Source organism: Tamandua tetradactyla, chromosome 3 (assembly GCF_023851605.1).
Source record: "Tamandua tetradactyla isolate mTamTet1 chromosome 3, mTamTet1.pri, whole genome shotgun sequence".
Lineage (NCBI taxonomy): Eukaryota > Metazoa > Chordata > Mammalia > Pilosa > Myrmecophagidae > Tamandua > Tamandua tetradactyla.
In genome coordinates this window covers 127,562,794-127,706,972 of record NC_135329.1, presented here as the reverse complement: position 1 = coordinate 127,706,972, position 144,179 = coordinate 127,562,794, and the positions used below count along the sequence as shown (strand labels likewise).

Below are 144,179 nucleotides of genomic sequence, written 5' to 3'. Positions count from 1 at the left end.
ATCGACACTCAAACTTATTGGGATTGCCTGTATGTAACGTGTTCCTTCTCTCTTACAGGTTTCAGAACTCTCTCCTTATTCTTTGCACTTAATAGTATTATCAGTATAAGATCAGGTGTATTTTTCTTCCTGTTTGTTCTGTTTGATGTTCTTTGAGCTTCCTATATGTGTATTTTCACATATTTTACAAAGTTTGGGAAGTTCCCTCTCAGCACTTCTTTGACTATTCCTTATACCCTTTCTCTTTTCCTTTTCCTTCGGAACTCCCATGATGTGTATTTTGGTATGCATGACTCCCAGGAGTGTAAATCTCAGTGTCCCATAGATGTCTTAGGTGATTTTTGCTTTTAATACTTCTTTTTTCTTTCTGTTCCACAGCCTGATTCATATCAAGAGTCTTGTATTCAAGTTCACTCATTCTTTTTCCGCCAACTCCAATCTGCTCTTGAAAACCTCCTGGGAATTTTTCATTTCTGTTATTATGATCTGCAACTCCAGTAGTTCTGCCTCATTCTGTTTTAAAATTTCTATTTCTTTACCAAGACTCCCATATTATTAATTCATTGTTTTCCTGATATTCTGTACTTCTTTCTCTCCACTTTCTTTCTTCTCTTTGAGGATTCTTCTTTAAAAATGTTTTTATTGAGAAATCTTCACACACATACAGTCCATACATGGTATATAATCGGTGGCCCACAGTATCATCACATAGTTGCATAATCATTACTATGATCATTTTAGAACATTTGCGTGACGCCAGAAAAAGAAATAAAAGACAAAGAAAACATACGCACATCCCATAACCCTTAACCCTCCTTTGCATTGACCACTAGTATTTCGATCTACCCATTTTTTTACCCTTTATCCCCCCTATTATTTATTTATTTTTTTTATCATTACTTTTTACTCAACTGTCCATACTCTGTATAAAAGGAGCATCAGACCCAAGGTTTTCACAATCACAAGGTCACATTGTAAAGCTATATGGTTATGAAATCATCTTCAAGAATTAAGGCTACTGGAACACAGCTCAACAGTTTCAGGTATTTCCCTCCAGCCACTCCAATACACCATAAACTAAAAAGGGACATCTGTATGATGCATAAGACACCTCTCAGTCACTGAAACTTTATTTTGACTCATTTCTCTCTTCCCCATTTTGGTGAAGAAGTCACTTTCAATTCCATGATGCCAGGTCCTGGCTAATCCTGAGAATTTTGTCCTACTTTGCCAGGGAGATTTACACTGTTGGGAGTCATGTCTCATGTAGAGGGGAGCACAGTAGGTTCACCTGATGAGTTAGCTTAGAGAGAGAGGTCACATCTGAACAGCAAAAGAGCTTCTCTGGGGTTGACTCTTAGGCATAATTATGTCTCATAGGGGTAAGCCCCAAGATCAAGGGCTTAGCCTAGTAAAATGGTAGTCTCCATTGCTTGTGAGAATATCAGGAGTTCCTCAAAATAGGGAAGTTTAATATTTTCTCCTTTCTCCCTAGTCCCCCAAGGGGACTTTGTAAATACTTTTTTATTCTCTGCCCAAATTACCCTGGGACATATCAGGGCATCACACTAACCTGTACAAACCAATAAGTTCTCAGACCCTATTCAAAATTCCATGCAATTATGGCGCTCAACTAAACTGACCATATAAGTTAAATTAGGTAATACACTACCCCAAATATAAATTTTGCACCAAATAAACATCTCTTCCTTTGGTCTCACACAGAAGTTAAAGTTTTAAAATATGGACCATGTCATCTTTATCCTGTATTCTGATTTACCTTAGTCCTATCCAGGTCAGCTTTATTCATATCTCTAGTTGAAGTCTGATCACATTTCAACTCTTTAGCAGTTGCAGTATGAAGTAATGCTGACTTCCATAGCTTCAGAGCTCTAATTCTGAGTCTCAGGTGTCACATAAATACCCAAAGTTTTGGGGAACAACCAGGTTATATACAAACAGCTCAGTATCTCAGAATTTGGAAACAACAGTTAAAATTCCTGAATATATCTGACTTAAGATTACAATTTAGAAACTTTTACAATAAGGCCCAACCTGATAACCATTGCTCTCAACTTCAATTCTCCAAGTTTGTACATTATAGTAAGTCCATATGAGTGAGGCATGATAATAATTGTCCTTTTGTTGCTGCCATTTCATTCAACATACAGTCCTTAAGGTTCATTCTCCTAGATGCATGCCTTACAACTTCATTCTTTCTTGCAGCCACTCAGTAGTCCATTTTATGTATACACCACAGTTCCCCATTCCTTCCTTCAGTCTTTGCACCCTTAGGCCACCTCCATCCATTGTGAATCATGAACACTGCTGCATAAACAGCTGTGTGCAAATGTCCATTTGTGTCCACACTCTCAGTTCCTCCAAGTATATACCTAGCAACAGGGTTGCAGGATCACATAGCAACTGCACCCTTAGCCTCCTGTGGAACCATCACACTGCCCTCCAGTGGGAATCCTCTCAGCTTCCCTGCCAACAGCGAATAGGCAGGCACTGGTAATTGAACCCTGGTCTCTGGCATGGCAGACGAGAACTCTGCCACTGAGCCACCATCGCACTGCCCTCTCTCTGTTCATGTTTTAAAAGTTTTATTCACACATCATACAATCCAACCTAAGTAAATAGACATGCCTTCACCACCATGATCTATATGATGACATTTCCTTTTCTTCTGCAAAGAATCTGTATACCTCCACCATACTCCCCACTTGTTGACATTTAGTTTTGGCATAATGCCTTTGTTATATATTACAATGTTACTGCTGATTATAGACTATAGCTTGCATTGATTGTACTTTTTCCTGTATACCATTCATTTCAACCCTTTGCAATGTTGACACTCATTTGTTCTATCCCATGCAAAAATACTTTTATATTTGTACATGTAATCACCATCATTGTCCACTGTAGGCATTCCTAAGTTATACCATCTCAGTCTTTGTCCTCTATATTTCCTTTTGGTTTCATGCATGCCCCCAGACTTTCTCCTTCAACCATACTCACATTAAGCTTCATTCAGTGTACTTATGTTATTGTGCTACTGTCAGGTAGTATTGTGCTATCTATTTCTGAATTTTTACAGTCAGTCCTGTTGCACAATTTGTATTCCTTCAGCACCAAATGCCCAATCTCTACCCTATTTCTGTCTCCGAATAACTTGTGTTCTTTAACTCTCAAAGTTCACTCATTAATGTTAGTTCATATTATGTGATACCATACAGTATTTGTCCTTTTGTTTCTGGCTAATTTCACTCAACATAAGGTCCTCAAGTTTCATTCACATTGTTACAGGCTTCATGACTTTATTCTGTCTTACAGCTTTGTAATTCCATCATATGTATATACCAAAGCTTGTTTAGCCACTCATCCATTGATGGACATTTGGGCTCTTTTCAACTCTTGGTAATTGTAAATAATGCTGCTGCAAACACGGGTATGCAAATGCCCATTTGTGTCCTCACCTTCCATTCCTCTGAATATATACCCTGTAATGGGATAGCTGGATCATAAGGCGATTCTATTCTAAGCTTCCTGAGGAACCACCAAACTGTCTTTCAGAGTGGTTGCGCCATTTTACATTCCCACCAATAGTAAATAAGTGTGCCTCTTTCTCCACATCCTCTCCAGCACTTGTCATTTACTGTTTTCTTTTTGATAATGGCCATTCAAGTCAGTGTGAGATGATATCTCATTATGGTTTTGATATCCCTAATAGTTAGTGAAGTTGAGCTTCTTTTCATGTGTCTTTCAGCCATTTGTTTTTCCACTTATGAGAAGTGTCTGTTCATGTATTTTGCCCATTTTTAAGTTGGGTTATTTGTTTTGTTGTTGTTGAGTTGAAGAATCTCTTTATATATTCTGGGTAGTAAACCCTTATCTTATATGTAGTTTCAAAATATTGTCTCCCATTTACTTCTTCCTTTCCAATTTTGATGCCTTGTATTTCTTTTTCTTGTCTAATTGCTTTGGCTAGAACCTCCAACACAATGTTGAATAATAGTGGTGATAGTGGACATCCTTGTCTTGTTCCTGATCTTAGGGGGAAAGTTTTCAATTTTTCCCCATTGAGGATGATATTAGCTGTGGGTTTTTCATATATTCCCTCTATCATTTTAAGGAAGTTCCCTTGTATTCCTATCCTTTGAAGTGTTTTCAACAGGAAAGGATGTTGAATCTTGTCAAATGCCTTCTCTGCATCAATTGAGATGATCATGTGATTTTTCTGCTTTGATTTGTTGATGTGGTGTATTACATTAATTGATTTTCTTATGTTGAACCATCCTTGCATACCTGGGATGAATCCTACTTGGTCATGATGTATAATTCTTTTAATGTGTTGTTGGATATGATTTGCTAGAATTTTATTGAGGATTTTTGCATCTATATTCATTAGAGATATTGGCCTGTAGTTTTCTTTTTTTGTAATATCTTTGCCTGGTTTTGGTATGAGGGTGATGTTGGCTTCATAGAATGAATTAGGTAGTTTTCCCTCCACTTCGATTTTTTTGAAGAGTTTGAGGAGAGTTGGTACTAATTCTTTCTGGAATGTTTGATAGAATTCACATGTGAAGCCGTCTGGTCCTGGACTTTTCTTTTTAGGGAGCTTTTGAATGACTAATTCAATTTCTTTACTTGTGATTGGTTTGTTGAGGTCATCTATTTCTTCTTGAGTCAAAGTTGGTTGTTCATGTCTTTCCAGGAACCCGTCCATTTCATCTAAATTTGCCTAGGCTGCCTTTTCACTTTCCTGGCAAAGTTCTTTGATGCACAAAGATGTTTAATTTTGAGAAGATCCCATTTATCTATTTCTCTTTTCAATGCTCATGCTTTAGGTGTAAGGTCTAAGAAACACCTCCTATTACAAGATTTATAAAATATTTCCCTATGTTTTCTTCTAAAAGTTTATGGTCTTAGCTCTTATATTTAGGTGTTTGATCCACTTTGAGTTAATTTTTGTATGGGGTGTGAAATGATGTGGATCCACTTTCATTCTTTTGCATATGGGCATCCAGGTCTCCAAACACCATTTATTGAAGAGGTTACTCTGTCCCAGGTGGGCTGGGTTGACTGCCTTATCAAAAATCAGTTGTCCACCTATGAGAGGGTCTATTTCTGAACACTCAATTTGATTCTGTTGGTCAGTATATCTATCTTTATACCAGTATCATGCTGTTTTGACCACTGTAGCTTTGTAATATGCTTTAAAGTTAGGTTGTTTGAGACCTCCCATTTCATTTTTCTTTCTCAAAATATTTTTAGCTATTCATGGCACCCTGCCCTTCCAAATGAATATGATTATTGCTTTTTTTTTATTTCTTCAAAGTAAGTTGTTGGGATTTTAATTGTTATTGCATTGAGTCTATAAATCAATTTGGATAGAATTGACATCTTAACTATATTTAGTCTTCTAATCTATGAACAGAGTATGCCTACCATTTATTTAGGTCTTCCATGATTTTTTAAAAATTAATTTCTATAATTTTCTATGTATAGCTCTTTTGTATCCTTAGTTAAATTTATTAATAAACATTTGATTTTTTTGGTTGCTATTGCAAATAGAATTTTTTTCTTGATTTCCTCCTCAGATTTCTTATCACTAGTGTATAGAAACAGTACTAATTTTTGGGTATTGATCTTGTATGCTGCGGCTTCATTGTACTTATTTGTTGGCTCTAATAGCTTTGCTAAAGATTTTTCAGGATTTTTGACATATAGTATCATGTCATCTGCAAGCAGTGAGTATTCTTTTCCAGTTTAGATGCCCCTTATTTCTTTTTCTTGTCTAATTTCTCTGGCTAGAACTTCCAGTACAATGTTGAATAACAATGGTGACAGTGAGCATCCTTCTTTTGTTCCTGATCTTAGAGGGAAAGCTTTCAGTTTTTACCCATTGAGAAGGATGTTAGCATTGAGTTTTTCACATATGTCCTTTCACTTTTAGTTCTATGCTTTGAAGGTTTTCATCAAGAAAGGATGTTGAATTTTATTAAATGCCTTTTCTGCATTAATTGAGATAATTATGCAGTTTTCCCACTTTGACATATTGATATATTGTATTACCTTAATTGATTTTCTTGTGTTGAACCAGCCTTGCATACCTGGAATAAACCCCACTTAGTTATGGCATATAATTCATTCAATGTGCTGCTGGATTTGATTTTCAAGTATTTTGTTGATTTTTGCAACTATATTCATTTAAGATATTGGTCTGTTATTTTCTTTTCTTGTAGTATCTTTGTCTGGTTTTGGTATTAGGGTGATGTTGGCTTCATAGAATGAGTTAGGCAGAGTTCCTTCTTCTTCAATTTTTTTGAAGTGTTTCAGTAAGCCTGATACTAATTGTTTCTTGAATGCTTGGTAGAATTCACATGTGAAGTCATTTGGACCTGGACGTTTCTTTTTGGGGAACTTCTGGATTACTATTTCAATCTCTTTACCTGTGATTAGTTTGTTGAGGTCATCTATTTCTTCTCAAGTCAGTGTTGGTTGTTCATTTCATGCCTTTCTATGAAGTTGTCTATTTCATCTATATTTTCTAGTTTATCAGCAAATAGTTGCTCATTACCTCCTTTATTTCTTCAGAGTCAGTGGTTGTGTCCCCTCTTCTATTTCTGATTTTATTTATTTGCATCCTCTCTCTCTCTTTTTTTTTGTCAGCTTAGCTAGGGGTTCATTGATTTTATTGATTTTCTCAAGCAACCAACTTCCGGTTTCATTAATTTTCTTGATTGTTTTTGTATTTTCAATTTTATAGATTCCTACTCTAATCTTTGTTATTTCTCTCCTTTGGCTTGCTTTGGGATTAATTTGCTGTTCTTTCTCTAGTTCTTCTAGGTGAACAATTCCTCAATTTTTGCTCTTTCTTCTTTTTTTAATATAGGCATTTAAGGCAATACACCTCCCACTCAGCACTGCCTTTGTTGCATCCCATATATTTTGATATGTTGTGTTTCCATTTCATTTGCCTTGACATATTTACTGATTTCTCTTGTAATTTCTTCCTTGACACCACCGTTTAAGAGTATGTTGTTTAGTTTCCATATATTTGTGAATTTTCTCACCCTCTACCTGTTATTTATTTCCAACTTTACTCCTTTATGATCTGAGACAGTGTTTTGTATGATTTTAATATTTCTAAGTTTATTGAGACTTGCTTTGTGGGCCAGCATATGGTCTATCCCTGAGGATGATCCATGATCACTTGAGAAAAATGTGTATTCTGCTGTTGTGGGGTGCAATGTACTGTAAATGTCTGTCAAGTATAGTTCATTTATTGTATTATTCCAATTCTGCTTCCTTTTTGATCCTCTATCTAGATGTCCTATCCATTGATGAGAGAAGGGCAATTGAAGTGTCCATCTATTATGGTAGAGGTGTCTACTCCTTTCTTCAGTGTTTGCTTTATGCATTTTTGAGCACTCTGGCTGGATGCATAAGTATTTATGATTATTATGTCTTCTTGAATTGTTCCTTTTATTAATACATAGTGTTCTTCTTTGTCTCTTTTAATTGTTTTAAATTTGAAGTCTAATTTGTAATTTTTTAGTATAGTTACCCTGCTTTTTTCTGGTTGTTATTTGCATGAAATATCTTTTCCCAACTTTTCACCTTCAATCTATTTTTGTCCTTGGATCTAAATGAGTCTCCTGCAGACAATATATAAATTGGTTCTGTTTTTTAATCCATTTTGCCTGTCTAGACCTTTTGACTGGGGAGTTTAATCCATTAACATTTAATGTTGTTACTGTAAAAGCAGTACTTTTTTAAATATCATTTTGTCTTTCAGATTTTATATGTCATCTCTAATATTTTTCTCTTTTCACCTTTACTAATAGTTTTCTACACTCTCTGCAAATGTCTATCTCCTGTTTTATTTTTCTTATCTGCCTGTAGCACTCCCTCTAATATTTCTTGTAGAGCCAGTCTCTTAGTCACAAATTCTCTCAGTGACCATTTGTCACTGAGAGAATTTGTGACTAAATTTGTCTGAAAATATTTTAATCTCCCCTCATTTTTGTAGGACAGTTTTGCTGGGTATAAAATTATAGGTCAGCAGATTTTCTTAATAGAATGGTAAATATATCATACCACTGCCTTCATGCCTCCATGGTTTCTGCTGAGAAATTCATGCATAGCCTTACTGAGTTTCCCTTGTATGTGATGGACTGCTTTTGCCTTGCTGCTTTTTCCAAAATTCTCTCTTTGTCGTTGACATTTGACAATCTGCTTGGAGTATGTCTATTTGGGTCTATTCTGTTTAGGGTATGCTGTATTTCTTGGATCTGTAATTTTATTTCTTTCCTAAAGGATGGGGCATTTTCAGTAATTATTTCCTCCATTAGTCTTTCTTCTCCTTTTCCCTACTTTTTTTTTTTATTCTTGACACCCACAACATGTGTATTTGTGTACTTCATGTTGTCATTCAATTCCCTGAAACCCTGTGCATATTTTTACATTCTTTCCCCAATATTTTTTTTATGTGTTGAATTTCAGATTTCTAGTCCTCTAGCTCACTAATCCTTTCTTCTGCCTCTTCCAGTCTATTGTTTTAGATTTCCATTGTTTTTTCATCTTTTCTATTGTGCCTTTTATTTGTTTGATTTGTTTTTTCATACTTTTGAGTTTTTCTTTATTTTCTCCTAATGCATTCTTTATATTCTCCCTCAACTCATTTATTTGCTCTTTTATGAGATTTTCCATGTCTGTTCAAACATCCTGAATTGGTTGTTTCAACTCTTGTTTCTCATTTGAAGCATTGGATTGTTCTCTTGACTGGGTCATATCTTCGATTTTCCTAGCATGACTCGATATTTTCTGTTGGCATCTAGGCATTTTATTTTCTTAATTAGTTTATTCTGGAAGTGTTTTCACTCTTTTACCTTAGGTTTTCTTGCTTGATGGCTTTGTTCTCTATTGATTGTTTGATATTCAGTTCAACTTACACTAGACCTCTGGCATAGGTTCTGCTTAGCTGATCAGAGTTTTTCAGTTCTTGCTTTTCTGTTTTTTGCCCTGCCTATACGGAGCCTATATTTGAGGATGAAGGTCTCTGCCGATATTATTTACTCCAATTAGATTTTCCCAGACCAGACAAGCCCACATCTCATGTGGAGAGAATTGTCAGCATTAGGTTTCCCTGAGTGTGAGACCCAGCAGGTTGTCAGACTTTCCTATAAAGCCTCTAGACCTTGTGCTTTTCCTATCCTGTCCAGTAGGTGGTGCTTGTCTGCCCACAGCCTCCCACTAGCTTAAAGTGATGCAGTGCCTTTAATTTCAGCAGATTCACACTGCCAGGGTATGATTGAGACAGAGGCTGAACTATTAAGGTTTTGATTGCTTCTGTTTTCTAGCCCCTGGGTTCTGAATTCCCTGAAGGAGGGCCTCCAGTTGATCTGGGCCCCCACCCATTTTCTTGGGGAAAATAGGCCCTGTAGGGAATTAAGTCCATTCACCTGACTAGTTATTTTGTCTCCCAGACATATCTTAGTTCTGCCCTTGCCTGGGGACAGTGCTGGAGCCTGAGAATCCTTGCAGTTCTATCTAATGGGTTATTAAGAGGTTAAAAAAAAAAAAGCAAAAAGCTTTTTCAGAACCAGACCCTTATTCCCTGGGCTTGTCAATTAAGAGCTTGAGTTGGTATGTGGCTCTGTGTATCCTCAAGCTGTATGTACTCTCTTTTATTTGCATCTAGTCTTTTTCCAGTATTCTGTGCTGTCCAACTAAAAAAGCCTCTGTTGTTGATTTTTTTAAATTCCATCAGCTCTGCCCCCTCTCTGTGGGGGTGAAAATTCCTGGTTCCTTTAGTACTTATTCTAGGTTTATCTGTGTTCAGGGCCTGTTTTCAATAGTCAGAATTTGTTAATTAATTCCACAATTATAGCTCAGTTAAGCTTAGCTCTTGCTACTAGTAAAGTCTGTTTCCTTTCCCTAGTGGCTTGGGGGGACTTACAGTTCTGTATGGAATCTTAGCCATTCCATTTATTCAGACTGGTGTATGCTGCATACCTGGTCACTGATGTCCCTCCAGCAGTTGTTCTGTACAGTTTTTGGCTATTTACTAGCTGCTCTGGAGGATGAACTAAATTCCACACCTCACTATGCTGCTATCTTGCCCTCCTGTATTGTTTTTTACCTCCTTAAGCATTTTAAGATAACTTTTTTTAAAGGCTTTGTTTAGTAAGTCTACATTTTTATTTTCTTCCTTGGTGTTTTCTGTATTTTTTTGCTTTTCATTTGTATGAGCCATTACTACCTGTTTCTTTGTTTGTCTTATACGCTCTTATTATACAGTATACATTTTAATATCTTAAAATGTTAACTCTTGGATTGTCTATTTCCTAGTTTTGTAAACAGTTGGTGATAAGACAGACATTTTCTTGAACTTCAACCCTCTATCAGGAACGTCTACCAAGGCAAATACACTCTGCAGGGTTTTCTCCTTACTGGGCCTCTGTCTTGTCTTGGGCTTTGGCTTGTTCACTGTTTTGGAGTTTCCCTGTTGTACCCTCTGTTTCACAGAGAGAAACCTCTCCCTCCAAGTATCTCAAGCTGGCAGTCCCTTGCCCCTGACTGTCCACCTCAGTAGTTTTTTACACTCCTTTTTTATTGTCTCACACCACTTTTGCCTGGAGGGAAAATTCTAGGAAAAGACTCATCCCAGGAAGGACTTTCCTAATTTGGTCTTTCCCAACCAAACAGGTCCAGGGAGTCACAAAGGGGAATAGTCTGGCTCTAAAGTGCGCTGTGGAAGGAGTCAGGAAGGGCACCAAAAGCTTTTCCAGCAGCTCTCCAAACTGAGCTTTCCTGTCCAGCATGTGTAGTCCTGCAGCTAGCTCTTCCCTACAGCCCTGAGAAAGTGCTATGTCTTTAAATCCTGACTGCTTCCACCAATATTTGGGAAGGGTTGAGGGTTAAAACAATGGCTACCCTCAAAGCCAGGACCCAGCAATCCAAATTCACAAATCAAAAGTTGTGATCAGTTTTTGGCCATACACACCCCTGCTCTTGGGGAAGAGAATTTTTATGTCCCTTTTCTTGCCATCATCATCTGGCTAAGGACTGGACCACATGATCACCTGCCTTGAGAACATCAGATGGGTGCTGATAGCCACCATATGGAGAGGACAATTTATAGGTCATTACCTTATTCATCAACCTCTCCCTCCTGCTCTTCATTAGATGCAATTTTGTGTTCTTTTGGCCTCCACAATTAGTTTCAAAGTACTTGTCTCAGACAGTTCCTGCCTGTTTAACAGTTCTTTGGGTGGAAGGACTGAGTCTTGGAGCTCCCTACTCAACTGTCTTCCCAGGGAGCTCCCTTTGAATGTTTTTGGTCCATTTGAAAACTTCAAAGGTCTAATTGTCTTCTGTGAACTAAACAGGCACTTTAAATTTGCTTGAAAGAAATGTATTTGCTAACTGGAACTACTGAAAGAAAAAAGTCCTATTAATATAACCATTTCTGGATTATTGACTAAAGATATTACAGAAAATTTTCAGTTTTATAAACAACTAAAATGCATATGATAAAATTTGATTCTTAGATTCTATAATTCAGATGATGGTCTCTACTTTTGCAAATGAGGAAATAGTCTCAGAGAGATTAAGAGATTTGCTTAAATTCAGCAAGTAAGAGTGAGGGTGGAACATGTAAAATATACCCTTGTCTCTGCATATATTTATACCTGTATTAGTTAGGGTTCTCTAGATAAACAGAATCAACAGGGAACACTTGCAAATATAAAATTTATTAAAGTGTCTCACGTGACCACAGGAACACTGAGTCCAAATCCACAGGGCAGGCTGTGAAGCCAATGACTCCGATGGAGAGGCTCAACAGCCGAAGTAGGAATGGGGCCTGTCTCCTCTGAGTCCTCCTTAAAAGGCTTCCTGTGATTAGATTTAGCATCACTAATTGTAGAAGACACTCCCCTTTGGCTGATTACAAATGGAATCAGCTGTGGATGCAGCTGCTGTGATCATGACCTAATCCTATGAAATGTCCTCATTGCAACAGACAGGACAGTATTTGCCCAATCAGATAAACAGCTACCACAACTTGGCCAAGTTGACACATGTCCCTAACCATGACAGTCCACCCCTTGTCAACTTAGCATATATATATGTGTGTGTGTGTGGTTATATATATATATAAGTGTGGTTTAAGGTGATATATATATATATATATATCACCTTAAACCACACTTAATTTCCAAATGAAAACAAATAAGCCACATTTTTTTCTTTTATCTGACAATACTCAATTGTCCTGCATATAACTGGAAGCACATTAAATTTCTCCTGAATAGGGTGCAAATCCTTAGGCAACATTCATTCTTAAACTTGATATCTTACAACTTAAACAGTATAACATGAACAAAACAGCATTACAGTCCTCATTTCTGTAACTGATCACGTGGTTGAAGTTCGTATTTATCACTACCTTCTTCCACTACCCATTCCATGTTCCCTTTACCCTCAGCAAGCACTTCAGCTGGCCATGGTTCTTTGCCTGGTGGGGTGACCCAAATCTTTATTCCTCAAGTTTCAGAGCCATTAGTAGTCCTGCCTGGATTGTGTTGTTGCAGTTTTCCATTGATTTCAATTACAGGGCATGGTAGTACTAATAGATGCCCTAGGGGATCTCCTATATTCCAAGAAAACTCTTCTTTACCTCCATTATGTAGTTGCAGTCCTACTTCTTTCTGATAGTCAGGGTCAATTACCCCAGACAATAATGTAATCCTCTTCTTGGCTTGTTGATCCAGAGGCATAAGTAGCCCAAAGTGGCCAGGTGGCAATCTTAACTTCCAGTTCAGTGGTATCATTGTTGTTTCTCCTGGAGGAAGCACACCCTGTTTTGGAACTAAAACCTGTAGACCAGCAGAACTCATGGTAGCAGGGACAGGAAGCAAAAATTTTCCTAGTGCATCACTAGGAGTAATAGTGAGTGCTACCACACCCGTTTCCACCCCTTGGTTCCTGGACCCATGGATCCTGGCTATGGGAGAAACAGCACCATACAGTGGACACTGATTCAGAGCATACACAGCTTCCTGGACTTTACCCCAGACTTTCAAGTTTTTGCCACCTAGTTGGCACCGTAATTGAGTTTTCAAAAGGCCATTCCACCATTCTATCAAACCAGCTGCTTCTGGATGATGGGGAACATGATAAGACCAGAGAATTTCATGAGTATGCACCCATTCCTGCACTTCATTTGCTGTGAAGTGTGTTCCCTGAGCCAAAGCAATGCTATGCGGAATACCATGACAATGGATAAGGCATTCTGTAAGCCCATGGATGGTAGTTTTGACAGAAGCATTACGTGCAGGGAAAGCAAACCTATATCCAGAGTATGTATCTATTCCAGTTAGAACAAATTGCTGCCCCTTCCATGAAGGGAGTGGTCCAATGTAATCAACCTACCACCATGCAGCTGGCTGGTCATCTCGGGGAATGGTGCCATATTGGGGGCTGAGTGTGGGTCTCTGCTACTGGCAGATTGAGCACTCGGCAGTGGCTGTAGCCAGGTCAGCCTTGGTGAGTGGAAGTCCATGTTGCTGAGCCCATGCATAACCTCCATCCCTACCACCATGACCACTTTGTTCATGAGCCCATTGGGCAATGACAGGAGTTGCTGGGGAAAGAGGCTGACTGGTATCCACAGAACGGGTCATCTTATCCACTTGATTATTAAAACATTCTTTTGCTGAAGTCACCCTCTGGTGTGCATTCACATGGGACACAAATATCTTCATGTTTTAAGCCCACTCAGAAAGATCTATCCACATACTTCTTCCACAGAACTCTATGTCACCAATTTTCCAATTATGGTCTTTCCAAGTCCCTGGCCATCCAGTCAAACCATTTGCAACAACCCATGAGTCAGTATAAAAACGCACCTCTGGCCAGTTTTCCTTCCAAGCAAAATGAACAACCAGGTGCACTGCTCGAAGTTCTGCCCACTGGGAAGATTTACCCTCACCACTGTCCTTCAAGGACACCCAGAAAGGGGTTGTAATGCTGCAGCTGTCCACTTTCGGGTGGTACCTGCATATTGTGCTGAACCATCTGTAAACCAGGCCCAAGTTTTCTCTTCCTCAGTCAGTTCACTGTAAGAAACTCCCCAAGAGGCCATAGCTCTGGTCTTGGAAAGAGAAGGTAATGTGGTAGCAGGAGTGGAAACCATGGGCATTTGTGCCACTTATTCACGTAACTTACTTGTGCCTTCAGGACCTGCTCTGGCTCTATCTCATATATACCATTTCTGTTTTACAATAGAGTATGCTGTGCATGCCCAACTTTATGGCTTGGTGGGTCAGACAACACCCAACTCATGATAGGCAACTCATGTTTCATGGTAACTTGGTGGCCCATGGTTAAGCGTTCAGTCTCTACTAAGGCCCAGTAGCAGGCCGAAAGTTGTTTCTCAAAAGGAAAGTAGTTATCTGCAGCAGATGTTAAGGCTTTGCTCCAAAATCCTAAGGGTCTGTGGTGTGATTCTCCTATAGGGGCCTGCCAAAGAATCCAGACAGCATCTCTATTTGCCACTGACACTTCCAGCAACATTGGATTTACTGGATCATATGGCCCAAGTGGCAGAGCAGCTTGTACAGCAGCCTGGACCTGTTGCAGAGCCTTCTCTTGTTCAGGTCCCCACTCAAAATTAGCAGCTTTTCTGGTCACTCGATAAATGGGCTGGAGTAGCACACCCAAATGAGGAATATGTTGTCACCAAAATCCAAAAAGACCAACTAGGCGTTGTGCCTCTTTTTTGGTTGTGGGAGGGTCCAGATGCAGCAACTTATCCTTCACCTTAGAAGGGATATCTTGACATGCCCCACACCACTGGACACCTAGAAATTTCATTGAAGTGGAAGGCCCCTGTATTTTTGTTGGATTTATCTCCCATCCTCTGGCCCGCAAATGCCTTACCAGTAAATTTAGAGTCGTTGCTACTTCTTGTTCACTAGGTCCAATCAACATGATATCATCAATATAATGGACCATTGTGGTGTCTTGTGGGAGGCAGAAACAATCAAGTTCTCTGTGAACAAGATTATGACATAGGGCTGGAGAGCTGCTATACCCCTGAGGTAGGACAGTGAAAGTACATTGCTGACCTTGCCAGCTGAAAGCAAATTGTTTCTGGTGGTCCTTACTAATAGCTATTGAGAAAAAAGCATTTTCCAGGTCAATAGCTGCATACCAGGTACCAGGGGATGTATTGATTTGCTCAGGCAATGATACTACATCTGGAAGAGCAGCTGCAATTGGAGTTACCACCTGGTTGAGCTTACGATAATCCACTGTCATTCTCCAAGACCCATCTGTTTTCTGCATAGGCCAAATAGGAGAGTTGAATGGGGATGTGGTGGGAATCACCACCACTGCATCTTTCAAGTCCTTAAGAGTGGCAGTAATCTCTGCAATCCCTCCAGGAATATGGTATTGCTTCTGATTTACTATTTTGCTTGGTAGGGGCAGTTCTAGTGGCTTCCACTTGGCCTTTCCCACCATAATAGCCCTCACTGCACAAGTTAGAGAGCCAGTGTGGGGATTCTGCCAGTTGCTCAGAATGTCTATGCCAATTATACATTCTGGAACTGGGGAAATAACTACAGGATGGATCCAGGGGCCCATTGGACCCACTGTGAGACAAACCTGAGCTAAAACTCCATTGATCACCTGGCCTCCATAAGCCCCCACTCTGACTGGTGGTCCATAGTGATGTGTTGGGTCCCCTGGAATTAATGTCACTTCTGAACCAGTGTCTAATAATTCCCAAAATATCTGATCATTTCCTTTTCCCCAATGCACAGTTACCCTGGTAAAAGGCTGTCGGTCTCCTTGGGGAAGACTTGGAGGAAGATTAACAGTATAAATTTGTGGCAGTGTAACAGGTTTCTCCCCCAAAGGGACCTGGCCTCCTCTTCATTCAAGGGCTCTGGGTCTGTAAACTGTTTCAAGTCTGGAAACTGATTAAGGGGCTGTGACTCCGTGTTTTTATAATTCAGGTTAGACTTCTGTTCACTTGACCTAGAAGCTCCAACAAGAATTTAGTAGACTGCCCTTCTATTGTATTTCTAGGTACCCCATGATTTACTAGCCAATGCCACAAATCTCTGTGTGTAATATAATTTTGATGCCTCCTTTGAGTTTGCTGTCTATTATAATAGCCATGTCTACCCTGTCTTTGGTTATTAAGTGCTGCCACCTGGCTTCTGCCAACTTGGGATCCTGTCATCCCCACTGTTTAAGGATTCCAGCTCAGTGACAGCTGTTCCCACAGTAATATCTGACCTACAGAGAAGTGCAATCACAGAGCTCTTCAGGGATGATGGTGCTAGTCTCACAAATTTATTTCTCACTGTTATGGTAAAAGGTGCATCCTCTGGACATTCCTGGGGTGTAAGAGCAGGCTTTGCATGATAAATCCACTCTAAAATTCCAATCTCTCTAAGCTTCTGGATCCCCTCATCTACATTATACCAGGGCAGTTCTGGCATTTCAACCTCAGGTAATGTTGGTCACCTTTTGATCCATGTTTCAACCAACCACCCAAACAAGCTGTTAACACCTTTTCTAACCACTCGAGCTATAACATTGAATGCAGAATCTCTGCTTAGTGGGCCCATATCAATAAATTCAGCCTGATCCAGTCTTATATTCCTCCCACCATTATCCCACACTGTTAAAATCCATTGCCACACATATTCCCCTGATTTCTGTCTATATAAATTGGAAAACTTACACAGTTCTTTTGGAGTATAATGTACCTCCTCATGTGTGATACTTTGTACCTCACCTTTAGGGTCCTGTTGGACTTTAGTCTAGTTATAGGTCTGGAAGAAATGAGGGGTGGTGGGGGTGGGTCATGAAAAGAATTAGAAATAACTTCCAAGCCATTTGCTTCAGGGCCTTCATTTGCAGTTTCATCTGGTGAAACAGGATTAATCACTCTAGGGCTAATCCCTTCAGGAGGAGGTTGGGTGGCCAATTCCTCAAGGCAGGCTGGAGGTGGGGTGGCTATGTCCTCAGGGCAGACTATTACAGGGTTATCTAGAGAAGATTCAGCATGGTCTAGGGTTTCAACCTCGCCCTCAACATCATTATCAATCCATATGTCACCATCCCATTTTTCAGGGTCCCACTCCTTTCTAATCAATGCCCTCACTTTAACGGCAGATACCATGCAAGACTGAGATTTCAGTTTACGTTGTAAAGTTGCTACTCTAACAATAAGATTCTGAGTCTGATTTTCAGAGATCTCAAGTCTACGGCTACAGGAAATAAGATTTTCCTTCGGGATACTCATAGAAACATCTACATCTTTCAGACGGCGCTTAAGCTTCTCATTTGAAGCCTTAAGCCCATTCCTTTCACCCCTTAATGTACCCAGTGTATCTAACAACAACCAACCAACATCTCTATAACTCTTATTTCTACAAAACTCTGTGAAGGTGTCAAAAACATTATCTCCCAAAGTCTGGCTTCATACAAGTGAAGCATTAGGAGAATCAAATGATGATATTTTGACTATCTCCTTTGCCAACTGACTCCATGGATTGGGAGTGTCATTCTGATTATGGGAATCAGAGTCCTTAGTGTCTCTGAGTCCAATCAGAGTAGAAAACCATTCATAAAAATCCATTTTTAAGATTCTGTTTCTTAAGAATCACTCCCGGTACCAAGATGTATTAGTTAGGGTTCTCTAGATAAACAAAATCAACAGGGAACACTTGCAAATATAAAATTTATGAAAGTGTCTCATGTGACCACAGGAAACGCTGAGTTCAAATCTACAGGGCAGGCTGTGAAGCCGATGACTCCGATAGTGGGTCTGGATGAACTCCGCAGGAGAGGCTCACCAGCCGAAGTAGGAATGGGGCGTGTCTCCTCTGAGTCCTCCTTAAAAGGCTTCCTGTGATTAGATTTAGCATCACTAATTGTAGAAGACACTCCCCTTTGGCTGATTATAAATGGAATCAGCTGTGGATGCAGCTGATGTGATCATGACCTAATCCTATGAAATATCCTCATTGCAACAGACAGGACAGTACTTGCCCAATCAGATAAACAGCTACCACAACTTGGCCGAGTTGACACATGTCCCTAACCATGACAATACCTTATTAAAATTTTTCTCTTTTGCCTCATTTGTTAGTAAAAGGTTTGAATTTTGATTCTATTGAAAAAAGTAATAATTCAATTATGCTTTGCATTAAATATGGTTCCAGGAAAAACTCTTCTTTCCATAGAAAATAATGACTTTGTTTCTCAATGTGAGAAAAAATATAATGGCTCAGAGATATGCTCTAATCATAAAATAGTTTTGGAAGGAAATATAGAAGAGATCTTATTTAACCTCTCATATAAAACAGATGCCCATTCTAAAGTGTTCCTATGAAATAGTGGTACTGGATGGCCATTAAGGTGTCTGCCATTTATGTTTCCACTTAAGAACATCTTCCACATCATTTACAGTGTGCACTATCATGTGATCCCACCATCCCAGTGATTGGAGATGGTAGCAGTCCTAACAATAGCTATCCTGAAAAGGAATCTATAAAACAACTTGCTGAGAGAAATTTAACCATAACATACTGTGGTAGTTAGATTCAGTTGTCAACTTTGCCAGATGAAGGCACCTCGTTCTGTTGCTGTGGGTATGAGTCAACGGTATATGAACCTCATCTGTTGCTAATTACATCTGCAGTCAGCTAGGAGGTGTGCCTGCTGCAATAAATGATGTTTGACTCAATTGGCAGGTGCTTAAATGAGAGAGCGCAACATAGCACAGCCCAAGCAACTCAGCATACCTCATCTCAGCACTTGCAGCTCAGCCCAGGCATTTGGAGATGCAGAAAGAAATCACCCCAGGGAAAGTTGTTGGAACCTAGAGGCCTGGAGAGAAGGCCAGCAGAGATTACCCTGAGCCTTCTCACATAAGAAAGAACCTCAGTTGAAAGTTAGCTGCCTTTCCTCTGAAGAACTAATGAAATAAATTCCCTTTTATTAAAAGCCAATTCATCTCTCGTGTGTTGCATTCCAGCAGCTAGCAAACTAGAACATATACTATATTGATATTACATTACTATACTGAAATCTAACAATAATGTACTATATTGGCTATTGATAGGTCAGTCCATAAGGTTATATTTTAGGAACTCTCAAGGCATGTCATGGAGAAAATATCAGAGAAGTAAGCTATTTGTGAAGCAGTTAAGAGAAATTAACTAGTCAGGAGAAGAAACGAGATTTCATTTCTTCATTTCTTCTTTAGACATGGTGTGTGATTGATTCTAAGACTCCCATTTTTTTAAATAATGAATTTTCAGGGTGAACCCCTTTTAAAGCAGGTAACCAGAAAAAGCCTCTGTTCCTTGCAATCTTTAAGAGCCTGCCTAACAAGGCTTTGTTTTGAATTTTAGCAATGTTTCATTAACCTTTTTTTTTTAAAGGAACCGGCTTGTTTAAAGTTTTTATTTATGCTAAACCTAAACCCAATCCTTATAACTGCAATTTATGAGTCCCATTTCAGGACTCCAGAAATATGCTCACTAAGTCTATACCATATCCCTCTCACAATCTGCCAACTATAGTAAAATAACTACCACATCTTCCTTATTAACCCCAAAGTCTTTGGCCAAATATTTACTTCAAATAAAACGTTCCTCATATGAAATCATATAACATGGTTCCCAGAAATTTCATCTTGATGGTTAATGTCATTTTGTTCTTGTTTAATTTGTCAAAGTTCTATTTGAAAGTTTTCATCCAGAATTGAATATACACCATCACCTGACCTTAACAACCCAGTATATGGACACTTCGCTTCCTTTAATATAGTCAAGGATTTCATTAACTTCAGGCTTTGTCAACATCTTTGACTCATGGTAGCCCTTTTCCTAGGTTTTTAAAAAGGCACTGTTGGCCTGGATTTTTTTCTTGCATAGTGGGACTTTAAAAATATCAGTGGCAGATTTAAATGTAATCCTATTATGTTTAGTCTTACTGGTTTAGCTCTGTGATAAAGCTCTGTGTTTTTTTTTTCCCCAAAGTGCTTTCTGTAGACTATCCATGTGCTCACAGTGGCAATAACAATGCTCACAAATACACATATATGCATACACAATTTCCATCATGTTAGAAGTTTGAAAAGTGCTGGGCTAAAGAGAGGTTAAAAGAATGATCTCTGTAAGACCTCTCAGAGCCTAATTCCTAGAGAAGAGACATAGTAGATGCTGCTACTCAAAAATGTATTTACCATGGAACTCTTTTTGTAGACCACCTACTAATACCTTCAGGAACACAAGTCTCTTGTAACGACCTTAGGAATGTAATGAATATTCCCGAATCATGACCTCCTAGTCCTGGTAGTGGGGACAATAACATTTATCTCATAAGATTATTTTAAATGTTAAAGGAGGTGATGCATTTGGAGCACCTCAGTGCCTGATCCATAGAAAGGGCTTCCTCAATGCTTCTTCTTCTCTGTATTAACTTTTGTTAAGATTTTTAGTTCACTGTGCTTGTAACTTTTTTTGATATGAGGTTATTTTTAGTCATCCAAGTTTATAAAAAGTGTTTATGCTTGTCTTCTTTACCTTTTGTTCATTGGAAATATCAGACATCTCATCTGTGGCTCTTTTTCTGCTCTTTAGAACATGTACTTTTATCTAGAATGATTTCTTTGTCTTCTATTCAAATATCAAGCTGAAGTACTATTTTGTCAGCTAATCTTGATTGAGTTGAATTCAACAGATATTTCTTTAGAATTTTTGCCAAGCATGTTGACTCTGGCCATCTTAGCCACACATCTTGAAGACTTTTCAGTTTTTTTCTTTTTTACTTTAAGATGTTTGACTAAAAGTTCATATAGAACTTATACCGCCTCCTCTTGTCTCTCTACCCAGGTTTCGAGGGAGTCCCAGGGAATACCCTTTTCAGCTGGCTATGCAGTGACTCAGAAAAGAATGAGGTAGTGAAGGAAAAGGGCAGTGGGGGAGATGTGGCCAAAAGCAGCATCTTATTTTAAAATAACAACTCCCAATCATTTGGACTATTAGGATCCATTTTTACTTTGTTTTTTTGCAATGCTTCCTATTTGATAATTATTATATTTGTATTTTTTTAGTCCACACACACACACAGCTGTGTGTTTAGGATTTCACATGGCTCAGTAGAACTCTTGAAATCACTGAGTCTACCCCTTCTTCCCCTTTGGGGAAGAATCAGTCTGGGTGTCACTGTGCTGGGCAACTTTAATGCACATGTATACATTACCCATCAATCTTTCACCTGCTGGATAATGAATACATCAGTGGATGTTGGTGATCCAGGTTATGCTCAGGTATGGATAGAAACCAGTTTCTATCCTTCGTTTTCTTTAGGTGCCCTTAGACAGGTCAAAGCAGAGTTATTTCCTTACTCTTGAATAAAGGACTGCTTTGGACCTATAATTTTATACACCTAAGTAGACAAAATAGACAATGGTTTTGACAAATAACTGGGCTATAAGTGAGTGTGTGTGTGTGTGTGTGTGTGTGTGTGTGAGTGAATTATGCTGGCAAAATTTTGGAGGGGAGAGTATTTTTTTATAACACCCATTCTATTCCTAATTTCCTCCGTAAATTGCAGGCTCACCCAGATTTGTTCACCTTTCCTCAGGAAGTCCTCAAATTTCCCCTCTTGTATTATTTCCTAGGGTTCTTTCTTCTTGTATGGGGACATGGAAGTTAATGGGTTAATCAAATAAATTTCTTTTAATGTGCCTCAAGAGATTTGTGCTATGTTATGTATATTTTCTGATATTTTCTATCTAAGTGATTGTAACAGATTTCTTAATCACTCTGAGCCTTAGTTTTCTCATTCATAAAATGAAGGGATTGGACTAGAATAATTGTTAAGGTGCCATCAAGTACTGTGATAATATTTCAGTTAGCTAAAGGTTACATTTTATAGGAAATATACTTACTAGAAGTGATGTACCTTTCTTTACCTTCTCATGTATGCCATCACAGAGCCAAGCAGTCTGGGTTTTGAATGCTACTTCTTACTAATTGTGCCACTGCTTCAGTCAGGATTCAACCAGGAAGACTAACTACTGTGAGCATTTAACATGGAGGGAATTTATTGTAGAGAATAGGTCATAGGGTGCTAGATGAGCTGAGAGACCAACAGGGAATGGTCTCTAGTGATTAGCAAAAGCAGGAAACTGCAATTCTTGGATAGAGGGAAAAAGGTGGAGACTGGTGTTACAGGAGCCCAGGAGCCAGGGTCACCAACAGAAACTGGAAGCTTGGTAGGTGTGTACATCAGCAGTGGAGCCCATAGCAGACAAAGCTAAATATTACAGAAGCTTTCCAAGGTAAAAAGAGTTGCTTCTACCTTTCTCATTCTCCCCAATATTCCAGCAACTTCCCACTCATGTAACCCAGCTGGGGCAGAAGCCTAGTTAATGAAACTTTGTCTGAAGTCGAACAGGTCCAGGACTGGTAGAGAGATCTTGGGCAAGGCATTTAGGCAATCTGTCTTCAGTTTCCTCATCTATAAACTAGAGATAATAAAAGTGTTTATTCATGGTTGTAAGGATTAAGTGACACTGTATATAAAATTCTTATAAGTGGGTCAGAACAAATCAACACGCCAATACTGGCAGCTAATTTTAATAATATAATGGAAGGCCCAGAGAAGACTAAATCTTAATTTTTTTTGCAGTAGAATCCTTGAAGTAGATATTACCTTTGTTCTGGGAGGACACAATGTAAACCCTTTTAGTCATGTGGATGCAAGTCATGTAAGCAGTTCTTCATGGTTTTTGAGCACTCTGAAACATTAAAGTCAATCAAAGCTAATGCATTGGACAAAAATGCAGCATTCTCTTTAGTAAATCACATACATTTTAGCTAAACCATATACCTGAATAATTAGAGACATTTTCTTCTTAAATCTGGATTTCTTCTGCCCTATGATTCAAGTGTTTGCTTGTTCTTTCAGGTACATTCTTTGTCTGAAGTCCTGGCTCACGGGAAATCTAGAGCTGAAGGTGATCACACTTGGAACAATGTGCTACTTACCTTCTCTTTATATCACCCTGGAGGGAAAACTATTAAATGAACTTAGGGAGGGCTTGACACAATACTGCATAAATTAAATGTATGATATACTTCACAAGATTAAAGAAGTAAGGTTTTGAGAACTGTGCTGTCATATCACCATGAGGATGGAATATATTCTATGGCTACAGGTAATTATTTCTTCTGAAGGAAATGGATCTTCCCATTGTCAGTCATCCTAGGGCAGGAAAGGAGGCAAGTCTTAAACTAGGAATTGGAAGGACATCCTACTCTCTCTAAGGCTTAGAGATTTGGAGTCAGGATTTTAAGAAGAGATGTCTGAATATTGCCACTGGTGGGAGCATGAAGGGCTCCCTGTGACTTAGAACATGTTGGATGCTAAGTCAAGATGATAAGGTCTGGTTGGAATTGGTAGTCTATAAAAGATATTCACATTTCATATATATGTATTAAGCTTCAGTTATTTCTGAACTTTTTAGAATACTGCCTGTTGAAGAAAGACTGAGTCTCATTCCGTATTTTGGAGAAGGCAGATCAGGTTAATCAGCATTTGTCTGAAGCAGACATATATAAGATAGCAATGGGTGACTTTAGGGAATGCTTGGATTGGCATCTGGAGTTGCTAATCAGTCATAATACTCTCCCTGCCAATGTATGTCTCAAGTGAGAAATAGTCACAGGAGTAAAATAGATATTAAAAGATCAGCTTTGTTACTAGAATGGAGACTATGAGTTAAGATTACCAGCCAAAGTGGGTTTCTTTTTACCTCCTCCTTGAATTGAACTCATGCATCCAATCAAAAGCAGATTAACTGGACATCAGTAAGCCTCCTCTAAGGATAGGAACAAAGAGAAAAGGAGTGAAAGTTCTAAAGGAAGAAAGAATGGGAAAGAAGCACACATTGTACAGGAAGGGCAGATGCTAAAATAAGAAAGAAAAGGAAAATGGTATTGAGCTACATTTGCTGAGTACCATCACTTCAAAACTGTCAACAATCCAGAGTGGGTTATGAGAAAAGAGAGAACGTTATCTTCCACTCTACCTTCTCTTAGAAGTGGGCTAAAAGTCTGTTCTCTATGGAAACTCAAGAGTGATTGTAATAAAATGTCCCTGTCAATGATACTAATGGTGGGCTTTCTTTTTCCTTACTATTTTGTTTCATTTCTGCAAATGGTAGTCTAAAGACTTCTAGAATTTCATAAAATAGCATGCCAGGGAAGAGATGTCAATGCAGTTTAACAATTGACTTTTAGAAGAATTCAGGAAAGAGTGGCACAAAATTAGAAGGATAAGTTTTGGAAAGAGAGCATAGAAAAAGAGCTTTGGTCTACGGGTATTGGGAAGGAAGAAAACCCTTTTCAGGGATTTGAAGAAAAGAGAAAACTGGATATAAAATTCACATGCCCTAGACCAAGTCTATATGCAATAACTAGATGCCAATATTCATTACTGGTCAGAAAATTTGGAAATCACATATTTTCATATGGAAACTTCAGCAGGCAGCCAATTGACCTAAATTTTATTTCTTTCTAGGTGAAAGTTTGTCTTCTTTGAGAAACTTTAAAGATCATAGAATATTTCCCTATGTATCGGCTATACAATATGGATAGTGTTGCAGCCAAGAAGTTAGGATCTAAGTGATGATTATGATTTCTGAATCATTATGTAGGTATCCTTTTTCACTTTATGGTATATTGGAACAGATGGGGAAATACCTGAAATCTTTAAACTGTGGTTTAGCTGCCTTGATCTCTGTTAATGATTGTGTAGCCTTTAACTTGTGCCCTTGTGATAGTAAAAACCTTGTGAATAACTTACTTGTACCCATTTAATCTAGTTTTCCAATTTTAGTCTTAAGGTCACTAAAGACAGTCCCTAATGTTTATTAATGAAGGGCCTGGGGTCAACCCAGACTAACCCACTCCAATTGCAAAGTTATCTTGATAACCAAGATATATGCAGTAGCTTAGACTTTAACTTATAAGTGGCCTATACCTCATTATACTACTAAAAATCATGCCCATCATCATATTAAGGCTGCCATTTTATTGCATACATTCTGTGACTAAGCATGTAATCAGTCTCCACATGTGCAATAATTTGATCACCTCTAATGTCATCATCTGGAGCCATTGTACTCATTATTTAAAACCTGCCCTTCTTTTCTTTGTTGCTTTTTTTTTTGTATGGGCAGACACTGTTGCCCATCTTTTGATACTATAAAACTATGAGAGTGATTGCAGCTCAGGGAGACAAGTTTTGGGACCAATAGGCCAGCTGATCTCCTGCTTTGCACCTAGCAATAAACTCTTTCTCTCTCTCTCTCTCTTTTTTTTTTTTTTTAACATGGGCAGGCACTGGGAATTGAACCCGGATTCTCTGGCATGGCAGGCAAGCATTCTTGCCTGCTGAGCCACCGTGATCCGTCCACTGTTTCTCTCTTTGAAACCCCAGTGTCTCAGGAATTGGTTATTTGAGCACATCGGTCAGGGAATCCACCACCTTTGTCTGATACTAGTGTTATTTGCAGAATCCTTGCGCTTATTATATTTCTAACTGCTGTTGGTCTGAATGAAGCGCTGTTAATGAGGAGTAGTCTAGTAGGTTGACTGGAGTTTTCTTGAACTTGATAAAAAAAAGCAATAGTGATCTGTGGTTAAAAAATACAGAAGGTGAAAAACATAATTTAAGTAGTGGTTTGGTAATGCCAATCATAAGCATTAGCAGAATGTAGAAATCCATTTATTTCCTGTGCTTTCTACAGAAGGGATAAGGAAGAAGTAAAAACCACAGAATTTGACCAAAGGGACTAACTGCTGAAAATTGCCAGAGAAGAAATTGATATGTTTTGAGTTACATTTCTGATCGGACAGATAAAAATGGAGCAATAGTTGCCTCTTAAGGCAAGTGATAGTCTAATATTGGATGCCAGTAAATTGAAATACTTCTTTAATATTCTTTCTAAAGCTTTCTTAAAATTGATGTTGTGAATAACCCTGCTCTGGAGCTGGTTGGTACAATAGAAAGAGAATAGATTTTGTAGTTAGACAGCCCAGAATTTTTTCCTCTTTTATTAGACAGAATGTTGGTTTATAGGAAAAATCATGCAGGAAATACAAAGTACCCTCATACCACCCTATTATTAACACCTGCATTAGTGTGGTATGTTTGTTACAATTCATTAAAAAACATTTTTGTAATTGTGCTATTAACTAAGTTCATCTTCAACAAAAGGGTTCACTGTGTTGGGCAGTCCTGTTTGCTTAAAATTGTAGTCTAATAACATATATACGTCCTAAAATTTTCTCTTTTAACCACATTCACATATATAATTCAGTACTGTTAATTATGATCATAATGTTGTGTCATCATCACCACCATTCATTGCAAAACCTTTTTGATCAACCTAATAGACTCTGTACAGTTTAAGCATTAAAGCCCATTCCCTACCCCCAGCCCATGCCCTGGCAACCTAATAAGCCAGGCACAAAAGGACACATACTGTATGACCTCATTGATATGAAATAATTAGAATAAGCAAATTTATAGAGACAGGATCTAGAACATAGGTAAACAGACAAGGATTTTAATCTTGCTCTGCCCTTCCCAAGTTCCATAACTTTGAGCAATTTACATAAATTTCTATGCTTAGTTTTCCTATTCCATATAATACAGATAATAAGAACTGTTTCATTGGGTTAAAGAATGATGGAAGAAGTCATATATCAAAGGTAAAATAGGGCTTTAGCTTTTGGGAGAACCAGGGCCCAGGTCCTACCTAGCTTCATGTTGAGAATATATCACGTACCCATCTATAACCGGGACAGAGGCTGAAGGTCATCAGACCTCCTTGGGGAGGGAGGGGGAGAATGTACAGATGGTATCGTAAACAAAGCATTAAAACTCCCCTCCCTTTATCACTGTTGATAAGAAAGCTTCAGACCCGGGTGTCACGAGGCCCTGTTGAAACTGTTCATACACCCTTGTCCTAAACCCTTACAAGCCATTTGTACTCACTTCCGTGCCTTTGCAGAGCACTGACTTCCATTTCCTGACCAGCCACCATCAGGAAGAATCTTCTTATATTTGTGAGTCTTAATAAAATGCATTCTTAACTCTGCCTAGGGTGTTCTCTGGTCTTAGGGCTGTGCCATCTGGAGCTCTTTGAGAGTTGGGTTGGAACGGCCTTTCATAAAATAATTATACCAGATTTATTCTTGAGGGCAGCTGGAAGACTGGTGGAATGCCTGAGTTATCAGCTAGTAATCAACCAATCAACTGATCAGAAAGTCAGAAATCTAGGCTCCAGTGAATGACCTAGCAAGCCAGACAAATGTCAGAATTTTGAATTCTGGCCTATTGTTTCATTTTGGAAGTCACGCACAATGCTTTTTATTAAGCACCTTGAAACCAAATTCAGAAATACAGGAAAAGCATATTAAGAAATGAGAGGATTGCATAGTCTTAAAGAAGACACTAATCAAATGGAATTGATGTGAACTTTGAAGGCAGAGGTATTTAAATCTACCATTGGCCTGCCTTCCTTTTCAGCACTTGGTTGTCCTTTTAGATGTTCTAATGTTAAATAGTGCTTCTTGTAAATACTGTAATATCTCACCCAAGCTTGAGGCTTCTGGAAACATTTTGCATTTCTTTGTGGCTTAGGGCTTTGGACAACCTTTTCTGTGATAAGGGTATAGAGGTGTTATTTTCCTTTTCCTGTGGCTGTATAGGATTTAAGTATCTATAAAATGTCAACAGCCTACTAGTAGAAGATATGGATATGGATGAGGTCCCTGAAGAGACACATCAAAAGATTTCACCTTATGCCTCTGATGATGAAGGCTCAAGAAAATGGGGAGGGGATTAAAGAAGACCTTACAGTCGTGCAAAAAACATTTAGCATATATAAACTTTGAGAAAAGTGTACTACCTTAATTTGTCTTGAACTTCCCCCTGTCTACTCTCAGAGTACTGGCAGACATTAAGAAATCAATCAATTGCTAAAGAGTCTGTGATCCAGACTTGTTTCTTTGGTCTCTACATTATTTGAGCAACAAATTCAAATAAAGAGTGGGAGTGAGGGAAAAACATTGTCCTGGTAAAGTTAACAATCAGAGGTACTTTTAAAAGAATTAGGAGGCACCCATATCTTAAACACAATTTTTTTTTGGTACATTTAAGTGTCATTCAACTTATTTGAATAATTTTTGATCAATGATTGTGTCCTAAGCACACTGATAAATGCTGTAGGACATATAGAGAAAGTAGAATATTATACCTGACTTAAAGGACATAAAAGCCAGATAATAAACGCTAAATTGTATTTTTATTATTTGCTAATGAATCCTTTAAAAATTCTGTGTAGGGAGCTTCGGAAATCATGAACTAGAACCAGCTACCAGCTTTACAAAGATTTATTTTTTAGAATTGTAGTTTGCTAAAGCTGCTTGAATGCAACATACCAGAAGTGGGTTGGCTTTCAAAAGGGAGGTGTATTAGCTTACAAATTTACAGTTTTGAGGCCATGAAAAATGTCCAATATCAAGGCATCAATAAGACAATACCTTGACTCTGACGTCAAGGTAATCTTGGTGGCACCTGGTGGTGTCTGCTGGTTCTTCTCTCCTGGGTTTTGTTGATTTCAGCTTCTGGCTACTTTGTCTCTCAGTTTCTCTGGGTACTTCTCTGAATTTCAACACTTAGCTTCTCTGTGGCTTTTATCCTGTTACAAAAATTGCTAGTAAGAGAATTAAGACCCACCCTGGGGTACTTCTCAACTGAAATAACCTAATCAGAGGGTCCCATCCACAATAGGCCCATACCACAGGAATGGATTAAAAGAATATGATCTTTTCTGAGATATATAACAGCTTCAAACCAACACATTTAATAACAATTAATAAAAATATAACTTAATTGATAATGCCAGTATAATACATTAAGAATGTGTATGTTGCATTTTGGTGTATTTCCTCAGCCTTTTATACACTAACCATGTTTTTGCCAAACCTCAAACCACCTGTATTCATTTTCACTTATTAAAAAAATCAATTTCCTTTGTATTTGAATTAACTTATTTGAAAAGGTAATGGAAAATTGAAAAACAAATATTGATTGTCATGTATAGCAGGCAATTGCAAAAATAAATATAATTAATGTACTGTGATTAAATTTTAGATAAATGCTGTTGCCTGCTGAAGAGTGCCTGTGACCTCTTCCTTTGTGTAAGAGGGAGATTAGCAAGTGCTAGAGAAGTTTGAAATAATATTAGTACTTTTTATTTTTACATATTTAGAAGAATTAAAAGAGAATTGACATAAATTTCTTACTATGTTATTAAATGTTATTTAATGCATATTCAAGGACCATCTAAATCATCATTTATACTTTGGTATTCACTGTTTTGAGATTTCCAAGGTCAAGTTTATGTATTTTTCTTTTTCAGTTAGCCTTACAGGAACCTTATGAGATTGGCATTAACAGCATTAGTTTATTAATCCAATTTTACAGATGTGGAAACAATGGCGCAGAGATACTAAAAGAAGCCCCCCTCCATGTTTAGTTACTATCAGATACAGGAACAGTTGCAGATTTTTGAGAAGTAAAAGCCCTTTTGTAACTAAGAATTAGGATTTAGGGGATGATTATGATTGCTGAATCATTATATAGATATTCCTTTTCACTTTCTGGTATATTAGAGTAGACAGAGGGACATATCTAACATTTCTGAAGTGTAATCCAGCTGCCTTGATCTCTGATGATGACTGTATAACTATACAGCCTTTTCTTGCAATTGTAAAAACCTGGGACCCTCACTTGTACCCCCTCATACAAGTACCCAGGGCCTGGGCACTGTCCCCTCCTCCATTTTGAGAGTAAGTCACACAGCCACCGAAATGACTGGGACGGTACCTCCCCACCCCCGCCCCAGTCACTGTTGGCAACCAAATTTCAGGAGAGTCTGCTGAAACCCTGTTGTAACCAAATTGTTAAACTTTGTAAGGTACCCCCTTGCCACGCCTCAATCTTTCTCTTTTGGTCCTGGGCAGAGCACAGATTTCCGTTCACAACGGCCTGCCATTGGCAAGAATAATTCCCCTTTTTATAAGTCCCTGACTGAGGCTCATGGCTAATCCTCTGTCCAGCATGTTCTTTGGTCTCAGGATGGTTCTGGGCTAGAATACCTCTTACCCTGTTTTTCAACTTTAGAGTCTTAGGATGACTAAAGACAGCTCCAAATGTTTATTAATGAAAGGGCTTGAGTCAGCCCAGGACTAACCCACCCCAATCCCCAAACTATCTTGTTAGACAAAGCTGGATCTAACCAAAATTGGCCCACCTGACAGGCGCAGAAGCTATACTTTAACCTATAAGTGATCTATACCTCATTATAATACTAAAAAATCATGCCCACCATCATATTAAGGCCACCATTTTCTTACATACATTCTGTGACTAAGCATGCAATCAATCTGCACACGCTCAATAGTTAGATTATCTTTAACCTCATCATCTCAAACCATTGTGCTCATTATCCTAAAATCTGCCCATCTTGTAATACCATATAACTATCAGAATTACTACAGTTGGGGAAATGGATTCTTAAGCCAATAGGCCATCTGATTTCCTGCTTCACACCTAGTGATAACTCTTTCTTTGAAAACCTGTTGTCTCAGGAATTGGTTATTTGAGCATATTGGAGGGAGAACCCACTGCCTTTGATCAGGATCATATTTCCATTTCACAATTATTGTATATTAAACATTGTTATATTATACATTACACATCTATTATGTTTCAAGCTCTTTTATTATTGAATATCCCAAATAATTGATTAACACTAGAAAGTATCAAATATTTTTCATTAAAATATAGGAAGCCAATTGTTCCCTATTTTAATACCTTAATGGTTGATACCTGTTTTTGACCAGAGTAGTATTTAGTGTTTTCTACTGATTTGTTTCAAGAGATAAGTAGATTAATAAGCAAACTTTTTATTCATCTGCATTTCTATACAGTGTAATAGAGATATAGAGAAGGAACAGACCTGACCCAGGGTGGCAGGATAGAAAGAGTTCTGGGTTCTCCATTGACCTGATTTAGAGCAATGGAAATAAGGTCCTTTTGTTGAAAAATGTAAGGCAACAGTAGAGGTGTAGAAAAAAGCTTGAAGAACAGATTTGGAAAGGCTAAGGTCCAAATGGACTGTGACTTGCAAAAAACCCCAGGATAGCCAAAAGATCTTAGTTACATTCAGGACAAGATCAAACTCACCAAGGGAATGGAGTCACTGCTTGAGGTTTAAATTGCAATGCTAATGAGAACAGCTATGAGAGTAGCTAATGAGAGGACCTAGGAAATTCTATGCTTTTTTGTTTTTAATCTGTGAAGAAGAATGACTTCTGTATTAAATTGTGCGGGATAAACACTAGAAAGGAAGAAGAGAAGACCAAGATGGGTAAAATATTGTAAGAGATAATCTGCTAAAATGAGTTCACATTTCCTGTTGTGAACAAATTAATCCCCAGGGTATAATACCCTACGGTGTAAATGAGGGCAATAATATTTGAGAAAATTTGAAGGATAAGGAAAATAGGAAAATGCAAATGTAGATTCACATTTTCAAAAAAAGGATAGGAAAGAAGGTATATTCTGCCATTCCAGGTGAGTGAGCTTTAAATTCATCTTGAGCAAGATTCCAGAATGAATTATTAAAGACATGAATCATAAACTAGAAGAGAATACAGCAAGAGTTTACTAAGATCAATGCATGACAGAGTAACATCATTTTTCTTTAACAAGAAACATTGCTTATTGTGTTAAGTGTATTGGATATTTCATGGACATATTATAAGTTCTTTCATGACATTTCTAGGGAAACGATGGAAAAGAATGGTTTTAATGCTATGACAGTTGGAAGATAGTTCAGATGTGTCTGAACAAGGGCTGCTTAACAGAACACTGTCATTCAAAGAGGATGCTTTTGTGTTGTTTCCTGGGATTCTAACATTTCTTACAGAGGAGGACTGCTACTCTGAATTGAATTGAATGAATTCCCTCAAGTTTTGTTTGTTTAAGAAAGTATTTTTATTTCACTATTTAAGTATAATGTAATTGGATGTAGAATTCTAGGCTAGTTTATCTTTTCTTCCAATACTTTAAGTATTTCATTCCCCTCTTTTCTTGCTTGTATGGTTTCTGATGAAAAGTCTGATGTAATTCTTATCCTTCTTCCTCTATAGATAGACTTTTCCTCTGGTGTCTTTTAAGATTTTCTCTTCTTGTCTTTGGTTTTCTGCAGTTTGAATACAATATGACTTGTGTTTGTTATAGTTTTGCTACTTGTCCTTCTTAGTAATTCTCTGAGCTTTCTGGATCTGTGGTTTGATATCTGTTATTAATTTTAGAAGGTTTTCTTGGCCATGATTACTTCAAATGTTCTTCTGTTCCAGTCTCTTTTCCTCCTTGTGGTATTCCAGTTACACATATGGAAAACCTCTTGAGAATGTTCCACAGTTCTTTTGTATATATTCTTTTCTTCTATTTGTATTTCAGTTTTGGAAGTATCTATTGGTCTACTTTCAAACTCACTGATTTTTTTCCTCAACTGTGTTGAGTCTACTAGTGAGCATATCAAAGGCATTCTTATTTCAGTTATACTTTAAAAAAAAAATTCTATCATTTCCTTTTGATTCTTTCTTAGAGTTTTCATCACTCTGCTCACATTTCCCATCTTTTATTTCATCTTGTATACTTTTTCCTTTAGTGCCCTTGCATATTAATTATGGTCATTATGTTATAAATTTCTTGCCTGATCATCCCCGATATCTGTGTCATATTTGAGTTTTTCATTGTGATGATTTTTTTGTCTCTTCAGGATGTTTCTTTCTATTTTATTCCTTTATTTTTGGCATGCTTCGTAATTCTTCTTTGAAAGCCAGGCAGGTAAATAAGCTTTTCGTGTGAAGATTTATATTAATTTGTCTAGAAGTTGGACTGTGTTTAATGTTTGCCATAGTTGCAAGTGCCAGATGCTTCAAATTCTTCTAGTCACCTTGATTTGGTCTCCCACCTTGACTTTGAGCTTTCTTAAAGACCTTTCCTCAGAGAGAATATGTTTCTTACAGCTTTTTTCAGCTGGAATCCACTATTATTTTACTGCAGCCCTGTTGTTATGGTGAAAAGCATGGGGAAGGAAAAGTGTTCAATAATCTTCTGATAAAATCTTAATCATTTCTTAGGCCTGTAAACTTCATAAGTGTATCTCCAATGGTATCTCTTTTTTAAAAAATAAAGAACTTCCTCCTTTTATTTCTCCCCTTTACATGATGGCAAGGCTTGAAAGTGCGGAGTAGGAGCGATACCTTTGACCCTGGCTAGGATATGACTAAGGGAACGATTTCCCCCCTGGACGGTAGGACTTTGCTATGTAAAAGGTTCAGAGTGCATTTCTCAAAGATTACTCTTCCCCTCTTCCCGCCAGAACCATGAGGGGATCTTTCTTAAATCTTTGCTGTGATAAATGCATTGAGATCCCAGAGGTAATGCCCACAAATGCATGGCAGACACCTCTAAGACTAACAGCCCCCAAGGGCTTCTCCTTTCATGCTAGTTTATACTCAGCATCCAGCAAAACAACTACTACAAGAAACACTTGTAAGTATTCCTACCAGTATATGGTTCCCATAGCTTCTGCTCTAGTTAAGCAGATCTTGACTGAGTCTTCCTGGATAATTCTGTCTCTCCAGATTTGGGGGTGGTATTTTTCCTGCAACCTCAGTTCTCTGATGGGTCCAAGAAAAGTCATTTATTCAGTTTGTTCCGATTTTCCTTGCCATTAGGATGGAAGTGATAACTTGATCTCACTCTTTACATGTCAGAGCTGAAACCAGAAGTTCTCAATTTTCCACGTTTAACATTTTTATTCTAAGCCTAGGTGAAGATATAGAGAACGTGGTCAGCAAGTCTGAGAATAAATTAAAGCAACAACAACAGTGACTACTACTTCAGATTTAAGATCTTGACAAGAGAAAGCAATGGCATGGATTTTTTTTTTAATTTTTAAATTAAAGAAAATTCTTAAAAACACTTTTTATTGTATAGTATAACATATATGCAAAGCAAAGAAATAAAAAAGCAATAGTTTTCAATGCATTCTTCAAAAAGTGGTTACAAGATAGATCCCAGAGTCTGTCATGGGCTACCATACAATCCTCTCATATTTTTCCTTCTAGCTGCTCCAGAATATAAGAGCCTAGAGGGCTTAAATTCTTTTTATCATTACAATCAACTCTTTTTTCCTTCTTTTTTTATGAACAATAACATATACACAAAAAAGCTATAAATTTCCACCCACAGCACCGCAATTAGTTGTAGAACATATTTCAGACTTCGACATGGGTTACAATTTCACAATTTTAGGTATTTACTTCTAGCTGCTCTAAAATACTGGAGGCTAAAAGAGATATCAATTTAATGATTCAGCATTCATATTCATTTGTTAAGTCCTATCTTCTATGTATAATTCCACCATCACCTTTGATCTTTCCATACCTCTCCTTGGAGTTGTTTTGACTTTGGCAATTCTAAATTTTTGATATTGGAAGGGTCTGTCACTAATGTGAGGCAGGGAGATGGAACTATCTGATGTTCAGGAGAGGCTGGGCTAAGTTTCAGGACTTATCTGGACCAGGGACCCATCTGGGGGTTGTAGCTTTCTGGAAAGTTACTCTAGTGCCTGGAATCCTTGTGGAGTCTTATAAATTGCCTTAGGTGTTCTTTAGGATTGGCTGCAATGGTCCTGGTTGGGGGTTGGCAGGTTATGATAGGTAGCAAGGTCTACCCGAAGCTTGTGTAAGAGCAACCTCCAGAGAAGCTTCTTAACTCTATTTGAACTCTCTCTGTCACTGATACTTTACTAAATATACTTCTTTTCCCCATTTGGTCAGGATGGAATTGTTGATCCCACAGTGCCAGGTCTGGATTCATCCTTGGGATTCCCCTCCCATGTCACCAGGGAGAATTTTGCCCTTATAATGGCATGGAATTTAATCAAATATCATATGAGAGATAAATTTAAGTTCCTGCTATTGCATCCAAAATGCACATTTTTCAAGACTAAGAATGGAAAACTGATCCTTAATAATGACTGTGATGGTTGAGTTCAGTTGTCAACTTGGCCAGGTGATGGTGCCCAGTTGTCTAGTCAGGCAAGCATTGGCCTAACTGTTACTGCAAGAATATTTTATGGCTGGTTGATAAACCAGAAGGCTGGTTCAGTAAATCATCAGTCAGTTGATTGTAGCTGTGAATGATTACATCTGCTATCAACCCAGGGTATGTTTTCCACAAACAAGAGAATCCTATCAGCTGGATTTGATCCAATCAGTTGGAGACTTTTATGGGAGAAGAGAGAATTTTCACTGTTTCTTCAGCCAGTGAGCCTCTCCTGTGGAGTTCGTCTAGACCGTTCATTGGAATTGCCAGTCTTGCAGCCTGCCCAAGGTTGCATGAGACATCTCTATAAATCTCATAATTACAAGATATCTCCTATTGGTTCTGTTTCTCTAGAGACCCCTGACTAATACAATGACATTTATGAAAAATATGTGGGGCTCCGAATTGTCATTTAGATTAATTTCAGTGAGTCAATAGTGAAGATCAGGTTGTAAAATATTTAAAGCATCTGTTCGAAACTCTTGTGGGTTTTAAACAAGAAAAGGATCAAATCTCTGACACATTGAGTCAAATCTCTTTATTGAGGAGCTTCTCACAGTCTTAAATGTGTATAAGCTCATCATGAGTTTCCAAAAGGATGAAGAACCCACCACATTTCCCAAACTTATTCGACTACTGAAAAGTTTTTAAATCCTGGCTCTGTCATTTTATAGTTTGGAACTTTAGGCGAGTTATGTAGCTTCAAAGGATCTTAGTTATCTCATTTATAGAATAGAATAATAATTTCTTCTTCACAGTCTTGCTGTGAAAATTAAATGAGAATGTTTGCAAAACATTTACCATAGTGCTGGGCACATAACATATGCTGAGTAAATGTTAGAATTTTTCAAAGTTATTATTATTTTTTAAATTTCTGGGCATCACCTTTAAAGAGATGCATAGGAATGAGTGATATTTAAAATTTTAGTAACTACTATGAATTGGACATTTACCAATCAAAAGGACACTCTACAGGAGCAACACTTGAGTTACTGGCCATGGAGATGTCAAGAGGTAAGGGCCAAGGGCAGTGGTGGAGAAGGGACTTAGGACCATGGTGTTTTATCAATAGCAGTGAAAGTATTTCAATATTTTAATATGTAGTATACCTCTATTAGTATGTATCATCCTACTCTCAGGCGTACACATGGGCAAATGAGAATATAATTCAGATAAGAATGATTAATAGGTTGAAGGTACTCAAAAGAATGGCGTATAAGGAACAGCTAAAGGAACCAGAAATGTTTAACTTAGAAAAGGAAGGACTTGCGGTGGGGGAAGGACATGAAAGCTGAAGGATGTCAGGTAGAAGGCAGACTAGACTTGTTCAATGCAGGCAATCAGTGTATGAAAGCTTTAGGGCATGAATCTAAGCTGTACACGTGGAAAAGTTTTCAGAACTCAGCACAGTTCAAAGAGGGCCTGCCTCCATGAAGTGTTGAATTCTCCATTATTAAAGATGTTCAAAAAGAGAATAGTCAGATGTGTGGAGGGGATGTTGCCTAGGAGACACAACTCTAAGATCCCTTCATTTCTGAGTCTTTGTTTCAGTGATCAAGAGTTATAAGTTTTTAGTGGTAATTTTCCACTAACTAATTATGTACCTTATGTCAAGTACATTTCCCTCCTTATCCCTGAATAAAGTAAGAGCAGAAAACTCCAAAGATTAACTAGCAAGATAAACCTTTGGAAAGTTAGAATATTCTAACTTTTGGGGAACTCTTCACCCTTTAGTGTTACTAATCCAATGAAAGACAAATAGAAGTAGTTCAATTTCACAGAGAAGTACATAGCAACTCAAACCCAACTGAGTCAGCTTATTTTTAAAATTTTTCAGATTTTCCTTAATTCAATACACAAACAACACATTTTAGCTACATATTAATGCCAGTTAATTTAGTGATTAAGGAACCAAAGGAGGATAGGAAATATCTAAAGATACAGAGTAAGAAACGAGAGTTGAGAAAATAAGAGGGAATTGTGAAGAAGTATATCCTGTTTTATTGCCTGACTCCCTTGTCTTTCTCATACCTTTACCTCTGCTTCATAAGACTTACTACTTCTGTGAGGTTCAGTTTTTTTATCTATAAAAGGAGGAGGTTGTGAGAGATACTTTATTTATTCATTCAACAAACACTTATGAAATACATGCTTGGGCCTAGTTCTTTGTGTAAGATACAAAGACAGCAGATACTTGCTTGTGCTTAGGTTTTTTTAAGCCTACCTTAACCTTAAATCAATGACAAGATGTCTGTGATAATAGACTGCTTGGCATTGCCTTTGAAATGTTCACAAATTGCATGCAGCCTGGAAAGTATTTGCTTCAATCATATCAAATGAGTGACTGATTGTGAAAGGGCTGTGAACAATGGAATGCACTATCTATACACATATATTATTATCCAAAAGCCTGTTCACAAACAATGCAAGGGGATAGAGATGAGAAAAGAAATAATTCACTGTTGACTTCTCTCTTAAGGATGACTGGGAGTTCTGATTTCTTCCTTCATTTAAACATTTTCTTCTTTTCCCTTGGGATTTTGGGATGGAAGAAGAAGCAAGTTGCTCCTTAAAGTTTATTGTAAGAACCTAACCTAGGCATGAATTTTATGAATTATCAGTCATGGAAAGTCACGAGAATAGCCTAAGAGAAACTTCCCACTAAATTATATCTCTTGCTGTAGATGGAAACAATTCAACATAACCTTTAGGATTTTAGATGGGCATCAGCTCTTTCTACAAAACTTGCTTTATACAGAATCTGCCCAGGACTCCTTCATTCTTTATGTCTCTCTGAACCTGGATTTTTAGTAGGGAAGCATTGGTTTACCAGACAGCTCTCTTTTTTTTTTTATTGTTGCTGAAAATGCAAACAAGTATAGAGATCTTTACAAGCAAAGTCTGCATCCATTAACACAAGAAGAAAGTATGCTAACAATGGGGATTCAACATTGAGATGTTGGAAAGTAAAGGAAGAAGATCAGACAAACCCAATTAGGAAAAACAAAAACAACCCCAAACCATGAGGATGGAATGAATTAGAAAGGTGGCTCATGACCGCAATGTTACTTAAGGTTTGAGGTGTCCTAATCCTCAGAAGCCTTCAATTAAGTAGAAAACCATACAGGAAACTCAATTCCTTATTTAGAAGCCTAGCTGTCAAGTCCACATGATTTGGCTAGGCCCTCAATCTGACTATATTTTTAATGAACTGGTGGATTTGGGTTCACAAATGTAGGATCTGGAGCCAGACTTATTTGGCTGCAATCCTGGCTCTGTTCCTTACTATATAGGTGACTTTGGCAAGTTACTTAAACTTTCTGTGCCTCCCTTTTCTCATCTGTAAAATGATGACAAAAATACTCTCAAAGAGTTGTTGTGAAAGGCTGTTCTATGAAACGCTCTTTGACTAATGTTTGGTGCATAAGCTCTATACGTATGTTGATTATTACTGTTATTGTTATTATTAATGTTATTACCAGGAGTTTTTGTGTCCCCATATTACTTACTTCTTAAATAATATGAACAATGAAAAAAATTTTCTCCTCCAAGGCAATTGCTGCCTTTCATTTCTCTTTGTTTTGGTAGTGGTTGGAAGTCAGAAAGTATAGCATTGCTTCTTAGAATATGCACCAAAATTAACCAGGTGCTTGTTTAAAATGTAAATTCTGAGTCCTCCACAAATCAGAATTAGTGGGAGTGTGGTCTTGAAAGAGTGTTTTAAATGGAGTGCCCAGAGGATTCTGATGTACCCTAGAGTTTGAAGACAACTGAGTAAAGCAAGTATAGCCTACTTCTGCTTAATCTCAGCAACAGGCTTATTTCTAGAGCATGTACTACACACCAGCCATTGAGGTCTCTAGATATGATCTTATTAAATCCTCATAAGAGCCCTTTGAGAACAGGTTCTCTTATGATCTCATATTTTTAGAACAGACACTGAGGAGTTCACAGATTAAAAAATTTCTCCAAAGTCTGCAGCTGGCAGATGCCCATTGGAGGATGGGATTGGGTCTACATCACCAGAACCCCATGCTCCTAGCCATCACATCTGGTCTGAGCACACCATCCTTTCTGCTTTGGGAAATCTGACCCAAAAACATTCACCTTCAGGTTAGTCAAGGCTAACTCCTCCACGTGACGATCACATTAGCCAAGGTGCATACTGCAGAGAGTCTGCAATGTTGTGCAGTGAGCAGCCAGGAGGGTGGGTAAAGATAAAAAAAGTTTGAGAAAGGTCTTCTTTGGGGCCTTATAGCTATGGGTTACTTCATTTTCTAGGTGAAACTCTGCCCATCTGCCAGTAGGTGGCGTCTTCCAAATCCTCACCACACAACCACACTTAAAGTTCAACACTTATATCTCAGAATCCCTAATAAATTATATCTTGGAATCCCTAATAATTAATTTAAACAGACAGAAACAGATTTACAAAGGAAGGGTAGAAAATGTTCAAATTAATTTATTATCACATTCCAATGACAGAAACGTCTATTTATTACCAACAGAAACCATGTTTACATAACATATATTTATAGAACATATTTACATAACATAGACCATGAAATAAGTGCTATGCTTGTCTGTAAAGAAATGCAAAAATTAATCAGAGAAAGCCTTCAAGGACTAGGAGACATATTAATAAATAGTACAGTAACTATTATTTATTCTCCATTATGTGCGAGGAACTATATTGGGTGATTCACATATAATTTGCTATGTGATTTACTATTTTCAAAAACTCCATGAGCAAGGCATTTTTCAAATGCTCTGAGACACTGCAAAGTTAAGTCACTTACCTAAATTTGTTTAGCTTTACAGTGGTGGAACTGAGATTTAAATTCAGGTCTTTCTATTATGGCATAAAATTTCTGTGAGTGAGAAAGGACAATTGCACAAATAAAAATTAATAAGTAAGATGACATTGAGAAAGTAAACAAAATAAACATAAATTGCTTTTGGAAAAATAGTCATAAAATCTTTTGTGGCTCTGGCTTTAGTAGAAAGAGCAACAGGGATGATAGGGGATATGAGGAAGTACATATTCCAGATATGGGGGGAAAATGTCAGGACATGGAAATGGGAAACCGCACCTGGTAATTTGGAATAATTCACCGTGGCAAGGGAAGAAAAATAGATCTGTGCAATTTGTGTAATAAGCATGGAAAGTGGCTGGATAATGTGGTGAGGAGTTTGTATTTGAGCACATATGAAGTGATAGTTATATGCTGAGTATTTAAGTGTGTGTTATGTTGTGTGTATAAGGGATTATTACAAAGGGAGGATCTTCTAAATACATTTTATTGAACATCTACCATGAACCAGATAATGTGCTAGGAGCATTACGATATTATCTCAATAACTCTTTTCTAACCATGGTTAGAGGCGTGCTGTCAAATATCTGTCTGGGGGTAATGGGTATAATGGATGGAAACAGAAGATTGGAGGTGGAGACCAGTTAAAAGACTATTATAATGGTCTAGATGAAGAATACTGCAAGCCTAAATTTAATTTATTTTGTAGACCCCATTAAGTATGGTGCTGTTTTCTCATTCCAGTAAGGAGCACAGCTCCTCAGGTTTATCTCCTGTCTTGCTTCGAGTTCTTAAGGGTCAGCAAGCTAATCATTAGAGTTTTTAAGTCATTGCTGTTCTGATCTGCAAGTCAGGAAACTCTGCACAGCTGTCCAATATTCCTTTCTTAGATTCAATACAAAGACTTTACTAGGTATTCTAGTAAAGAATGTTTACTTAAGAATGACTTGACTCACTGAGGGCATGTGAAATTTCCCTGCTTACCCTGAGACAGTTTCCTCAGCGAAATTACCAGAGGTGGCCTAGGAGAAATTGTATTTGTTCATACACATCACTGTCATCTACTTACAAAGGCAGAAATTCATAGCAGACTTGCTGTTCTCTCTTAAGGAAAAATGTGTTTAATTATTTTGGGTGCCTCACCCCCTGAAAAACAACATGTTGCCTTTAACTCCTAGTGACATTCAAAACAGTTGGCGAGAGATGGTGCTAACAGTGATATTATCATCACACAACTCTGCTTCCCCCCCGCAGGACTATAAAATGCCTCCGAACTACCAGAGTGTGCATGCACTCTTTCAGAGTTTGGTTTGCAAAAAATTCTCTTTCTGTGGCTTTATAAGTATCCACACAGATTTCATTTCTAGCTAGTTAGCACTTATAGAGTCTCCATGAATAGTGAATAGAGAAGCTCTTCTTTCCATTAAAATGCATTAAGAAAAATCCCACTGTAAGTGACAGAATTATAATTGCTTGGCTAAAAGCCTAGGGAGCCCAGCCTATTGGGGCATTCTTGAATGCATTTAGGATCGTTTACTCTTAGAATTATGGCCAAGAGAGTGAAATGATTTTATTATGCAAAGATTTCCCCCTTCCTTACCTATGCATATGCTCTGGAAAATTCTAAAACGTTATTCATTCTCTAACTGAATGGATTCTTGGTGAGAGTTAGAAGATCTATGGCTCCAGTTTGGGGGTCTACATAGTCAACCTGTTATTTCATACTCTCCTAGGATCAGGTCTAGCACGCCAATGCACTGGGGTGCTTGTGTGACTATTGGCTGGTACTCAGACATGCATTGCAAGCCAAGATAAGAAGTTGGAGCCATTTTACTCATCTGGGCGTATATGATCAGATGGAATAGATGCCAGCATTTCTGAAATGACCCCCTATCACATGCCATTATGAAGGGAATCAATGACTTAAGTTTTCCTCAAGACTATAGGAAGGACCAGGACTGAAGTCACATTAGGTCTGGAATCCAGGTCTGTAGGCTGACCTCAAGTGCAGGCATGTCTCAGAATCTACTCTACCTCCTACTGAAAAAAGAGAGCTCTTTAGTAACCCAGCTCCTCACTCGTCTCAGAAGTCAAGTTTCAGAGTTCGGTTTGCAGAAAAACCATTCACATGAAGATGAGTTTTGTGTGCCCTGTTCCTTCAGGAGACTTTCCTTCTCAAACAGCAATAAAATTGAACATACAATTCATGGTCCTCTACCATGTGCGGGCTCTGTGCCAGGTACACTACACACATTGACTCACCTTTCCTAGTCATGCAAATAGGTACGCATCATCACCCCTACTGACAGAGGAGGGAATGAGAATCAGGTGGGGTAAGTGACTGTTCGAAAGCTGCATAGCTAGTAGAAATGGTAATAGCAATAGAACTAAGAAACAGATATTGAATGAATATACATTAAATCACTTTGTACCAAGTGTGTTCCCTGAATTAACTCATTTATTTTTTATAACAACCCTAAGCAATATATAATATTATCTATCTTTTATGGATGAAGAATTTAATCTTTTAATGCTATAGGCACCTGATAATTTTTTGATTGTTTGCTTGCCTTGTAGTCCTTCTCATGCCATTTTTCTGCTTTGGATATGGACATCAGTTCCAGGCCTTACCAATTGGTTTTTCCTATCACTAAGCCACAGCAACTGGTTCAGGAATTAATTCATGTCTCAAGCTAGGCCAAGGAGGGCCATCTAAGACCTTGAATTGATGGGAAAGAAGTTAGCCCCTTCATCTCACATTACAGATTATATTGATGATGCAAGCTTAGAGCTGCCAATGGAATTTTTGCTGACCTGGGGAGTACCTGACCGGGGAGTCCCATTTCTGTTGCATCTGTTTTAAATTGACTCTCTTTCACTGTCAACCAATGACGAATTGTATTCCAAAGAAATTGATACCAAGAATGGGATGCAGGTTATAGATCTTAAAAAGGGATTGTGTGATGAATAGCAGTGAGAATTTGCTCATTTTCAATTGTGAAGTTGACAGTCATTGTTAAACTATCACTGCTGAATCTTCATTTATACCGTTTCCTTCTGAAGACTGAATTTCAGAAGACTCGGTATAAAAATACCAGAATGATGGAATTTCCTTATAGCTTTTAGTTTACAAGTTTCAATCAAACCTGGACTTTCAGAAAGCTGCTAAAGAGAATGCGAACTTGCCAACAGAGGTCTTTTCACCCAGCAGCAAATAATACAAGATAGTAGAGATTCAGAAAAATATATCCCTCAAAAAGTTGCAAAGGCTAAATCTTTTACCTCTATCCAGTCAGTGATAATGAAAGCAGAGAAGCAGGGCTAGAATACTGGTTTCTTATGGCTGCTGTTTCAAATTGCCACAAACTTGCTGGCTTAAAAAAATATGAATTTATACTCTTACTGTTAGGGAGTTCAGAAGTCTAAAATGAAGGTGTCAGCAGGAATGCTTTGTTTCTGAAAGCTTCGAGGGAGAATCTGTTTCCTTGTCTTTTTCAGTTGTTAAAGGCTGCCTGAGTTTCTTGGCTCATGGGTCCTTCCTTGTATCATTCCCACTGCTTCTGTCATCACAACTTCTACTTCCTTCAACCTTCTTGCCCTCTGCTCAGAAGGAATCTTGTGATTACACTGGGTCCACCCAGATAACCCGGGATAATCTCCCTTTCTCAAAATCTTTAACTTAATTACATTTAAACAATAGGTAAGGAAGCATATTACAGGTTTCAGAGATTAGAATGCGGATACCTTTGGGGGTCTCCCATACTCCTCTAGATATATTATGGGATCCAGAAAAAAACTGAACCCATGGGTTCTCCCAGCTGCCTCTCAACATGCATTCTTGTAAACAAGAGAGACAGGTTACCAGGGACATTGTTTAAATTCTTGCATCCGAACAATTACGAAGCTAGCTCTGGAATTTCCAGTTAAATAAACAGTTTAATTCACGGACTTTAAGGTTCTTTGAATTAAGTTTCCGTAATTTGCAACCCTAGGAGGCTGATTTCTACACTTGTTGAAGGTCACAAAGTGGTAAGGCTGGAATTTCATGCCATGCTATCTAGTGGCTGAGTGCATCCTCCTGCGCACTGCAGGGATCACCAGTGTTCATTTTTCTTCATTTGAGGAGGCTTCTTGATTCCTGGTTAGTGGCCTCCTTTTTGGCCTCAACCCTGCCCTCCTGACTGGGCCATAGGGATCTACTTTGTGAGCTCCTTTATGCAGGACCACACTCTTCTTTAAACCTCACCAAATGCCCAGCTTATTTCTTCCTATATTTTTCTTGAAAAGGGTGGCCAGTGGCTCCCTGGGAAGCCAGATACCAAATTCCAGGACCACAACAAAATACATACCTTTACTGAGGTGTACGAAAGGCTTTGTTTTTATAGAGACAACAGACAATTTCACCTCACCCAAAGGTCGCAAAAGCATGATTCTTTTAAACTGCACTGAATTTTCAAATTCTGTTACATTCAATTCTTAAAACTCACCCATTACCCCAAAGTGTTATCAGTTGTTCCCTGGGAAAAAAAACATTGCTTACTTTAGGATTTTATACTTCCAGAGGCAGCTGTGGTTCCACCCTAGGAATAAATGTAAAGGCCGAGTACTAACACGGCCCCAAATGATCACTGGCTGTAATTTATACTGGGTGGCAGGCAATATTTGTTTCTTCCAGTGAAATACATGGATGCTGATTGATTTCATTATGTTGTGGTATTCTGCATTTCTGCAGCAATTCACTTAGCTATCTTTTTGTCCCTTTGATTTTGGATTTGATTCCTTAAATGAATCAATTCAGATTACCCTGTCTCCACAGGTCCCTTCAGGATTTCCCGTTCCTCTGAAGTATAACTCCACACCCTAGGGCGAATTATATCAGTTAGTGGTTGGATTCTGAGCTGAAAGTTTTCACATGGTATCATGTTGGTTCAAGAGACAGGTCCACATCTGTGAGACTTTCTCGTGCTTCAATCTGAAGAGTCAATCACATTTCTGTGATTGATCATCCTGTATGTTTCCAGCTATGGCAGGCCAGAAGGGACATTCTTGTTGAGATTTGGAGGACAGACAGGAAACAGCAGCTATTTTGTAGTTTTTGCACACTGTGATCACCTGCTGGCTCTCTCTGTTGGCTTGGGGGTTATACCTAAGCCAGCAACTGCTTCAACTTTCCCTGGTCCTTCTTCAGCTCTCTGATTTCTGGATCAGAAAACAATTGTTTAAATTTATATCTTGGTTTTATTCAGTGCTCACTGGCCATGTCTTAGCTATAACATCAACTTATGACTTGGCTTTTCAGATATTATTAAATGTCAAGTGTTGATGACTTTTCTACAAATCTTGCGTATGGGTCTAATATAGACTTAACATTAAGCATATGGTATTTGATAAATGGTATGTGGACATTTAAATACTTTTATTTTGATATCTTTACCCTCCCTTGTGAATGATTCTTTCATTATCACATTTTGTTACATTTGATAATGTTTACATGTAAAAGAATTCCTTCTTTTAAATAACTAGGAACAATAGGAAAAAAAAAGTCAAATATTCTACCACATCATCCCCTCCAAAAAGGGAGTGTTTTATGTAGTCAGAGGGATTATGCAACAGGATTTGAATTACGGATCATTAGGGCAAATTCTGCTGTACTTTCTTAATCAGAGGTTTTTACAAACAATGGATGACATTCTACCTCTCTATGTACCAAATACCCTGTTTTATTTGGTGATTGAATGGTCTCATCTTGGTACTAAATGTTTCTATTGTTGCCACCTACTTGTAGGGGAGATATATATCACTTACCTTACTTTCATCCTTAGTAGAATAGAATAAAAATATTCTCTTTATAGAAGTGAACACACTGGTTTGCTGAAGCTGACAGAACTCTGGATCATTTTTCTATCTTTACAAATCCAAAATAAATCTAATGTCAGAAAAAGGCCAAAGTATGGCATTAGAAAGAAAATAATCCCCCAAACATTTAATTCCTATAGAAACTAGGTGACAGGTTGATATAAATTGCAGTTGCTATAGGATAATAGGAATCCAGGAAAGCAAGAGACAAGGGCCCATGGGCGGGCCGCGGTGGCTCAGCGGGCAAGAGTGCTTGCCTGCCGTGCCGGAGGACCCCGGTTCGATTCCCGGCCCCAGCCCATGTAAAAAACAAACAAACAAACAAAATATAATAAAACAAGAAAATGTTTAAAAATGTTTCCCTTTCTTCCTCCCTTCCTTCCTTCTCTGTCTTTCCTTCCTTTAAAAAAAAAAAAAAAAAAAAAAAAAAAAAAAGAGACAAGGGCCCAGCCTCTCCGAGCTTTGCTGTGTTCCTGATGGCAGCTCCTGGTCTGAGGTGTTTGGAATACCCAACTGAATTGTGAGTGATGGGAGACAAGATCCTTTCCAGCAAATGTGAGCCTTTCTTTGTGCCAGGTGCTGTTTGCGGCTGGGCACTTGGCTGAATTAGTGAAACTTTCTACCCTTAAGGAACTTCCAATCCAGTTTATTTCTATACATTTCTAAGCTCTGGTCTTTACAGCTTTTACATTCCCTTTTCGATTCAATTCAATTCAATGTTTTCTTCTTGCCCGACCTACCTGGTTGTTCTAGCTCCACGTTAGTGCTGGGGACTGACCTGGTCCCCTGAAGCTCCCGATTCTGACCTTTAAGGGGATTAGTGAATTAAGTGATTAACTGCCATCAGCAGTCACGTCCCAGGCCCCTGATGGTTCTCCCAATACTGTCCCTCAGCAGTTGCGGTATCTCTTGTCAAGACCTTGGCAATCAGTCTGCTTGATACCACTTGAGCCCTCTGCTGCCCCCTCCTGGCTAAAGCTACCTCAGCTGCCAAGAGTGGTTAACTTGAGGATGGAGCCCATGTAGGCTGGGCAGCTGCTTAAAATATCAGCAGAGGCCAGACATAGCTGCTGGGCTTCATCAGTGCTGCAAATGCTCATTAGTAGGCTTACTAACTGCATGACCTTGGACAAATTCCTTAATTTCTCTCTGCTTCATTTTTCTAGGCTGTAAAATGGGGATAATGATGGCACAGAGTTGTAATGGTGATTAAATGCATTACTATTTGTGAAGCAATTAGACAAGTCCCTGACATATTGCAAGTACTATATAATGAGAGTTTGTCAAAAACTCAAACAAACAAAGAGAGGTTAGAGTGTTGTGTGAAGAAGAGTAGGTGATGACAGGGAGAGAGTTCTAGGGTCTGTTAGAGATGTCTTCCATGTACATGGGAGAAGGGGATAGCACCCGGAGGTGCTCTGTGCTTGTCCTTCCTGATGCTGATCTGGATGAGGTCAGCACTAGGCACAACTTTAAAGATGATAAATTTACATTTAATTTCCAATCTCTATTTTCCCCTTAGAAAAGATCTGGAATTTATTCTCCCTGGGGTAAAATTTATGCATTCATGCAACAATAAATGTTTTTATTGACCACCTACCTACTTTAAGGCAGATGCTACATGCTGGGGACTCAGTAATAAGCAAGCTTGACATGTGAAGCTTACATTCGTAGGGGACAAAAGAGACACTATTCAGATAATTGTGCAAATACTTAATTACAACTGTGAAAAGTCCTCTGAAGGACTAAGATAATGTGTAACCAGAATCCCGTTCTAATCCTGTGGGTCAGAGAAAGTGTCATTAAAGAAATGGTATTAAGACTAAGAGCCAAGAATTTAGTGGAGCTGCTTAGGCCAAGGGCATGGTTTTGAGGAGGAAAAGTACATTCCAAGCAGAGGGAGCAATGTAAACCAAGGCTCAGAAATCATTTTGTACTACGTGGAATCCAAAAAGAAGAGGAAGTAAAATTTTCCTTTTAAAAAAGGTGGGTAGGGCAGGCCACAGTGGTTCAGCAGGCAGAATTCTCACCTGTCATGCCAGAGACCCGGTTCAATTCCCGGTGCCTGCCCATGCAAAAAAAAAAAATGCGGATAGCAGATGTTTTATATAATCATCACTTTCCCCCAAGTGCAGACTGTGTTGGTGCCATATAATTTTTCAGGCATCAGGTAACGTTAATAGGGAATGCAGAGAATAATTCTGACTGAAGGTAGGGGAAACGTCATAGAGGGAATTATATTTAAAGTATGGGTTGGGCTTCCATAAACATAACTTGATTCGAGGATAAGAAGCTGTAGGCCAATTAAATTACTCTAGCATCGTAAAAATTTTGGCACTAGCAAACTGGTACAATTTTTGTTGTTTGTTTAGTTTTATTTGTTTTCTGGGATTCCCATCTCTGGGCTCCTGAAAGCATATCATGAAATTTGCTGCCAGAACCACTCACAATAAAGTTGTCTTGTTTACAGGTTTTTGCTAAGCTGTTTTTATTCTTTAATAAATAAGAAATGGGGTCATTGTCTGGTGCAAAATAGCTGAGGTTTTACTTGAACAAAATCTGTTTGGAAATGTTAAGCTGGTTACACAGAGCTAATACGCCTCAAGGTGGTCATTCTCTCTGGATTAAAGCTGTGGAACAATTGTGGCTCCTGTTACAAGGAAAAATGACAAAGGGCCATTATAAAAAGGGACAAAAATCTCTGTTCCCAGAGGATGACTGACAAGCTCAAAGTCCCCTTCTACATGCCAACACAAAAGCCTGTTTGCCTCAGATTGTTTGTTTATGTAAATCAAAAGGGTGCCGTTAATTCTGCCAGTGAGACTGCCAAGCAAAGAAGGTGGGGATTGGCTGGAGTCAAGTTCAGGGGCTGGTGGCGAATCTGACAAATCCTATTGCTTTTGTTCTAAGCTCTGTCTGGACAGCTGTAGGTAAAGAAACTTTTTATCATGTACTAAAGTAAATGATTTGGATTCTGAGAGTAGGTGTTGGGATTATAGGGTTTGAAGGCAAGAACATTTCTCTTATCAAGGACTTGTTCACTCAGTTTCCCCAAAACTCTCCTCACATTGGACTCAACCGTGCATCATGACAGAGGTTCCAGCGACATTTGGTCAGGCCAAGCATAATGGGGATGAACCACCTGAAAATGGGCAACAACTGATCACTGAAATCACTGATGAAACATCCGATGCTTACGGCAGCCTGCCACACTACCGGGTAGACCCTAGGCTTGAAGATTTACCCACGGAAGGAAATCAGGAGGAAAGTGAAAAATCACAAGGGAACATGCCACTCAAATGGTCCATGGATGAGAAGTGTGTAAAAGGTAAGGTATCTTGCGGTTCCTCACTATGCTTGTTTAGATTTGTAAACTCACTCAGGCTTCTTTTCAAAAACTGTTATATCAGAAATAACCTAAATTCTGGCATAATTGCAGTCCCTTATTCTACTGAGACTGAGTAACATGAGGACTAAACTCCTGTCTCAGTTCAATTCCAGCCCTTTTTCTATTTGATAGCTCTGTGACCATGAACAACTTGCTAGCTTCTGGAAGCCTCAGTGTTCTCATTATAAGAAGGTGGAATAATAGTCCCTACATTTGTAGGTTGTTGTGAGGATTATTTCAGATAATTCACGTACATCTTCTGCATATAGTAAGTGTTACTTATTATTTATCTTTATTGTAATTGGAAGACCCATTATTATTTGATCAATGAGAATTAAGAATTTCTAAGTTTTTCTACCATAATATTTTTGAAGATATTTGAATTATTGGTTCTATAGCTTATACTGATACAGGAGAGATTGTGATGTTATTAATAAATGAAGCCAGTGAAGAAACGAGTTGGAAGTCAAATAGTAAATTTTAGTCATCAAAACGGAAGTTAAAGAAATCTTAGAAATCTTAAATTGGCAACTTTTTTATTCTCAAATTATTTAAATGTTAAAATATCAATCTTGTATTCTTTTCCAGAAGAAACAGAAGACAACCTCTTAATAGTTCATAAGGCTATCACAGATCTTTCTCTCCAAGAAACAAGTGCTGATGAAATGACATTCAGAGAAGGTAATAGGAACTACTCTTTTGTATAACAGAAATTGTTCGACTAAATATAGACGACAATTTTTTTGCATGGGATGTTGCATGAGTGTGATGTTGTAAAGCCAGCCAGGCCATGCCATCAAAATCTCAAAGCTGCTATCTGCAGATAAGAGAGTTTTGACTCATCTGTGGGTTCCACCTTAGAAAACTCACCAGATAGTTTCAGACAGACTTCCAGAATTGGTGTAGCTGATTGGCATGCTTTTAACCTGAGGACATGATGTTGTCTCTTACTAAGTTAGTTCATTAAGTCAACATTTCTTGTTAATTCGGTTTCTTCACACCTGTGCAGGTCCCTTGTGAAATGTAAATATTTCAAAAATGGATTTATCCCCAAAGTCTGCCACTGACATATAGTTTAAAGTAATCTTATAAATTGATTTAATTTATGGGAAAATTTTAGACCTCTGATATAAGCACTAAATAGTTGCCTAATCTTGTCAAACAAAGCTCTTAGGGTGATAAAATTAGTTTTATTGTGTCCTTTTCAGAAAATAGGAGAATGAAAAGGACATTGTACCCTCAGTGACTACATTATACTTCCAAAAACAAACAAACAAACAAACAAAAAACCTCAGACTGAGACTCCTTTAGATGTCTATTCTAAAAAGACGTCTATATTTATACAATTCCCAAATAAAAAGCAACATAAATATATTAATCATTTTTTCCCTAGCTTGCTCTCATTCAAAACTGATCTCAAAATTGAAGGTCAGCTTCTTAAGATCTAATCAGTTTAACTTACTCAGGACCTTACTGGCAATATATTGAAGAGAGACTATTGGCTGAAATATTAGAACATGACATAAAAGAGCATATGCCAACAAGGACATGGAGGTGACTGGCAATTTCCTGGGGTCGCCTCTCAGAAAGCATCTGCTGATCACAGGCAGTGGTTCAGTGCATAGATACTCATGGAAGGATGTAGTAAGCAACAGCCACTGCCAAGCTCTTACATCATCAGAGATAATTTATATAAGGCTCATGCCTCAGAAGCTAAAAGCTCTTTGCCCTAATCTTTGTATTTCCAATGTAGCAAGTTCCCAGAGGAAGAGATCTCAATCTTCCATGTAGAGCTTCTTTCAAATTTCTGATCAGGAAATCCACTAGAGACAACAGTTTTCTTGGATCTTTTTATTTGTTCAAGTAGAGACTGAAAACAGTCTGGATTTTCAAAGTGGGTGTCTCAGCAGTGAATTTTTCCCTGAATTCATGCTTTCTTGCTAGATATAACATATGTTTTGCCGGATCTTGGTGTCTTTTATTTTCACATTGGCAAACAGCTATAAAGCCCACAAAAGGAATACTTTTGAATTGAAAAACACAAAGATGCTAAAAATATTGAGAAAAATCTATAACTTAAACTCAATGAGTAATTTCATATATGACAACACCACGCGTAAGTGATGAATAAGATAAAAAACATCAGTTTCTTTTAAAGAAAGCCGGATATTATAGGAAACATCAAATGTGTATTTTGGTGTTTTTATAATATAAAGAACCTGGACTGGGTACCAACAACCTGATAGGAGCTATGCATAAGTAGCAGGGCGGATAGTCCTTCTTTACTTCTACCTCTCTGTGCGAGTTTATGCATGATTCCTAGAATTGGGAAAACAAACAATGAAAAGAAAATAAAAACCTTGCATTAAAATGAACTTGTAAACATCTTTCAGGAAGAGTAAAAAAATGTGGACAGAAAGGGCAAAGAGAAACAGTGTCCCTGACTTTATTTCTAGACTGTTACTATAGAATATCGTGTGTGTATATATATATATATATATATATTTGTACATTCTCAAAATAGAATAGTGAACCCAGGCCTAACTATGGACATAACCTTGGCAATATTTTTGAGTCATGTGTACTACAGATTAAAGTTTACCCAGATGTCCTTTAGGGGTAAAGCCCAGAAGACAACTTCTGATCCCTTATAATTGATTATTTTTAGAAAGCTTAATAAATACTGGTGAGAGTATGCTGATATGATGTAATTGTTTGGAAAGTGAAAAGTGCGATGTAATAAGTCTTTTAGCAGTCACTACATGGTGCCAAACAACTTAAGTGAACTTTATCTTTAGGACCATGTCTACAACAGCAGGTTAATCTACTGTTATGTAGCTATGGCCTCAGTGTAATTTTTTACTCTTGTCTCTGTAGAAATCAATGGCAGAGCTTGGGCTATTTAGTGTATAGCCTGGTGGGCTTAGAGCATAGGGTAGGCTACCAGAGTGTACGTTGCCCCCTACTCCTCCTTCTATGCCTGATTACTTTGCGTTAACTCTGAGAAGCATGGGGACAAATGCTGAATGTGCTACCCTGAGTGTGACCAGACATGGGCATTCATAGTTTTTGCTACTGGAAGAAAGCCCTTTTCCACCTTGTAGTATTTTTCTAATTTTCTTGAGGAGTATGTGTGTGTATGCAAACATGCGTGTGTGTGTGTGTGAATGATCGTGTAAATGATAGTTCCGAATATTTTGTTCAGTTATTCATATATGGTTGTGATGGGCTATGTATAATTTTTAATAGTGTATCTCAGGGAACAACAGCCTTACACGATTCAGTAGTCCACACAAAAAAGAGTTCTATAGCCACGTGAGCTTGAGTTGCCTACTTTCTTGGAGATTTACAATATTCATTAGCATTTTAAAGGCTTGGATAAATTTTGAAGAAGCTTATTTGACCATGTTTAATGTGGTGTTTCCTAGGCTAATTTAACTATGAAGCTTATTTATTTGTGTAAAACATATTAGTAACCCATGGACTACCATTCCATAAAACACATGTTAGGGAACGCTTGTCTAGAAAAATAATTTGCAAAATAACAGCTGAGCATTTTGGAACCTCTGCACATCTCAACTGCCAATTGATTTTTCTATAGGGCATCAGTGGGAGAAGATTCCTCTAAGCAGCAGTAACCAGGAAGTAATCCGACAGAAGGAGAAGATTGCTGAAAAACCTCTAGAAGAAAGAGAGGATGGGGCTAGGAAGAACAAAATCTACCCGGCAACCGAGATTAAATGGTTGGGATATCGGAAACCTAGCCAAGTTGACATGTTGCATTCTAAGCATCACAAGGAGCAAGAGGGTTGGGATGAAGAAATCAATAACGATGATGATGATGATTGTAATGATGATGAAGATGAAGTTCGAGTGGTAGAATTTATGAAGAAAAATGAAGAGCGTTCTCAACTAGAAGAGGAAGGTGATGCAAATGAGGACTCCCCACTCAGCAGCCCCAGTTCCCAACCAGCGACACCAGATGAGCAGCCAACCTTAGGGAAGAAGAGTGACATCTCCAGGAATGCTTATTCAAGATACAATACAATTTCCTATCGGAAAATCAGGAAGGGGAACACCAAGCAAAGAATTGATGAATTCGAATCTATGATGCATTTATAAATTAACTGCAGTGGAGAAATTCTCGTGCCCACTAAAGCAAAAGCTAATTTTTTTTTTTTTGAAATGCATCTCTGTGTGCCTTATTTTTGTTGTTCCCTTTTAAGATGTAGAAGCTTACTCGTGTTTCATTGTAAAACAATGTGGAAAGAATGCTAGACAAAATTCGGTCTAGTAACTTCAAATTAAGAAGCATTAGATGCATTCTTGGGCATTTGCTTTGTAAAACTTCACTAATATAGCATTGCGTGATGGGCACCAACAGTCAGCACTACAGGGAATCCTGGTATGATTTGGCTTTAAAAGGGGCAGTATGCTAGGAAAAGAAGTCTTCAAATGAGAGAGATGACCTTTAAAATGATTCCTATCTTACTTTTGATGCCTTTCTTTGAGAGTGATGGAAAGTCTGACAGTAAACCCCTATTATTTTAGATATGGTTATATAGACTCTGGTAATAAACTTTCTAGAATGTTTTGTCTTTCTTATTATCTTCTAAAAAAATAGATTTTAAGTGGGTTTCATTGGCATTTACCAAGTGAAAATTCTAAAGGCCTCCTTCCTAGATGTTACCATTCACTGAATTTGCTCACTGGAAGGGCTGAATAGTTGTCAGCTGGGAGAATGCTACTCGCTAAATGTTGGCTTTATGCTCTCAAGCTGAATCAGACCATTGTGAGGTTGATACAAGGGAGGGGCTGGAAGACTATTGGTGGGCAATAGACTAAAGAGTTATGTATTCAATAGTTTCATTTCTGTGACTGAAAATAAAAATTGTTGCCTAGCACAGTTGAAGACATTAAAAATGATAATGACAGCTTTATCACCATTAAAAAAAAATACCCCTCTCCATTATCATACTTCTCCTTATTAGTAGTATCTCAGAATAATTTTTTTCCTTAGAAACCTGAGACAACTCTAGTCATAACTGTACAAGTTACTATGAGAGTGGAAACAATTACCTTAGAATATTTTCAAAGGAGAGCTTAATCATGTATTTTCAGTGGCAAAGCTGATAGTTGTTGGAGATATATAATTCACTGGACCTCAGCCCAAATCTAGATGCTAAAAATGTGCTTGTAGAGATTCACTCAAACACGCATGTCAAATAATGTATATTTATGAAAAGGGAGAGTCTCTATATCCTTCTTAGTTCCACAAGTTTTCATTTCATGCTCCTCGTGTGTATTGCCATCATCTTTTTGTCACCACAGATGAGGATATTATTTCGGCCCTGCAAATAAAAATACAATTCCTTATTGTCTGAATGTAATACAGTCCTCATTGTGCTATTCAACCCTTTGTTTATTTCTTTTTCATTTTGTGAAAAACCCAGGGTTAGTCTTTCTTGGACTATTGCTTATTTATGTGTAGCAAATCCCCCACACTATAAAAGTGATTTTTAAATTCCTCCTGGCTATATAGTATACAGCCAGGAGGAATTTAAAGGAATTTCCATAGTCTCATATGCTATTACTTAACATTTGCAAGACTCAGTTTTGAGTTCAGTATTGGAATGTTCCTTTTATTCCTTCAAATAGAAATATTCAGAACAAAACCAGGGAAATCAGGTCTCCATAGATAAAGATAAAGCTCCATAGATAAAGCTAGGTGGAAGGTTGATGCATTAGGACAACTTCCTAGTTAATTTAGATCCTCTAAAATGTTCCACCTGGGTAACCTATTTTGTTTTTCAGATTACTGATGATTCCTGCAATTTTCCACTTAATATCAACATGGATACATGTTATACATCATGTAACTGGACCATTTTGTTAACCAACCATCAAGAAAGCATGTATCTTGAGTTTCTCCAGCAGAGCAGATGCTTTCCTGTGGACCTTGAGTGAGCGCCAGTCTATGGCCATGTGACGTGGCAAATCAGCTAGCTTTTATAAGACTCCAACACATAGTAACCCCGGCCTTTTTAGCTTTGCGCTCTTGCCAAATGATAATCCAGCAGTGAAAGATTTTATCAATGAAGACTATTTCAGGTGATGTTGAATTGGGGAGTGTTTATGAATGAGGCAATGTAGTTGCAAAAGAGCACTGGCATCAGTGTCTCTTTCTCTACCCTGCCATCTTACACCAAGGCCATGAAGTTAAATAAATGACTTTAAGTAACATGATGGTGATAGGTGAATGTCTGATTACCTTTAACCCAGGAAAGACAAAGGTTTGGTTCAGATTACATGTGGATATGTAACATTTTTGACACTCATACAGAAGGTTATGAAGAACACAAAGTGGTAACCACACACGAAGTTTTATTTGAGTTTTAATGGTTCAAGGGTTAGGGGTACTAAGAAGGGCTCTGGTAATTTGTCCAAGGGAATACTGATTTATTGTGGGAATGCTTTTTATTACATATGTGATAATTTGTTTTCCTTTGTTGTTGGGTAAACATGAATTAATAACATTTCTATTTCTCTATCAATATACGATTTACCTTTCATATAATTCTACCTTTGGAGGCACAGAATATGCCAAAATACAGATAGATATGTGTATGTGTATGTGTATGTATATGTAACTTACACATACACTTAATATAATAAAAAACTGCAGTGTCCAACTTGCTCTCAATAAAAGTTTGCACCCTTGTTTCTGTTTTCTAGACTTTATTTTCTTTAGCTGACTTTTAAAATTTAGAACCTTTGCACATCAGTAGCTACTAAAAACTACCAATGAATGTCTCTTCAGGAATCAAAAGAAAAATCCATTTAAATTTATTTGCATTATTTATTTCAAAAAGCTCTTAAAGTGATTGTATACGAAACTGCAAAAAGAATTTCTGATGGGTAGATACATATTGGATGTGAAAATTTTCTATTATTTTTATAGGAACAGAAATATTATTTTAGATGCATCTTAACTTTGACAACTTGGAAATACATACATACATACATACAAATATATATGTATATATGTATACATATATATATATATCTTTGCAGTATTCAAAGTAATACATTTAAACCATGTTGACAGTTTGATAGTAATTGTTTCTGTGTATTTACATGGGGTAGTATTTTTGGCACATTTTCCAATGTAGAATGGACATTTAAGTTTTTCAAAATGATAGGGAAAGCATTTAAAATAAGTAGTAACAGAGAATTATAGAAAAAGATGAAACACTAGAGTATCATAAACAAGATATATACTTGACCATATGAGAAAGCCAACCACTTATTTTTTAAAGCCTGAAAATCCACTGCTTTATAAAAACAGGAGGGCTATAAAAAGTAATGTCAAAGTTATAGCAAACATTTGCCAATATTAAAATATCAGACAGTAACATAATATAATAAATACAAAGACAAAAATGTGTGTACAGCTCATGTAAAACACAAGGTAATTAGGCCATACAACAAACACAAACACAATGATACAATTAGTAATGTGCTGCTAAAATTACCCAGATACATGGCAAAATGACAAAATTAAATCATAATATCTAGTAACTAACTGCCAGCTCTGGAGAATTTTGGAAATGAGTTTGGAAAGTGATCTGGATTTTTACCAAGAAATTTAAAATTACATATTTGATTCTTTCTTTATAATGTCAGCCAGACAGAGGCAGAGAAATTCAGAACTTAAATATTCACATAGACTCCAAATTCCTTTGTACTTGAAGGTTTTACTCAGGCTAACAAATGTTCATCTGATTTTCCTTTTATTTTATTTAAATTTTTTTTGTATGCTGTATGATGGGGTCACATTTCATTCTCTTTCCATGTGAGTATCCCACTATTGTAGCACCATTTGTTGAATTTTTTTGTTTTCCTGTTTTTTCTTATTGGTTTCCTTGTTTGTTTGGGAAGTGCATGGGCTGGGAATCGAACACGGGTCTCCCGCATGGCAGGATTCTACCATTGACCTGCCCTCATACCCCTCTGATACTCCATTAAAAAAGAAAATCACTAGTTTGGTCTTTGCCCTCTCTCTCTCTCTCTCTTTTTTACATGGGCAGGCACTGGGAATTGGACCCGGGTCTCCAGCATGGTAGGTGAGAACTCTGCCTACTGAGCACCATTGCCTACCCTGCCTTCTCTGGTTTTTAAGCTCACCAATCCTAAACTGAATAACTATCACACTGATATTTTAAAGTTGAATTATTTCTTTCAAGTCTGGAGAACAGTACACTAGGTGAAGTCAAATTTAGCTCACCTGAGATACTTCTACCCAATTTCAGACAAAGGTATGTTAAAAATATACAAAAATTTCTTAATTTTCAGTATGTTGTAAGCATAAATATATTTGTAAATTATATATATTTATTTGCAAATATATAGTTTCAAAGATTGACATGTTTTTTCAATGACCAGGTGAAGACAATTTACTCATGTTATCAAGAACTTTGGTTTCAACATCTAATATAAAGAAAGGCTTTAGTTATATAGACATTTTGGACCAATATCCTTGAACTGGTAAAAATCCATCAATCAATAATAAAACAGAAAACCTCTGTTTTCAAAGAAATTCTTTTTTACTTGATGGCAGCTGTCATCATTAAGAATTCAGCATATTATAAGTCCTTCTATTTGCTGGGAAGTGAGAACTTTCACTTGTGGGTTTGCAAAGCTTCATATAGACTTGCAAAGAGACCCCAGTTGGGAAGCTATTACATGACACAGTAGTTTGAAAAAAGAGGCATTAAATTTGCTTATTGTGAATGATATTTTTTCTTTCTTTAAGACACAGACATCATGACCACCTGAAAAACCATTTATTAATCCTCATCTGGAGGTGTATAATATTTTATGACTTATTCAAGCATGTCAATGGAAAGGCTACTTGCCAATAACTGTGCTAATTATTTGCCAATAAGCATTTTGTACAATAGCTGTGGTTACTATCTATGTTCCTTTATTTTCTCATTTTAAGGCATGTTGGCTTGTAGCAATTGATGGGTAATCTATATACCAAGGTTGTTGTGAAAGGACCATGGTGACAATCTACTCAGTGAAGTGAAAGTTAAAGATGCTTTAAATTAAAGGACACATCAATGTTTCATTTCCTATCTTTGTTCAAACTGAGCAATCTATCAGCTTTGCTTCATGGTTGGGGGATCAAAGAGTTTCAGTACTAATCACGGCGAAACAATGTGCATACATCCAGTTCCCCCTCTCATATTTTTCTAGGAGATGGCCAGGAACAGTTTCCGCATCAAACCTGTGCTCAAGGAGACCACAGCAATGCCTGTGGGAGTGCCCACACTTGAGCCTGCCCCTCTGTTGCTGAGGGGCCCAGCAATAGAGGGACCCAGCCTCTATTTCCTGTTTTCATGACATCAAAGAGAGACAAGAGAGGTTTTGACTTTACCTCAATGCATTCTCTCTGAAATCAATAATCTGCAACCAAGATGTTTTAACTGAGCCCATTTGCAGACTGTCTGGTAAAAAGGAAGAAAGAAAGAAAAAAAAAATAAGAACCATAACAACATGGTGTAGCGAGAGAAATTTTTTTTTCTTTTTTCTTTTTGAGTCAGATAGAAAGGAAACTGGGTGGTATCTCTTCCTAGTGGGATGGCCTTGGGTGATTTTTCAAATCTCTCTCCCTTAGCTTACTTTTCTGAATGATGGTGAGAGTGAAACCCACCTCACTAAGCTGGCAGATAGTTGAGATGGGGTAAGACAGTGTGTAGCACACAGTAGGAGCTCAATTACAATGAGTTCCCTTCCCTTTTCATGTTATCTCCTGTCATTCCATTGTTTATGGCTAAGATATTAAGCCTTCATCTGAGACATAATTTCCTTCCTTATTTTGAATGTGGAAGTTAAATTAGAGATATAAGAACAGATAAAGATGCTACCATTGGGTTTGCCTCAATCTCATTCTCTCTCATGAGAATGCGCCTTGAAGCCATTTATGAAACCACTGTTGAGTGGGGAAACTGGATTCCTACACACTGTAAATACCTTTGTATTCCTGTAATCCCTAAGGTGATACTAGAAGCAAGAGAATATTTCCAAATTGGGGTTGTGGTCCTGTGAATGACAGCTGATAAGAACACCAGCAAGCAGAAATGAGCAAATTTGGTGCTGTTGAGAAAACACTGCTCTACTAACAACAGCTGTGCCATCTTTTTGTGGGTGGGGCAGAGAGCTCTGAGTAATGCTGAAAAAGAGAAAGAAATTCAGGAAACCAAAAGGCTTAGAAACATTCTAAAGGGTTGGTTTGGTAAGTTAGTTTATGATCAAACATGTCCTGTCAAATATTGTCAAGAAAGCTCTGTGTTCAGTTTAATAAGAGGTACGGACATCTAAGAAAAGACAATAAACCAAGTCAACCCAGGGAAAACCCTGAAATCCCCAATAACACAGTCTTCTATTGAAGAATTCAAGACTGATTAGGACCTTGATGTGCCTTATCCAAGGTTTATATATTAGGTTTATTTATCAGAAGTACTGGAAGAACTAGAAGCATTTGGACCTTTAATATAGTCTTCTAAAAAAATTTAAAGGACGTGTTAAAAATACTTTGGTACTAGAGTTCACGATTAATTAAAACTCTCAAGGTTAGGCCCATGAAGATCCCTAACTAGTGACTAGATAGAGTAATTGAGCAAATAAATGTTTTTTAAAATCTACCCAAGAACAAATGCATGACATATGAAAACCACCCTTTCATACTGACAATATATATTCAGCTGTAGCCTTCTAAAATAAATATGTCAAGGTAAAGTCAGGAACATGCTGCGGAGAGTGTGCTGAGAAGAGAACATTTTTTTTTGTTGTTGTTGAGAAAAACATTCTAATTCCTCTAGCTGTTGTACCCAAAGGTTAAGTGAATAATGCACTCATCCAAAGCATAATTAATCTTTTTCTGAATAGAGTTGACTTTTCTTTGTGGAAATTGTTTTTTGGATATAAAGGGAGTCTACTGACTAGGGAGAAACCTTTTTGAAAAATTACGTGATGCACGCAGGACACCCAGTTTGGTCAATTATTCAATTGGTCCGTTGACCACTGACTTGTATTTCTCCCCCACCATATGGCTCTGCTTTGAAAAGAGTTATCTCATTTTTGAGCCATTCTCTGCTCTCATCTGTAATGTCAATTATTTGAATAAAACATTTTAAATATTATGTAAATAGGCAACACTGTTTCCTCTTCTCATTCTTAGTTATAGTTTTTTTGCTTTTGTGTATTTAATTGTGAGTTAAAATTAAATTTAAAATAGGAAGTCAAAACTAAAGATGACCAGTTCAGCTTAGCTAAACAAAGTTTTGATTATAGTAACAAGCATATAGTGTAGCTATCTTTCTGGGACCCAACTCTGGCAAAAAATGCATATATCTCATTTTCAGGAGTCCTGTGGGGCACAGTCTATGGGTCGGAGCCTGGGACGACAGCATGAGCCCTGTTTCCGGAGATCCAAACTCTAATCTTGGGTCTCTCACTAACTGGCCTGGGATTTGGGGGCAATCAATTTGCCTTCTAGGCATAATTTTTTCAACAAAAATGAATGTAAAGGATATCGTGATTTTAAAAGCTCTTCAGGTATAACTAAAGATCATCCTACCTAAGATCAGAGGCTCAGTTTGGATCAAAGGAATAATTGATAAATGACTTTATCCCCAAATTGTCACCATTATTTATCATTTGGTCTGCATCTAGAGCTGTGCACTTTTCCCCCCATAGAGGTACCCCAATCCTCTTCCTTTTTTGGCAAACATGGGAATGTTTTCCTAACTCTCTTCCTGAGAGTGATTTACATCATTCTCATCCCCTTTCAAGATTTTCTTCACCTTATTTCTACTTTGAAGTATTTTTCAATGATTTAAATATAATTTTGGCTATATCAATGTGTTGTCACACAGCTTCTTCCTCTTTTTCTTTCTTTTTTTTTTTAATATCCACATAAGTTTAGGAAATTGCAGCTATGATCTTTTTTTTTTTTAAAGTGTAGTTTTAAGAGCAGAACATAAGGAACTGAAGCAATGTCCAAACTTGGAATTGAAAAAGGATTTGAAGGTCTCTTTCTTAATAAAATGATTTTCTATAGACTCAGATTGGGAAAGGCATGATATGGATCTAGATTAAAACCCTGCCGTCAAATAGGATCCTGTCAGCTCTATTTTATATTTTTAGAAGACTATATATGGAGGCTGAGGGGATAGTTTTGTGTTTTTAAGGTCTTTCCAGCCATAAGAAAGCAAGCAGTTGAAACAAACAAACAAAGGCTCTCATCGCTTATACTTACTTGTGGACCTCATAAAACTGGTTATTATCAACATAGTAATAATGAGTATTATTGTGCTTCCTCAAGTACTTCTGTCTTAATTTCCAGCTACGTGTTGATTGAATGGGGAAACCTGCAGGATAAGGTCAGGTACAAGGAAGAAGGGAAGGAGGATTCAAAAGGCCATCCAATGTTGAAAAAGGACTCCAGTCCAATGTTGGACTGTTTCCCTGAGTTATCTTTTGGTATCCCAAATATTGTGATATTTCTTCAATCTTCCATTCAAATGCTATTACAATTGAAAATTTAAACCACCAGCAGAAAATGGTCACCAAGTTTACTGCTATTTTCACAGTAATGGGTTCTAATGGGTTTACTAGATAAAAGCACCAGTTCCTCTTTAAGCTTCGTAATAATTTTCAAATTTCCACTTTTGATATGGCTTCACTGGGTCACAAGCAGCTGCTTTCAGGGACTTCTGAGAAACATTTCCTTCCAAGCACAGCAACTGATGATAATTTTCAAAAACGATGTGACTCACCTAGAGAGAAAGGGGACCTGGGAATGAGCCACTAATTGAATTTGACAACTGACATTTAAAGTAATAAAACCAACAAAAGTGATAGATATTATATTTCTTATTTCTTAGGAATTCTCCTCAATTAAGTAAATAACATAAACTAAGTCTCTAGAAAGTGTCAGCTTTGTCTCTGTCTCAAACTAAATTATCACACTTATCCATACTTTAAGACTTTCATATTCCCTTGGAAGCAGAAGACGAATTATCTGATGAAATGGCTGATAATTATATTATTTAAATACCAGATTGCATTAACTATATTACATGGATGATACCTTTCTCTTTAATGTTGGTAAAAAACACATACCACCATGAAAACTGAGTTAGTTAACTTCTTAATTAAATCCAGGCAAAGTTGGATTGCATAATATTAAGAATGATGTATTTATTTGTGAGACCTCTATTATAATCTCCGTTAGTATACATACAATACTTGATGTCCAGAAAATTCAGATGCAATTAAAAAAGTGTGAAAAGTATTTAAGAGGGTCTTATTATCACTTAGCATTTATTTTGAATCTTTTAGAGATGGTAGATAACCTACTAAGAACTTGCTCATGAATTCACAGTTAATTCTCTCAATTATCCTCGACTATTTAAAAGACAATCTTGGGCAGTGCACTGGTGGCTCAATGGCAGAATTCCCATCTGCTCTGCCGGAGACCTGGGTTTAATTCCCAGAGTCTGCCCGTGTGAAAAGAAAAAAAAAAAGATAAAAGACAGTCTTAATGGAATATATCTTGTTTTGAAATACCTTAAATTATTTAACAAACAATGGTAACTTTCACAATAATTACATCTAAAGATTCTCTTACAAAAACATTGCCACCTTTGCAGGATTTAAGAGATGGAATGCATCAATGCTTCAGTACGCTCAAGGTTTTGCAAAGGCGTTGGTCTTGAGCAAAATCATTCTGGATTATATAGAGAATTCTGCAGGTAGATTGTAAAAAAGTAGGTAAATAATTTGTTGCCAACCTAAAGACACTCGATGTGGGAAGCAGTAGTTAAAATATGGCTAGAGGGGCATTCTATGTTCAGTCTTGATGGCCACCTGTGAGATTATTTCCTTTTAGGTGGCCATAATGCAGAGCACTTGGGGATAGCTAACCTAGAATACCTTTGAAATGGAAATTTAGAAGTGTGTAATTTTAATAATTCATTAGTGTCTAGAGTCAAACAAACTATTATCCTCTCACCCTCCATGAATCTCCCAACTACTTATTTTTTCTAAGTGGAAGGATATGTTTCTATTTTGTATAATCTCATTTCACTTTTTTTCTTGTTCTTTGAGATTTACACGTCTTGAGATCTTAGGGAGTTTAGTAAGAAAGCCACCACAAAAACAAATAAAGAAGAAAGTTAAGTGCCAAGATTCATCCATATGACATTGCACAGCATCAAAATGGGAACCCAAGATAGAAGGCAGCTGTATAACATTATCTCATAGTTATAGGCACAAAAGAGGTAGGAGAACAGCTTTCTAATTTTTACGATCTTAATTAAATTATCTTCTTTATCAAAGATTAATATTTACGAGAAACAAAATTGGATCTATATAAAAATCACCTAAGGCTTAAGTTCTCACTGGGGCCAACACACTTTGTAAGTTAAGTCTTATGTGAGTTAAAGCTTACTTGATCCGAAATATTTTCCTCACTGTGTTAGAAAATCCTCTCAATGACAAACTCCCTTCTGGAGAAGAGGAATGTGTTTCTGTTTGCATTTTCTCCATCCTGCAAACTCACTCCCCTCCTGCAAACTCTCCCCCTCACCCAAAATCTCCCTGTCCTTCAGCACCTAGATAAGGAGGTGATAATATAATTTATTCAGTAGCTGTTTGTGCATTTCCCAAGCTCTATGCAATATAATAGATATTATTATAATAGATGCAATATAATATAATATTAGCAGCTTATACAATAGGATTCCTACTTTTTTTGGGAAAATGTAATAATATCAACTATCACTAAAAAGGAAAACATTGAGCTGGAGTAATTGAAAGAGAGACGATCTAATGGGAAGAAGATTGGAAACTGTGTTGTATAGGTTCATAGATTATGACCCTAAGAACACTTAGGGCATTATGTAAGATTCTACACTTATGCACTAGGGTAACTTTCCAGAAATCTACCATCTCCAAATGGGTCCCTGAACCAGACAGGCCCTGAAATGCACAGGGGGCCAGCCCTTCCAGAACATCATCTAGTCCCATCCCCCTATTATCCCATCCATATTATCAACAGCCCCTTCCAAAATGAAAAAGTTAGAATGGGCATAGCCCAAATACCCCTGAAGAGTGGGAGAAATATCAAAGATGATGGTGGATTTATTCAGAGAATGTAGAGTTTAACTAATGAGTATGAGTGCTGAATCATTATATTGATATTTCTTTTAGTCTCCAGTAGTTTAGAGCAGCTAGAAGTAAAAACCTAAAACTGTGGAATTGTAACCCATACCAAACTCTGAAATCTGTTTTAAAACTAATTGCTGTGATGTGCTTTGAAGTTTATTGCTTTTTTTGGTATATATGCTATTTTTCACACACACAAAAATGTCGATTGTGATGATAAATGCACAGCTATATGATGGTATTGTGAACCGTTGATTGTACACTTTGGATGATTACATGGCATGTGACTATATAATATATATCAATAAAATATAAAAAATAATAGGTTTGAAATAAACCTTGTAAGAGAAAAAAAGGATTTCAAAGTTTACAAAAATATCTGTCTCCCCGTGTGAACTTTTACACAGCTTTTATCGTAACAAGCACACTTAAATCTTTCAATTGACGAAGGTGACAATGAGGGGTTTACATCACATTTGAAAGTTATGAAAGTTGAAAAAAAAAGAGGTACAAATATTTTTGCTTACCAGCTCTGGGTGAAAGACTGATGTTGATTTATGGAGCCATTTTAGCCCTTTGTTTCTGTTATCACAAGGGTGCAGCCCTAGGGCTCCTTTGTCAGGGATGGGTGCTAAACACCATTCTCCATGTTTAATAAGTCTTAACCAGGTATAATTAAACTGTTGCAGCTGTGGGAGAAATGAATAAAGAGAAGCTCACTTCAAACATGGGTAGGGGATCTATCAGACGTTTCTGTTCCCAATGGTTAAGAATAAAGCACTGTGATCAGATGTGTTGTACTCAAATCTTGATACTGCCACTTTCAGCTTTGATAATAGAGGAGAGTTATTTACCCTGTCTAAGCTCATTTTTGTCTTCTTTAAGAAGGGTGATAGTCATACGCATCTCAGAGTGGTGGCTGAAATGTGTTTAGCACACACCCAGACCTAGATAAATGTTAGTTATCTTGGTTTGCCAGGGGTGCTGTAACAAAGCACCATGGACTGGGTGATTTAAACAACGGGGATTTATTTTCTCACAGTTTCAGAGATTTAATCAAAAATCAAGGTGTTGGCAGGAGCCTACATTTTCTGGCAATCCACAACTCTGCCCCTGTCACATTGCCATCCGTCTCCTCCTGACACTGTATCTAAATTTCCTCTGCTTATAAGGACTCCAGTGATATTGGATTAAGTCCCACCCTGATTCAGTTTGGCCTCACCTCAATAGGATCTTTGAAGATCCTATTTACAAATGAGTTCATATCCACGGACCTGGGGTTAGGGCATGTCTTTGTGGGGTCATGATTCAATCCATAACCAGAACTGTAATTATAACATTTATTTAGTATAATAAGTGCATATCTGAAATGGATATAATTGCGGCAGTTCTGAATCCCTGATGTTTGAAGTGACGCCAACACTTAAACTACTAAATGATTAGGGTCCTGAGGTAGTAGGGTTCAGAAAAACTAAAGCCACAGCTCTAAATTCCTTTGGTGGAAATTATTATCCTTCTTTGTTTTAGACTATCCAATTGGACCCCTAAAGGCTTTTGTTCTATTGTAGGAAAAAGTAAAATTTGTCTTTGTTGATAGCGCAAGGAATCATCATGTTGCGGCCATGCTACCACCCCTCAGTTTATAGGAACCGCTCAGTGAGTACAGTTTGGGAAGCATCAACTTCTAAAATAAATACTGATTCAAGTCAGGGAACCATATTTTCAAGTCTTATAAATATTTTCTCCAGTTGTTTACAATCTGTATTGTGTGCTTGGTTAATTTACTCTCAGGCCCTGCGTCTGTGGGAAATTTGCTGCTTTGCACAGAAACATAAACAGATAAAGAAACTTTTGGTAAAATTTAAATAAATTATTTTATCTACTAGATCACTTGTATTGCGAGTGATATTTAATGAATCATTTGTCATGTCATTGAAGTTAACAGATTATCAAGTTTGCTATTGGGTTTGACCTTGTCAGTCAAAGGACAGTCCCTGAATGCGTCAGCATCACAGGGGCCACCCAGTTGGATAGCGGGAGTCAATTGGAAATGCAGAATCTCAGGCTCTATCACGGACCTAAATAAATCAGAATCCGCCTTGTGACAAACCCTCCAGGTGATGTGTACATATTAAAATTTGAGAAGCATGGATGTATGACATAATATTAAGAAGATGTGTGGCTACTAAGAGGAGCTAAATATTACCTTGAAAAGGAACATCACATAACTAAAGAGCCTATTAAATAAGGCAAGAGGTGGGGTTTGATGGTTCACTCCCAGGGTTTTTATTTCTTTTGAGCTATTTTGAATAAATGCTATAGTCACCAGCTTGGAATTAAATCCCATAAATTCCACTAAAAATAAACTAACATCTTTCATGCTCCTTTACAGTTTATTACTCATACAAACCACAAGAGGCAGATGCTAAAAATGATCAATAAGACAGGAAAGGGAGATGGGGATTGAGGAAGACAGGGGCATGATTCATAGTTTTGCCACCAAACATCCCAAAAAGAGGATCAATTGTTATCAATGGAACTTGGGTTTTCATATGATATACTGGTTTCTCGGACAGAAAAGTTACTGCAAAAATCTGAGTTTTGAAGGATTGAACTATTTAATAATTTCTTTTCATATAATTTGAACGAATTGTGATTTTATTCCACAATTCATTACTTCATCTCCCTCTTGAACTGCTAGTGTACATGTTATTTCTTCCCATTGATTTTCGACACTTTTTTCTTCCCTTTGTTTGTCTCCTCCTTTGCCTAATTAAGAAAGAGTCTTCTTAGCCTCAAGTTTACAAGCAGTCATTGAATCATAGCTGCAGAGATGACAAGATGCCTTTTCATCTGTTGAGGAGCAGCTTTGGATTAAGAGGTAGGGATGGTAAATGCTTAAAAATATAAACAATATCTCTAAAACAAGGCAAGGAAATAACTCTTGGCAAGCCTATGTTATCATTGTAAAATAATTTCTCTGCCAAAGAGTGATCTGCAATATGTGGGGGGTGGATGCCATAATTTCTACTCACAGGCTAATGTTCTTATGAGTCCTATTTGGCACCCAAACCAGATGCTGACCCCATAGAACATGGAGCTTTTAGCGAACATTTATAGGAAGTGGGGGCGGGGGGTGATCCCTCAGAGCTGAACTTCATAGCGGGAGGGTCCCCACTCTGTTCTCCCTAGCCCTATCCCACCCCTAACCACAGTGCTCTGATTCGTTGGTGCTTTGATGTCAGATTTTCCACCACGAATCATGCGATTTCCCTGAATCCTTAAAAATGCAGAAGAACGGGGGGAATGGAATCAGAGACTTAAATTGCTCTCTTAGAAAAATTATTTTAAAATTTGCCCTTTTTTTCCATATGAGTATATCTTTATATATTATATATAATTCATCACATTCTGTTTTTATTATAGTAGCAGTGAACATTTACGGAACACTATTAGGTATTTTTTTGAATGCTTCATGTCTAGTACCCAATTAGCGCCTTACAACTGCTCTAGAGGTAGCCACTATAACCATTTCCATTTACCTAAAGGTTAACTAATTTGCCAAAGTCAATGCAATTGTGCAAGCAATGGAACCAGGATGGATCCTTAGCGGGCCGCCTTCTGTACACACACCTTTTCTCCCTCCGTCACTGTCTCTGCATTTAATGGTGGACCCTCTTGTCACCGACCTTATGATGACACAGACATTTAGAGATTAATTACATGCTTCTTTTGGGGAAAGATGAATTTCCCAAATGAGCAATGGATTACCTGCTGTCATATCCTGCATCTATCAACTATTTTGGGGAGACAGGACACCTTGGGCTAGCATACCTTGCTGCTCCCGTCACAGTCTTCCAGAACAGCTGTGGTGTTTTCAATGGAAATGCATTTACCCAAGGCCACATTAATAAGCTAGGAAGCAAAATATAATCAATGAATTAAGAAAAACAATATTTTAAAGTAGAACAAGACATTAAGAAACACTCAGAACATAAAGCTATAATAAGGTTAAAAGATAGCTAAGTTAATAGCTTAGCATTAATTAGCGCTATCCGATTTTACTGGTTGCTATCAGAGACATAATGTAATCTTGCTAAAGTACAGTTTCAATCTGTCAATTTAGGCCTGTGATTCAGCCACAGAGCCAACAAACATAAGCTTTTAATTAACCCTTGCTGGGAATGCTGAACAAGGAATGAACAGAAGGTGGCAGGAAGAGTAGTTACTTTCCTGCCTCAAGTTCTTATGATATGTATATTAGAAGTCAGTGCACATATTTGCAATTTAATCAAACCAACAGTTATGGGCTCTGTTCCCTGGCTGACCCTTCCAACCTATTTGACTACTTAAGCATTGAATCATAGATAAATTGAGTCCTTCAGAGAACAGCAATTTCCAGCTGATTCCCTGTCAGAATCTTCGTAATGACTGAAGCAAGCTACAATTCATTACAGGAAAGTCATGAAAGCTAATGCAGAGCCAACTTTTTAAAGGCACCTTCTGGCAGCCCTCCAGCTTTTTAATGGATTGCAGGATCAAATATGGAGGCAGGTTTCTACAAGTCACAATTTAATGCAGAAAAAAATGTTGATTCCCTTGCCCCTTTGACATCCCAGGGCAGGAGTAACGAGATGGTGGGTTAAGAGTGCAATTCAGATTTCTTAGATTTCTAGAAGAGCTGTCTAGAGCCAACTCCATATCATACATCCCAGAAAAGCCTCCTGAGCTGAGACACGGTAAGGTCTTTTTGCTGGAGACACTCCTTGTACCTTTACCTGTTCCCTTGGTGCCTAAGCACCAAGCCCTGCCACTAGCCTACAGAATTGATACTGGACATGTAGCTCACACAGTTGCAAGATTTCACAAGAGTGGTATGTTGGTTCTTACTTTACATGCAAAGCACAGCTTGCAGGAAAGTAAGGGGGAGTATTCAGAGACCAGAAAAAAGCCAAAAGTGTGAGAGGGAAAATTGCAAATACTGAGAAGCAAGGGGCTTGCTTCCATGTAAGGACAGGAGAAATACCTGGATCTGGATAAGCCAGAGAGCTTGAATTGAGGTCTTCCACATAAAGATAGAAAACTAAAGAGTCAGACTATCAATAGTAGGAAAAATGATTTACCCATTAGTACAGGAGGATAAGAGGAAGGCTAGGTTCTCTCTGAGACTCTGAAACCCTATACTTGTTTTCATTTGGGTGTGAGATGCAAATGTACACTACTTCTATTGGATAGGAACCTCAACTCTCGAGGTACAAAAAGTAACATTGAGGGTGGGCCATGGTGGCTCAGCAGGCAGAGTTCTTGCCTGCCACGCCGGAGACCTGAGTTTGATCCCTGGTGCCTGCCCGTGCAAAAAAAAAAAGAAAAAGAACATCGAAGTAGTACCAGGTCAATTACTTCTGGGTTGCCTGGCACAGAAACACACAAAACAATTCTAGAAGGACAGATTCTCCTCCAAACATTGTCAACGAAAGCTCCGTTCACAAGTTAAAATCTTAGACATGAGAGGACGACAATCCATCCTTAGTAACTGTGAACAATTACAACACACAGAACAACCACCAAGGAGATCTTCAGAGAGGAGAGTTAATAGAAATGTATGAAGGGACAATAATCCTGGGTCTTAAAGAAAGGAAATGGTGGTCAATTGTTCTCAGGGATAAATATAAAGTCCTGTATTGGTGGAGTATACAGAAAATATTCTATCTTCAAACAAGTTTGGAAAATTCTGGATTCAACACAGCTGAACAGTTTCTTCTCTAGAACTCAGAAACTTCAGTGTGCTAATATTGAGCTTTCTGTCTAAGAGGGAATGTAGTATGAGTATTTGTCAAATTTATTTGACCATGGAATCCTATTTTTGGCAGCACAACTGATAACATTGGCTGGAACAGGGTTTGGGAACTCCTGGCTTAACTGATTTCTGCAAACTCCCTTGTGTTTATGTGACACAATTTGTTCTAAGCACTGAAAGGCATCGGAAGGAAAGAGAAAATTTTTCTGGCCTTTGCCTACCACTACCACATTTTATCTAAAGGTCTGCTTTTCCTACTTTTCAGAAATTACTAGGGAAACTTCTTTTCTTCATATATAGAACTTGCCTAAGAAGTGCTAGGGAATTGTGAATAACTTCATGATATTATGAATGGTTTTAAAATTAATTTTTCATTTTTATATTTAGAGAGTTGTACAATGCCTTTATTGGAAGCCACTTCAATCTTTTTTTTTTTGAAGCAAGCAGTGTATAAATTATAAATAATCCATCTGAATTATTTCATTTTCCAATATAGAAAGTGGAAATTCTCCAAAGTTTATCACACTATTGCTAAACATAAGGGTATAGACTGTTTGGTAACAGTTTAATCCAATGGAAATACACAATATTGGGGATGTTCTTTTATTAGCTTCAAATATTTTTTTTGGTTCAGTAAGAAACTATTCGTTCTCATTTTTTTAAAAGCAACTCTTACTAGGTTTAAAATCTTTAGTGTATATTGATAATATAGAGCCTTAAGTGTGTAGGTTAAATGAAGGGAAAACATGGAACAAGTAGCCAAAACAAATTGTGGACTTTATTTTCTTAGAACTTTTAAAGATTATGTATCCAACAGAATGGTCTAGTTGATCTTACTTGAAATACTTGGAAAAAGATCTCAATTTTTTTCTTTATGGTAATAATGCTCCCTGCTGGTTGCTTTAAAAAGGGGCAAATGGCTCTTTAATAAAATTTGTCTAAAGCAGGTAACAAACAGTGAGGAAAATATAAGAAAGCAGTGCACTAAAATCATTTAAAAATATTTCCTGCATTTTGATATATTATAGAAGGCTGTTTCATCAGTAGAGCTCTTCAAAAATTCTGTGGGAATGCTTTCATACAAGTTAGCATTATGGAAGAGCTGAAAAGTAGTTTTACAGTTCCCTCTGGTGGTTAAATTTTAGTAATGCTTTTCTAAAGTTCTGAGTTGCTAGGACGAGAAAAAAATTTACTCTGGTGGGAATGTCTCCTTCTTCCCTGCTCAGAATTAAAAAATATAAATGCATTTTGAAGATGTACTTTAAATGCTATTAATTGAGCAGTGTCTAAATCCAAGCTGTCCTTTCTAATGAATTTCCTAGGAAAAAAATAAATAACTGTTATTATAACTATTAAAATGGCTATTTCATAATACTATTTTACACTCCATCAGGTCACATATACTTATTCACCAGCTGAAATTTCGTAAAACAGAAACAAAAAATTGCGGACTAGTTTCCTCTCTTTCATACTCTGCTAGGATTTCCTCATGCTGCTGAGAGAATGGTTTCACTAAGCTCGTAACAAAAGTCGATTTGCTAGGCAGAGAGAGTGTGGGTTGTTTTGTTCCATCCATGTTCTAGGGAGAATGAATAAACTTGACCCACAAGAGCAGGCTTATGATGTCAAGTCTGAAGACTTCTTGTGTGAAGCAAAAGGAAACCAGAAGAAAACGGAACACTGGAATATTTGCAAATAAAAATTAAATGAGAAACAAAATTTAAAAAAAAGAGATTAGAAGTAAACATGACTGAAGAAAAGCTCTAGGTCAAGACTTGACCTTCTTCTCTAAACCCCTTCTGTGGTCAGTGTCTTAATGTCTTGCCATCCTCTTCAAATGAAGCCTCACTCCTAGAATGGGTTTTTAAATGGCTTACCTCCAGTTTCTTCTCTTTCTTGATTTCTTCTTGGTTTTTTTTTTTCATTCTAGCTAACCTATCTGGCTTGGCTTCTTCCTATTTTGTACCTTCTCCTGTGCCCTGGAATTTTCTCTGATAATTTCTGGTATTTTTGAGACCTTTTTGAAATCTTGAAAAGCCCTAATTAAATTCTGTCTTGTCATTGCCTCATACTGAGCTATAACTTCCCAGTACATTCAGCAAGAAAGAAGGAAAGAAAGAAAATCCTGACTATACCTACAAGTCTGGCTACTGCCTCTCTACCCATTTGGCACCATTCTTCCTTTGTCCATGCCTCTAGGATCACACTCACTCTCATACCCACACCCCTGTCTTCAATGCCCCAAACTTTCACCTACTTTAGATCTTTTTTTTTGCAAGAGCTACATCCTCTGCCTAGTACATTTGTCTTTAAAGCTTGGCTGATATTTTGTCTTTCAGGCCTTGGCTTCAGTCTCCTTAGACAAGCCTTCTTGACCAACCTAATTTAGGATGGATTGCTTGTAGTCTGTTCTCTAAATGAGAGCTCTATATTTTCTATTTACACTTTACTTGCTCCTTTGTTTATTATCTGTCATACTTACTCAACTTTAAACTCTACATGGAAGGAAGGGATCAAGTCTGCTGTACTCATTATTGAATGATCTAGTTCTGAAATATTACCTATTGCTGCTCAGTTCCTACTGGAACATCATCTCCTGAAAGCCTTCCTCAAATCTGACATATTTAATCCTCAACCATCCGTTTGTCCCATGTGCACTCATACATGGTGCTTACAATAGTTCATCCTTCCCCACACATTTTTGAAACAGTTTTTACATCCTGGTTTTATGGAGCACTATTTTAAATTGCAGCTTGAACTTACCACACCGTTAGCTCTTACAATGGGGGCCTTCAAATCAGGAAAAACATTGTCCAAGTACCACTTGAAGCTTTTGCATTTCAGCTTCTTTCGAAGTTCCCTCTGTTGGGTGAGGTTTCCGACATCTAAACTCTGGTCTATGAGGTGATCCCCATGTCCATAGAACAGCTCCTTGTATTCATCAAGCCAGACCTCAGCAACCCGTACCAAGTTCCGCTCCACTGTCTTCATCCGGTCTTTGGGGAAAGAATACGGATTGTCATTTCTGAATATGTGGCCCACTCGTGAACAGGGAATGATCTCGATTTCTCCACCACACATCCACACCTGGAACAGTTTGATAATAAGCATCTATTATCAAATGATTGTCCACGAGTCATGGGAAATTAGCAATGCCAAGAAAAGACCTGATGACTTTGTCCCTGCTTGTAGTAGTACTGTCAACCTCTAAAACACTTTCCAAAATAGAAAATTAATGTCAACAGGTTTTTTTTTTATATTACTCTGCACTATCTTAGAATTAATAAAACATATTTCCCATCCTACCCTGCTGTGAAATTTTCCTCTTAAAGAAATTTTCACAGAATCCCAACATATAAAATATGTTATATGGGTAACGCTTTTGGTTGAATCAGGGAAAACACATGGCTTTCCATTTGTTCAGCCTCCTCTTCTCATGTCTTGTCAAAATCCATAAGACTCAAAGATCATTATTCTGGATCAGGAGCTCCAAAGTAACCCCCATGTCATATATACAACTCATTTCCTTAGGAAAGCAGTTGCTTTTCAGATGCTACTGCTGAGGTTGTCATAGAAGATAATCAATGATTGCAGAAACCCTCAGTCTTATGAGATGTCCAAAAGAGCATCACTGAGGAATACACCTGGACTGTTGACGTCTGCCCTAGAGGTCTTGTTGCACTTCTGTCACTTGTGCTTTCCAGGGTGACCCTTTACTAAATGATTCCTTTACTTCCAATATGCTAGAGAGATGTTCTAAGAGACTAATTTTCTACCCAGTGTGAACCAGAATGCATTTTAATTCTGAATGGCAGAAAGTTATTCTCCCCATTTTTAGATACAGAAATGGTGCTGGGAAATATTAGGGAATGCTCATAAATTCGATTCTCCCAAATTCAAAATTCAATCTGGGATATGAAAACCTCAATCCAGAGACCCTAACATTTCTCTGAAAGTCCTTTTCAAATGCAGCCATATATATTATCATCTTAACTGAAGCCATTTAAAAAAATAACCTCGCAATTGTAAAGAGAGTTTGAGAAACACTTGGTGATACCTTGAATGAGAGCTCCATATTTTCTCCACCCCAAACATCAAGCCCAGGGTCATATGTTCCAAGTTCGAAAAAGTAATTTTTATCAATTGAAAATAATCCACCTGCCATGATGGGACACCTACAAAAAGAAAAGTTTGGTTTTTAAACTTGCATTTCATGGGAGTTCAACTTTTAAAAAGTGGGTTCTCTTGTACAATTCTGATGGAGTTTGGGACCATTTCAGAAACTACTGCTTGCAGGTGATGGAGCAACAAACACCACCTAAGTGACAAGTTCCTTGACTCAGGGTGACAGATCTTGATTAGAGTCAGCAAGGATAGGGCCTTGGAACTGGGATTCTAATTTGTTCTTTACACTCTGACATAAATCCCCCACAGATGTTACTTCTAATAACACTTATTTAGTACTAATGGGATGCTTAGCACTATTTGAAATATTTTATACATATTAACTCAGATGTCACAAAAAAAGAACCTATGAAAGTATAGCATTATTATGAAGAAACTGAAACACAGAGGAAGTAAGAGACCTGCTCAAGGTCACAGATGTGTACATTGTACATCTGGGGTTCAATAACCTGGCTCGATTCTATGCTCTTTTACTCCACTGTACCGTCTCTCAACCACATCCAAACTTTGGCACCTTATTATATGGAAAGCACTTTTTAGATGAATTTGGATATATATAATCTCATTTAATTATCAAAATAGCAGTCACTTCTCTTAGTTTTAATGTAAAAATGACAAAAAGAGACCTAAAGAGGTTAAGTAATTTCTTTGAACTCACATTGCTAGTAAGTTGCAGAATTTAGATTTAAACCCCAGAGAGTTTGACTCCAGAACCCTTCTTACTATTACTGATCATGGAGGATGAAAACTACATTTTAGGCAGGAGTCAGACAAGGCAATAACCACTTCCCATGGCAGTCACCACTGAACCAGCCCAGAGCATTTTGTGTGGAGAGCCTGCCCTGTGTTTGAGGTACAAAATTGCACACACTTACCTTATTACATCAGTTTCTTTAATTTTGTTTTTCGCAATGACATCTGGAGGAATTGTTTTCCAACCAAAGTTCATGGGCCACACAAAGACACCTCTTTGAAAGTTGTCCACTGTCATGTAACTAATTCAGGAAAGCAAACAAAAGCACTGCTTGAGACCAAACATGTCTTTACATTCTTGACCAACCCAACTCTATGTTTCTTCCAAATGAATGAAACAAGTGTATATGCAGATGATTTTAAATCATCACAAAATTTAAACAATAGTTCAAGAAGTTTATGAGTACAATCTGTATTAGTTGCTAATTGTCCGAATTGCTTTTATTGATTAAGCTCTTTTTGCTTATTGGTTAAAGGTTCAGACCGATGAGGTGTTTTTTTGTTTGTTTGCTTGTTTTTTTAAGAGAAGCTATGGGTTTACAGAATAATCATGCATAAATACAGGATTCCCATATACCACCCTATTAGCACTTGCACTGGTGTGATACATTTGTTACAACTGATAGAAGCACATTTTTGTTATTGTGCTATTAACTCTACTCCATAGTTTAACTTAGGGTTTACTGGTTGAATTGTGAATTTCCATGGATTTTCTTTAAAATTTTTATTCTAGTAACTGTAAACAACCTAAAATTTCCCCTTTTAACCACATACAAAAACATAATTCAGTGCTGTTAAATACTTTCACAATGTTGTGCTGCCATCGCCACCATCCATTACCAATACCTTTCCATACACCAAAACAGAACTCTGCACCAATTAATTCCTGACTATGAATTTAAATATCCTAATTGCTTCATATAAGTGAAATAATGCAATAGTTGTCCTTTTGTGTCTGGCAAGTTCTGGGATTGCAAGCCTGAGACAAATGTCCTGTTTCAGTCCTTCAGGCTGCCAGCTGATAGATAGGCGCTGATATGCGGTCACCCCAGTACATGCATAAGGACCATCCTGCTTCCCCTGGAATACGGCCAGGAGCCCACAATGGAAGTGCAGGCTGGTTCAACACTGGCTCTGGCAGGGGGTGCATATATATTTACAATTGCTATATCTTCTGATTGAATTGACCCCTTTATCTGTTGTAACAGGTTTTGACTTAAAGTCTATTTTATCTGACATTATATAACTAGTCCAGCTTTCTTTTGGTTTCTCCTTGCATGGAATATTTTTTCCATCCTTTCACTTTCAACCTCCTTATCTCTTGGAATTTTAGTTGACTCTCTTATAAACAGAGTATGTTGGGTCATGCTTTTAAATCCATTCTGCCATTCTGAATTTACATTTAAATTCAGTGCTGATAATGCAGGACTTTCTTCTGCCATTTTGCTATTTGGTCTGTGTAAATCTTATACCTTTTTTGTCCCCTGTTACTTCCATTAATGGTATTGGAACTTTCATAATTATTTGACCTTTTTGTATTATACCCTACCAAGTCCCTTCTCATTTCTATCTGGATATATTTTTCATATATTTTCCTTGTGTTTACCATGGGGTTAAAATTTAACATCCTAAATATATAACAATCATACCTGATTTGATACCAAATTGACTTCAATAGCATACACATACATTATTCCTATATGCTTCCATTGTTCCACCTTTTCTTTGCAGTTGTCACACATTGTATCTTTTACACTGTATCTTCAAAAGCATAGACTTATCATTGCTTTTTTTGTATATCATTACTTTTTATGTATTTGCATTGTATAGGCAGCATGGGGAGTAAGAAGTAGAGTTATATGACAAAAATACAATACTATAGAAATGGCAAAAATAATTGGCATTATAATACTATAGAAATGGCAAAAATAATGCCATAGAAATGGCAAAAATACAATACTATAGAAAGGTGCCCAAATGGTTAGTTTTTACTGAGATCTTTATTTCTTTATGCCACTTTGAACCACTGTCTAATGTTCTTTCACTTCAGTTTGAAGAACTCCCTTTACTGTTTCTTACAGGGCAGGTCTAGTGGTGAAAACTCTCTTACCTTTTTTTGTCTGGGAATGTCTTGATCTTTCCCATATTTTTGAAAATCATCTCACCAGGATATAAAATTCTTGGTTAGAAATTGTTTTCTTAATTGACTTTAAGTATTTCAACACACTGCCTTCTTGCCTCCGTGGTTTATGATGAGAAATTGGCACTTACTCTAATTTGGAATCCTTTATATGTTACATGTTGCTTTTCTCTTGCAGCTTTCAGAAGTCTCTTCGTGTTCTTTGCATTTGATGGTTTGATCACTATGTGATGGGGAATATTCTTCTTCAAGTGTCCTATCTGGTGTTCTCTGGGCTTCTTGGATATTGTTTTGGTTTGCTAAAGCTGCTGGGATACAATATGCCAGAAACGGATTGGCTTTTACAAAGGCAACTTATTAAGTTACAAGTTACCTTCTTCAGGCCATGAAAATGCCCAAACTTCTCAGTGGAAGCAGAGGGTTCCTCTGTCACATGGGAAAGTAAATGGTGATGTCTGCTGTCCTCCTCTCCCAGCTTCTGGTTTCAAATGGCTCTCTCAGCAACTGTGCGCCCTTCATGCGTCTCCTCAGAATATTTTGTTTCTTAGCTTCTCTAAACTCTCTCGGCTCTCTCTAATAAAGAGCTTCAGGAAAGGTTAAGGCCCACCTTGATTCGGGTGGATGACATCTTCATGGAAACAACCTAATCAAAAGGTCCCACCCCCAACAGGTCTGTACCCACAAGAATGGATTAGAAGAACTGGGGTACATAACAGTTTCACACCAGCACAGGTGTGTATACTCACGTCTTTTGCCAAGTTTTTGAAGTCTTCCATTATCATCTCCCCGAATATCCCTTCTGCCACCTTCTTGCTCTCATCTGCTTCTATAACTTCCATAAAGCATATATTGGTATACCCGATTGTATCCCAGTGGTCTCTCAAGTTATTTTGCCTTTTCATAATTCCTTTTTGTTGCTGTTTCTGTTCCTTAGCTTAACTCATTTCAGTTGTCCTGTCTTCATGTTTGCTGATTCTTCTGCCAGTTCCAATCAGTTGCTGAAAGCCTCCTGGGAATTTTTCATTTATTATAGTCTTCAAAGCCAACAACTCTGTTTGACTACTTTTTTTTTTTTATTTAACCTTTTTTATTGTATAGTATAACATATATGCAAGGCAAAGAAATAAAAAAGCAGTAGTTTTCAAAGCACTCTTCGAAAAGTGGTTACAAGCAGATCCCAGAGTTTGTCACGGGCTACCATATGATCCTCTCATATTTTTCCTTGTTCCAGAATAGAGGAGGCTAGAGCGCTTAAATACTTTTGTTATCATCACAATCTTTTTTTCCCTTCTTTTTTTGTGAACAATAAAATATAAACAAAAAAGCTATAAATTTCCAAGCACAGCACCACAGTTAGTTGTAGAACATATTTCAGACTTTGACATGGGTTACAATTTCACAGTTTTAGGTTTTTACTTCTAGCTGCTCTAAAATACTGGAAACTAAGAGTTTCTGGAAAGTTACTCTAGTGCCTGGAACCCTTGTGGAATCTTATATATTGCCCTAGGTGTTCTTTAGGATTGGATGGAATGGTCCTGGTTGGGGATTGGCAGATTATGACAGGTAGTAAGGTCTACCTGAAGCTTGCATAAGAGCAACCTCCAGAGTAGCCTCTTGACTCTATTTGAACTTTCTCTGCCACTGATACTTTATTAGTTATACTTCTTTTCCTCCATTTGGTCAGGATGTAATTGTTGATCTCACACTGCCAGGTCTGGATTCATACCTGGGAGACATTTACCCCTGGATGTGATGTTCCACGTAGTGGGGAGGGCAATGATTTCGCTTGCAGAGTTGGGCTTAGAGAGACTAAGGCCACATCTGAGCAACAACTGAGGTCCTCCAGAGGTAACTCTTACACATGCCTATAAGTAGTCTAAGCTTCTATGCTACCTACATAAGCTTCACAAGATTAAGCCTCATGATTAAGGGCATGGCCCATTGACTTGGGTATTCCTAAAGTTTGACACAGTATCAGGGAATTGCCTGATGGTAAAGTTGAATAGTTCCATATTCTTTCTTCCCTCCCTCAGGGGGATTTGCCAAATACTTTTTGACTATCTGCTTAATATACTCTAGGGTGTTTCCAGGCATTACAATACTCTATACAGGATTAAAGGACCTCTTTCTTATTCTGTGCTCCCTGTGTTTCAATTGTTCAAATGAGTTGTACAGATAGGTTGAATTTGATTATGCACTATGGAAAATTTCAGTTCCAGATCAAATAAACCTTCTTCCATTGGTCTCAAAGAGTACGTGTGGTTCTAAACTATAAGCACTCTCTTCCTTACCCCTGTGTTCTGAATTACTTTAACCCCAACCTGCTCGGCTTTGTTCCTATCTCTAAATATCAGGTTATATATAAAAAACAGCCTTTCAAAATCCAGAAATAATAATCATGTTTGGCTCCTTTTTAAAATTTTGATCTCTTTATTGAGATTCACATATTGTTCATTTATTGTTTTCCTGATATTCTTGAGTTCCTTCTCTTTGTTTTCTTTCATCTCCTTGAGCATATTAAAGATCATTTTTAAAAAGTCAGTATTTTCACAGTCTGGTCTTCTTTGTTGATGTTCCCTGGATTTTCATCGTCTTCCTTTGGGTGGCCATCATTTCCTGTTTCTTTGTTCATTTGTAATGTTTTCCTACACACCGTACATTTTAACATTCGAAAATGTTACCTCTTGAATTTATTCCCTGAGAAGTCTGTTTCTTGAGTTTGTAATCAGCTGGTGATATGACAGATTTTCTTGAGTGTCAGCCCTCCTATCGGGAAGGTTCTCTCAAGGTAAACGCAAAGTACAGGGTTCTCACTCTTTTCTGGCCCTGTGTCTTGTTCTGGGGTTTAGTGACCTTAGGATTTTCCCTATTTAGAGGAGTTTGCTTGCCCCTTCTAATTCTCAAGAGATTGACTTTTCCCTCTCTTATGTGTTCCACTGCTGGACTTAGAGCATATAAGCTTTTGCCCCAGTCTTCAATTGTTTATGACACTGCTTTCACTGTCTCAAGCTGCTTGTGCCCTGTGGGCAAATTCTGAGAGGGGTGGCCACTGGAGGAGTTTCCCATCATTCTTTCCTAGCCAGAACAATTGCAGGGATCCACAAAAGGGACACCAGCTGACTCCAAATGTGCTGGGGAGGGGATGAGCCAGCATGGGTGCCAAGAGCTTCTTCCATTGCTCCCCAAGGCTGCACTGCCATAACTTGGCCACTGGCCAGCAAATGAAGCCCTTCAACTGTCCTCCACTGTTCCCCCATCTCTTTAGTCTGTAGTGGGTTGGAACTCAGAGTGCGCCATCTCTCAGTCTCCTCCACCACCTTGGTCTATGGTGGGTTGGAACAATGGCTGCCCTCAAAGATGGGCCACCAGCATTCTCGAGTAGCTAATCAAAAATTGTGACCGGTGGTTGGCCGGTGTCCACCCTGGATCTTGGGAAAATGGGCTTGATGTTTCTTAATGGCACCAGCAAACTATGCCAGTGGAGCCAGGTCCCACTGCTGCATCTGGCAAGAGTTGGGGATGGGAGATAGAAATTACCACCAGGAGAGGATTACTGGAATTTACTGTAACGTGGCAGCCTCTTTCTTCTTTCTTCCCTGGATGCTATACAGTGTCCTACTGGACTCCAGAGTTTAAAAATTGTTGATTCAGACAGTTCCTTACTGTTTAACAGCTTTTATGTGGAAGGACTGATTTTTGGAGCTTCGTACTTTGCCATCACACATAATCCCCTCAGGATTGTTTGTTTTAAACTTGTACTTTTCTTTTAGTAATATCCTAGCCATTTTTGAGGAAACAAATAGGAGCACATATATCATAGAAAAACTAAACTTGAGGAAAATAAATATTTTGGATCCAGTTGAATATATTAAGAGATAGAACTGGGCAGTGAATATTAGGATTTGTTGGTATTTAGGTTAAGAATTTGTGGTGACCAAATAAACTATTTTATTTTCCTTCTCTGCTTCTAAGATAGCTATCACAGATATCAATTTATTTAGTGGATAGGTCCTACATTTATTCCGTGGATAGGTCATACATTTCTTAGACTTACAAAGATGTATACATTACAAGAATAACCTGTACTTTCTGGTGCTGGTGAGAAAAGGCTTGCTCAGAAGCATCTTGCAGAATATAATATTACCTCATATCCTTATCATTGATGACTTCAATTACTGGACAGGCCACTTTTTTTCTACTTAAATAAACTCTTTCCAGAAGAGGTTCCAACCAACCAATGTTACATTCCACGTGAGAATCTAAGAATGTCAACACATCACCTAGAGAGCCAAAAAAAATAATAATAGTAAAATCATCTGAAAGAGCAATATGCTGAATGTGTGTTCTACATGTTCAAATTTGTTAGGAATGTCCTCAGAAATATGATTGTAAAGGCAGTAATCTTTTCTTCGCACTGTATTCATACTCCCTATAATTTTATTCGGTAATGAGATGGAAGGAATTTTGTTCACTAGGAATCTTGTGGGGCAAGCATCATTAATGTTTAGAAAAAATTGACAAGCCACTTACAACAAGGAGTAAGGGAATTCTTAAAGATAGTTGTGAAAGACTATTATAAGGAGGGTGAGCTTCATTAATACTGTGAGTAGGTGTTTGGAGCTTTATTTTATGGAAGACCAGGGGAAGTTTGAGATGACAAATTTGCTGTTTGGAATGATGAAGAGGATACACTCCCTCAGAGTTTAAAATAAATTAGAAGGAAACAGCAAAACTAGTCAGTACTGTTAAAGGGGAACAGAAAAACAATGAAAAGAAACTTGGAGACCATAAATGTTTAACAACTTTTTATTCCTGTTACTTGTATGAAATAACCTTCTTTCTCTCCAATTGAAAATCTCAGAAAGCATCTGCATTGCTCCAAATGCTTTCATACAAGTGGATCATGTGTGAATTTGTGTGCATGTGGAGGGAGTGACTAATAACCTATAATATCAGTTCTCAAATATTAAGTGCTTATTTTATGCCAGACACTGACCTAGTCATTCTATATTGTTGTTTTACTAAATGCTCATGATAAACCTACAGTGTAGGCATAATTTTTATTGTCACTAAAGAGATAAGGAAACCAGGATTGTTCAACTAAGAAGTAGAAGCATGATATTAGGAAATAGGTAGTTCATTCCACAGCCTGTGTTTCTTTAAAAAAAAAAGGCAGAAAGAGACAGAACTGGGTATGGGAAGGCTTAGATTAAGAGGAGAAGACAGCATCAGATAAAGAACAAGGTGAGAACAGATGTCAGTAACCACCAAAATCTGTGAACTACCTCTCAATGAGTGGAATTTCATCTCTTAATAACTACCTCAGCAGCAATGGAATTTTTGTTTGAGGGTAAAGGGTAAAGGGTAAAGGGCCTGACCTCAGCCATGGTCTTTGGGGAGGGGGTAGGGGTAGAGATGGGGACAGGGGAGGCAGGGTATGCACTTGAGAAGTCTGTAGACAAACAGGCTGTACTCGGCTTAAGGCCCCCTCTGGTCCCCTATTCTTGGAGACAGCAGCTGCATCTCTGGATTGTGATGGAGGAATCCTATTTCCAGGGAATTGAAGCTTTCGATCATGAAAGGCCGTTGTCTCCGGTTGTGGGAAGGTTCAAAGGGGGTCAACTAGATGTATAGGGTAGGGGTGGCCTGCTAAGGCCCTACTTTACTAGTGCTATAGTAAATGGTAGAAAGTTTGCTTTCACTACTTCTACTCTTGGTCTAAGCAGAACCCAGAGCTTAAAGAGCAGACTCTGCTAGACCATCTTTCCCCAACCCCACAGCAGGTCTATAGGTGGAAAAACCCTGGATTAACTGCTTTAGTCCCCAGTGGAGGAAGCGGTGGGTCCTTAGACCTGCATTCTCTTCCCACCTGACCCAGATAGCCAAAAGGATCATTGGTTGCCAGGACCTACAGGAAGCAACATCTGCCCTAAACATGGCCCAGAGTTTATATCATGCTTTATTTGGGGGGAGAAGAGAACTCAGCTAGGCATGAATGCCATTACTCCATTTTCAGACATTTAATTTTGAAATAAGGTCTCAGGATTGTGTTGCGTAAGAAAATGGGCGATTGTACATATAGCCAGATCTTAGTGGTATTTCTCATTTTGGTAGATATTGTCTGTGGACATTTTCCACTGTCCCCGATTCTGAGAGGCTGTAAGTTATAACGCAATGAGCATGAGATTTGAAGTCAGATGGAACTTTATTCAATCCCAGCTCTGGTTTTACTAACCACATTGGATAAGCAACTAAACCTTTTTGAGCCTTACCCTAAAAGGCTATTTCTAAGATCTGCCTAATATCTAAATTCTAAGTAAATGGCTAGCATTATTAACTGTTTTTCAATGACTGTTGAAGCGCCAACTAGAACAGTTAACAGATCTTGATTTGCACCTGTTTTGCTTTGTTTTTTAAATTTCCTAAGGGCAAGCCTCAGTAAAGCTGGATTTCTTGCAGATGAGTTTCCTTGTAATTTTTTCTTTGAAGTTTTTATTGTAGTAGTAGATATACAACTCAAAATTTCCCATTTTAACTATAATCAAGTATACACTTCAGTTTCATTTATTATATTCACAATATTATGCTACCATCACTGATATTCATTGCTCCAACTTTTACATCATCTCAAACAGAAACTCTGCACCCATTAAACAACAATTCCCTCTTTCTGCTCCATCCCACCCTTATGTCCCTGGTAGGCTATAGTCTACTATCTGTCTTTATGAAGTATGTTTCTTCTAGGTATTTCATATAAAGTGAAATTAAGCAATATTTGTCTTTTTTAATGCATGGCTTGTTTCACTCAACATCATGACTTCAAAGTTAATCCATGTTTTAGCATGCATCAAAACTTCATTCCTATTTAATGGCCGAATAATATTCCATTATATCTGTATACCACATTTTGTTTATCTATTCATCTGTTGATGGACACTTGGGTTGTTTCCATATTTTGACTATTGTGAATAATATTGCTATGAACATTGGTATACAAATATCTGTTCAAGTGTCTGCTTTCAATTCTTTTAGGTATATACCAAGCAGTGGGATTGTTTGGTCACATCATAATCATGTTTTCAAATTTCAAGACCGCCAAACTGATTTCCATAGTGGTTGCCCCATTCATTAGTACTATGAGCAACGTATGAGGGTTACCATAAATAACATTATTATTTCCTGCTGTTGTTGTTGTTTTTAAAGTAATAGCCATCCTAGTGGCTGTGAAGTGATATCTCTTTGTGGTTTTTATCTACATCTCCCTAATGGTTAATGATGTTGAACATTATTTTCATATGCTTATTGGCCATTTTTTTTGTCTTTTTGTTGTTGCATTATAAATGTTCTTTTTATATTCTGGATATTAAGCCCTTATCTGATAATTGGTTTACAAATATTTTCTCCTTAATCTTTTCACTTTCTTGATAAAGTCCTCTGCTTAAAAAAGTTTTCAATTTTTGTGAAATCAAATTTCTCTATTGCTTCTTTTTTTTGCTCATAAATTTGATGTCACATCTAATAATCCATTACCAAATCCCATGTCATGAAGATTTGTCCTTATGTTATTTCCTAAGATTTGTCCTTATATTATTTCCTAATTTTATCGTTTTAACTCACATTTAGTTCCCTGACCCATTTTTGTTAATTTGTCGGTTAATTCTTGCCTGTGGATATCCAATGTTCTCAACACAATTAGTTGAAGAGACTATTCCTTCCCAATTGCATGTGCTTAGCACACTTGTCAACAATCAACTGGCCGTAGATGTGTAGGTCTATTTCTGGACTTTCAATTCTGTTCCACTTTATACTGTCCATTTAATCCATTTTTTTCTTTTTTGCTTATACTTTTGATGTCATATATAAGAAATGCCTCTTTTTCCCCTATGGCCAACATAAAACTACTCAGTATGTCAAACACCTTTGGCTCCCTATTGAGCACGAACCCCTACTTATGTTTAGAATGGCAGCATGGGATACTGATGCCAGCATACATTAGTGCTAGAGTACTGTGCTTAGGGTTCCTTAAGAGAAATGGACCTGGATCACCATTTAATTTTACTTAATAATTTATAAGTAAAGCTAAGGAAACACCTGCATTATTTACAGGAGAATCAAATTTATTAGAACTCTACAGAAGATTGTTCAAGATTGCTCTTTAGGAGACCTCAGAGTTGGCCAGGAGCTGGATGTCACTTGTTCAGATTATCTACAGTTAGCCAATTGATTTACTGGAAGGCCCAATTTTACTAAATGTCACATCACAAAGGAAATGAGAATCTGATCTTTGATTCTCAATCATGTACTTTTTATTTGTTTGTTTGGTGTTTTTTTTAAAAACAGTTTAATTCATGCACCATGCAGTTCATCAATAGTGTACTTCTGAACACTAATCTGTCCAGATTGCAGGTTCTAGAAGGGCTTTAGTGTCCCCTGAGAGGTAGGCACAAAGCAGAGTTCTTTGGGAGGGCAATAATTGGCTTGGTCCATTCAACAGTGGCACCGGTTCTGGGTGGTCTATTCTTTTTCTTGTGTGCCACTTACTCCATCTCATTTTACTGCTGTTGCCTTTATATAGGGAATTTTTCCTAGATTCGCATTGTCCCTCAAATTTTCAAATCCTACTTGTTCTTCCCTACCTCCTCTTTCATGGTAAGCAACTGACTGGCCCTGATCTATTTTGCTTGAATCAGACTCAGATAAAGAACCCATCCTTTCCTGGCACCTGAATGGGTAATGGATGTTGCTAATGGTAAAAGAGATTGCTGTTTTACTCATTATTTTTTTTTTAATAAAAGACTCAGACTTTCAAAGGGTCTGACAATTTTGGATCAAAATGAGACCACTTCTATTTCCACAAGTCCTAGGATTGCTGATTTTATCCTTGCCTGTCACATTCCTTCCCTTTTCTCTGAATCCTAAAGGGTAAATCTTTAGAGAATGATAGCCATAAAGGCCCATCAGATTCTGGGTCCAAATTCTTATCTTTTATTTCTCGGTTTGGCTTAAATATTCTGGAGAAAACTTCTGCCCTGGTATCTTTGCTGATCTCCAACTACAGGGAGTTTTCAAGCCCAAAGTTGTCTCCTCTTATGTTCTACTTCTGCAGACTGGGGGACACAGAGGGGGAATTTGAGAGGACTCATCAGCCTGGCCAACCCTGCTCAACGCCAGTCTCTGAATTATATCCTTGGCTAACACTGGTACAGACTCTTAAATCCCTTTGGTTTCCCCACAGGGGTTTAACACTTCAGATAAGTTTGATGTCCTTGGGCAAGGTTGTGGCTAAGTCCACTGAGACATAACTTTCTGCTTCTCTCTAAACTCTCAGGCATGGGTTCTCCACTAATACTGTGCCAGGTGTGGAATACAGACTCTGCTATCTACAAGGAGATCAAAACAGAAATTAAGAGCGAATGTCTTGAAACTTCATAGTAATCTGCCAGAGTAATTATTGTTTATAGACCACACATACATACACATACACACACACCCCTACACACATACACCCAATTTTTTTTTAAATGGCCTTATTTTATATATCTTTGGAGTTTTTTTTCCCCGTTTCTTTTTTGGGTAATTCATTTTTATTACAATTTAAAGGTGCAGGTCTTCGAAAAATGGAAATTTAGAAAAAAAGCCCTTCACAGATAGTTGAACACTAGATAGTGACACACAAGATGCACCTAGCTGGAATTTTTCAGAGTTGTGAACCCTTATTGGGTCATTAAATCAGTTTAATGAGCTTAGACTGCAGCCAGAATTTTAAGAATAAATAGAATAGAAAAGAAGACGTTAGAATCCACTGCATATTATTTGGTGAACTGTCTACCGTAGTTATACGTGTAAGCTACATACGTTAGGTTATGATAAAAAATTTATTCTTTAACGTGGGTCATGGTCAAAACAGTTTGAAAGTTGCTGCACCAAACTGAGATAATGTGCTCAAGGGTGCTAATGAATGCCTGAGAATCAAATTTACATTTTTGCAGAGTCTAAATCCAAAGGAATTATTTCGTGGCTTTAACTATGAGCTCTTGAGCAGGTCAGTTAGGCAAATGTTTTTTTATCAAATTCATCACACCATAGCCTCCTATGTGGTCTACTGTTTGGGCTATTCTGGGGTTCATCAGTGCCATGCTTTCTGTTCCATGTAGGCAGAGAAAAAGTGTTTAGATGTAGCACCTTCTGCGCTCTGCGTTTATCAGAAATGCCCATGGATGACTAACACAATCAGAACTCACTTGCAACCCCACACCTGACTCTGCCATTATGGCCCACCACTCACCCAGCTGTTCAGATCCCCATCTCAGGGTTCATCTTTGATTTTTGTCATTCTTACTCTCCACTCATCCAATCTGATGGTATGTTCTGTAGGCTTCAAGTCCAAAATGTATTCTGAATCTGACCACTTCTTTCACCTGCCCTTGTACTTCACTACTTCAAGTTTCCTGGACAAGTACAATAGCCTCCTATTTGGTTTCTACTCCTTTCTCATCTCCCTAATCTTCTTCTCCACATAGTATACAAAGTAAGCTTTAAAAAATGTAAACCAGGCAGTTTTACTCCTTTGTCTAATGTCTTTCATTGCTTCATGTTATACCAAGAACAATGCTTACAGTCCCTAGATGACATACAAAACTTTACAAAAGCCTGCCTTGCCTTTCCCCCCAAATGAATCTGCCATCACTCTCCCCTGTGGTCAGCACCATCAGCCATAAAGGCTTCATTGCTTTACCTTGAATATGCTAAGCTTGTTTCTGCATCAGTACATTTGCACTTGTTCCCTCTGCAGAGTTGTTACCCAGAATTCAGCTCAAAAGTTACCTACTTGGATTATTTCTTTACTATAATATTTTGCTTCACTCATGGATCATTACTCTCCAAAGAAATTTAAATGTGGAATTCCATTTAATTTTTCTAAATGCAGTTCATCATTAGGGATCCTAAGCTGTCACCACAATGCCAATTTTGGTGTGATGTGTTTGTTGCCAACTTAAAATACTGATTCTAAAGAGAAAAAAAATTGTTAGCAAACTAATGGGATAATCAGAGTCTAAATCTGGGGTCTAATTACAAAGAAGTGAAACTCAGTAGAGCAGATAATCAGCATTAGAACATGCTTGCCTCTAGCTAGGGAAGGAATGCCCACGGCTTACAGGGAGGAAGGTGGCTAAATGCTTAGTGGCTGCATTGTGCAGTAGTTTAAGTTTCTGACTGTAGAGTCAGGGTGTCTGGCTTCCAATCCTGGCTTCACCACTTACTACCTGGGAGACCGTGCATAAACCATAACCTCATTGGGTCTCCATATCCTCATTTTGTAAAATGGGAGAAATGATCATACTTAACTCATAGAGTTATTATTAGGATTACATTGATTAATATAGAAAGTGCTTAGAATGAAATAGTATCTTACCTGGCATATAGGGAGTACTGTACTCTGTCTATTTTTACAAAGGCACAGGTCTTTCCATAGAATGATGTTAAAACGAACCAAAATATTTGCTGCTACTTTCAGAATATTCATAGATAGAGATTTGCTGCCTCCTACTCACCTATCAGTACCCACACAGGAAAGGAAGAGGAGAGGAAAAGAAGACATATCACCCTTTGGGAAGGCAGAAAAGGTTATAGGAAGAGTAGAAATAGGCAAAAAAGGAGGCATTGGTGGGGGACAAGGATTCAAGAATTAATTGATCCTGAAGTCCTCAAATACCAGTGGTGTCAGGTCAATGTGGGACAATTTGAATCCCCAAATTATAATGCCGGTAATATATACATTGAATATTTTTTTAAATTTTAAGTCTGCAAGTGGAGGAGGGACAGTAAGGGGGGGAAGAGTTGAGAGAGAGAGAGAGAGCAAGATCAGAGCCACAGAGGACTAGCTTTCCTGTACAGGTGGTCAGTTAATAAAGAAAGAATTAGAAAAACACATCTTTTTTTAGCCCTCAGAGTAAGAATTGAATCAAGCAAGGATCATTAATGGATGCTAAACCATTGAGTAAAATGTTGTAGAAAAAACAGGATACTTATACTCTCAAAGGAAAAATCTGGCTGTCAGCTCCTTAATTAAGTCTTCAAAATTAGTTTCACCAACAGGGGTGATACAGACATCATGTGCTTCTTGACTTGAGGCAATAAGTATACAATTCCTTTCATCTATGTAGTAGAATTCTATACCCTAAACATTTACTACATGGTCAATTCTATGAAATGATAAAGAAAAATTAAATAGACAAAACAAGCAAATACAGTTTGTAGACTTTGAATCAGAAAGAAAGATAAAACAGAGAGAGACACACAAACACACAGAGAAGCAAATAGAAAATTATTTTATTATTTTATGAGTGAGGAAACTTGAGTAAGAATATATATTAGATGACATTATAAAATTAATCTCAATTTACTTGGGTATGAAAGTTTTGCTTATGTACAAGAATGTCTTTTATTATTAGGAGAAACCTGCTGAAGTGTTACAATATCTGTAAATTCCTTTAAAGTTGCAGAAAATAAAGCGTGTATCTATAAAAGATGTGTGTGTTGTGTGTGTGTGTGTAGGGAGATGATAAAGCACCTATTGCAAAATGTTAACAATTGGCAAATTTAAGTGATGAATATATGTGTCCATTTTACTATTTTTTCAAATTTGCTGTAGGTTTGAAAAAAATTAAAATTAAAACAAAAATAAAACTAAAAGAAAATCAGTGGTTCTTACCTGTTGCATTCTGTGCCCCTGCCAGCCGGGCCCTTATTAAGCCATGTCTCTCTTTGAGGCGAAGTATACGAACTTTTGGAAACTGAGACATGTATTTATCCAACTTATCTTTCAGGTAGTCTATATGAGAGCAGAGGGAAACAAGGAAACATTTTCATTACCTAGGTATGGAAGGATCCGTCCAATGTCAAATTCCAAAAACATATGACATTTACTATAACCACTAAATTTTATTCCTTGGTCCATGATTTTATATCCTGATTTCATCTTCTTAGATGGATTTTGTTTGGGTTCAATATTCCAAGTTGATGCTTTCCCAAATCCCACGTCCTTTATTTCAAGTTTCAAGTTACATGGAGGGGAGTTCACCTTTTCTGAGTTTTTGTCTTGAGACAAATTAAGCTTAGGCTTCCATCTCCCCACTTGGAAAAGTCCTTTCCAAGACCCAGGGAGAAGACTCTGCGATGCGATATGTGCAAATTGTAAAATTTGCAAAAGAATCATATTGTAATTGCAACTGGTTAAGGTCACTGTCATTTCCCACTCCTGACATCCCTTCCACCACATCTCTTTGTCTTTATTGGGTGGCTATAGAGAGATCTAATTAAATGAGGTTTTTGGAGAGTTTTGTGGTATATATTTATGTGAATGGTCACTCTCTGTGTAATTAAGCTATTGACAGCTGTCCCTGGTGAGAATGACTTCCAGGAACACTTCTGCCAACCACTTTCCTACTAATTTTGTTTTTGTTTGTATTCTTTCCTTATAGACTCTGAAAACCATATGTGCTGGCTTGAAATGATGTATGTACCCTAGAAAAGCCATGTTTTAATCCCAATCCCATTTTAGTAAAGGCAGACATTTCTTCTAATCCCTATTCAGTATTGTATGCTTGAAACTGTAATTAGATCATCTCCCTGGAGATGTGATTTAATCAAGAGTGGTTGTTAAGCTGGATTAGGTAGAGGTGTGTCTCCACCCACTTGGGTGGGTCTTGATTAGTTTCTGAAGCCCTATAAAAGAGGAAATATTTTGGAGAATGAGTGATTCAGAGAGAGCAGAGCAGAATGACATAGCCACAAGAAGTAGAGTCTACCAGCCGGCGACCTTTGGAGATGAAGAAGGAAAATGCCTCCCGGGGAGCTTCCTGAAACAGGAAGCCAGGAGAAGAAGCTAGCAGGTGATGCCATGTTCACCATGTGCCCTTCCAGATGAGAGAGAAACTCTGACTGTTTGTTGTGTGCCTTTCCACTTGAGAGAGAGACCCTGAACTTCATCAGCCTTCTTGAACCCAGGTATCTTTCTCTGGGTGCTTTAGACTGGACATTTCTATAGACTTGCTTTAACTGGGACATTTTCTCAGCCTTAGAACTGTAAACTAGCAGCCTATTAAATTCCCCTTTTTAAAAGCCATTCTGTTTCTGGTATATTGCATTCCAGCAGCTAGCAAACTAGAACACCATATAAGCTCCAAGTTCCACAAAATCTAAATGTGCCTCTCATAAAGGGATTATTATCCACTTGGTAACTGGTATCTATTTCAGTTTATGCTTTCAAGGCCACTCAGAATTTTCAATCAGTTCTCCTTAGGTATCTCATTGCTCCTTGAGCTCTGTGTAAATCAGGTAGGAACTTGGAGGCTAAGGAAACCAGCTCACATCCTTGTGGCCCCAGATTAAGACTAAACTTCCCTATTAAGGTCACTATTTCCTTTACTATTTTCTAAAATTTTTCTGAAATGCGCTGCATTTAGGGCATTCGTAATGCCTAAATGCGTGAGGTCATGAGGCCTGTGAGGCCATCTACACATTTGTTTATTTGACAAAAAAAAATGTTATTTGACAACTCAAAGAGTGAGATTCTTCAATGCAATAAACAAAATCAATGTAAAGACCATGGAATTCTACCTTTGAACTTTGTTGGAGCCTCATCTCTCTGGTCCTATTGGCAATTTGTCATCTTAACACTTATATGAACACAACTCGTTACTACTAGTAGGAAAGGCATCCCATTAATTACAGGATATTTGCATTGCAGAATTCATATAAAGGTGCTTGTGCAATCATATGGAAGATCCTCTGGTGTCTGGCACTTCAAAGAGCTCATTTCCCAGGAGAAGGAGCAGCAGTTAGAAAATCACTTTTGCATGGTGGTGGTGGTTGGGGGTGTGTGTGTGTATCTCAGCTGAGATGCATCCAGCTAACCATGAGGCCAGGATGATGATTAGAGCAAACATTTTATATATCATAGATGCTCAGACTTATGCCTCTAAGGCACCACCTGAAACAGTGGTTTGACATTTGTAAAACGTTTATGCTTTATCAAATAACCCTGTGACTTTGCCACCCAAACTGCTATGGCCTCATATCAAAATCTGATCTTTTTCATCAGAAAGCCTGCATGCTGTCCTTACCTTTGGTGCTGAAGTCATCCACCAGCAGGATCTCCTTGATGAGGTGTGGCGGAGAGCGATTGAGGACACTGTGAACAGACCTCAGGAGAGTGGACCACACCTCATCCACAAAGCACATGATGACACTGGTCGTAGGAAGGCTATTGTGAACTAGCTGCTTTGCACACCTGGATGGAACCACAAGCAGAGCATTAGAGATATGCTAACAAGAGCCACAAGATGGTTTTAACAGTCACAGGGTAGGATTGTGGGTGTATATATATGCGCACATGTGTGTGTGCATTTACATATGTAAGTATATATATAAACTCGATGGTGATCATATCATGGGCTTTTTCTTGGGGGCAAAGGAATGTACAGGCATTATAAAAGAGCAGTGGTACGATAAGAGTAAAAGTTACTGCTGTGAAAAGACTAGCAATTCCAGACACATGAACCTCCTGTGGGAGCATCGTGCTGCAATAGAGCATGAGCTTTGAAGGGGGTCATATTACATTTGAATCCCAACTTCACTATTTCTCAGATCTTTATGCATTGATACCCTAGTGAATGACTCTGTGCCTCAGTTTCCCCATCCTAAAATAAGGGCTTGGTTCCTATTTTACCATCCCTAGCTCCAGAAAATCAATTTAAGAGGCCTGAATCAGACTTGAGAATTTGTATATTATAAAAGCAAAACCAAAAGCAAAATAAAAGATGACCCACAAGCTGTTAATTGGTCAGTTTGGGGTCTTGTCTTGGGCTCCAAGACAAAGTTGATTTAGTCTCTTTGTAATTTTTTATAATCTTAAAAAAATAAATTGAGGGCTGCTAGGCATATGACTTGAATCTTTAATTGACATAAAAACAAAATAACACATTTATTGAGCTAGTTATCAGGTAAATAAAGTTAACGTGGAATAGTAGGCTTCCTAAACTGATTTGACTCTAGAGAAGGGATCGACGAATTGACATACACATACACTGAGATATTCCTGAATTCCCTTCATGGCTGTATTAGTTTACTGTGGCTGCCCTAACAAATTACCACAAACTTGGTGACTTAAAGCAACAGACACTTTTTCTTTTCAGTTCTGGAGGCCAGAAGTCCTACATCAAGTTGCCAGCAGGGTCAGCTCCCTGTAGGGGTCTAGAGAAGGGCCCATTCCTCGCCTCTTCTAACTTCTGCCAGCATGTCTTGACTTGTGGCTGTATTACTTCAATCTCGGCCTCTGTCTTCACGTCATCTTCCCCTCTGTGTGAGAAACTCTGCCTCCTTCTTACTGGGATACATGTGATTGCATTTTAGGGCCCGCCGGGATAATTTGGGTTGACTTCTGCTATCCATCCTTAATCATATCTTTTGCCATGTAAAGTAACATCCACTCTTTTGCCATATAAGGTGATAGTCACAGGTTCTGGGGATTATGATGTGAATACATCTTTGGCGGGGCATTCTTTCCCAGTCTATCACAAGGACTTAATAAATTAAAGTAAGAAATATGCTGTTTAGGAAAGAGAGATGACATGTCTACTATTTCTCCAAATGATTGCGTTCCCTGTCCCCCTGAATAGAAAGTAGATTTACTTTGAATTTACAGAATTATTAAAGTAGGGGGATGCAATTTTTTTTTCATCATAGTTGAAATCTCTTTGATGTTTAGGGCTTTACACACTGATGTCCATAAAAGTGTTCATTTGCAATAATAAATTATGAATTATAATATTGAAATTCACTTATAGAAAAGAAAACTAATTAGACAATGAAAGGAAAGAATATGAGTTGAGGAATTTCCAGTCATTAAATTAAATATTGTAATATTTTGTTGCATAAACAATCCAAACATTTGAAGGACAATTTTGGAAGGAGACAGAATTTCAAACTCTGAAATTTCTTCCAAAAGCAAAAAAAACTTCTACTGTGAGACTCCAATTCTCGGAATCTCTGGTGGCAAATATCAAAGACCATAAGTGATGATACTAATATTTGCCAAGGAGGGAAGGGTTGGGGCTATGAGCAATGTATTAAAGAGGAAAGTGTAGTAAGCAGTGGAGATTCCTATTATAGACCATTTCAGTACCATTGGGAAGGAAAATGATAGGAGGAAAGGTAGGTGGGATACAGGGCAAATTTGTCACCCCTGTTCCCCCTTCCTCTTCTGAGTGGGAAAAGACAAAATCATATTTATAGGCTTTAGGGAAGGTACAAATAGAGTGAATTTGAAAATCTCAGTGGGTGATAAAATGGAGCAAATTCTCTCTCCTTACATTAATCAACCGTACAATGGCAGGTGACTCAACTGAGTAGCCTCCTTGAATCCCATCCTTTTTGTCCCATGAAACTCTTCCCTCGCCTTGTTTTCACCCAGCAGTCACTGGCTTTCCCCCTTCATTCTCCTTCTTAGTTCTCCTCTCCTCTTTTTAATCTCTAAACAGAAGATCCTCAGAGCTGGGCCCTGGGTTTTGTTTTCCTCTGTGTGCTATGCCACTGGGTGAGCTCATCCATACTCACAGCTTTATATGTGCTAACATATTTCAAATTTATACCCAGGTTAGACTTCTCCTCTGAATTGCAGACTCACATATCCAACTACTTACTTGATCTCCCTTCAGATGTCTCCCAGGCACCTTACACACAGCCTGTCTGAAATCTACCCCACCCAATGCAACCAGTTCCTCTGCACTTCTTCTTTAGTTAATAAGAACTTCACCTGCTTTTCTGCAAAAGTAGAAATATGAATGTCATCCCTGACCATCAATATAAAAATACCTATTATCCACTTCTGTTCTTTTATTGTCAAAATGTAGCTCAACTACAATTTCTTTATATCTCCACAGTTGCTACCCAAGTTCTTGAGCTTCCATCATCTTTCGCCAGGATTACTGCTAAGGCCTTCTGACAGGCCCCTCACTTTCTAATATTGTCTGCATCTGCACCACTCTTTTGTTTAGATTACTTCAGTGAATTCTTCTTGGCCACAGTAAAAAAATCCAAATTCTTTACCATCACCAAAGGACCTAATACAGTGTGACCCCCTGCCCATTTTTCAAACTGCCTGTCATTCCACCGTTCCCTTGCACACTCCACTCCATCAGCCTGGCCTTCTTTCAGTTACCTGAAAGATGTTAATTCCTTCCAGCTTTTGTAGTTTTCTTAACTTCTATCACTATTGCTACCCTTTCTGTCCTGGTCTCTTCTGCTTATTTAGGTCATAGTTTAAATAATGCTGCCATAGAGAAGCCTTCTCGGATCACCCTAACAAAATTTGACAGCTCTCCCATTATTCTCTGTTACAGTCACCTGTGTTTCTGACATAGCATTAATGTATTGATTTTATCTCCTTGTTTTTTGCATCCTTAATTTCCTGGAGGGCAGGGCATCTCTGCCTTTTTTTTTTTTTTTTTTTTTACTACAGTGCTACAAGCATCTAGCAATGTTTATTACACATAATAAACATTGATAAATATGCATTGAATGAAGATGGAATGGAGCTTAAATTGAAAGTTCAAATAGTAAAATAAGAGCTATTTTCCTTTGAGACTGGAAGGAAAAAGCTGGTGCTGTATATAGACAAGTTTATACATCTGGGATGAGAAGCTGAAATAGATTGTAGCTCTTGTCTGTTGCTGATGGAATAGGGTAGGGGTATGGGGAGAATGGAAACTATTTGGGACATTATGGGCAACAAGAGAGAGTTAAGTTCACTACTAGTGAAAGTATTTCTGAGGGGTATTGAACAATTTGCTGAAGTTGGCGATACCAAAATTTTATTTGAAGCAAAAGTATATGTTTTACTCCAGCAGCATCTGGGAGCCTGAGTGTAGTAGGAGATAAAGTTGGATTAATCTAAATCTAGGGGTAGTCAGAGCAGATGAGGTAGGCAGAAAAGTGGTAGAGGATTTTGCAAGGACTAGTGTAAAATGGTTAAATAGTCCACTATGGGCTCTAGATCAGGAAAGGGGAAATAAAGCTAAAAAGAGTTTAATAGCCTGAGTGAAAGTGAGGATGTGGAAGGCATCAATGACTTCCTATGAATTCCTTGTCTGTAAATGAATGGGAAGTCCACATATCACATGTCAATATTCTTCACAAACACTTATTACTGAAATAAATAAATCCATTCCAAACTGCAAGGGTGAGCTGCAAAAACCCTGCCTGAGCTATCTGAGCCAACAAGCCTAGCTGTAAAATTTTGAGATTTATTTAATGTTTAATATTTGGTTGATTTTAGAAACATCCAGTGACAGTTGGAAATACATTAGGAAGTGTTTAACCAAGCAGACATGCAGATGATTTTTTTGTTACAAATGACTAGATTTGGGGGCTCTTTTAGGATAGGTTTTAAGAAGCACCGTAATTCTAGGCAGGTTCTGAAATTAGAGGTGGAAAGTGACTTTTGTCAGAGATATGAGAGATTTGGGGAAGGCACCTCCAGCCATCAAATATCTGATTCTCTTTTCCCCCACCAGGTCATGGTACCCTAATTAGAAATTAGAAATTTCTAATGGTACACCATCAGAAACCCATATGTATGGATCATGAAGGATTCCACTAGACACTAATATCCCAGTAAATAGTATCTCTGCTAGTAATTGACAAACATGTATTTTAGATGTGTTTAGGAAATAACTTTGAAGAAGGACCTGTGGAAGAATATATTGTGCAGATTATATTGTTCTCTGGGAAAAGGTGCTGTACCAAAGAATAGGAGTGGAGCTCAGCAGGAGACCTGGGAAGTTTTAAGTACATGGTTTCAGCATATGCTTGGTTTGGGTGACTGAGATGTCAGGTCATACTAACATTTTTAGGTGTTTGCTCTCCTGTGTTACAAAACATTTTCTCAGGTGTCTAGAAAAACCAGAATGCTTGGCTTGTTTAAAGGCAGAGTAGGTCTGATCAGAAAGGGTTTCAGCCTTGTTAACTCTTCTACCTTCCTTACATACTTTTACAGTCTTCTAGTTTCCACAGATTGTACAAGTTATTCTATACTTATCCAATTGAAGCAATGTTTTTTTTTTTTTTTCCAATTTGCCCACTGGAAAAGATGATTTTGTCTGTATTTGGGTGGGGAGATTTTTGGCTAAAGTTTAAGTTAAATTCAAGGCATTGCTGTATTTGAAACTTTTTTTGAGAAGATTAAGAAGTCATATTTTCATTTTATAAGCCCAATTGTTGCATAACGTCAGTGTTTAGAGTAGAACAGCCTTGTGCTATACTTAAAAATTAACTCACTCTATTTTGTTTGAGGTAAGACCAGGCTTAGAATACTGTAGTAAATCTGAGTACAACAAACAAATGGGAACTCTAACAAGGAATTTCAGTGTTCTGTAGCATAGCTGATATACTACTGTGGTAGGATGAAATGATGCTGAACTTGAGAAAGATCACTGGGGACTAAGATTTGCATTCTGGTACTTATTGGCTGTGTTGCCATGTAACCTTCCAGAACTTCAGTTTTCTCACTTTTAGGGTGAACATTACAATGCTTTTCCCATTGAATGGCTATGGAGATTTGATGAGATAACATGTGAAGACCTATCATTATCCTCAATGCTAATATGCACATTTTGACTGGGCACTCTGGCCTTTTCCTATGCAGTTCTTTAATCTGAATCTATCAACTGCTCTCTTTCATCAGGAGACCCAGAAAGAGATGCGTTTCGCCTTCCTGGCTTGTGTGTGCTGAAAGCTCAGTCAGTAACCTGATTTGAGTGTAACCTATCAAATAAAAGTTTCAAATCAGAAGATTGAGGGGATGATAACATTCTCTCATTTCTATGAATTTTTCATTTTTTTTCCCCAAGACTATCAAACTATACAATGTGGGTCAAGTCTCAGTCTTCACAGGTTTGAACAGAAGGTCGAGGAGAATATTTTCTGAAGTTCTATTTGCAATTCAACTACTGCCTTGTTGGGAGCCTTCAGGGACCTTCCTTCCCAGAGCTCTGATATCTTTGGGATGACATGGAGGGGTGGAACATCTAACTGAGAAGTCCTGCCCAGAATTATATTCTTTTCTCCAAGACCTTAGGATTACTGGTACATTCTTTTCCTCTCACTGATGAGGGTACAGTTCTTTAAGCTTCTATTTTTGTGCTTTGTTCTTTCTGTAGACAACTTCCCATATTCAATCAGAATTACTTGGCTTTTAATCTTGAATATTTCTGCTCCATCTCTAGTCCAAAGGCCTTAACCGACTAGAGCTGTGGTTCTTGGGGTGACTGTGTATATCCAAAGTTACCAGACCCAGATTTAGAAATATAAACCACCAACATCTCCTTTCACTACTTTAACAGTGGTCTATTTTGAGCAGGCAGCTGTCAGAGTGAAACTGGGATGGAAGGAGAACAGCGGGTGGCGGTGTGACAAGGTGGAAAGAGTACTGGGTGGAGGTTAGGACACTCTGGGGATAGTCCTGTCTCCCCTGAAGTGTATGACTTTGGACAAGTCATTTCCCTCATCAGACCTTCTCTGTGACATTCAGGGACTCACAGTTTTTTGAGATCTTATATATTGTCAACAGCCTCTGATTCTTTCTGTAACTTTCAGTGATATTTACCTACAAGTGTTTCCCTTTGGGTCAAAGCATCCCTGAAAAAGACAAATTAAATTGTTCCTTCTGCAACTTAAAACCCTTCAATGTCTTCTCACTTACTCTTAGAAGAACCTTAACAATTCTTCATGTGATCTGGATCTCGCTTACCTCCATGGACTCATTTACACCCTCACCGACCGCCTCCCCCAGTCCCCAGCCAAGCCAGGCTGGATCACCCTTTTTACCACTTCTCTAACTCCCACACAGTTCAGATTACAGCTAAAACAGTTCTGCCCTCTCCCCAGGCCAGGTCCAGTCCTTCTCATCATTATTCCAGTAAGGACTCTGTGCATTATTTGCACAACATTTTATTCTGCTTGCCTTGAAGGCAGAGACCCATGCTCAGATACTAACTGTGTTGTAGAGCCCAGAAATATTCTGCTGACTGCTGGCCTGTTGACTGCTGGCCTGCTGGCTTGTGGCTAGTTTTCAAGAATCACCTTTACTTAATTCCCTACAGAAAATGATTTCCAATATGTTTTTCCTCTAACTAGGTACATGGCATGCAAAACTAATTGGCCTCTGGTACTCCTGACCTATGTATAAGGAGGAGAAATATTTTAATTTATCTCAAAGTGTCATGATCATAAGGGAATAAAGGGAGGAGAAGCTATCATGTGAAAAGAGCACTAGACCTAGAAGTCAGAGACTTTTATTTTGAATCACAAATTGTTATTAGGTGCGGGGCAGGAGATGTATCGCTAATTCTCTTACAGTCTCACTTTTCTCATCTATAAAACACAATTCAAAGTGCTGTTGTCAGGATTGGTTAGAATGAAATATATATATATATATATATATATATATATATATATATAACCTGCATACATGCATTCATATTGCTGCCTGGATATAAGCTTTTTTTTATTTTTATTTTTTTAGCCAACCAAGGAGAGGGGTCCTCCTAGGCAGAGAGCTTGGCAAGCCAAAGAGAGATGGGGGCGATAATGGTCATTACGATGGTGGAGTAGCTGGGGTCAGTGCAAGGACCAGCCTGGTGTAGTGGAATTATTACCAAGGAAGAATCAGAAAACTAGACGTTGAGGCCCATTCCCGACACTGGGAGCTCTGAGCCCTTGGGCATGTGACTTTATCTTCCCCAGCATTTTGTTCCTCATCTGTTAATAAGGAGATGAACACGTTATCAATCTGGATCAAATAAGATGATGAACATGAAAGATGAGAAGCCCCAGCTGCTGGTATAGTGTGTCTGCCCTGTGCCCATGCAAGGCAATGGGCAAATATCACGTGGAAGGAAGTGAACTAATTTTCCCACTAACTGAAATCTCAGCTTCCCCTTAAGCCTCAAGTTTCTCCATATGCAAAGCTGGGACTATGATAGTGTCTACCTCATGGAATTGTTTTAAGGATGAACGAGAGAGCTAGTAATAAAGAGTAGTAAAGGCCTTAGTAAATAGTAAGTAAGCAGTAATAAGTGTTGCTATTTCTCACTTATGCCCATAAACTGCCCTTATAGAAATAAAGTCAGTTTAGAAGGTAATTCAGTTTGGAATAATATAAATGTTTTTCCAGGGGCTCTAAAAAACTCCTTTCATTTTGAAAGCAAACAACAAAACAGAGCTTATAAACATTGCTATTTTGCCTGAATTTTCTGACCCTTGAGCAAAAAACCTTGTTTCCCTCTTAAGAGGCTCTGTTCTGAAAGGGCCAACCAGAATAGCCCAACAGGAAGTATTTTCTAGAATAATAGTACTTAGGGCAATATAATCACAAGAATTTGATGAAATTAGACTGGTGATTAAAATGGGAGCTGGATTAGATGTGTACAACAGGGAAAACAGATTCTCATTCCTACATTTACTAATTATGCTCTCCCAGGCATATTTTCACATCTTTGGCAGTATTTAGGAGGAGAAGTGACTAATTTGCTGTAATATTTCTTAGTTTTTACATTAATTAGAACTGTTGAACTGTTTTCTTCTCTTTGAATTAGGTCAGAGATGTGGTTTGCCTCTCTCTCCTCTGTTCATCTCCCTCCTTGTTATTCCCTAGTTATGGGAAGCATATGATAAATTGAAGGATCTAAATACAAATATCTAAAGGCACTCTATTAGTCTCTTGGCCATATTTAACTTTTGTTACGCTATGATGTAGCTTATGCTTTTGAAACATACTTTACCTTTTACTTCCTACTGTAATTGCTTACAGGTCTTTCCGGTGAAATAGCACAACTTACAAACACACAAATGTGTGCACACATACACACACACCATTCAAAAGGCATCATTGCATTGTTTGCACTCGTATGGGTGAAAGCAAGAAATAACCCTTTAGCATCCATATTGTGAGTTTTTTCCCTGCCCTTGGCTGATTTTTAGGGAGGTCTCAGCTTTGCCAATCAATTTTAGAAAATTTTCTCTAAATACTATTTGTCACAAAGGTAGTCTGGTTTCATCAATTAAAATATTCATCCCAGGTTAAAAATGACTTTGAATTTCATTCAACTTTAAGGTTTCTCTCCTTTCCCAGCTTGATAAACTTGTAGAAGCCTGGAATTTGGGAGGATATGTGGTCAGTTTATTTTTTCTCTCCTAGCTTCTTGTCATCCTCCTCCTCCTCCTCCTCCTCCTCCTCCTCCTCCACTAACTCAGCAGCCATGGTTTTTGACCCTTCTAAGACTGGGAAGATAGGGAGGATATGAAAATTAAGGTCCTGAAAGACTTTTATCCCCCCGCCCCCTTGGTAATTTAGACTGGTTTGTGGCAAATGCATGGTGCTATCTTCTGCTTTTCGTATGTGCTAAAAAGAAACAAACAAACAAAAAACCTATCTTTAGCTGTGTAGGATAGAACCAAGTTATTGGTTGACAGTCCAGACTCTGGGAAAAGAATAAAGACCAATTTTAACTGCTTCTTTGAAATATCTGCCAGAGTTCTGTAGGAAAAGCAAATCATTAATTTAAGCCATTGAATAATGTCATGATGGAATAGCAGTGGTAGAAGAGCATACCATAATTCTTACTTACTTAAAAAAAAATAAGTGCTGGTAACAAAATTTATTTCAATCATTTTCCTCTAAATACAGATTCAGGAAGCACACTTTAATAACCTAATTTTTGGAGTACCATCTTAACTATAGCTGTAGGTCTAAAGAAGGACTTTGCCAAGTAGAACTGCCCTATATAGGCAGGTGGACAAGACCATGTTTCAGCAAAACCTGTGTGTATGTATTGATAATTGCTGATAGAAACAAACCTCAACAATTAAGAGCAAAATGTGCAAGGATTAGCTTTTTATAAAGAAGGATCAAATATGGAAAAATGACTGTCAAAAATATTTTTATTTCAAGCATATTTTTAACTCTAGGCAAGAAATGAAGTGGTATTTTACTTACTGACATGAAACATATTAAATAACGTAAGGAGATTTCCTCACTTGAAGCTCAAAACACTAAATTTAGAAACCAAAACAACAACAAAAATATGAATGAATAAGCATGAACTAATAAATTGATTATACTGTGAGAACAGGATGTATTTACCTTAAACAGATACTAATTATTCAATATTTCCAAAGTGAAAAATTAAGAAAACATTTTAAAAATTTATACAAAGACTTACTGCAAGCTTCATTTGAATAGTTATTTCTCTGATTTATTTTTTGAAGTAGTATCAATTTCCAAAAATCATTTCAGAGGAATGTATCTTTTGAATCCATATTTTTAACTTCTACTTTTGAGTATGCAGCCCACTGCTCAGTGAGAAGGGCATACAAAATAATGTAAAAGAGTTTCCCTCCTTGAGAAGCTTATAATTTCACTGAGGAGATAAGACAGATTTTGAAGGCTCTGGTTAGAACACACAACAAGGAGTGTCTCCATAACAAAGAATGCTGCATACATCAAGGCATCCAGATGTAGAGGTCACAGTTAAGTCATGGTCCAGCTGGAGGCCAGATGATAGCTGGACTTTTTTTCTCCCAAAACAGTTAATTTTCAATTGTGATAAAATATGCAACATAAGGATCATTTTAACAGTTGGGCTTTGAGCAAGGTCGGAATAGGATGTGTAGGAGACAATGGTGAGGAACACGGAAGATACAGATGGTAGAAGGTAGTAGGCAGGGATCAGATAATAAGAACATCAGTGGATAATAATTCAAAAAGAATGTGTAGAAAAGGGTAATGAGACAAGCTTTCTTACATGGCGGGCCCATGTTGGAGAGAATGTCACACACTATAGCTACACTGCAAGGGGCAGAAACACAGGTGGCACTGAAGAGAGAGGACAGTGTGATGACAGAAAGGAGCTCTTATCATGGAATTGTGCTGTTCGAAGAAGCTGTGATATTACATCTTGCATTTTAGAAATGGTGCATTGCATGGTGAAACAGTAGGCTGTACTTGACTCAAAATAAACTGAAGGAAAATGAAGGCTCAAATGTTCATAAGTCAGGTATTTAATTTTATCAGAACATGGTATATTGATTCTATTTCCTGAGGTTCAATCTGAAAACAGCAAGTATGGGATTTGTATCAAACTGATCTGATTCACTTAATTCTCTTCTTTTGCTCAGCAGTAAACCTGAAAAATGGAAGCACATAGAACAGCAGGGGGAGATGCCAGGAGTTTCTTAAGAAAAAAAAGTTTGGGGCAAAAAGTGGGAAATTTTCCTTTCTGCATATGTACATTCACTTGACCAAAATAATGGGGTTGCTCTACAGATTCTGAAGTTTCTCCTGTAGTTACTGTATACATCACTGGCCCCCTTTTACCCTCCTAAAAAAATCTGAACAACTCTGGCTAAGTTACTAAAGGTATCTCAATGAATGTGTGGACGCATTTAATGAATGCTAAATCTAGAGTTAATCACCCTTTATGTGTTTCACTTCCTTTTAATCCAAATAACCAAGATTTATGATATTTTCAGCCACAGAGATTTTGCCAGATTGACCCTCTTTGATAAAGAGAATTAGTTGGAAGAGGTGGTAGAAGAGTTTGGATTCTATTGAGTGTACATCAGGGAGTCACTGAATACTTCTAAACCTAGGCAGGAGGGAGCAGACATGGGAAGTCATGGGAGGTTCCTGAGATGCCTAAATGAAATGTAACGAATCTGCACTATATGATGCAGCACAAAGTCAAATTCAAGAGATTTAGAAGTACAATAACATGACCTTCTGTTGTAAGGGTAATGAAAAGGAAGGAGGCAAAAATGTCTCAGATTTTGAGCCTGGGTATGTTGGAGAACGGTGGAAATGCCAAGTGAGCCTGGGACTTGGGGGGAAAGAAGGAAAGGTTTGGAAAAGAGAGTCTGGTTTTAGAACTGATGTAGATGAAGTTGCCCCAGGAATCCTGCTTGTCTCCTGTACTTTTTAATGCCAACACCCTCCTAGCCATTAAATCATCCTGAAGAAGATATTAACTAGTACTAGTTATTATTACCGAGAGGAATTGAATTTAAATGAACATACTAACAAATCTATGGTTTTTATTCTTTTGCTCTGTTCACTCTATATTCAGTGAGCAGTTATGATGTGTTAATCAACCTACAATGGTTTTTTTTTTTTTTTTGGAAATGTAAAGGGCAGAAAGGGAGATTCTTCCCAGACTCATAAAATTTAAAGATTGCCATGATCTGCCACTATAGCTAACTTTAATGCCAGCCCTTCGGGATTCCTCCCTCTTCCCACCCCTCCCTCCCTCTCTCTCTCTCTCTCTCTCTCCCCCCCTTTTTTTTTCTCTTTCTCTCTCACACACAATTCACATGCACACGCAGAGATTTTTTTTACTATATCCATAACAATTTTCCCTTTATGCTAATTTTAAAGTTATTTTTCAAAACACTACTGTATGTATTCTTGTAAGCCATTCCATACATTTTTTTTTTTTAGCAAGGCAGAAAAGAAATAAAATGCAAGTAAAACACGTCACTCAAACCCTGCCAAACTGATGAATCAAATGTTACTCATTTGTATTTTCTTCCAAACTTCAGCCACATGAAAACATAATTTGTATATATTTGTAATCCTAGTGTCCGGGTAAAAAAAGAAACAAAAAATACTTTTTTTCCACTTCAAGGAAGAGAGGCATCAAAGGGCTGTAAATACTTTAGGAGTCCCATACCTAGCTCACTAAACAGCCACCTCAATCCCACTAGTGGAACAGATCAACAGCTTGCTGAGAGCACGCCTATATTTAGTTAGCCAAGGTGGGTTGTGTGATAAGAAGGCAGGGTCCTGGCCACAGGATCTGACTCATCCTTTCAAGCACACGTGTCAGTTTCTCCTGCAGTCCGGACAGACTCCATCAGAAGACAGAGGCTGACTGTAACTTCCCTGGACCGCAACCCTTAACTTCTACTGACCGAATTGCAGGAGTACTAAGTGCTGAAAACTACGAAGAGCCTTCGATAAATCACACTGCTGCTAACATTATTCTTTCTTGCTTTTGGCCCTCACACAATTGCCCTTTCTCTGATTTGGAACTGCAGCTCATGCTTCTATGCAGCATCTGCTTCTTTCCCCAGACTCTGTAGGAGTCTGCTGGGTCACTATTTCATTTCTCTGCATTTTGTGTTCAAACCTTGCATAAGCATATTCCCGTCATATATAGGATTTCAGACAATATCTGGTTCCACATAATTTTTGGATCCTTTTTGTAAGGGTAGGGGGAGGGAGGATAATAAGCAAAAGATGGGAGGTAGCACGGCATAACGTTTGAGCATGGGTTTGTGTCATTTCTCTACAATGACTAGTTCTATGACCACAAATAACTTACGGTCCCAGGATCACAGTTTCCTCATCTTTATTTTGGTTATGTTTGTATTCTACACCAGAGTTGTATGCATCAGCAGGGTGAGTTATATGAATGGCCCAACACAGTGCCTTATCCAAGCAGGTGATGGATATGTGGCTGATACCCATTTGTCAATGGCTAAGAGACCTGAGAATCATCTCCTTGTAGCTGACATCACACTAACAGTGATGTATCTTCTTACTAATAGGAATCAAGACTCATCTATATCTGCCTTTCCCCTAGTAGCCCTGAGGTAGATGTAACATTGACTGCCTAGATCACAAAGAAAAATTTTCCAAAGGCTATTGTTTTCATACATGTGCTAAGTTTGAAAGTCGACATTCTCTAACTGCAACTTTCAGACAGACATTTGTTTTGCTTAGGGTATTAGATACCAAGCTATACATGGAGCTGTGCAATCAATCAGTGGATAAGGAATATCTGACTACAAAGTGCTTACACACATGAGTGGGCCAAAAAGGAACAGGAACCCCAACTATATTTGAGTCAGATCAAATATTTGTGATTTGATCTACTTTCAGGTGATGTAGTTAAAGCACTTTAATTCTTTGAAGAACTGGTTCAGTGAGGCCCACTGGGCAGCTTTCAAGCTGCACAAACTTGGAAAAGTGATGTAGCACCTGAGCATCCCCACCTATTATTTGAACTTATAACACCTGCCATTTCCTTTCTGGGGCTCTTATGAAGCTCATCTGATGTGCATGCAGGTTCTTTGTAAAAGGTAAAACTGTACAAATATGAGTATTATTATGATAACCTGGGTGATTATTATTATAACAACCTGAAGGTGTTTTCTAGTTCTTGACTGATTACATTTTCAAACATTATTTTTCCTGTATAGCTGGATTCCTGAATGTCTCACAGTCTCATCTACAAAAGACATAAAATTTTAGGGATTATGGCCACTTCTTTACATGCTAATATGCTGATCATTACTCAAGATTAGGCAGAATTCTGTTAGTTAAGATATGATTTCAGGAAGACCTAGAGGCCCCTCCTTTACACACCTTTCCAAATATACTCTTGACAAACTTGATAATAATGGCAAGTTCCAAAATTGGGAATTTATTTCATTGTCATTGTAATAATGAAACTATATGTTAAACTCTTCCACTCATAATTATCTTATTATGCATTGAGTTCATTTAATTACTCAATAGGAAAGAAAATGGGACATGAGCTAACAGGGTGATGGCCAAAGTCTCAGAGAAATAAGTGTAGACAGGTAGCCCAGTGGATATGCTGCTAGCAGATTTTTGTTTGATGATTTTGAGCATTATGTAGTTATTGATGCTGCTTTAATTTGGTAAGTGATCTGAAATCACATGAAATTATATAGAAATAACGCCCTACATAAAGCGAAAATGCTTGGGGTTGAGGAAAAAGGAAGATAAATCATCTTACCCAGCAGGTCTTGTGTCCTCAATGGCTCGGTCCACTGGGATCAAATCACTAAGGTAGACATTGAAATTTCCTTCTTTCCATCTTCTTTCTGCCTCCTTTTCCTTTCCAGGAGGAACAAGTACAGGACGTCCAAACTGACCAGGAGCTTTGGGGTCCCTTGGGGAAAGTGTCATATCAATTCTTAACACATGATGCATCCCTTGATCTTCAGATAAATGGGTTTCTATATGACTTTGGTTGTTTTCTACAGCATGGGCCTTGACAGTTAAGTTGGTTCTTACTGGTTGTAGCGCCTTAGCTAACTTTGGGCTGATTTGAGACATTGCTGCTCTCTGTAGGGCAAGTGAAGAGAAAGATGCTTCACTTAAATTCCTGGAAATATTATTCCATTGGCTTTCACCCAATATTTTAGGAAATACAGTTTTGGTTCTATAATTGGGCACCTCTTTGGTGTCTGTCTTTAGTTCCTCCTCCTCTTTGGCTATAATCACAACATAGCTTTCTGAGAAATCAATTTTCTTCTTATAAGCCACTTTAACGCCATCATCCTTTGGCATGCCTCCCAACTGTGTCTCATTAATAGATGGCTTCTTTAAGCGATTCGAATTGGCAGTGAACTTGGAAAAGGGTAGACCCTTGTTGGCTTTGTGTTTATTTGCATTTAGTTCTTTGCTCTGAGTCTCGGTTTTATTTAAGGCTATCATTTCCCCAGATTTTGGCACTGGTTGGCTGGCAGGGTGTGTCCTCTCATTTGCTACTGTCTGTGATTGCTGTCTGTCAGAATTAAGACTGATGGTCACATTGTGGTCCCTTTCAGCTGCTCGTTTTGATGTATCAGTACTGAGACTATGACCCCTCAGGGACTCCACATTTACATCAACAACTCCTGTGTGTACAGATATTTTGACCAATGGAGTTCCTTTTGCTACCGTGAATGGAGTTTTCTGAGCCCCCTGAGCTGTCATTTGCTTTGGTCTCACCCGGTGAGACAAGGCTTCACGTTTGATGTCTTGCCTCTCTGTCTTCTGCTTGGTAACCGTCAGTGGGAGGGTCTGCAGATGTGCAGGATGCCACAGAGGCACAACCTTATTCCTTCCCAGGGCATTCTGCATTTTCCTTTCCTTCTGTGATTGGTCCAAATCATACACAACCTTAAGCACACTCTCCTCAGTCTTTCTAAAGTTCTCTTTGCCCCATGCCCCCTTTCCATATCCCCTCGGTGGGGGCTTCCTCTCTTTTATGCTGCTGAAAAGGATTTTCATTTGGTCTGGCTGGACTCTGAGCCCTCCCTGCTCCCTCCTGACAAGGTCTTCCTTGAGGACACGAGTGTTGATCTCGCTGAATGAGAGGCGGAGAGCTGCCATGTCAAAGAGCAGCCAGATGACAGAAGCCACAAATATAAATGCCAGGACTCGCCCACTTCCTCGGAAAAACTTTCGAATCTTGTTCATGGTACAAAGTCTTCCCTCGCAGCCTGCCCTCCCTTTGAGCCTGCTTACCTTGAGTGGAGAGGGAGCTGAAGTAGCAGTAGCAGCAGCTGCAGCAGAGTTGCTAGAAAGCTCTCCCCCTCCCCTGAACACAGCAGGAAACAGCAGTCCAAGGGGAAAGCTCAGCTCCTACTGCTTGTCAGTCTCTGCCTGCGTGGCATTTCACAGCAGAGCATCTGTCCCTGCTCGGCTGGCCCCTGGGTAAATCCTGGTAAATGCTGGCCTTAGGTCACTGGAAGCAGTCGATTTCAGTCACAAGATAGTTCAACATATCACTCATTTTGCTTCTTTGAGCCCTTGTCCACCTTCACACAAGCCCAAGGAAAGGTGGGGGTCGGGCCAGGCTGTGGCTTTTCTCCTCCCAGTTCTCAGTCTGTGCGCTGTAACTCAACACCACTTCTCATAAGGAAAACATTTCAAGCCATTACCCAGAAAACTTCATTCAGCTCTCACCTTCCGTGTTATGTGAGTGAGTGCGTGTTTTAAGAGCAATTAAACTGAAAGAACGCTATCGCACTCGGGAGGCATGTGTTCCTGGTTTGTTACCCCACCTACCCAACTCCTGCTCTTTAACCCTGTTTTACCCAGGTGCCCTGGAGGAGCTGTCTGAGCAATTAACCACTGACCCAAATGTTTCAGCTTTCAGAGGTAACAGCCTAAGGAAGGGTCCCAGCATAGCTTTAGTACCAATGCTGGGTGTCCAGTTATTCAGAAGTCGGCCTTTGGGGGTGGGGTGGGCAGGAATCTTTCCAAGTCAACTTTTTTTTTTTCCTATTAGCCCTATCTGCTTTGATTGTTAGATTCAATGGACATAAACTTAATTTGTCAAATTGGTATGATGATTTCTAAATGCTTACTCCCAGTTTTGGTATTTATCTCGTCAGGGACCAGTGACTTTCTAGGATTGCCTTAGGTCTTGAACCACACTTCGAGTGGCACTGATTGACAGACAGAACTGGTTTCCCACGCAGGCTTCACATTAGAATCATCTGGGAAGAAGAGTCCCCCCACTCCCAATTTCTGATTATTTGATGTGGTGGGGTGTGTTAGTCGGTTTGGTGGTGTATTTTTAAAAAATTATTTATTTTTTTATTGATATATATTATATAGTCACATACCATGTAACCATTCAAAGTGTACAATCAATGGTTCACAATATCATCATATAGCTGTGCATTTATCATCACGATCGACTTTTTTTTCTCTTTTTTATTTTTTGTGAAAAAGGACATATATACGAAAAAGCAATACATTTCAAAGCACACCCCAATGATTAGTTGCAGAACAGATTTCAGAGTTTGGTATGGGTTACAATTCCATAATTTTAGGTTTTTACTTCTAACTGCTCTAAGGTACTGGAGACCAAAAGAAAAATCAGTATAATAATTCAGCGATCATACTCATTTGTTAAAACCTACCTTCTTGGTAATAATTCCACTGTCACCTTTCATTTTTCTCCCAATCTTTAGGGATTATATTTTTAAAAAAGCTTTTCAGTCATTTATGTGCAGCCAAGGTTGGGAAACACTGGTCTAGAATAAAATGCCTCACTAATACTTCTTTTTATTTTGGTTTGTGAACATTGCCCATAATTTTTGTGAAAGTCCTTCCTGGACAGAGTAAAACCCAAGAGAAACTATACTGTCCCTGAATACCCGAAACAGAATCTGCATTTTAACATCGCTAGTTATCAGGTTTGTGCCTAAACTTTGAGAATCACTGCTCTGGAGCACCATTTTCCAAGGAACTCCCAGTGATTTGCAGATACTGATGCCACTTACTGCTTTAGGGTTGGGAGGGGGCCAGTGTCCACACTTTGAGGTAAACTTAGGCTTCCAAGGACTTGGGAGAGGAAAGAGCAGAAATGCTAACTTCTTCATACCTATCTGTTGCCTTCTGCAACATTTGGCCGTATAGTTTTGTTCTTTGCTTTGGGGAGGGAACCCAGATAAAGGCATATATGATAATATTTTCTTGACCCCTGAATTCTCCTTTCCCTTCAGATCTTTCCATCCTGATTTGGATGGAAGCATTGATAGCTCAGCATTCATCATTCCTTCCATGCATCCCTACCTTGACAGACCCATTCATCCAGTATATGTTTAGTATGTTTCATGGCTGAGACACTATTCTGGCTGTTGAAGTATACTGAGTGAAAAAGCGTAGTCTTTGGCCTTAAGAACCTCACACTCTATCGGTAGACACAGACAGGCAAACAAATATACAACACACAAGAGAATTATATCCTAGATTCTATGCAACACAGTCTAGTTTTCTTAGGCATTGATGAGTTTTGAAGACAAAATCCCTTAGACTTGAAGGATGAATATGAACATAATTATCTGTGTCTATTCTGTAATCTGAGAAAAGGAATGTTAGTTGGATGGTGTAAGGTAGATAAGTTAGCAAAAGCATAGAAGTGAAGAAAAGGCACTGTATCTGAAGGAAAGCATACAGTCTTGAGAATCAATATGATGAGAAAACAGACTTTGGCATCAGTGTGCATGCACGGTTTACTTGTATATCTCTACTCAGTATGTCCCAAGAACTTAATATTTCACTCAAGTCTCAGAACAACCCTATGGGGAAAATACAATTATAACCCCCATTTTGTAGTTAAGGAAACTGAGGCTTAGAGAGGTGAAGCAACATACATGGTGGCATAGGAATTGAAGGAGTTGGATCTGGAATACACAACCATATAACCTCCCAGTCCATGTGCTTAAACATTGCACAGTACCACTTTTCTAGTGTCACCTTTAACTAACCTTGATAGTTAGTTAATTTTATGTGCTTCGTTAACTAAAAGGAAAAAACTTCTGTCTTCCAGGTTAATCTGAAGATTAAAGGATTTAAAGCTATGTCAAATGTACTCTGTAAATGATAGTCACTGCCATTAATATTGCTGCTGCTATTTTGTTCTGATTGTAGTATGGGGAGTAAGTGGGAGGCATTTTATATCTCTTTCCAGGAGTCAAAGAGAAGACGTGACTGATACGATTCTAGTAATGAGGCAAGAAGTATATTTGAGCATTTTGGGTTTTTTTCTTGCCATTCCTATTTCCTTTTATCATGGATTTGGTTAATGAACAATTGTTCACTGGGAACTCACTCCATGCCCCAAACATGAATTTGGTGACATTGTCTCTGCCCCTAATGACCTTAAAACTCAACTGAATTGAACACCATCAACACAAAATGTAGCACAACTATTTATGATCAGTGTTCTGGAGTAAAGTGAGACTTTCTTTTTCAATAACATGGTTCTCATTAAAATATTGTTTTATACATAAAAATAGAATGTTTTGAAAATATTTTACTATGCAAGATCCCAGTCTTGTCCATCCATATCCTCACCCCAAATGACATACGGAATTACTCAAACTCCTGTTAGAAAAGTTGACACTTATTGCATCCTCAGTATGATTGACAGTTGTAAAACACCACTTGAAATATATCCTGACTCTTCCATATTCATTTGATCTAAGAACAATGATTTCGGTCTCTCTCTGAGATTTTTCCTTACTAATCAAAACATAAATCACTTGTGGCAGGACAGGAAAATGTCAAGCAAATCAAGGAGGAATCTCAGCTATCTACTTTGAGTCTGCAGTTTTAACCATTATAGAATTGAGAGTGAGGCAAAGAAACATTGAGCAAGCCCCTGAGAAAAGAAGGAGTCAATTGAGATTCACACCTGGTCTAAAAATTCTGACTTGGCCATTAATAGCCACATGTTCACAGAAAAGTCACAGAGATAAGAGCTCTCTCAAGATATTTTCTGGGTCTCTGAATTGGTGAGTCTATGAGAATATGTGAGAATTACAGAATTTGGTTATACCAATACTACAGATTCAACACTGTAGATCATCAGGGACCCATAATCAATTTCTGGTGACCCCCGCCAACTGTACATCTTTCTTCTTTTTCCTCTCTTTTCTGAACACATCTGATATTTCACATCTCAAATCAACAATGAAATAAGGACAAAATGGAATAGAAAACAAAACAAGTTAAGAAATTCTAGCTTTAATGGAAGTCAAGATACATATTACCTAACATAACCTTTATTTAATGTTTTCTTAAAAAAAAATTTTAGTTGGATAAATTTACATGTTACCAACAGAAAAATGGAATATATATTTGGGTTGTGAGATACCCCAAAGCTGTAGAACCTGGCTTGTCTTTCCAAATGGAGCAATAGATGTAACTTTAGCTGGTCAGATTTCTCAAGAATATGCACGTATTTAGTTGGAGTGGATTTCAGTCTTAAAATCTGTAGGTATGAAATGATCCTTTGGAGGCTTTTGGAAATGTTATTCCAATTTTATGTTTTAGTTCCTTCTGTTATAAAATATATACAATAGCAGGATTATTTTCCCTCTAGTTGGTTGCTATAAGGATGATCATATTAATAACAATCATTCATTGAGAACTTTCTGAGCACCTGCCACTACACTGGTCAGTTGACATTATTTATTTCATTTAATTCATAAAATTAATGCTCTCAGCCTAGATAATAAACTGTTTTACAGCTCAGTTTTTCATATGATAGGAGTAGAATTTGTACCCTTGAACCATTTCTATGCAAGTCTCTCTGAATCATCTTCACTGGTATCAGTAAGAGCTCAGTAAACATTGTTGGCTTCCTACCTTCAAACTTCCCTGGTGGGAATACAGAATCTTAGAAGTACTCACTCCCATTCTCTGGCTTTGCATCTTGAGTTACTCTCTCAGGATGTTTGAATATTTCTTGACTAAGTAAGTATATTTTGTGTGATTAATCGCTGTTCCCTTTTATGGTATTTACTCAACTGCTCGCCTTTAATTATACTGAAAGGATGTAAAAGGAAAAGGATATGTATATATTAAGATACATATTAAAATTAAGTCCCCAAAATAAAATTAAGATTTTAATTTGGGGACTCCAACCCAATATAATATGGGATGATGATATGAATGGTAAAACCAAGCAAATATCAAATATTATTCTGCATTTTCATTTTAATGTGATCATTTTTCCCTTCAAAATTTCTCCCTCTCTCCCTCTCTCTCTCTCTCTCTCAGAGAAAATGAAACAAATCATAGCAAGGTAATGTGATCCTGTGAACCAAATCCACAAAAAAAAGAAAAGAAAACATTGAAAATCATAATCTAAAAGGTTGGAGTTATTGCAAAAATCCATGGATAGCACAAAAAATGTGAATAGGGATCTTATTCTACTTTATCCAGTTCTTTGAATGAAGATTGATGACTAAAACTTCTGATAACCATTAAAGAGCTGGTATATGTCTCCCTTTCATAAGATTTACATGCTGTCTGAGAAATAGCCCTATACCCTAAGACCCAAAGAAGTGGACTCCTATATTCTCCCTTTAGACATTTGCTCTTGAAAAAGGTTTCCCGTATTAGCGGTCAATCATAATCAGCTAAATTTGAGTTTAAAGAAAGCATGGTCTCTAACCTTGAAAGATCATATACTACACTTTGTTAGACCTCAGTTTTCATTGATAAATGAGGAGTGGAGCTAAGCCAACATTTGCACTTCTTGGGTCCCTAGCCATTTTAATTTATAAGTATTTTATTTCTATTAGGAAAAAATCATAAATTTAGAGCTAAGGCATTAATTGAGTGCCTCCCTTGAACAAAGAACTGTGCTTGTTATTGAAAGGAAGACAATGAGAAGGGCCCTAAAAGATAAATTGCTAAAGAACCTAAGACTAACAGCTCAACTACTAAGTTAGCTGAGCAATTGGTGCTGGTTAGTTATAGATTTGGGCATAAAAAATGGTTCAAGTAATTGATTTGGACCTCATTGGCTGAGAATGGGAAATCTTAGTTTGAGAGAAAAGATGTTCAGATTTAAACATGTTCAGTTTGACACATATGCAGTTTATGTATCACTATATGTATTTAACACATATTTATTATCAACTATGTACCAGGTTCCTTGCTCTGGAAAAACAAAGAAGCTGAAGCTCATTGTTCAGTGTAGTTGTTTTCAGATTTATTGTGCGTGATGAATTGCTTGGGGAGGAATTGTTAAAATCTAGATCCCCAACTTCTACCCTCAGAGATTATGAGGTTGGGTGTAGGGTCAGGAATCTGGTCCTGATGCAAGACTGTATTTTGATTCACCATCTCCATGACAGAGGCAAACGTATTAATATTAAAATGGGAAAAGTGAAACAAGCAGCTAATTTACTGGGGTAGTTGGGAAGGCTTCCTGGTGGTGTTGACTCAGCATGAATTCCTCATACCAATAGGAGGAGGGGAATTTAGGAAGAACGTCCGAGGCAGGGGGAAGAGCCGCCTCAAAGCGTTGCGGAAGGAAGGCGTGAGAGTGACATGAATGCAGTCTGTTTCAGAGGACTGGATTATACAGCAGATTGGCAGGCAATGAGGCAGGAACTATTGATTAGGCCTGAGTTATCACTGGCCCATAGGTCAATTTAAGATTTTGGACTTTTTTGTCTTCAGAAAATAGAAGCCATTGAGCTTTTAAAAGTTTGAAGTGTGATACTCGTAGTTTTTGGCTACAAAGCTGGTGATATTATGGAGAATAGATCCGTAGTAGGCAAATTGCTGGCTGGAGGACTGATTAGGAAGAATGCTACCTATTCATTGACCCTCCCTTCGTCCAGTCTAATGATACATGGAGTAAATTCTAGGTGCATTCATCCATTTGAGCTATTTTTCTAGATCCAGAGGAAGGACTGTCAGCAGGGTCCTTTCCTGCAATGAATGGGCCTTTTTAAAAGACATAGTCTCTTAGTGTATGTATAAAAAGCACAAAGAAGTGCCACCTCTTCTCTTTAAAAGCCTAGGGTATGTTTAACTTTTCAGAAACTGCCAAAGCTTTTCCAAAGTGGTTGTGCCATTTCACATTCCCACCAGCAGTTTGTGAGAGTTCCAGTTCCACATTCTGACTCATGTGTGGCTTTTTAATTGTGATCGTCCTAGGGGAAACAGAGCAGAATCTAATGGTTTCTGTTTTGTATGTTGTGTGGTGGGGGTCACATTTCATTCTTTACCTATGTGGCAACCCCATTATTGTGGCACCATCTGTGGATTTTTTTTTTTGGTGGGTGGGGGTAAGTGCCTGGGCCAAGAATCAAAAGACTCTAATATGGCTTTAATTTACATTTTTCTAATGACTCGTGCTTCTGAGCATATTATCATTTGCTTATTTGCCATCCGTATATGTTCTCTGATGAAGGGTCTATTCAAATCTTTTCCCCATTTTTTAATGTTTTATTTCTTATCATTGAGGGGCACAAAGAAGCTTTTGGAGGTGATAGATACATTCTTTATCTTGACTTTGGCAATGACTTCATAAACGCATACACAATATATCAAGCTGTACACCTGAAAAATGTAAAGCTCATTTTATGTTGACTATACACCAATGAAGCTGTTTTATAAAAATACCTGAAGAAAGACTAAAGACAATTCCTGGACAAGGAGACAAATGCAGGGTGACAGTTTCTTACCACTCTATAAAGGCATACAGGAAGGAAAGGTGAGTGGAGCCGTTATTAAAACCTATAGATTGATCTGCTGTGCCTACTTATTTGGTCCCCAGAAGGAACTGAATTCTGCCAGTGGATCTCAATAAGAGCAGTGCAGAGTCTGTGACATGTGGCCCCAGGCTGTCTGAGAGAGAAAGCCATGGTGTTCTTCCTTCTATGAATCCAGTCGGATGCACTTCAGATCCTACTTGACCAGGCACAGAGGACCCACTGATCATTTTAAAACACTTAGATACAAGCCAATCACAAACTTTCATTCAACCGTAATATTACATCTAGATTCAAACTGTTGTGTTACAATTAAGTTGCATAAAATTTACAGCAGAAGGTCTATAGACTTCAAATACAATTTTAGTTGAAAAAAGGAAGACAATCTTTGTGAAAGATGGTGTTTCTGGGGCAGAATGTGGTGGGAACTCCAGGCCCCAGGTCTAGGGTGGAATTAGTCTGAGGGACACTTTCCAAGAATGATGGTGAGGGCTGTAGTATCTCCAAGATAAGTATGGAGAAAGAAGGAAAACTCAGTGCTTAGCAGCATTTGATAATCAATCAGAATTTCTCAGTGACTAAGGTAGGGAATATAGAACAAACATAAGATTTCTGCTTGGGTGGCTGGGTAGCTGTGGAGCTTCTAATCAGTGGTTCTTCTACTTCAACATTCTTCTGAATCACCCAGAGGATGGCTTAGCCCCATCTGCAAAGTTTCAGGTTGAGTCTAACTGGAATGGAGCCTAAGAATTTGCATTTCTAACAAGTTACCTAGTGAGGCTGATGGGGTTACTTTGAAAAAACATTGGGTTTTTTTCTGGGAAAGGGAAGCTGTGGTAGTTAGATTCAGTTGTCAACTTGGCCAGGTGAGCATACCTAGTTTTGTTGCTGTGGACATGAGCCAATGGTATGTGAACCTCATCCGTTGCTGATTTACATTTGCAGTCGGCTAGGAGGCGTGCCTGCTGCAATGAAGGACGTTGACTTAATTGGCTGGTGCTTAAATGAGAGACTGCAATATAGCACAGTCTAGCAGCTCGGCATTCGTGATCTCAGCACTCGCAGCTCAGCCCAGGCCTTTGGAGATGCAGAAAGAAGTCACCCGGGGGAAAGTTGTTAGAACCCAGGGGCCTGGAGAGAAGACCAGCAGAGACCATCCTGTGCCTTCCACGTAAGAAAGAACCTCAGTGGAAAGTTAGCTGTCTTTCCTCTGAAGAACTAACAAAATAAATCCCCTTTTATTAAAAGCCAATCCGTCTCTGGTTTGTTGCATTCTGGCAGCTGGCAAACTAGAACAGAAACCTAGAGGAGAAATAAGATTGTGGGGGAAGATAATGACTTTGATTGTGGACACACTGAGTTTGAGATGGCATTGAAATATTTGGTTAGAGATGCCCTATGTAAAAACAAACAAACAAACAAAAAACAGTTGGCTTGGATTTTAGGAAATAGGCCATAGCTCATGACATTTGTGGAGCCATAAACACATATTTGATATTACATTAGATTATTCAGGTAATATGTAGAGTACAAGATAAGAAAATGGCTGAGATAAGCACTGGGGAATGGGTATGAGGAGGGTAGAAGAAGTGGGAAAAAGAGACTAAGAAAGAACTGTTAGTGAAAAGGAAGACTGGGAAAGGATAATATACATTCCAGTGAGGACAGAAGGGAGGATGGACAACAGATCAAGTATTTCTAAGAAGTTAAGCAAAATAAATTCCAAAAATAGTCCTTTACATTTGCCAATTACAAGTTCATCAGTGGACTTTGTGACCCATTTTTAAAATTATAAAAGCAGAAGGAGTGAGAAACTGAGTAAAGAATACTCTTTTAAGAATTTTGGTTATCTATTATGATCTCAGTGTGTGTTTACTTGTTTGATATCTGACCCCTCACTAGATTTTAGGTTCTGTGAAGGCAGGGACAGCATTTATTTATTCACTACTATAACCTTAGTGCTTAACACTCAATAAATATTTTCCCACAGTATTCTAGGCACCAAGAATACAGCAGTGACTAAAGCAGTGAAAGTTCTGTCTCCCTGTATTTCAAACTCTAGTAGGGAAGGCATAAGTGAAAAAAAAAAAAAAAGCAGATAAAATATAATTTCAGGTAGTGATGCATGCTAGAAAAGGGGAAGATGGTGGAAAAATAAGGTGTAAATCAGGGAAGCCACTTTGAAAATATAACGTCTGAGCAGAAACCTAAATCAAGTGAGGGAATGAGCCATAGGAAAATCTGGGAGAAGAGGTCCCAGGTGGAGAAAAGAGAAAGAGTCAACACAAGAAGGGGCCCTGCACTGGAGTCAAACCTGGCATTTGGGGGAATGATAGGAACTGACCATGATGGCCTTAACTTCCCTTTAGCTTCACTAAACTTCAGACAGGCTTCCGGTCTCCAGGCCTCCCACCCTTTCTCCACTCTAGCTTCAACACTTTTTAGGCACCCAAGAGATCCCTTATTAGGCTGTTCCTTATCTCCCTGCTCCTCTTTCCTAGCCTTTCCAGGCTGCAGAGAGCCTAATTACTGTAAAGGCAAAAATTCCAAACCAAGGTGATCCCAATTGCAACTTCATCCAGCCTAGTGATCAAGCCCACTTACATCTTCCAGGACACTTCCTCCAATTCTCTCCAAGCCCTTAAAAAGCTGTTGTCCTTTGTTTCAATGGAGTTGAGTTCAGCTCTTTATCCCCTGGCTACGAGTAAAGTCATCCTTGTCTGTTTCACATTGTCTGGTGCCATCTTTTCTCTTATGGAAGGCAAGTGTAGCCATAGTAGCATGAATGAGAAGAGGGATGGAAAGAGATGAATGTGGAGATAGGCAGGGGTCAGATTTCATAGCAAATTTATCCTATAAATTTATTAGACTGGTTGAAAGGAGCACTAACGTATAGTACCTCATGTAGTCTTTTTATTTTTACCAACTTTGTGAAGCAAGTGCCATTATCATCATTTTATAGGTAAAGAAGCTGAGACACACAAAGATTAAACAGCTTGTCAAAGTTCACACAACCAGAAAAGTACGGGCAGATCCATGATATGAACCCATCTAGTCTGGACCCATTACAATAATGTGCCCCAATCTCCTTTTCATTATAGTGTCATCTTCCCCAGGAAGAAAATTAAATTAAATTAAAGTTCTCCATAATGAGGGAAATCAGATACTAAGAAAACACCATTTTATCATGTGGAGTTGAGCTTTGGAAGGCCATGAAACACTGTCATATTTAAGAATTTTTTGTCTCCCAAATCAATTTTTGCCTTCTTGGGGGCAGTATCACCTCCACTGAGAATGCATGTACTATCTTACAAGGCCTCTCTCATAAATACAGAACTTTACAGTAAAATTTTTTTATAAATAAATCTTACAAATGAGTGAATATTTTTTCAGATAAATAAATAGCATCTTTTCTAAATAAAGAATTTTATCACAAAAATTCTCATAAATAAGGGAAGTAAGAAGAGGTAAGTTGGTAGCTTAATGAGGATTGGCTTTATCTGAGGATAGAAGAGAACTAAGTGTTTTTGAAGACTGAAGGATAGAGGTAGTAAGATTGAAGAGAAAGAGTTGATAAGGCCTTGTCAGATAAGAATGAATTCCCAGAGGAAATTGGTTTAACAGCTCAGGTGGGTTATTTAATTCATATTGATAAGACTGGGGTCATCTTTTATTTTGAGATTATCCCTGTTTCACAGGCAGATCAGGGTGAGTAGAGATGGAGAGAAAGAAAGTTCAAGGAGTTTGATCGCTTCTTCTTCTTCTTCATCTCCTGCTCCTGCTCCTCCTCTTCCTCCTCCTACTTTTTCTTCTTCACCTTCTTATTTTAAGAGAAATAAAAATTCGACCAATTTCAGTTAGTGAAGAGTTGGGGTTGGCTGGGTAGGGGATCAGTGATAAAGTTTGGCATGAGTTGTTATGAGGAGAAAGAAACCATACCAACTTCTGAGAAAGGAGGGACTAAGGACTGTCTGAGAGTTCTGAGTCCTGCTGATACTTAAACCAAAGAAAACAATGCAAAATTAGGGGCATGGAGAGCCCCATAGCATCAAGAGACAAACGCACCAAAGTGGATAGGGAAGCAGATATGGAGGGATGAATTCTGACTGGCATAGGTGGGTAAGGGGTGGAAAACTTCTTTGTGTAGGAAATGGACTTGCTTGATCTTGACACATTTTTAGAAATTCTATAGGCTACAGAAAGAGGTAGGTACTATGGTTGTTTGTTTTGTTTTATTTTGTTTGGCATAAAAGATGTTCTTTAATGACTTCAAGCATGTTAGGATTTTGCCTTTTGAAAATCTGTCTATTCATAATGACATAAAAAACCTACCCTTGTCTCTTTTGGCAGAAACAGAATAAACTTCAGCTGCTTTCTGACATTATTCACTTAAAAGTTGTAATGATTCACACAAGGCTTGAACTGGGAAAATAAAGATCTGGGAGTCTCCTTAAGGGTGGGCCTTGGTACAATTGTTATGTAAAATGAAATGAATGTTTCATGCTGAACCCTCCACCCTGATCTTATTGCTGCAGCCTCAGTGCTATCTGGTGCTTGGAGGAATGCCAACAATGTCCTCTAAACATGTCATATTGGCCAGTCCTGACTCTTCTTCTTCTTCTCATCTGCCCTACCCTGGAACCATCTGGATCTCCATATGCCCTCCATTTTAGCAAAGAAAAGAGAAGGAGGAGGCAATTCCTGCCTCCTGGAGAAAGAGTAAATAACTTTCTATGGGGTGTGATTATGACAATGATTTTGGATCCAGTTACTTTACCATAACTTGGAAACAACCCTTCCATTTGAAACTTGCTGGAGCATGAACTGTGAAACTCAGATTACAGGGAGAGAAAAGAAAGGCACTTTTGAACTCAGAGGCTTTTGGACATTTCCCTTAATGTCACAGGAATGTTGTTCCCTGAAACTGTGGTTATGTATGTGACACCTTGGACTATGAGTTAGAGCACTCCATATAGCAACTGCTGAAACAGGTGAAGAAGTGATCATACTTATAGGCTAGAGATGTGAATGGAGCTGATCTGGATAGACTGAGGTAGGTCAGAACACAGGGTAAAGGGTGATACGGTCCATGTTTTAGAACCTCAATTTCTGTGTGAGACCAAAGGGAGAGATGTTTATTTGGTGCAAAATTTATATTTTGAGTAGTGTATTATCTAATTTAGCTTGTATGGTCAGTTCATTTGAACACCATAATTACATGGAATCTTGAATAGGGCATGAGATCTTGTTGGTTCGTACAGGTTAGTATGATGGCCTAAATATATTACAGAGTGATTTGGGCAGAGAGTAAAAAAATATTTGCAAAGTCCCCTTGGGGAACTGGGAAGAAAGGATAAAATATTGAACTTCTCCATCGGGGGAGTTCCTGATATGCTCACAAGCAATGGGGACAACCAGTTCAATAGGCTGAGCCCTTGATCTTGGGGTTTGACCCTATGAAACTTATTCCTGCAAAGAAGAAACTAAGTCTACTTATAATTATACCTTAGAATCACCCCTGAGAACCTCTTTTGTTGCTCAGATGTAGCTTCTGTCTCTAAGCCAACTCAGCAGGTGAACTCACTACCCTCCCCACTACATGGGACACGACTCCCAAGGGTATAAATCTCCCTAACAATGTGGGATGAGCTCCCAGGATGACCAAGGACCTGGCATCAAGGGGGTTGAGAAAGCCTTCTTGACCAAAAGGGGGAAGATAGAAATGAGACAAAATAAAGTTTCAGTGGCTGAGAGATTTCAGAGTTAAGAGGTCATCCTGGAAGTTATTCTTATGCATTATATAGGTATCCCTTTTTAGTTTATGGTGTATTGAAGTAGCTAGAGAGAAATACCTGAAACTGTTGAACTGAGTTCTAGTAGTCTTGATTCTTGAAGATGATCGTATAACTGTATAGCTTTTACAGTGTGACTATGGGATTGTGAAAGCCTGGTGTCTGATACTCCTTTTATCCAGGGTATGGACAGATGAGTAAAAAAATAAATAAATAGTAGGGAGGATAAGGGATAAAATAAGTTGGATAGATTGCAATATTAGTGGTCAATGAGAGGGAGGGATAAGAGGTATGGGATATATGAGTTCTTTTCCTATTCTTTTTATTTCCTTCTCTGGAGTGATGCAAATGTTCTAGAAATGATCAAGATGATGCATACACAGCTATATGATGATACTGTGAGCCATTGATTGTAAACTATGGATGGACTGTATGTGTGTGAAGATTTCTCAATAAAAATATTTTCTTAAAAAATCAAAGGACTATTCCACCCCTCCCCCATCTCTCTTAAATAGGAAAGGAAATGGGCAAACAATAAACTGATTAAGGTAGAAACATACTGTTTTGGTTTGTTAAAGCTACCAGAATGCAATATACCAGAATTGGGATGGCTTTTAAAAAGGGAATGTATTAAGTTGCAAATTTACAGTTCTAAGGCTATAATAATGTCCAAACTAGGGCATACAGAGAAAGATGCCCAGGAAGGGCTGATGAGTCCAGAATACCTCTTTCAGCTGGGAAGGCCAATGGGGACCTCTGCTAGTTTTCTCTTCCAGCTTCGCCTTTCAAAAGGCTTCCCTGTGAACATTCTCCTTCTGCATCTCCAAAGATCTCTGGCTGTGTGTGCTTTGTAGCTTTTTCCAAAGTGTTTCCCTCTTAAAAGGGCGCCAGTAAGTAACCCCACCTTTAATGGGTGGAGACACTAATCAAAAGATTCCATCCACAACTGGGTTGGTCACATCTCCAGGAAAACAACTTAATCAAAAAGATCCCAAATAAATGCAAACATTCCTATTTTGATAATTCTGTTCTATATATGTAATCAGTAATTCACAATATTATCACATAGTTGCATGTTCATCATCATGATCATTTCTTGGAACATTTGCCTCTATTCAGAAAAAGAAATAAAACAAACAGAAAAAGAAAAAAGAAATTATACATACCATACCCCTTACCCCTGCCTTTCATTGATCACTAGCATTTCAAACTAAATTTATTTTAACATTTGTTTCCCCTATTATTTATTTTTATTCCATATGTTCTACTTGTCTGTTGACAAGGTAGATAAAAGGAGCATCAGACACAAGGTTTTCACAATCACACAGCCACGTTGTGCTTTATCATTATACAATCATCTTCAAGAAACATGTCTACTGGAACACATCTCTACATTTTCAGGCAGTTCCCTCCAGCCTCTCCGTTATATCTTGAATAGCAAGGTGATATCTACTTAATGCATAAGTATAACCTCCAGGATAACCTCTTGACTCTGTTTGCAATCTCTCAGCTATTGACACTTTGTCTCATTTCACTCTTTCCCCTTTTGGTTGAGAAGGTTTTCTCGATTCCTTGATGCTGAGTCTCAGCTCATTCTAGGGTTTTTCTCAATCCCTTGATGCTGAGTCTCAGCTCATTCTAGGATTTCTGTCCCACATTGCCAGGAAGGTCCACACCCCTGGGAGTCATGTCCCACATAGACAGGGGAAGGGTGGTGAGTTTGCTTGTTGTGTTTCCACCCAACAATATTGAATGGGGATTAAAGAACATGGCTTTGCTGGGACACACAACTGTTTCAAACTGAACACATACCTAGTTGGAAATGAAACTAAAAGGGAAAATGAAAAATAGGTTCAGATTAATGTTAGGCTTGCAGTGATCACTAGATCTGAATTTTGTTTACGTTATCACACATTTTTTGAATTGTTCAGCTCTTCTGATACGGAATGTCTGAGTGTTTCTATTGCACTTAGAAGACGAGGCTGGGCCCACAGGAGACAGGAGTGTGCAAGTATCCATTCATGGTCAAACTAAGGAACACATACAGCTCTGAAGCACATACCTCGCTTCCAGGGTGAAATAAGCCTGAAAATAGGTGAACTCTCTCCCATGTGTTTGGGCTGGCCAGGAGGCTTGCAAAGAAGGAGCACTCAGGAGAGAAGGAACGATGAGCAGTATGTATCTTTCACACAAGGGCAAACGTATGCTCCTATGTATTTATACACAAACACATCAACTCCGTGTGCAACTTATGTTTGAATGTACACATTCATTTACTCTTTTGTGTGTGTGGGCAAGCGCCACTTTCATATTTATACGCACATGTATATGCAGAGTTCATAGGGCACACTCACACAAATATACATCTGACATGCTGAATTTGAGCCCTATTAAAATAATACTACAGAGAAAGAAATAAGACAGGGCTTTTGAGAACCCAGGCCATATACTAGTTACAATGCTTTTGGAGGCCTTGCCACATGCTTTGTGTATGTTTGTTTTGCATAAGAGGAGACTTAGTGGAAACATAATAACTGCCTCAAAATTTCGGAGGGATATCGTGTGGAAGAAGGATCAAACTCATTCCATATGGTTCTGGGGTGGAACTGAGACCAAAGCATAGCAGATTTCTGTTCTAAAAGAGAAAGACTCTCTAACAATTACTACCGTACAAAGGAGATGTGGAATCCTTCTAAAAGTATGTAACGATTTGCCTGCTCTTGGAAATGGCATGTGGCAGAGGCTGAAGGACCATCTGTCACAAATTTTGTAGGGGGCATTCTTTCACTTAATGGAGATTTGTACTACAATCATTAGCTGGTCATCTCCATTCTGAAATTCCATGTACAAATTTTGAGACTGAGACAAGTCAGGTAGTAGTTTTGCCTTTTTGGCCACTTCTATTTTATAATTGACTTATGAGTAGCTCACCGCTGTTTCAATAGGTCCTATATATAATTATTGGTTCTGTCTTACATTTGATTTTTGTTCTCCCCTCTCGATCTCCTCATCCTTAATTTTTGTGTTTTTTTGTTCTCTTTTTCTTTTCTTTTCTTTAACGTCCCTGGTGTCCAGCCTCTCTAGAGATAAGAAATGTAATGGGGGCAAGTTTTGTTGAGAAATCAAAATGTTAAACTAATCCAGTTAACATTTATTTTCACTTCAAATCCTGGGTGTGTATGAGTGTATGATATGTAATATATATACTGGATGTTTGTGTACATGTGTGAGTATGTGCATGTGTTTATATAGACCCCCTAGTGAGCTGTGGTCTTGCATGAGGAATAAAACTTGCATTATTTTTAGCACATCTGCTCCCAAGCAGATGTTTGGAAACACTGGAGCTAAGGGGCCACTTTCAGTCAAAGTGTCTGGAGACTGTTACTGACATTTAATGGGAGAAAGGAGGGTGTACTCAATATCCTACAATGAGCAGGCAGTCCCATCCAACCCAGTATTAAGAGCCCCATTGCAGACAACCAGGCAAAGGCTTTGGAGAAGACTGTCTGGGATTGAATCCTGGTTGTTCTGTCATTATTAGCTCTGTGATTTGGGACAAGTAACTTAAACATTCTGGTCTTTTGTTTCCTCATGTGTAGAATGGAGGATAATAAGACTATCTAGCTCTCTGCATTGTTGTGAGGATTAAGTGAATTAACAAAAGTTAAATACCTAGAAAAGCACAGTCACAGACAATATATTCAGGTGTCAATTATGAGTTTTATTTTTCTGAAATGTTGGTAATGGGCTATTTGGATTCATCTTACAAGTTCATTATATGAGATATTCTATAGGCTTTTTTAGCTTTAACTGAACTGGAACACAAAGAACCAGTACTTATAAAAATGTATAAAAATGTGGCTTGTGGACTCCTTAAAGGTGTAAAGCTGCTGTGATATCACTGTGGGTGTATATTGTGCACTAAGCATGGACAAGATAAATTAGTCTGTCTTTATCCCCACCTCACACATGCAATCATATACACAACCATTTCCCTTACACACACACACACACATACACAGAAATGCAGTTATAATTAATAGAATGGAAGTAATTGTAAATAAGATGTTGCAACTGCAATAAATAAAATACAATTAAAAATACAAGGCATAATAAATTAATATAATAATAAAATTTAATAGATAAACTGTAAATAAATATAAATAAAATATAAATGTAAAATCCAAAGCATTTTGCCACTGTGTATTTTCTCAATAAGTGGATACAACAATTATGTCTATAATCTGTCTGGTTTCATGGGATTTTAAAAAGTTTTTTCTTCAATTCTTTATGCTTCATTCATACAGAGGACAAGTAAACCTATGCTGATACTGAAGACTACTTACCTTTTTTTAAAGACTGACTCAGAAGGCGTGGTAGTTTGAAGGTGTCTCAAATCACAGAGCTAATAATGACAGAGCAACCAGAATTCAAGCCCAGGTAGCTTTCTCTAAAGCCTTCACCTGGTTTTCTGCGATGGGGTTCCACTGTCATTTGGGGTTGCATATTACTGGGTTGGTTGGGACTTCCTGCTCATTGTGGTACATTGAATATGCCTTCCTTTCTTCTAATAGGGTCTTACTCCATTGTAGGTGAAACCTTTTGATTAGGTTATTTCAATTGAGATGTGATCCACCTTATTCAACTGGAATCCTTTATAAGGGGATAAAGCACATATAGAAGTAAAGAGATGAAATTAAGAGAAGCTCACAGAGAAAAGTCCCAGAGGAGCTGAGAGGACTCACAGAAAAGAGAGGAATCCACTGAAGTCAAAGGCTGAAAGCAGCAAAACCCAGAAGAGAAGGACTAGCAGATATTACCATGTGCCTTTCCATGTGACAGAGGTGTCCCGTATGCCGTCAGACTGTTTTCAAAGTTCAGGTATCGTCCTCCTGATGCCTTGAATTGGACATGTTCACAGCCTAAGGACTTTAAATTGCCAAGTTAATAAATCCCAATTGTTAAGGCCAACCCATTCTGATCTATTGCATTCTGACAGTTTTACTAAACCAAAACAGTTGGTGTTTCAAAATTGTGCCATATCCTAGGGTCAGAATCATGGACTTTAATGATCATTCTGTCATAAGACTGTTCTAAGAGGTATAGTTGATTAAGTAGAATCTATTAAACATTGTAATGCCATAGAAATTGCTTCTAGAAAAAAATTCTGACATTAGCTTTTTTTACTTTTCATTTTAATCTATTTTTATGAAAACAGAATTAAGATTCTTCATAATAGTATGTGCTTTCATATGATGAATAATATTTCCAATTGATTTTACGTCATCTGTTTAAATAATTTCCCATTCTCATCTGATTGGAAACACAAGTTCATATGATGATATGAGGACTGAACCATATGATTTTCCCATTATATGTTCATTTTTGTCTGGCTGTTTATTGAAAAATATTAAACCTTTTACTGCTTCTCATGGATGCATTTGTTGAATGACTTCTAGCACATGTAACCTGCATGTATTGGGTGTCACACATTCCAAGGAGAGAGTGGAGACATCTTATAATTTATTAAAATATGAATATTCACCCAATTTTCATTTTTTAGCAAAGAAGCAAAAACACTGAATAGAGAACCACATGTGCAAAAATAAGTATCCGTAGGGAGACAATCTGGCATAATAAAAAGTAGCTAAAGTTTGAGCTCACCAAACTTCAAGTTTGAACCTCAGCTCGACCATTTTCTTGTGATGCGACTTAGTCACCATGGTTTTTTTTTTTAATTCAGCTTCTTCACATGCAAACCATGCATTTTGATGGCTACTTGGCAGAATTGTGAGAATTGGAGATGAGGGTTGCAAAAACACCTAGCTCCATGTCTGGCATATAGTAGATGCTAATTTATTGCAGTTGCTATTATTATTATCTCTATGTTGTCATTTTTTATAAATGGGTATTTTAAAGTATTGTCATTTGTTTTCAACTATAATGCTATAGACTAATACCTACATTATTATTTTTGATCAATACTAATCAAAGATTGAGAACTGGGCCCAATAATTTTCTGTAGTCAGAAGACAGAAGCCTGTAGTCCTCAGATCATTCTTGGCCATAGACCATTGGATCAGTACACAAGATTACCCCCCACGTGAATGATATGTATAGGGAACAGCTTAGCATGCATGAGATTAGTGTGTGACTGAAAATTTCCCAGAAATAACCCATATGGATTGTGATTGGGATATAGTTACCCAATATACTTTTGATCCATATGCTTGTGCCTTAATTTATAGTCAGAAGGAGCCTAACTAAAGTATAATAAAAATAAATGATAAACTAGGGTGTTCTAGTTTGCTAGCTGCCAGAATGCAATAAACCAGAAACAGAATGGCTTTTAAGAAAGGGAATTTAATAAGTTCCTAGTTTACAGTTCTAAGGCTGAGAAATGCCCAATCAAAGGCATCTATCCAGGGAAAGATACCTTGGTTCAAGAAGGCTGATGAAGTTCAGGGTTTCTCTCTCAAGTGAGAAGGCACATGGAGAACGCTGTTAGAGCTTCTCTCTCAGCTGGGAGGGCACATGGCAAACATGGTGTCATCTGCTAGCTTTCTCTCCTGGCTTCTGGTTTCATGAAGCTCCCCAGGAGGCGTTTTCCTTCTTCATCTCCAAACGTCACTGGCTCGTGGACACTCTGCTTTGTGGTGCTGCAGCATTCTCTGCTCTCTTGGAATCTCTTTATCCAAAATGTTTCCTCTTTTATAGGACTCCAGAAACGAATCAAGACCCACCCACATGGGTGGAGACATGTCATCACCTATTACAGTTCAACAGCCACTCTTCATTGGGTTACATCTCCAGGGACATGATCTAATTACAGATTCAAACATACAGTCTTGAATAGGGATTATTCTGCCTTTACAAAATGGGATTCAGATTAAAACATGGCTTTTTTAGGGGACATACATCCTTTCAAACCAGCACACAGGGCTTTATTAATTTATTTAGCAGTTACTCATTCTATAAGTCTTATGTGCCAGGGACTGTTTTATGTGCTGGGATTGGGGTGTGGAAATGTATAAGATATCCTTAAAATTCAAGTTTTTTCTACCAGCAAGTCAGTTTTTATCATGCAGATAAATGATACATGTTACTGATAATTTGATGCTGCAGCTAATGAGCATACACAGAAGGACAACAAGTTAGCCTGGGAAGGGTAGAGGAAATGATCTTAAGGATGCATGATGTGCTGGTTTGAATCTATGGTGGTCTCCATAAAAGCCATGTCATTTAATCCTCATTCAATATTGCTGGCTGGGAGCTTTTTGATTGTTCCTATGGAGATGTGATCCACTGAATCGTGGGTGGTAATTTTTGATTAGATGGCTTCCATGGAGTTGTGATTCCACTCATTCCATGTGGGCCTTGATTAGTTTGCTGGAATTCATTAAAAGAGGAACCATTGTGGAAAAGGCTTCAGAGTCTCGAGAGTGCCATGAGAACCACAGAGCCCATGCAGCCAAAAACCTTTGGAGATAAAGAAGGAAAATGTCCCTGGAGGAACTTCATGAAACAAGAAACCTGGAGAGAGAACTAGCAGAAGTAACTGTGTTCGCCATGTACTTTTCCAGTTGAGAGAGAAACCCTGAACTTCAACTGCCTTTCTTGAGTGAAGGTAACCTCTTATTGGTACCTTAACTGGGACATTTTTATAGTCTTTCTTTGAGACATTTTCATGGCCTTAGAACTGTAAACTTGTAGCTTAATACGTTCCCCCTTTTAAAAGTCATTCTGTTTCTGGTATATTGCATTCCAGCAGCTAGCAAAGTAGAATACATGATGAAATTAATTTACAGCTATCAAACAAGACAGGGGATTGGGTAATTCCAGTCAGAAGGAACAGTATATGCAAAGGCACATAGTTAAGACAATTGGCACATGGGAGTGGTTAGGGGAAGACAGGAGATAAGACAGAAAGGGCAAGCAGGAAAATGGCCATGGCATTCCTTATTTAAAATACTGAGCAGCAGAAGAAAGCCAAGAACCAGTAGCAGGGAAGAATTTTGCAACTGCCTCTTTGGTTAATGAACTAACTAACCTCCCTTCAGAGCCCTGCATCACTTGAGTTTTAATCACAGTTCTCCTTTGCAGGTTCTTTTTTCCTTAGACCTGACTCTATTCCCCCAGGGACTCCCATGCAGTGTGGTCACATTGATGCTGCAGAGCACTTTTGCACCTTGTGTGGAATAAAAATTTGGGTGGAATTTTAGGGACAGGGGCAAGGGGCTTGTAATAAAATTTTGTAATATGGCCCAATATCCACTGGTGCTTTTACAATATGAACAGAGCCTGTTCAGCAAAATAATCCTAGAACCTCCTCACCCACCAAAGCCTACCTCTACTTTGCTATGGAGATTACTTCTCCCATTTGTTACATTGATTCCAGGAAGTAAGAGAATTTATGATGTTTTCCTGCGTCTCAAGACTCTGTCCACTGTGATTTCTCATTTTAGACTGTTCTTGTTGGGTTTGGTCACCTAGGCTGGATTTTACCCATCTCCCTCACTCTTCCATGACAAATCTCAGCCACAATACTCCTGAATACAGTAGGGACTAGTTAGATCATCTGGCCAACTAGTTTATCCTCAGGTGTTCATGGATTATCATGGCTTAATAGATTGGCCTATTCCAAGAAGAATATCCTTGTACTTAATGTCTCTACCTTTGGTGTTCTCATTGCCTCACTTTTTTGCCTATCCCCAATTTATGTTGTTTTATACTATTTCAAGTGTACTGCAAATCCTTTTCAATCTTTCTTGAACAAGCCCCTTGAAAATAAATAAACAAGGATAGGAATAGAAGGGAATTTCCTCAAAATGATAAAGGGAATATATGAAAAACCCACAGCTAACATCATCCTCAATGGGGAAAAACTGAAAACTTTCCCCCTAAGATCAGGAACAAGACAAGGATGTCCACTATCACCACTGTAATTCAACATTGTGTTGGAAGTTCTAGCCAGAGCAATTAGACAAGAAAAAGAGATACAAGGCATCAAAATTGGAAAGGAAGAAGTAAAACTCTCACTGTTTGCAGATGATATGATACTGTATGTTGAAAACCCTGAAAAATCCACAGCAAAACTACTAGAGCTAATAAATGAGTACAGCAAAGTGGCAGGTTACAAGATCAACACTCAAAAATCTGCAGTGTTTCTATACACTAGTAATGAACAATTTGAGGGGGAAATCAAGAAAACAATTCCATTTACAATTGCAACCAAAAGAATAAAATATTTAGGAATAAATTTAACTAAAGAGACAAAAGACCTATATAAAGAAAACTACACGAAATTGTTAAGAAATCACAGAAGACCTAAATAGATGGAACGGCATACTGTGTTCATGGATTGGAAGACTAAATACAGTTAAGATGTCAATTTTACCTAAATTGATTTACAGATTCCTGCAATACCAATTAAAATCCCAACAACTTACTCTTCAGAAATAGAAAAACAATAACCAAATTTATCTGGAAGGGCAGGGTGCCCCGAATAGCTAAAAGCATCCTGAGAAAAAAAAATGAAGTCGGAGGTCTCACACTACCTGACTTTAAGGCGTATTATGAAGCTACAGTGATCAAAACAGCATGGTACTGGCATAAAGATAGATATATTGACCAATGGAATCAAATAGAGTGTTCGGATATAGACCCTCTCATCTATGGACAATTGCTCTTTGATAAGGCAGTCAAGCCAACTCACCTAGGACAGAACAGTCTCTTCAATAAATGGTGCCTAGAGAACTGAGTATCCATATGTAAAAGAATGAAAGAGGCCCCATATCTCACACCCTATACAAAAGTTAATTCAAAATGGACCAAAGGCCAAACATTAAATCTAAGACCATAAAACTGTTAGAAGAAAATGTAGGGAAATATCTCATAAATCTTGTACTAGGAGGCAGTTTTCTAGACCTTACACCCAAAGCAAGAGCATTGAAGAAATAAATAAATAAATAGGAACTCCTCAAAATTAAACACTTTTGCACATCAAAGAACTTCTTCAAGAAAGTAAAAAGGCAGCCTACACAAAGGGAGACAATATTTGGAAATGACATATCAGATAAAGGTCTAGTATCCAGAATTTATAAAGAGATTGTTCAACTCAATGACAAAAGGACAGCCAATCCAATTACAAAATGGGCAAAAGACTTGAACAGACATTTATCAGAAGAGGAAATACAAATGGCCAAAAGGCCCATGAAGAGATGCTCAACTTCCCTGGCTATTAGAGAAATGCAAATCAAAACCACAACGAGATATCATCTCACACCCACCAGAATGGCCATTATCAATAAAACAGAAAAGGTCAAGTGCTGGAGAGGATGTAGAGAAAGAGGCACACTTATCCACTGTTGATGGGAATGTCAAATGGCACAAACACTGTGGAAGGCAGTTTGGCGGTTCCTCAAAAGGCTAAATATAGAATTGCCATATGACCTGGCAATACCATTGCTAGGTATCTACTCAAAGGACATGAGGGCAAGAACACAAATGGACACTTGCACACCAATGTTCATAGCAGCATTATTTACAATTGCAAAGAGATGGAAACAGCCAAAATGTCCATCAGCAGATGAGTGGCTAAACAAACTATGGTATATACATACAATGGAATATTATTCAACTGTAAGACAGAATAAAGTTATGAAGTATAAAACAACATGGATGGATCTTAAGGACATTATGCTGAGTGAGATTAGCCAGAAACAAAAGGACAAATACTGTATGGTCTCACTGATATGAACTGACATCAGTGAATAAGCTTGGAGAATTTCGTTGGTAACAGAGACCATCAGGAGATAGAAATAGGGTAAGATATTAGGTAATTGGAGCTAAAGGGATACAGATTGTGCAACAGGACTGAATATAAAAACTCAGAAATGGACAGCACAATACTACCTAACTTTAATACAATTATGTTAAAACACTGAATGAAGCTGAATGTGAGAATGATAGAGGGAGGAGGGCTCTAATAATTTTAAATAAAAAATAAAATTTTTTAAATAAATGAAATCAGAAAGAAGGATAGACAATAAAGATTTAGATGGTGTAATGCCTAGAGTGTATAATGATAGTGACTAAATGTACAAATTTTAAAGATGTTTTCGCATGAGGAAGAACAAAGCAATGTCATTACTACAGGGTGCTGAAAATAGATGGTGATTAATATTTAAAGATTTCAACTTATGTGTGAGACTAAAGCAAAAAATGTTCAATTGGTACAAAATTTATATTTTGACTAGTGCATTTCCTAGTATAACTTATGTGGATAGCTTGGCTGAACACCATGAGTACATGGAAACTTGAGTAGGACGTGAGATTTTGTTGGTTTGTCCGGAGTGATGTCCCGATAAATCCCAGAGTGATTTATCAGTGAGTAAAGAAGTATTTGCAAAGTCCCCTTTGGGGAATGGTGAGAACGGAGGAAAATTCAACCTCCCCAAGTTGAATTCTTGATATTCTCACAAGCAGTGTGGACAACCAAAGCTATAGGCTGAGCCCCCCGTCTTGGGGTTTGTTCATATGAAACTTAACCCCGCAAAAGATGGGTCAAGACTACTTAAAATTAGGCCTAAGAGTCACCCCCAAGAGAGCCTCTTTTGTTGCTCAGATGTGGCCTCTCTCTCCAGCCAACACAACAAGTAAAGTTACTGCCCTCCCCCTGTCTACATGGGACATGACTCCCAGGGGTGTAGACCTTCCTGGCAACGTGGGACAGAAATCCTAGAATGAGATGAGACTCAGCATCAAGGATTGAGAAAAACCCTAGAATGAGCTGAGACCCAGCATCAAAGATTGAGACAATCTTCTTGAACAAAAAGGGGAAGAGTGAAGTGAGACAAAGTTTCAATGGCTGAGAGATTCCAAACAGAGTCGAGAGGTTATTCTGGAGGTTATTCTTACGCAGTAAGTAGATATTACCTTGTTATTCAAAATGTAATAGAGAGACTGGAGGGAACTACCTGAGAATGTAGAGCTGTATTCCAGTAGCCATGTTTCTTGATGATGATTGTATAATGATATAGCTTTCACAATGTGACTGTGTGATTGTGAAAACCTTGTGTCTGATGCTTCTTTTATCTACCTTGTCAACAGACGAGTAGAACATATGGAGTGAAAATAGATAATAGAGGGAACAAATGTTAAAATAAATTTAGTTTGAAATGCTAGTGATCAATGAAAGGGAGGGATAAGGGGTAAGGTATGTATATATTTTTTTCTGTTTTTGTTTTATTTCTTTTTCTGTTGTCTTTTTTCTTTTTCTGAATTGATGCAAATGTTCTAAGAAATGATCATGATGATGAATGTGCAACTATATGATGATATTGTGAATTACTGATTATATTTGTAGAACGGAATGATCCTATGTTAAGAATGTTTGCGTTTCTTTCCTGTCATTTTTTTTAATTTGAAAATTAATAAAAAAAATTTTTTAATAAATAAATAAATAAACAGGAAAAAAAGCAATACCCAATACCTTTGTTCCCCTTTAGCACTGAAATTGAAGCCATATTTCCATGGCATCATGGCTGGCTGATCTGGGTGACATTTTGAGCACAGGGGTCTTTGAGTTCTCCTCAAATCACACAGCCTAAGATGCCACTGGTCTTGCTACACTGAAGAATTGCCTGGTTATCAATTTTTTCACTTTAAGTGCTTGCTAGAAGTAGTACCTGTCAGCTTAAAGATGCAGGGGTCAAAATAGCACTAAACAAATCAGCAATTCCCTCTGCAGTCTAACAATGTTTTGATATGTCTACAACAGCTATAGTTAATGGCACTCTTTACCCGGTTACCATCCAAAGCTTTTTCACCCTGCAACGTTTCCTGTCTTCACCATGATGTCATGTTCTCACCAGGCAAAGTTCCTAGGGGAATTATACTGTATGATTTCAACAGGCTCTGCTATTTGATTCTTTATGAATGGTGCCCTTGGAGTTGTGCAATACTGCAGGTCTTCATATATTCGGTACACAATATTGTACTTGTGTACTGCTTGACTGCTACTGCATGCTTCCTTGACCTGTGCTTTTCACTACCTTCTTACACCTGTCCAGCTCAATGTTCTATTTGACAAACCACAATAATCTTGTCTGAATTAGCTAGAGTAAAATGAGGTCTTCTGGTTCTTGACTCTCAGCCACTCTCAGCATTAAGGCTCAAGAGGTAGAATTAGGTGGGTGAAGGGCACTGTGGCTATTTGTAGTTTGATAATTTTGTTCTAATTACATGCTCCCAGTGGTAGCATGTAGGTTAAAAGTTACTGATATTACTTTTCTAATCTTTTAAACAGTGACCCTCCTTTCACTCCTGCAATGTATATAAGGCATCAACCAACATGATCACTGAATATGCTAAGACCTTCAAGTTGAGAGTCTTTGTCTCTCTTTACTTGTTTCCTTTGTGTTAAATAAAATATTAGATTACCATTTTTATTTCCTCTCAAATCTTAGCTATGTGAACTTCTTTTACTGGTGATTTATCCAGTTCTGCTATTGTTCTACTTTAGAAAATCTCTTAACCCTTAAATCCGAAACTCTTCATCTTTGAGTGTTGAAAATATAGCCCTTCCTGCCATTTGAGAGTTAGGATGGCATGGTCTTAAATAAGTAACTTGTCTATAAAAGTGGCTATCTTCTTAAGGAGAGAATTCTGTTCAAATATCCAGTAATTCGTGTATTTGTAGAGAAACCCAGTCTATAATGCTTGCTGTGGGAAATCATTTTCAGGTTTCAGACTGGAGTACAAAGTTTAAAAGTATAGAAGATTGTCTTGGGAAATTCCTGGCCAAAAGCTATGGATGGTCACCTATCCAACTGAAAAGAATAAAATCATCAAAACAAATGGAGGCAAAGTATGAGGGAAAAAAGGATAACAGACAGATTAAAGAGAAAAGTATTAACAAATTGATATATTTAAATCATGAATATCAGTAATTACATTAAATGGTTTTTCAATTAAAAAAAGATTTTCAAGTGCTAAAAAGTACAAAGTGCTATTTACAAGAAGCACATTATTTTAGACTGTAAAACAAGTCTCAAATATTTCAAAGGAATGAAAAGAGAAAATGTTACATTACTACAATGGAATTGAATGAGAAATCAATTATAGAAAGACAGCTAGAAAACACACATATATGGGTAAAAAGAATAAGCCACAATGAAACATATGAAATGTATAAATACATGTCCTAGTTTGCTAGCTGCTGGAATGCAATAAACCAGAAACAGAATGGCTTTTAAAAAGAAGAATTTAATGAGTTGCTAGTTTATAATTCTAAGACCAAGAAAATGACCCAATTAAAGCAAGTCTATAGAAATGTCCAATATAAGGCATCCAGGGAAAGATACCCAGATTCAAGAAGGCCGATGAAGTTCAGGGTTTCTCTCTCAAGTGAGAAGGCACATGGCAAACATAGTTAGGGTTTCTCTCTCATCTGGAAGGGCACATGGTGAACACGGCATCATCTGCTAGCTTCTTCTCCTGGCCTCCTGTTTCATGAAGCTCCCCGGGAGGCATTTTCCTTCTTAATCTCCAAAGGTCGCTGGCTGGTAGACCCTGCTTCTCATGGCTATGTTGTTCTGCTCTCTCTGAATCGCTCATTCTCCAAAATGTTTCCCCTTTTATAGGACTCCAATAAACCAATCAAGACTCACCCAAATAGGTGGAGACATGTCGTTACCTAATCCAGCTTAACAACCACTCTTGACTAAATCAATACATGATAAAAATACTACATATCAAAAATTGCTAGATGCAACTAATGCCATATTTAGAAAAAAATTTGTAGTTTGTAATGGATATATTAGAAAACAAGAATAGTTGAAAAACAGTGAGATAAGTGTTTACAGCTCAGTCCTAAAACCAAAGAATATGCCTGACATGGAGTTAGACACACATTTATTAGGACCTAATGAACAGGAGATGATCTTCCACAGTGGTGACCCACCATGGAAAATGAAGGTTAGCACTCTGCAAAGGGGGCAGGGGAGTGGAATGGATTAAAAGGGTTTAGGACAAGGATGTCAGAACAGAGTTTCAGCAGGGTCTTGTAACAGGAATGTGGAGGTTTGTTATCAAGAGTGATCAAGGGTGGGGAGTTTCAATGCCTTGTTTATGGTATCATTTGTTCATTCTTCATCCCCTGCAGAAGTCCGATGACCTTTAATGTCTGTCCTGGTCAATTAGGTGGCTATGTGCAATGACTTGCTCTCAGCATGGAGGGGAATACCAGGTCCTGGATCCCCACAATAAGCATCAATCTCAAAAATTAAAGACAGCAAACTAAACTTATTGAAAATAGAAGACAGTAATAATATGACAAAAGTAGAAAATAATGTACTAAAAATCATTAAGTAGAGATCAACAAGAACAAAAGTTGTTTTTTTAAAGATTAATAAAATAAATACATGCATGGCTTGAATAATGAAGAAAAAAGTAAGATGGCAGGGATAACTAATATAAAAACTGAATAAAACTGTGGCATCATTACAGACCCTTCAGAAGTTAAAAATATTAAAAGAGGATATCATGAACAACTATATGTAACAAATTTGAAAATTTAGATGAGGTTGATAATTTCTTAAATAAACAGCAAAACTCACAAGAAAACATATGAAATATGTGTGATCCTTGTATCATCAAAGATACTGAGTCCCAATTAAAAATAAACTCAAACCAAACCAAAGCAACAAACCAAAGAGGCAAACAAAAATCAATCTTTCCACCAAGAATACTCCCACCTACTTGTCATCTTTGGCAAATTTGATAAAATATATTAAGAAAAAAAAATACAACAATTAAGACCAATTCTACCAGAGACTAGATAAAGATGGAATACTATTCAATATGTCTTATGAGGCAAAAATAACGTTTATTCTAAAATCTCATGAAGATGTTATGAGTAAGGAAATTTACAGCTCACTCTAAATTAAGTATTAGTAAATTCAATATAGCAAAATATAAAAATGATGATACATCATGATCAAGTTAAGTTTATTCTAGGAATGCAAAATTGGTTAATCATTAAAAAATAATCAATAAAAAAGGAAAAAAACCCAATCAGTATGTTTCACTAAATGAACAAAATAAAGGAGAGCAATTATGACCATCTCAAGTAAAGCAGAAAAAGTTTCTAATAGACCTCAATACCTATTCGGGATCAAATGTCTTAGCAAATTGTGGATAGAAGGAAACAACATGAAAAAGGATATATTCAAAAAAATCCAAAAATATTATCCTTAATGGTAAATGTCCAAAGCTTTCCTTTTGATTTTGGGAATGGAACAAGGTGGCTGAAAATGCACCACTTCTTTCAATGTTGTCTCGAAGAGCCAAACATATGCACTAAAGCAAGCAAAAAAGAGCTATAAGGATTGGGAAGGAAAAATTCAGTCATCATTGCATTTAAGATGAGACGATTATATAGATAATAAGTTCTGAGACATCTATTAGTATATTACCAGAATTTAAAAGTTAATATAGCAAGATTGCTGAAAAGAGGTCAATCAAAAAAAATATCAACTGCATTCATATGTACTACACATGTATAGGGGCTGAAATAAACTACAAATATAAGTGTTAGCTAATTCTCTCACCCAAATTCAAAATTTTAGACAAACTCAGAAATGGAGTTTATTAATGGATTCATCTTAATCCATTTGAATCTACAGAATGATTTTACCCTAAATGTCTTTAAAATTCCCTGCACTTTGTTGTAGTCTCTTCTTAGCAGAATCCTGCAGGTATAGTGCTACTTATTTGAGGAAATGAGCTTGTTTTTTGGTCTGGGAACATTAATATCTAATAAACTTCTCCTTCTCTTTCTTTCCTTTTTTCCCCTTTAAGATAGCAATGTTTAGCACTGCTATAGAAGTTTCATGCTGGAGAAGCCATCATCAGTAGTTAAATGGAATTTTGTTCTGCTACAATTCCTCTCTGCTTCCTTCCCAAGTGTCAGCATCTCCCCCTGAGCTGACTCTCTCTTTCCAAGCCCTCCCTGCGGTGAACCCAAATGTTGCTGATCAGATGGACGTAATTCAGCCCACTAAAAGACATCCCTGCCAATGGGCTCTCACTATGAGTTCCAACCCCCTCTGCCTAGTGACATATGCACTTGCTTCTCAATCTGCGTCATGAAGATCTGTAGGCAGATGTAGGTGGTGCCTCACAGATGCAAAGCTTTATTTTTTTCTTTGTCATTTGGGCATCCTGGGAGAAAAACAACCATTCCTTAGTGCCGAAGGGTTCAGACTGAGAGTCAGCTGTGCTTGTTGCCTTCCAACCCCGTCCTGTCCAGTTTATCCTGCAAGATCTCAGGAAAGAAAAGAATCTACATGAACCTTTCATTCTGCAGCTCATTTTAGTCTACTCCTGCCCACTTGCATTTCTACAACTGAGCCCCCTATATACCTACCCAGCTCCAGTGTTTGGAAAGATCCTGGGTTAAACAAAAACAAAAATCCCAAAGATGTAATCAAGTTCAAGATTATTTTGAGGCTTTTTCAGTTACTTATTCCAGACACTGTTTTCAAAAAGTCATTCACAATACCTTAAAGTTTTAAAAGAGTTTGAAAATATGAAGATACGAAAATGTGACTTGTTACATGTAAAGAAGATTATTTTATTAAAGCAAAATTATGGTATCTAAACTTGCAGAATTCTTTTTAGAGAGAGAACTACTGGATTTTGGAAGTATTGGAAAGCATGTGGTTTATAATGAAATATTTCACACATGATCAAATCACTTGTTTAAATTATAAATCTTTTCACCTCTTCTTAGCAATGTACAATTTGATCTACATGTTCCTGTTTTTGAGGTGGAATTGAATGTCATCTTAGCCTCAAGCATTTGTTTGAATTTTTGTAAAAAAGTCAGATCTGCATAGTTTTTTCATTTATCCAGTGGGCTTAACTATATTAACTCAGGAGGATTATTTTTAGAAAGGAAAGAATGATTCATATGTACCAATCAGCAGTAGTGTTTTGATTGCTCCTGGCAAAAATTCCAAGCCTTGCACTGTCCGTCAGTGACTGAGTGAGTAAGGCTACTTCTGCTCCATCTTTGCCTTTTAGTTGTGATAGTGTACCAATTTGGGAGCATTGCAAAAGTTGCAATACTACTTCTATAGCCCTCTGCAATGTCTGTTTCCAAAGGCCAGGTAAATAATTACAATATCTCTATCTGTAATCATTGAATCAAGATTCTATTACATTAAGTAAAAAAAATGACTTAGGGCTTTCTCACACATATTTCCTTCTCTCTCTTCACTGTTCAGTCTTCAAAGCCATATCAGTATAAAGTACCAGGAGTACAAAATGTGCCAGAATTCTCCAACACATGACTTTTGGTGCTATTTTAAGCATAAACCTGTTTCTGTAGCACAGTCCATCATTGATTTTTTTAAAGATTTGATTTTAGAATCAAAACTACTATTTGAAATTCAATCTTTAAAGCTCTTTGTCAAATACCCAACTACCCTTTGTCCAGAACCATGATAATTTTGTCAGAAGATTAGGGTCATAGTATGGCACACTCTCAGTCATTCAAAGCCTGTCCCTATTCCCTGATGATACAGCAATGCTCTCTGTCTGACTCCCTCCGCCTCCTGATCCCAGGAGAATACGGTGCTTAGCAGCTTATATTGGAGCCCTTCAACCCAGAAGGCAGCCATCTTGAACAGAATCCCAGAGAGTTTTAGCGGTGAACACGTGGCGTTAGAAGTGTTAGGCTTTCTTACCACACCAACTGCTGACTTCAAGACTCAACTATTTCTTCACTCTGCCCATCTCTAACACTGCACTCAGGTCCCTGCCTTCAAAATTTCCCAAGCAGGAAGTCAATTTCTTTGTTCATCTGTGTTCCCAATCTCCATGGCAAACATTAGATACTCTCCAAACACGCCACACCTCGCTTACTTCTTGTTCCCCTATGTGCTCTTGAAAATTTCTGTAGCTTAGCAATCATTCAGCTGGAACATTAAATGCCTGCTGACATTCTGTAGACACTCCAGTCTAGCTTCATTTGGACTGGAAGCAGGTCCTTTCCTTCTTTCACAGTTGGAGAGAAAAATGAATGGAAAACCACTCTATTTTGATGACCCATATCAACCTTCATTTCTAATTTATTTCTACTCTTATATAGGGAGGGAGCAAGTCATTATGATTGATAAAATCACTAGATCAGTTTTGCCATCTTTTAGATCATCTACCATAGGTGCATCTAGAACTTTTCTTCACAAAATGGATGCACTTTTTGCCTATTATTTTAATTCAGCGATTTTTTTATTATATTCCTTTAAGGAATAGTCAGCAACAGTTGAAAAAAATTGTGGGCTGGAAATGTTCATGGTCTTGAAAAAGTTAAACTTTCTTATTAAGCAATCACTTACCTTCTATTCATGTGTTTCTGATTAAATATCTGCACACTTAATACTATGAAGTTGTTAAATGCATATGAAAAAGAACAGAAAAGTAATGACATTTATATTTTTTCCATGTCTCTATTCCACAAGTTTTTTTTATATTGCCAGGAGATATGATAATTTATATCCAATTGATGCAAATATCAATTTGAGTTGAACTCATCCTAATTCACAATTACCTTGAGATTGGGTGTTTAAACACTCTCTCTAAAAAGAGTGTAATATGGGCTTCTGTGACTGGGTTTTTATTTGCTTTTTCCATCCTAAAACTGTAGCAAGATATTTCCACTAGAGTTAAGCTATGGAGTTGAAAGCCAGAGGAGCACCCATGCCAGGTTCTTTGGGGAAGCTGAAGCTCAAAACCAGAAGAAGAAATAAAGTCAGGAGTCACAGATCCAGAAGATTGGGGCTCAGTAAAGATGAAGGAATAGATTAGGAATAATTAAGAGGAGATTCATGATAAATGCCATAAACACTGGTGGATATTTAAGACTTGCTTGGTTTGTGGGACATGCATGTATTTGAGTTGGCCTGGTTTAAAGAGCCACAGCTAACTGCTGTGGAGATAAATACATTTTTTTTAAGAAAGGAAACTTCTAGGTTGCTTACATATCTTCAAGGGTAATAGACTATATTTCAAATTTGTGGCAATTTTAATTTCCTATTTATGGTAACCCAAGCCCATATTCCTTAAATATATGATGCTATCGGGAAAACAATAACATATACAATATAGGGGAACCTCAATGAGTCCAGAAAGCAGATTTTAGATCACAGACCAAACCAAGTTGTCAACTAAAGAGTAAATGAAAAAAATCTTTTAAATGATAAATGAGAGTCCAGAGCTTATGATTCTTACTCTAGAGGAAAGCTTAGCATACTTTCAAAACTTTACCTAGACAATTGTAGATCAAATAAGGCTGCAGAAGAGAAACAGTAAAGCATTCACAGGTGGTAAAAATAACAACTGATGTCCGAGGAAGGACTGAGATTAGGGACTATGTATGCAGAGAAAGGGGCTCTACTTGCCTTATCAATTTCTTGTGAATTTATTATGTGAGTTCAATAATTAATATCAAAATTATAACCTTGAAATTATCATTGCAAAATGTTAAATCATTTTCTTAAAAAGATGGCATTCAACAGCTTGACCAAAAGTGGGAAAAGAAGTGTAACAAATAAGGTATGAGTAGCTGAGAGAGTTCAAAGACAGTCGAGAGGCCACTCTGCAGGTCACTCTTATGCAAGCTTCAGTTAGACATTGCTACCTACCGTAACTTGCCAACCCCCAACCAAAACCATTCTAGTCAATCCTAAAGAACACTTTGGGCATTATGTAAGATTCTACAAAGGTTCTATGCACCAGGGTAACTTTCCGGAAACCTACAAGTCCAGATGGGTCCTTTGATCAGTTAAGTCCTGAAATGCAGAGGGGCCAGCCTCTCTAGAACATCAAGTAGTTCCATCCCCCAATGCTTATTGTTGGCAGCCCTTCCCAACATGAAAAAGTTAAAATGGGCATAGCCCAAACACCCCTAAAGAGTGGGAGAAAGATCAAAGGTGATAGTGGAATGTTACAGAGAAATTAGGGTTTAACAAATGAGTATGATTGTTGAATCATTATAGTGATATTTCTTTTAGTCACCACTGTTTTAGAGCAGATAGAAGTAAAAACCTAAAATGGAGGAATTGTAATACCATACCAAACTCTGAAATATGTTGTACAACTAATTGTTGCAATGTGCTTTGAAATTTATTCTTTTTTTTTTGTATGTATACTATTTTCCACAAAAAAAGAAAAAAAAATCTTCTAGCCTCCAGTGTTTTGGAGCAGCTAGAAGGAAAAATCTGAAATAGTGGAATCTTAACCTGTAATATACTCTGAAATCTGTTCTGTATCTGCTTGTTGAAGTGTACTTTGAAAATCATTGTTTTTTCTTTCTTTTCTTTGTATATATGTTATATTTAACAATAAAAAGCATTTAAAAAAATAGATACCAGGAGGCAAAAAAAAAAAGATGGCTTTCAAAAAAGTGGGGTTGCTAAAAAGATTTGTTTCATTGATGTAGAAGCAAATATTTGCTAAATGGTTGATTTTCCTGATAGTGCCAGACGCACTAGATTTTACTGTTTGCATTCAATATAATACATTTGAATTATTGAAGGTTTGGTTAGAAAATGACTGGCACAACAACCAAAGTCACTAACTTGGAGCTCCTCTGATCCACCTTTCCAAAGGAATATGGCTGGGAGTGGCTGTGTTTGGCATGGTGGTCTAGGAAAAGGGCAGGGTGCAGGGTGGCTAAAGGAGTCCTTTATTCACAGGAACCCTGGAGAGTTGGATTCCTTAACTTGAACCATAAAAGCACCAGATTTCAAATCACCGATTAGAAGCAGTTATTGAATTTTGTGGGATGTGCCCCATCTTTATCCACTCCCTAGGTTATGTATGAGGTCAAGGTTGGGAGGCTATGTTAGCAAAGGGGAATGGAACCAGAATGGAATTGCCCAGGAGTCTGTTCTCCCTAGAGGAGCAGCTAATCTTTTGGCCCTTTGTAATGACTGCT

At 37.9% G+C, this 144,179-nt stretch overlaps 2 protein-coding genes across 3 annotated transcripts; one reads left to right on the top strand and one right to left on the bottom strand.

Annotated features, from left to right (window-relative positions):
* The first annotated feature begins 48,857 nt into the window (after positions 1 to 48,857).
* ERMN (ermin) lies at positions 48,858 to 56,092 on the top strand. The gene is made up of 3 exons (XM_077153879.1): positions 48,858 to 49,320; positions 49,969 to 50,061; positions 52,982 to 56,092. Exons 1-3 carry the CDS (start codon positions 49,080 to 49,082, stop codon positions 53,500 to 53,502), a joined length of 855 nt encoding a protein of 284 aa, XP_077009994.1. The 5' UTR covers positions 48,858 to 49,079; the 3' UTR covers positions 53,503 to 56,092.
* On the bottom strand, positions 54,492 to 109,403 carry GALNT5 (polypeptide N-acetylgalactosaminyltransferase 5). Of its 2 annotated transcripts, none has more exons than XM_077153878.1 (10): positions 107,375 to 109,403; positions 92,618 to 92,784; positions 90,205 to 90,324; positions 81,637 to 81,772; positions 75,475 to 75,594; positions 74,472 to 74,589; positions 73,178 to 73,501; positions 68,452 to 68,532; positions 65,145 to 65,306; positions 54,492 to 54,731 (listed from the first exon to the last, which is right to left on the bottom strand). In XM_077153878.1, the coding sequence occupies exons 1-10, from the start codon at positions 108,823 to 108,825 to the stop codon at positions 54,663 to 54,665; spliced, it is 2,748 nt and encodes a 915-aa protein (XP_077009993.1). In that variant the 5' UTR covers positions 108,826 to 109,403; the 3' UTR covers positions 54,492 to 54,662. The 2 variants fall into 2 exon arrangements, with proteins under 2 accessions (XP_077009993.1, XP_077009992.1); XM_077153877.1 differs by lacking the exon at positions 54,492 to 54,731 and adding an exon at positions 59,918 to 62,225.
* Positions 109,404 to 144,179: the final 34,776 nt, after the last annotated feature.

Bases quoted from the DNA above. Each gene is read 5' to 3' on its own strand.
- ERMN (XM_077153879.1), top strand. From the start codon at position 49,080: ATGACAGAGGTTCCAGCGACATTTGGTCAGGCCAAGCATAATGGGGAT. The intron at 49,321-49,968 runs GTAAGGTATCTT...ATTCTTTTCCAG, and splicing joins GGATGAGAAGTGTGTAAAAG to AAGAAACAGAAGACAACCTC. The intron at 50,062-52,981 runs GTAATAGGAACT...ATTTTTCTATAG, and splicing joins TGAAATGACATTCAGAGAAG to GGCATCAGTGGGAGAAGATT.
- GALNT5 (XM_077153877.1), bottom strand. From the start codon at position 108,825: ATGAACAAGATTCGAAAGTTTTTCCGAGGAAGTGGGCGAGTCCTGGCA. The intron at 73,502-74,471 runs GTATCACCAAGT...AAACTGTTCCAG, and splicing joins ATATGGAGCTCTCATTCAAG to GTGTGGATGTGTGGTGGAGA. The intron at 65,307-68,451 runs GTATGCTAGCCC...TTTCTCCCACAG, and splicing joins ACTGTGACGGGAGCAGCAAG to CTGCAACAGTTTAATTATAC.